The sequence below is a fragment of the Pleuronectes platessa genome, chromosome 6, assembly GCF_947347685.1.
Source record: "Pleuronectes platessa chromosome 6, fPlePla1.1, whole genome shotgun sequence".
Classification (NCBI taxonomy): Eukaryota; Metazoa; Chordata; class Actinopteri; order Pleuronectiformes; family Pleuronectidae; genus Pleuronectes; species Pleuronectes platessa.
In genome coordinates, this window is record NC_070631.1 from 24,878,018 (window position 1) to 25,022,196 (window position 144,179).

The following is a 144,179-nucleotide window of genomic DNA, read 5'->3' on the forward strand; positions in this document are numbered from 1 at the left end:
TTGGTTAGGTCTGTTGCTGCTCTCATATCACTGGACAGCAGAGGGAAAGCCTGAGTGTCATCTTGCATTCAGCTGACACGGTTTCTACCCTCCTCTTTATGTCTGAACAAACATCAGCCACAATAGTGGATTGATTTCCCACTTCACAAGGGAAATGGTAATGTCACAAAATATTCATCAGATATCATCTTTAGTGAGACGTGTGGCTTGTTTGATATGGCAAAGACCCTCTGAGGCCAATTGCATGTGCTCTCGGAGCGACATCTTTATTAAGCCTACACCTATTAATTGTCATGAGTATGCTTTAGAAAAAGGTCAAACACCATTCTGCTACATGGTGTGTGTGAGCTTGTGCTCTAAGTATTACTAATGTTGTGGGGACTGAAATCTGTTAACCGAATCACAGTGTTTGTGTGTGACTGTTTGTATGAAACACTTTGTGCCAGGAATAAGACAGACGAGACAAATCCTGTAATCATCAAAGTCAGAACATCATCTTGTTTTTTTAATTATTTTTATAATGATAAAAATAACACTTTACGAGAAATGTGTGATATAGAGTTTAAAATAGGTAATCTGAATCAAGTAAAATAAGCAAAATATTCGTTTGATCTAAATACAGTGAGCACAAGGCCAAGACACATTACTGTAAAGCGCTTTGAGTGGTCATCAAGACTAGAAAAGCGCTATATAAATACAAACCATTTACCTTTTACATTCAACTCATAATACATCCATGTGCAGGTCTGTACTGCCAAGTCCAGAGAACATAACTATTACTGCATGTGCAGCTGGAATAGTTTGCACACTTTAAGGGATATACAGTATTTTTTTCATTATAGCTGTCTGGTGAACCTGTTGAAAAAGGAAACAGATGTTTGGCCTGAATGAAGTCAATAAAAGAGAATATACAGTATACAGTAAAGTGGCTCCATAGATAACAAACACAGATGCTCTACATGAACACAGAGCTACTGTATATCAACCAATACAAAGCACAGCAAATAACCCTCACCAACAATGCACATTATAATAATGACCAGTCATTGCAGAATATAAAGGTAAAACACAGATGTTGAGCTTGTTTTGGTAGGTTACTGCTGCGATGTGCACTGAGAAGGTGGGAGGAGTGTCAAGTATCCATACAGTTTAACAAAAGTGCTGGGGTATGTTGTAGATTCAGTTGGCAATCTTTACTGTAATAGATACCAAATACAAAGACAAGGTATTAACCTAGCCCCCTTTTGGTTGATTAAATCCAGATATATCTCAACAACTACCTGGAGGGGTTATCATTAATTGTATTGACCTTTGTGTAATAACTAGCTGCATTTCCCTGTATTCTCATCTAACACCATGTCGGCTCAAAATTCCCATTAGCCTCAAGGATACTTGTTTTAGTGCTAATTGGCAAATGGAAGCAACCAACATGGGGAACAAAATCAATTAATCCATCAATTGCACTGAATACACTGATGGTACACCACACAACCTTTGGTCACTGACTTAGAAAACAGCAAAGCATATTGAAATGTATCACCCCAGAAACATGACCGTCACAATTGATTGATTCCGCTGCTATATCACTGCTACAGCCTTTCATAATGAAGTCCATTGATTTTCATTTGTAGCAAATCACTGTATATACTCTTCTAAATTGAGGGATAGCCTTGGATGTCTCACCACCAGTTAAAGAACAACCTCTGGTCAACAAAAGTGCTGGTAACTCATTGATCCCACATGTTTGTTTAAAAGACATTAAATGAGTGAGGTGTAAACTGCACACGCCCATGAGTCAGAGTACTGACAGCAGCACCTGTCACTCCTTACAGGGGAAAGTTTGGCCAATTTCAACTCATGATTTTAATGACCCATTTTAAAAAGCCTGTGCCCCATTAGCCTGAATTGATGTTGATGTACCAGGATCTACAGTACATGTACATGAGCTGTAGATGCCAAAGGTATTGAACACTTCTGCTCAACTTCATTGACCAAATCTAGATTCATTGCCATAAATCAATGTCTGCGAAAAGCACCTTTGAAATGATGGAATGACCATTATGGAAAATAAACACTGGTTAAAAAGCTTGACCTGAGGTGATCATTGAATAATATAATAATTATAAAAATCTATACCTCTTCATGTAACATTCTATAATGACAGGTAAACCCACCTCATGCTGCAGTTGGCCAAGCATTTGACCTTCTCTCTTTTATTTCATACACAGGACCATTATGCTTTTGAGGAAAGCATGTCCAGACGCTTACGCCATTATCCATCAGCAGATCTTCCACCTTCTCTATGACAGCTCCTTTTCATCTCAATGCATTTGGATGTACAAATAATTGTATGTTAGGCATTGCTACAGCAGCATTGACAGGGTTATGGCAAATAAAATCAACATTAACACTTTGAGATCTGGAATGATGGTGGTTACAGTTAATAAGAATGGTAAACATTAAATTAAGGTATGTGGCCTCCTCCACCTCGAGATAATTACTTTCTGCCTCACTGAATAAAAGGCACAATGTTCTTGCAGTGGTAATGGATGCTGGCACTGGGCATAAATTATTTACATACACAATTATTAGGGTTACTGGAATGGTGCAATCGTCTAATAATAATAATTTGTAGAGAGAGGGAAATGCACTCAGTTCATTGATTGTATTTTAATTGTACATTGAAATAAGACCATTATTAAAATCACCATCATGTATCATTTCTAGGGCTGTGAAATGATTAAAATTTTTAATCAAATTAATCACAGGTTTCTATGGATTAATCATGATTAATCACATTACCGATTTTCTCGGAATATTTTTGTGAAAACAAGATTTATGACATTTAACTTTTCTTTTGTGCTGCAACTCAGCAGTTCTTCAGCAGTTATCATTGCTTTTCCATATGGAACATTAATATAATCTTCATCCTAAACAATATTCCGGCTCCTTAGCCATTGTGTGGTTGAATAAAACTTTTTTTTTTAAAATCAAACAGAAATTATTTGAGCTTCTTAGCCATAGGATGGTTGACATTTTTTATATTTTTTGTCACACAACCATTAACCACACCATGATACAATCTAATGCCTCTAAAGGCCCTCTTAGCTACTCGTTCTTTAGCCAGTTGGTGAGGCAAACTAACTTGTTCAAATTCTGACAGTAAAGCTGACCGCTTCTTTTGCACAATGTGTCCTGCGAGTGAGTCTGGTTTGGCGCATTCCACTTGAACGCCCCTCGCCGACCAACACATGCTTCGCGTTGCGGTGGTTAGGTGGGTATTGCTACGTCGAAACGATAACTTCTCGCAGAGTGTGCATATCACCTTGGTTTTACTGAATGTTCGATCTTTGTTTTTTTGGAACACGATCTTCCCGTCCAGAAGGTCCTCAGGTTCATCAGAATTATCCATGTTGTTTGTTTGTTTGAATGGCAGCTGCCGTCTGACTGCATGACGCCGGGTTCACACCGGACGCGGAAGCGACGCCGAAGCGTGGCGTAAACGCTAATCCCTGGCGCGCCGGCGCTTGGCTGGTCACACCGGACGCGGTAGCGACGCCGAAGCGCCGCGCATTAATATCACATACTTCTGCTGTTATCAGCCTGCAGTAAAAACGGCATTTAATCATTTTCTTCAAGCATATACTTACTTGTTGCTCCAACATTAACTGCAGCAGCGTCCCAACATGTGTCTTTTTTGGTGTTGTCTTTATACAACATATGCTGAGAATCAACAACTCAAGTTACTTCTCCACTTCAATGATTAATTTAATGTCATCCATGTTGAAGAACTTCTCCGCTGTTAGCTCCGGTAAATGTCGGGTGTCGAGGGTAAATTACGTATTCTCCACTCAAGCCTATGTGGAGAATACGTAGCCCCCCCCCCCCTCTTTTTTATCTTTATGACTGCTTGTGTGGCTGTAGTGAATGGGCAGAGGGGGACATTAAATAATGTGGTTGGTAAAAGTGGTAAAATTAAAACTCCAAGACAACAGAACGTGAATACAAAGTATGGGATGCATATTTGATCATTTATATCATATAAAATATGTCATCTATATCGTTTAAAATCATTTTTCAGTGTGTTTCCTGTCGCGATACGCTCGCGTCAAGCGGAAAAAATAGACTCGACGCCGAAACGATCGCTTCACGGCGCTAGGCAGCCGCGGCACAACGCTACGCTTCAGCCTCCGGTGTGTTCAGCGCTGCGGTTTAACATGGGAGTGGATGGGAGCCAGAGGATTGGCGCAGGTAGGTTTCTGGTCCAACTATTACCGTGGGCGACTAATCACAGCCTTGATGAGTAGTTAAGTGTTTGGGGGGGTGCACGTCGGGTTTTGGTGTAAGGCTCTGTGTATGGTACACGTCTACTTGTAGGCTACGGGGTAGCTTCGACGCAGAAGCATGAATTGGGCTTTAAACCCAATGTGGCTGTAGGAGATTAGAACACGCACAGTGAAGGCGACAGAAAAGGTGACCGTGACGAAACAGGTTGACTTTTAGAGCCACTTTAAATATCCGTTATTTTTGAAGTGGCTCTAAAAGTCAACCTGTTTCGTCACAGCCACTTTTTCTGTTGCCTTCCCTGTGTGTGTTGCAATCTCCTACAGCCACTGAGGGAAACAAGTGAGGAGAGAAATTCTGCAGCTAAAAAGACATGAGAAGAAAATTCCATCCTAAAAATACTTTTAAGTGCAATACCCTAAGACTGAGGTAAACTACTGATAACATGTTATATAATGTTTCTTTACTTTTAAGGACATATTACCTCACAGCATTGGTGTCATTATCTGTAATACATCTTACAACAATAGGACATTATTAAATGGCAGAGAGTAGAAATGTTAGACAACATTTAACACAACATATTTTCAGTACACTTAATTTCAGTTTTTGTAGATGTTGATTTAGAGGGCATTTTATCAATTTTGTGAATTTGTGACATCTACTTGTTATAAAAAGCACAGTACGTAATGAAGGAGGCTGATTTGGGCTCAATAAAGTCTGGCAGGTAGAAGTTACTGGGACTGTCTGGCTCTTATCTTGCTTTGTATGCAAAGAGATTACAAACATGTCTTTTACATAAGTAATTTAAAGGTATTTCACAGCCTATCTAGGGTTGCAAAGGGTCAGAAACTTTTCATGTGAAGTTAAGCTGGGGAATAGAACATTTTTTTTACCGCAAATTAAACACTAAGCAATAAAAATGTCATTCAAATCTCTATTTTAAAGATGTATGGAATGCATCAAACGCTGCACGTTGAATTTCAACCCTGCACTGTGCATTTCTCCATCACATGCGCAGTGCATTCTTCCATCACATGCACGGATAATTCCCAGCATCCTGCACACTACAGCAGGGCTTTTGAGGCCACACTACTGGATTAGCCCAAGGACTAATCAGGTAAGTTTTGATGATATTACTAGGGGAAATATATTAGCATGCTGATTGAGGATTGTTCATCCATCTCATGTGTGGAGACATTTCACCCCAGCCAATGTAGAAGGAAAGGCTGTTTACATTTGCACTACTGTGAAAAGACCCATGTTAAGAATGCCACAAAGATGCAGAAGCATATAGTCAAGTGCCCAAAGTTTCCTCAGGGCTCAAATCAGCTTATCAAATCAGCTTTACCAAAAAAATGTTTATATTTATGTCTGTATATGACAAGGTAAATACAGTAAATTTCCAGTTTATTCCCGTTAATTCCCATGGAAAGTCTCCAACTTTGAATGTTCCAGGAATTTTGCAACCCTAAACCTATCATAAACACTTACTGTTACAAAAAAACCACAACACAACATAGAACAACACAACAGGCTGACAAAATCGCAGTATTTATTGCAGGTTTGTTGAACAAGCTTCTTTTTTTTTTTTTTAAACTTCTCCTTTTTCTTGTTATTTTCTGATGCAAATGTCCCTTAAAGGGAGATTATTGTATTTTTCAACCTAGGCCCTCTTTTTTTAAATGTGTGTGAGTGTAAAGGAAATGTATTTACAAAAACTTTTGTCATCCGTCTAGTAGATTGCCTCCGCTCGCATGGCACCATGCAGCCTCTTAAACTACCAGCTCTTTGAAATTTGACCTAAAACATCTTAAGACAAGACAATGTTCATTCAGTTTCTTTAAACTGACTCAAAAATATTGATCTTGACTAAATATGAGTGAATCTCAAGATGAAACTTAAAATAGCGGGCAAAATTAGCACAGTTTGTACCATATGTTAATTACTCCTCAAGGTCACTACTGATTTGTATGAATCCTTCAAATAGTCATTTGCAGCCACTTCTGTAGCTTTGAAACCAGTTTTTTAGGTTTTTCCCTGGAATTCCCATGGCATTCATATTTCAGAGTTTTAAGAGATACCCTACCAAATTGTCTTCATACTAGCATAATCTGGACATACCCTCTTAACTACTACATTTCTGATCAAAAACAATCCTGATAAAATGAAGAGAGGGACGAAAATGGAAGAGATTCTTCCGACTCAGCTGTCAGTGCAACTCAGACACAAGGATGAGAAACACCCACTCTCTGCATCCACCTTTTTTCTAACATCAAAGCAAGGATTATCCACAGATGCCCATTCTGAATAACACAGAGGCTTACATCTGAAATTTTGTAGCATTTTTGACAGAGGCCATTCTTACTTTCAGGATAATTTTAAAAATTCTTTCTTCAAGACACTGAACAGTCATTTCTACTGTTAAGCACCAAGCTAGTGAGAATTTTTTGTACATGTACTTATAGAAACATTGTACAAAACATCCATTTATCAGTTTGATGTTAAGGATTTACTCTGTTTACATCCACCATCCTTTCTTTTTTCATTCTTCTTTTACAATACAAACTCATGTTATTCTTAATAAGGATGTAACACCTCACAACAAAATGTACAAATTCTGAAATGACCAACGTCTCAGAGTGGGCATTTGACCCCACATAACAATAATGGTGGCCCCTGTTCAATCTCCAGCCCTGTCCTAGATTTCCTTAAAGTCTGACCAGTAAACACAGCAGCTGATGGGTTTATAGTACAGACAAAGTGTATTCCACCACACTTAGTACGCTGTCTCTTTGATGATGTTGGTGGAGAGGGTGTGGTTGCTGGAGATGCTAATGGAGTGGCGGTTCAAGGGGTGGGGGTGCCCCCTGGACCTATGTTGGCAGGGCATGCAGAAGTAGCGAAGGGTGGAGAAGAAGATCTGGCGGTAGGTGGCTGACACCAGGTTGTAGAGGATGGGATTGATGGCTGAGCTGACGTAGAACAGGACATTGGTCAGCATGTAGAAATAGTGGTAGAAGTCATACAAGTCACTGTGAAATGACACAAACAGAGCATTAATGTAACTTGGCATTTTTAACATTTGTTATAACACAGTATTTATAAATGTGTTGCCTATTAAACACTGATGCAATCTTTTTTTGGCATGTAATCTTTCCTAAAGACTGTTCAAATGCTCCCTTGAGCCACTGCCCCCTGTGATTTTCCTCAACCAAACTGAAAACTCTGGAAATCTCCCTTTGAAATCAGCATTTAAATAGAAAATAAAGCCTTTAACACATTTAATTTGATGGAACAGCTGCAATCAGAAGCTTTGAAGAAGCTATAGCTTCTTAGCTGTTTCACAGTCCACTTTTATTTAAAGCTTTTGAACAAGCAGCTAATACATGTAGTCTTAGTGACCAAGGTACAACGTCTTCTTTCTCTCAGTCAGTGAGTAAGAGGCACTGCCATTGCGTCCATATTGGCTAGGCAATTGCCTAAGGACTTTGGCGCGGGAGGCGAAATGTGAATAGCTGAAAAACTTGTCTTTCACCGCCTCCCGCCCCCAGTTCTCAAGAGCCAGTGGTCCATTCCACATAACTTAATTTAACTTTATCAGTGAGGTCCTTGAAAAAAAAAAATATATAAAAAGGACTATTGATAGAGCAAGCATTCCAAAGACAGAATGGAAGTTTTTATATCATCATGTTATAGGCCAGGAGTAAAAGAGGGGACCCACACACACACACGCAGGCTCCGCCCCAACTCACACGCTCAGAGTGACAAAGTGAGATCAAAGGAACGTTAATGTGAAGCAGCCGGTAAGTTACTTCGTTGAAGAAGAGTGGAAACAAACAGTGAAGATACAGAGTTTCTCTCTTGTCAACAGCTGCTCAATAATCTGAAGGTTGGTTTGTATTGTGCTGGAGTTTCCTGTGTCCTCCACTCTCACTGAGTCGTGATGTAAAAGTTAAAGTATTTATGTAGTACTTTGTACAATGATGTCTAGGATTGTTTGGGCTTGGTATTCACTCTTTCTTTGGTTGGAAGGCTGTGCACACAAAAGGTTTGCTCCAAAAAAACATTATAACAATTCCAGCATGAGCCTAAACCTATAAGTGAGTTAAGGTGAAGATGGGGTGTCCTACAGCAAAGTTGACAGACATGGTCACAAAAAGCTGCGCAGATACTTAAGAACATTTGTGTTGAGAATTGACATTCTAAGAAGATTTCTTTAGCCAACCAGAAAGAGTGATGTCTACAGTGCATACTTTTAGTTTGGTTTGTTTCAAACTAACTCAATTATCTTCTCTTAAGATGTCACTGCTTATTTTAGGCCTCACTGTGCCACTACCGGAAATGCCTCCAACGCCCTCAACAAATCAACTATTGAAGAAGCTTCTTCAAGTTTGTACTATAGGTCTTCTGTCAAAGCCACAGTGAAAGGGAAGTGAACAAGAAACTGATGGAAATAATGATTCACACACACGAGTTATAAATGTCATGTGTCAAGTGTGCCTGTCCTTTCAGAAGTCTTTCAAACTAATCACTTAGTCACTAGTGACTTTCTTAATAACAATAAATAAGGCAATACGTAAAAAATTAATATTTTCTCAGTTTTTTTAAAGAACACAATGTTTTTAAACATGAATTGTTAAGGATTGACTTAAATGTTCAAACATTCGATTAATCATGAATTGTGCATGGCTGTTGAACATATAATATGCCCCTTTATGGCCCCCAGTTAAGTAAAATCCTATCCAATGAGGGATGTCTCGTGTTACCTGTCTCTGTGTGAAGAGTCTAGTTTTGTTGATGGAAACTGTCCAGCCTCTAAACATCGCAACATGGAGACACGGAATAATAAAGGTAGTGCTAAGTTACATAAGCAAGGACTAAGGATGTCAGCTTCCAACTGGCTGCCTGCCTGAGTGCCTTGTTAAACAGGCATTTCACCAATAAAACACAAAAAGGATTTCCGACACCAGGAAGTGCAGCAAATGTCCGAGCAAAAGCCGAAAGCAACGTACCGGTATATGAAAAAATAAAAGGATACCGAACCCTACTCCGTTGAAGAACACCAATTTGTAAAGCTCTATCAATGCAAACAAAAATCAAGATTGATCAAATGTGTGACCAACTAAAAACAGGTAATACAGTGGATGAGGTTCGGTGAGACAGATAAGTGTTGCATTATTGCACCAGCAGAGCAGATGATTTCCCAGGGAACATACTGCTATGTATATGTCCCTTTATTGCCCGTGTTGTCATCTCTTCTTGGATAATCTGAGCCCCATGTCTCTCATGAGAACACACACCATTGTATTTCTTTCAGTAAACAGTCAAAGGCGTTACGGACGGACCTTAAATGGAGAGTATATATCCCAGAAACAAGTGGTGAAATAAGACAGTGACACATGCAAACAACAGACAATAAAGGTAAAGGAAAAGGTTATAAGTCACAACATATCAATACATCTTAATAGATAGTGGAGACACACCTGAGCATCATGTCAGTTATTAGTTTCTGGTGTATTGATCTGTTCTGCTCTCACAGTGGACAAGGATCATTGAAGTGTGCAGAAAGTCAATGATGTGTGAGTCTGTCTGCATACAGAGACTCATTAAAGATGAATGAGGACAGGATTGAAAGGGACAACAGGGATAGTATTGAGCATGACCTTTATATTATATATACTCAGGTAATTCTGTGGGCTCTGTTTATGTAACGGACGATGACACATGAGCCATGAGTCTTTGCTCGCGCAGAATTCTGACTTGGGCAGAAAAATCTGGCAGACTGTGCTCATCAAGTGCAGACTTATCACATGCAATGAAAGGTTTGTCCATCTCCGAGCAGCCGTTTTCAACAAACTCCAGTGAACCTATTGACTGTAATTTTACAGCCTAGATTAATTTATTACTTCAGATAATGTAAGTAATGCTAAGGAGCTGAACTATTCCATGTCATTTCAGAGTCTTCCTCAAACAGTTCTACAATATACTGTCACTTTTTATTGTTTGTGCGCTGGACGTTGTGTCATCAGTCAGTCTATGATGCAGAGTGAGTTAGGAAACTTTGTGTTCATCCTACCTGGTTTATCTTCGATGACAATTTTATAGTCAATGTTTTTTATAGAATGAAACACGCGAGTTTAAACCCTATGATTTGAACAGTTTGTGAAATATACATTCCACATACAGACAGGCATGGCATAGCATTATTTGGAGGTATTATTTGCTACATTTAATTGTTTGAATATGTCTAATGATAAACAGCTTAAGAGAGATGCAGCAGCAGATATTTAACTGAAGGCACAATGTTTGTCATAATAATTATGAATCAGTTTTTTCAATTTATTGCTCAAATGTCTAATTTATATTTATTTAAAGTTTGCAGTGATTAGGAGCTATGCGATTGTTCTATAACAGCATTATTATAGGAGAAACTTATTTTGATTTAGTTTTTCATCATATTTAACTGATTGCTTCATATTTGTTTCCATTGTCCAGTGCAGTCTCATTTAAAAAAAAAGGTTTTAATCTAGACCAACAGGATAGTGCTTAAGTCACACCCACCTCACATATCCACCACAACGTGGCTGTCTCTGTCCTTCCTATGTCCCCATAAGTGTAGAACAAAACTGATAGCTAAGGTCATCTGAACTAGCGGGCAGAAGTCAAAAATCCAAATGTTACAGAGCGACCTTATTCTATTGCTGATCTTTATCGTGCAGAGCATTTATGAAATGTAGCAAAACAGTAGAGGGTCCTCCTTTACTATTGCAAGGGAGTTAACTCATGGGGTCCTAATAACAGCCATGCTTATCCTGTATCCTGCAGGGCTTTGGATGCCTGTGGCAACATAGTGAGAGAATAATAACAGTGCCTTTCCTTGCCGATGCAGACGGGATGCAGGAAACACATCAACAATACAGGATCGGCTGATTTTAAAGACAAATGGCTGCTCACATGCTATAGATGTGATTTAAAAAAAAAAGTCATGAATATGTATTGGAACTAATTGTAACATATTGACTATTATAATTGAGTTGCCTCCAAGGTATATCGGATCGAAGTGTCTAACTGTGTATGTCAATGAAAAACAAAGATTATCCCTCCTGACTTGCAACAATGAAATAAGAAAAAATTATACTGTGCATAAATATACAGACATGCATATTAACTAATGATGAATAGAAGCTTTCATTTACAGTAGCAGGCAGATAAGCAGTAGGCGTATGTTCAAAGCTCAGTGTGCGTCCTCAGGCAGCAATGATGAACTGACACCCTTAAAATAGGAAACATGATATGATTTTATCTGAAACATAAGTTCTTTCTGATTAAAAAATGGTTTCAGATACTTCAGTTCATTCATTAATGTCTAAAGCAAAAAAATAACAGAGGGCTTTCATCATTTAACACTCATTTTTCTCAAGTGGGCTTTCTACACTGTGTGCACAATTATTAGGCAAGTTGTATTTTGGAGGATTCATTTTATTATTGAACAACTACAGTGCTCTCGGTCAATCCAAAATGTTAATAAACCTCAAACTTGAATATTTAAGAAAGTCAAAGTGAGGTTTTGACTTAATTGGAGAATATCTATGTGTGCAGAATTATTGGGCAACTATTAGTCAGCAGAATTATTATGCAACTAAATGAAAAATGGAAATCTTGTGAAAATAATAAACAACTCAAAATTTACAAATAAACATTTCTGACATTTCAAAAAAAAAAAAATCAGTGAGCAATATAGCCACCCTTCTTTTCAATAACAGTAATACACCTTCCATTTATGGATTCTGTCGGGTTCTTGATCTGTTGATGATTTTTGTACAGCAGCAACCACAGCCTCCAAGACACTGTTCAGAGAGGTGTACTGTTTCCCTTCAACGTAAATCTCCTGTTTAAGACGGGCCCACAAGTTCTCAATAGGGTTTAGGTCAGGTTAGGAAGGGGGCCATGTCATTATTCTTTCATCTTTAAGGCCTTTACTGGCTAGCCACGCAGTGGAGTACTTTGATGCATGCTGGAGCATTGTCCTGCATAAAAATCATGGTCTTCTTGATAGATGCAGACTTTTTCCTGTACCACTGCTTGAAGAAAGTGTCTTCTAAAAACTGGCAGGTTTGGGAACTGATTTTGAGTCCATCTTCAACCCGAAAAGGTCCAACTAGCTCATCATTAATAATACAAGCTCATACCAGTACCCCACCTCCACCTTGCTGGCGTCTGAGTCAAATTGGAGCTCTGGGCCCTTTACTGATCCAGCCACGGCCCCATCCATCTGGTCAATCAACAGTCTCATCTCATCAGTCCATAAAACCTTTGAAAGATCTGTCTTCAGATATTTCTTGGCCCAGTCTTGACGTTTCAACTTATGTCTTGTTCAGTGGTAGTCGAGTTTCAGCCTTCCTTACATTGGCCATGTCTCTGAGCACTGAACAGCTTGTACTTCTGGGCACTCCAGGTAGGTTGCACTTCTGGATAATGGGTTCCTGGTAGCTTGACATTTGATTCTTCTCAAATCTTTGGCAGTTAATTTGTGTCTTTTTTGTGAGGAGTCTGTTAGTTGTTTTGTTGTTGTTGTCTCTCCTCCTCCCCTTCTTTGTCTTCCTGTGCAGGTTGTGTGAGCGTCAGGGGGCGTGGCTGGTTCCAAGCCACAGCGGACGAGGCACACCTGCACTCAATCCTCATCATCCCCTCTATAAAGACCTGGTCCGCTTAACACTCCTGCGCCAGATTATTCCATCTACATCTACTCCGGTAGCTGTTTCGCTGTAGTACTCTCGACTCTCATGTCTTTACATATATCTACTAACCCTTATGTTCCCTTCATCTACTCAGAACCTTCGTGTGCCTTATCGCTTGGCTCCTCATCCTCGTCTCGTCCTGGATCTCCAAGCCAGCCAGCACCCTGCCGCTCCAGCCTGCATCTGCCTCTCCTGCCAATAAACTCTGTTCATTTATCCTCAACTACTCGTTCGTGTCTGCTTTGGGGTCCAAACCTTATCACAAACCCTAACATTTTTTTGTCAACATGCTTCTTGCGACCCTGTTGACTACTTGCACAAAACATTTGATGGTTCTTTTTTGGCCCATTTTGCCTGAGGAAAAGAAACTGCCTAATAATTATGCACACCTTGATATAGGGTGTTGATCTCCTTAGGCCACACCCTCAATCATTTAACAAATACACATCACCTGATATGCTTAAATCCAATAGGCATTAACGTTTATACAGCTTGGAAAATATGCATAAAAATGATGATATGGTCAAAATACTTGCTTGCCTGATAATTGTGTACACACTGTATTCAAACAAGTCAAAGTCTACAGATTTGAACTCTCCTCACTTAAAATTAACTACAATGATACTGCAACTCTTTTCCCCATTTTTTTTCTCTGCTTACACTGCTGAGAAGTATTTTGCTTCTACATTGGATGGCTCCTCCTACAGAACATGGCTGGACTTGTAGAATTTACATTGTGATGATGACACACACATATCAAGTGCTGTGCTTTGAATTGGATACAATGTGTACACACAGTATTAACTTTAACAATGTACATTTAAACATATTCTTATATTAAAAAAATAACCAAACAGCTTCACTGCCTTTTTTTTTGCGGATACTTTTATTTTGTCGGCAAATGAGAGAAGGATTTAATGTCAGCTGAAATGAAGGGGAAAATATGAATCACTACTCCTGCATTTCAATGCAGTTTTTGTAGTTTTCAAACAGAGTCCAGGAAAGAGCTCTTCCCAGCAATTACATTCATTGACTGAAACTGTGTTTGCAAGACACCAGAGACTGAGCTAGTGAGAGGGAAAAGAGGATGAGAATGTTAAATGAAAGCAATCTAATCAGGAAGATGTATCGGGCCTGCTCCTCTTTGTCAGGCGCTCTTAACTGATGACCCTCTAGATGATGGCTACAGCCAATGATTGTGTATGTCTGTGGGTTAGGGGTGTGTGCACATGTGCGTGAATATGTGTGTTATGTGAATGTCAATGTGTGCATGCAGCTTGTGTGTTTTTCTGCAGAGATCAAGTAAGCAACAAACTCCTAGGGGTTCTACCATAAGAGAGACTGGGAATCATTACTCACTCAGACCAGTCCGAGACGTAGCAAAACATGAGGCGGCGAGCGTGATAGGGCAGCCAGCAGACCACGAAAGCAATGACCACCGCTCCTGCACACAAGGGACAGAGACACCAAAAGGACAAAGACAGATACAGTAAGAGAGCAAATATACACTGAAAGCATAAAACTGGTGCAATTAGTCACTAGCCGTATTTGCAAATTGTGCACAATGTTCAGAAGATTAAGATGCAACAAGAATAATAACATGTTGAAAAAGAAAGATGGTGACAGTGTACATAAGCCTAAACAAGAAAGTTGTGTTTTATGTATTATTTTGATGCATAATTAGAATTAGAATGGAACTATCTACCATGTCTGTGTGTTCAGATTTGACTGAGAACATTATATCAATATTACTTAGTTTGGAGCAGACACTTTTTGAACCCCTAGCATGATAGGGGGAACTGATACTTTTTAATAATCTCAGTATTAAGGTCCCTCGAAGGGTCCTTATTGTGCAGGTTTGCTTTCTGACATGACTCATGGAGCAATTTTTGGAACTGAACCATTATTAATTAAATTATTTTAACCTGTCCTTGTCAAAATGCAATGCCATTCAAAAGATCTATTATTCAATAGACAAGAGATTAGCCAAAAATTCAATAATATATATATATAATATTGGAAGTCGAACAAGGGAGTCAGAGTCAGAACGTCAAAAAATTGAATATTAAAAAGTCAGACTGTGTCAGGTCACAACACATCATTAAAAAGTTATGTTTTTAAATTGACAGAAGACACAGGGAAATTTGGTGTTATATTTTTATGGAAACAGAGCAAAAAGGAGATTGTGCATTTAATTAGAGGAGGTCAAGATGACAATACAGCTGGTTTGAACGACAAATAAAAGACACTTGCAAACATCTGAAAAGCTTTCTTGTCCATTTTTTGGCATGGACATCCAACTATTCATTTCTTTCTTTTGTGAAGTCAGCCCTCCATATTGGATGATGGTGTAAACCTAACACTCGTGAAGAAACACTTACCAAAACATGTTTTGAAAATAATGGTTCGTTATTGGGAATGAAATATCTGAATACAGTGATATAGTGATCGCGGAAATAGTAATCAACTGTGAATATGGATCAAAAAGCTTGTTCCTATACACGTGCTGTTTAAATTATTGTCTTATAGTGACCAAGAAATAAGCTAACAGAGTTTATTTTGGACATGTTTGGACTGTAAAGTAGTTTTTACCGGCTTTGTTACTGCTCCTCTTTGCATCTGTATCATTCGTGCTGTGCAATACCAACCGAGTCGAGCCAGACAGAGCGCACCCTACCCCCTCCTCTCCATACACTGCCCAAGTCCCAAATTCAGTGGGTTTTACCCAGTCTGAGTTTACACTTGTGTCTGATGACACGGATTGTGTGTATGAGAGTGAGAGTGAGAGTGTGACAGAGAGGAGGACTATATGATTTCACGTTTAGATTTGTAATGCCGTCACACAAAACCCAGCTCTCACAGCTTCAGCTCTCTTCCTTGTGCTGAACCTGAACCTGCTTCTGTTCGAATGTTAATCATCAGTTCTACTGCTCTTGGATTTCTTCTTTTCTTTTGGAATCCTGCTCTCAAGCTCAGATACCACACTCCTGAATAAAGATAGTGATAAAAAACACAACCTAATCATCTATTAGTTCCAGACCCATTGAGAGCACTGAATCAAGGGAAGGACCCTCATAGTGACTGTCATTCACAAATTGTGTGAAATCAAATTACTCAATATGAGACATCAAATTAGCAGACAGTATGACGAGAAGCAAACGTGAATGTTAAAGTCACCAAGTACAATAATATTACTTTCAAGGTGCAGTGATGAGACAGGCGTTCAGAAAATTCAGCACTAAAACTACAGTTATGTAAACTGGTCAAATTGCCAAAGGTGATGTGGGAGTAGTCATTGCAGTCCATAAAAAAGCATTGCAACCATAGCACCTCATCTCTGTTCTAGGGGGGTAAAAAGAGGAGAAAATTGAGGGAGGTGGTTTTGATAAGAGGAGCAATGTCCTCCAAGTCCCGCCAGTGATCATACAATACTCTGTTATGTGACATGATAAAATCAAGACAGATTAAAGTGTAGTTAGACAGAGACCTCGCATTTTAAAGAAACTTATAATAGAGGCGTGACAAGTGAGTATGGGAGGTCTTAGTTATAAACCTGATTGAATTGAGACTGCAACTGACATTTGAGGGATTCATATTCCGAATATAAGATTTAGCCTTATGCAGTATGGACTGGTTGCTGATGAACACATAGGAACAGCAGAGGGACTTTGTGGGACAGGAGTCTGTGTGTGTCAGTCAGATAAATTAGATAACGCTCCCTAAAGATTTGACACAAATTACTTCACCCCATGCTGCAGAGGTGGACTTACCCATTAGAAAAACGTCAGTAATTGCCTTTGGCCCTGAACTATTAGGGGCCGCATAAAACACATAACAAACATGAATATGAATTCAGCAGGTTTTTATAAAGGACAGTTCTAAATGAGAGTGATTAGAAAAGAGTGGAGGAGTCACTTGTCGACCATCGCTGAGTAAAGCGCCTCACGAGTGGGGGATAGGGGTGCATAAAATAATCATGTAAAAGCAATCAAGGTAAAAGTTTGAAATACTTGTGATATTGATTTGAAGTCTTATCGACAGGCCCTAATCCATACTACCTCTTCTTTCTTTGGGAAGTGTTGTTTGCCGAGCAACAGAGCCACGGACGGAACAGTTATTTTGTTGATTAATTTATGATTTTTTTTACATATTGTGGCCGTGGAAGTGGCTCAGAGAGCACATCCAGCTGAAATGGCTTAAAAGGCAGCTGAAAGAGCTGCCACGGGATAAGAAACAGACACACATGGAGAAGAGAGACTGACTCATGAAAATAGCCACAGTAAGACTCTGTCACGGACGACAGCTGAGCTGCCAAGAATCAAGATACCTGAAAAGTTTATGTTGTAGAGCAATTTATATTGGATTGATGAATTCAATCTGCTATTCCTTAGCAATGAGTCTCAGTGGTCTGGTTTTTGTTTGGAGACCGCAGTGACAAGGTCCACTGCCAGAAATATGAACAGTTAGCTGTTCAGTTGTAATTTCTCTTCAAAATATATCTTCAAAATACTTTTCTTTGTTCCAACACTCAGACAGCTTACTCAGAACGCTGTCAGGAAGTCTAGTAGTGATTGTTTAAACTCATATACACGCATGCATGACAGTATTCCTCATTACAACATAAACTATCTTTCACAGGAATCCATAACCGCAGAGAAAAGGCCCAAAACATGCAATAGTGGGAAATCTGACCTGTAAAAATAGCAACACTTTTCGTCCAGACAGAATGAGCAGTTTGGGCAGAGAATGGCTCAAATCAATGGTTCCTTACTTGTGTTTTTAATGATGTATTCAGGTGCTCTCTTCCCATCTCCTCTTCTTCTTTTCTTTAATATGCTCACAGGGCTGCAGCTCAACTGCACTTTACACTGTGTTCAATACATTCGATTTACTGCGGCTAAACAGGATTAAAATGGCTTTGAGTGGAAGGGGCACAAAAGATCTCAAATAAAGGTGAAATTGATGTCCAGTCTTTACATTAGCCAGGGCTGCTGCTAGATAAAACAATAAATATTTAGTTGAATATGCTTGATCAACATTTTTATAAATATTTATTGGTATAAATATTTGCATTTGGAAGGAAAACAGAACTGATCGATAAGTCACACATACACAACTGAAGAAATGTGACAAAACTTTGCAAAGACATATATTACACTATAGAACACGCAAAAATAGCAACACACACACAGTATTTGAATGTTCAATCTTATTCAATAATAGAATCCAAAGAAATATATTTTAATAATCAAATACGGCTGTTTGAAGATCACTGACAACAGGATTGAGATGGATACCAAAAGAAGCAACTCAAAAGGCAAAATGAGCACTTCAGCATGATGACATCATGGACCATGTTCAACTGGGAGGAGGATGTTTGGGCCTAGGGCAGAGTAGACCCCTGTGAAAATGCTAGTCCTTGAAATCTAGCATCAGGAAAAAGCAGCAATATGTGCAAACGCTGTTACACAAGCAAGCCAGTGGCAGTGGATAAAATAGGAGTATAGAGGAAAGGAAGCTCAGCTGGAAGGACCTGTAGGGAATGGAAGCACTACAGTATTATAAACCTATAAAAGTCCTTCCCTCACCCAAAAAACCTAGAGCAGTGACTGAACCCACACACAATGCTCAACTCATCTATCATCAGGCACAATGTCACTGGTTATAAAATATTAGGAAAGTTCAAAGGACAACATTTGTCCGAGAAGGGGAACAGGGACAAAGAGTCCTCCTCCACTGACCAGCAGTGGTCTGTTGCACACACCCAAGATTGGGATGTTGGTGGACGTGGGTCAGCTGCTTACAGTCCCATCACATATTGTAACTACCACCCTAATACCTGACCTGATACTCTGGTAAAACACCCTGCGCGTCGTCAACTTTTTAGAATTGACATTACCCTGGGAGGATACTGTTGATCAAGTGACTGAGAGGAAAAGGCTACGGTATGCAGACATGGCATTTGAGGCAGAGCAACGTGGTTGTATATCAATAGTTTCCCCTGTGGAGGTTGTGGACCATAAAAAAAACATCACACACTGCAGAACGCGGCAGCTGATGGCTCTGGATCAAGAGGAAAGATCCCAACTGGGCCCCAAGATGCTAGAGACATGCACCCAGGTCTGATCAACCTGCGGTGGGCATGCCTTAGAAGAGGGTGTCTTGTGATTAAAAGGCCAAAAAACCTGATGACACTAAATCAGAACTGGAGATATCTCCTTAAAATCCACTGGTGGTCACTTACATCAACTGGTGGTAAGCATTAATTAGTCTGACCTTATTGTTGATTACAAGGCCAAAACATTCTTAACTGAGGTATATCCCTAACATCTACTGGTAGCCACTAACACCTGCTACCATCTATTGGTAACTGTTAACTTAATTTGTGCAAAAGACCTTCAAACATTTAGGGGATATTAACCATCTGGTCCTATATTCTAAAATGACTGTTGTTAAAATAAACATCAACAAATACAAACAAGAGAAACAGAACTGTTAAATTTTTCACACACACACACATAGAATGTCACAACATTTTACACATATACACAGTCCGGTGCAGGGACCCAGGGAAGTACAGTAAGCAAAGCCTCACTGCCCCCACCAGAGTGCCCACCACCGACTGCATTATAGGTCAAATTATGACTAGCTTGTTTCAGCTCACTGAGGGTCTTTGCTGACATTATACTAGCTAGTCACATGCCTCTGGCACCTGTAGTTTGAAATCGTAGAGCTTGATAACTCCAAGACAGAGAACGTATACACAAAAATATCATCAGGGGTGGTACCAATTCATTTTTCTTCGGGAAATATGTATATCTTCTTTTACCCTTTTGCTGTTGTCACAGTGGGCCTCTACTGTGACAACACAGCTAGCATTCTGCTAGCTGGTCTTCAACCATTCTAGCAGAACTATTAGCAGGTACCATTAGCACTAAATGGTTAATGGTCTATAGCATTTTTGTTATACCATTCAGAGAGCTTAACATTTTGCCATTCACTCATGCACACGCATTCATATAGTGCATGTAAGTACAGCCCTTTCTTTTGTTGGGCCAGAGCCCAGCAGAGGGCCACCAGACACTGGAGCCGAGAGGAACAAAGGGTTGTTAAACTTTTGGCGGGAAAACATCCTCCTGCAGGCTCAAGAATCTCCCCCTGGTGGTGGAAAAATGTTCTGGGAATGCCTTGGAACCCCTGCTGAGTTCCAAGCCCAGCCCACTCAGGTCCAGCTCTGACACTCAATTGGCTTAAAGCAGCATCATCCTATGACCAACTCCTCAAGGAGGAGGACCTCTCAGGTAATTTAAAAGCCCTTGCACCCCAAAAATCGCTGCCATTTCCTGCTCTCTGAAGACGTCAATAGACCGTTCCCGGTCTAGCTAGAAGGTTTAGTTGCTAAAGGAGGCAATCGCCATTTTGCCCTGCTCTGAAGACGTCAACAGACCCCTTCGGGGCCTCCCAGATGTTCCAGTTGCTAAAGGGGGCAATTACAGACGTTTGTTTTATTTCCATTTTTCTTTTATTTCTTTATTCAGTCGACGTTTTATTTTGATAGGACTTTTTGTTATTTTAACTTGAAGAGGCCGCGCACAGGAACTCGCTCGCCGGCCGAGCATCACAGACTTTTCTTTTCACGATCCCCACAGCTGCGACACAGCTGTTAATCCCTGCAGGACAAAGCATCATTCTGTCGCAGAAGAGACAAGGCCGAATTCCGTTCCACGAGCAAGACGAATTCGCTCCATATCCGGTCCCAGCACGAAGCCGCTGCAACAGATGAACCAGCGCTATCCAGCTCAAGCCATGACTTCTTCACCTAATTCCGGGGATTCGCTGACCGCATGTACCCCAAGGAACACAACACGAGATTCACTGGACTTCCGGAAAATCCGCGCACCACGCGCAAGCAACACCGCGGAGGTCACAGTAAGAGGCTTTATTGTCTGGGCAGAGACTAGTTTAAATACTTAGCGTGTCATGTTTATTTGATTGTATGTTTGTTTGTAGATCGCTGATCTGTTTTTAAGCCGTGTAACACGAGGGAACGATGCGTCACTTCCGGTTCCTTGTTTACATTGTCGAATGTTTTAAAGTGCCTCGCGCCGTGACAGAGAGCCTCCGGCAGCACTGTTATCGTCCGACTAAGTTTGCAGAGACTTAACCTGTTAAAAGATCGGTGCACAACTCTAATTTGTGTACTGAGTGGTGACGTCACTGTAGCTGGTCTCAGACGATGTTTTTTGATGTCTCTCTCTCTTTCTCTCTCTATCTTTTCTCCTAAACCTGTTCCTTACACACGTCCCGACCTACACTTACATATTTCATGTGGCATAGAAAATTCTAGATTTAAAGAGCCTTAATACATCTCGACGCCATTCGGCGCCAGAACCAGGAGATAAGAAATCTCTTTGTCTAAAGTTCCTTTGTGTAACAGGCGACCGACCGCCATCTTGTCTTCGACCTCATGTCGTCACCGGGGTCATAAACCTCCATCTTGAAAGTACGTGAACGTAACATCTTGATCCTGGCCAGACTACGTCACTACGTGATCTCGTCATTACGCCATAGCCACTCCCTTTTCTCTTTAGACACACACACCCACACACACACACACATAGAGACACAGACAGGCAGACACACACGACCACACACACACACACCAGTAGATACTCAGTATTACATGTGTGACCATTGTGATAAGTGCTGCTGCTGCTGTTGCCTTCTTTGAAATATTGGAGTTTGTTAAATGAAGAATCATTGAAGTAACATTAACTTTATTTCCCCTTTTGAATAAATACTTTTGTAATTAAAGTATTTGTATTTCTGTGATTATTTGTACATGTGTATGTGAATACAGCTGGATTACTATAGCCTGTGCTCGAACTTAAAACCCTTCATTGTTTATTATATAATCATTAATATTAAATATTGAGATTATTAATTTAACTTTTATCACTTGAGACTGATAACTATAGTTTGACTAGTTGGTCCCTGTAACCAGGGTGGTGCCCCGCAACGATAAGCAGATTGTTTCATTCTTAATTGATAATTTCATTGTTTTCATTAATTATTTAACCATTATTAATTGATAACCGTATCATTTCTAATTAATTATTTTACTATTCTTAATTACTAGCTTTATAATTTTTAATTATTTTTAATAAATAATTTCTATTTTAATAATCATTTCTCATGATTATTAATAATTAGCCAACGTCAAATCTACTACTACTATTGCACAACACTTTATCACACACATCAATTATTGAGTAGATTGGTCTTTCCCAAGGCCAATCTACAAGGCCTTGGGAAAGACAACTTGTCCTTGGATGAGGTTTTGTCCTTATTTTCTATAACATTTTAAACTGCAATGCTATGAAAAGAATGCCTCGACCTACAAGAAGGGATTGAATCAACGACCTTCTGGTATATGGTAGACGACCCACTTACCTGCTGAGACTCAGCTAACCAATGCAATGACAACTAATGGGGAGGGTAACATCTTTTAAGTGTCTAGTCAACAATAAAGGTTCATGTCTTATCACACTTAATGACATCCGTCAATTGTTGAGGCATTTTACTCATAACGTCAACTTCATGGTTTTGAGTGTAGGGTTGGAGGATAAGTCAGGCAATCATTAAGATTCATCACCAGAGGACCTTAAGTTTCTGTACAAAATGGAAATCCCACCAATAGTTGTTGATATAAGGACCATCTGATATTTCAAGTATCATGTTGCTAGCTTGTTTTATACTCAAGTTTGAAATAATAGAAGGTATATTTGACTGATACAGCTCTGACACCAGCCTCACAAAACAGTGATTTTACCTCAATAAACACAAGTTTGGTTACAAGATATTCCATTCGCTCGGAGTTACATTACATTACATGTCATTTGGTTGACGCTTTTGTCCAAAGCGACTTACAATTATTACACTCAACATTTATGAGGGGCAATTTAGGGGTCTAGTATCTTGCCAAGGACACTTCAGCATGCAGAGGGGGAAGAGTGGGATTTGAACCGGCAACCTTCTTGTTGAAGAACCACCACTCTACCACCTAGGTCACACCGCCCCATAGAGTTCAATTTACGTGGAGGTAAATGTTACTTTATTTAATACTGTTTTGATTCTCTAAGTGGTGGTCATGTGCAGCTCAGGTATTCTTCAGGTGACATTCTACATCTGGCGAAAAATACTTTCAGCCCTCTACGTTCCCGGATTGTTTTCTATTCCATGATACTTCATACTAATGTTTACTGAAATACTGACAAACCTTAAAAGGGCCTTGGTTCTCCATCTGTCACCTTGAACTATCAACCCAAAAGATACACATACAGTAAAGGAATACTTACACCGACATATTCAAGTTACAAACACAGTGGGAGAGGAAGAGGCAATTAGTTCTAAAGGTGTTAAGGTGTGTGTGTGTGTGTGTGTGTGTTTTATGGATGTTCCCCTGCAATCCATCAATAAGGCAGCATCAGACAGGGCACTCATTTGTCTGGAATATATTGCAACATGCCACCTCCGTCTTCAGCATTCTGCCTTTAGCTATTTGTCACTGTCAGTCTGTCCAAATAAATTAGTTGGTCATCACACTGGCATACTTATAAATGAAAGTATACGCACACAAGTTTATAACAAACAGGTTGAGCCCTTCTCTCTTGATTGTTTCATAAAGTACTTTTTTAACATTAATGTCTAATAATGATTGGAACCTGGTTTCACCACAATTTCAACTCTAAACTTTGCATTTTTGTCCCTGAGCACAATAAGACAAATATGTTTGACCAGAAAAGAGTTTTCCACACAAAAAAGTTGTGGATTAGCCCAATATTTCTGTGATCACCTATCTCGAGAGGATTTTTCCCCGGAAGCAAATAAATGAATCGCACCTTTGCCATCAAACTAAGCAAATCTTGCCATGGAGCTGATGACTTAATATTTTTAGCTGGGATCCATTACAGACTGATAAACCTTTGTTGTACTGTAAAATAAAAAGTCAGATTCTAAATGGTTGGATGGCGAGGATTAACTTTTTGTAACCATGTAGTATAATTGGCCTTAGAACTTTTAAACTTTCAAGGGGCTGCTAGGCGGTTGTTGTTTTTTAGTCTTTAGGCTAAGCTAAGCTAACAGGCTGCTTTCTTCATATTAAGCAGACACATATGAGTATGGAAGAAAAAAGAGTTCCGTCTACTGCTGAAGGCACGAGACACCGCTTTCAGATCAGGTGATGATCAGGAGATGCTCAGGCCTAAAGTTCATCCAGGGCTGACCTGAAGAGGGGCATCTAGAAGGCCAAGCACTTCCACACGCTAAGGATTGAGGAGCACTTCAACAACAACTCCGACCCCAGACGTATGTGGCAAGGCATCCAGGCTTTAACAGACTACAAACCCACCAACACCACCCCCCAAAAACAGCGATGCCTCCTTCCCTGACGAGCTTAACAGCGTTTATGCTCGCTTTGACAGGGACAACCAGGAGGCGGCTATCAAGGCTGTGCTCAATACAGATCACAAGCCCCTCACACTCTCCTCCATCGATGTGTGTGCTGCACTGGAGCACAATGCACGTAAGGCTGCTGGCCCTGATGGCATCCCTGGACGCGTGCTCAGGGCCTGTTCTGGGCAGCTAGCTGAGGTCTTGACTGACTTATTCAACCTGTCACTGGCCCAAGCAGCTGTCCCCACGTGCCTTAAAACCGACTCCATCATGCCGGTGCCAAACTGATCACGAAACTCGGTGACCTAGGCATCAACACTTCCCTCTGCAACTGGATACTGGACTTCCTATCCAACAGACCCCAGTCTGTTAGGTTAGAGAACCACACCCCCTCATCCTGAACACTGGCGTGCAACAGGGCTGTGTGCTGAGTCCTCTCCTCAACTCCCTCTTCACCTATGACTGCACACCTGTACATGTTTCTAATACCATTGTGAAGTTTGCAGACGACACAACGGCGATTGGCCTCATCAGCAACAATGATGAGTCGGCCTACAGAGAAGAGGTCCAGCACCTGGCGGAGTGGTGCGCCGACAACAACCTGGTTCTCAACACCAAGAAGACCAATGAGCTAATTGTGGACTTCAGGAAGAAAGGTGGCACACACACCCCCATCCATATCAACGGGACGGATGTTGAGCGTGTCACCAGCTTCAAGTTCCTGGGTGTCCACATCTCTGAGGACCTCTCTTGGACCCTCAACACCTCAACCCTGGTCAAGAAATCAGACCAGCGTCTCTTCTTCCTGAGGAGACTGAAGAATGCCTATCTCCTCAGATTCTGGTGAATTTCTACCGCTGCACCATCGAGAGCATCCTCACCAACTGCATCTCAGCGTGGTATGGCAGCTGCTCTGTTGCGGACCGGAAATCACTGCAGAGGGTGGTGAAAACTGCCAAACGCATCACCGGTTCCTCACTCCCAACCATTGAAGCTGTCCAGAGCAAGAGATGTCGCAAGAGGGCGCGAAGCATTGTCAAGGACAGCTCACACCCCAGCCACAGACTGTTTGCCCTCCTCCTCCTGGGAGGTGCTACAGGGTCCTCCGTTCCCGTACCAGCATGTTCAAGAACAGCTTCATCCCTGCAGCTGTCACCCTGCTGAACTCTGAAAGCAGCCACCCCCGCCTCCCCCCACACACTCTATGTAACAGTGTGTGGGATTATGATGTGACCAATCTGTTAGACAGCTGGAACTATTTGCTGTGTACAAATAGAGGCAACATACAGGTTGTCAGTCAGGTGACTTGGTTCAATTTAGCCTCCTCAGTACCACACCTCTGGGTACTGACTGATGCAGGAAGATGAAAATGATGACTTTGAAAAACATATTTATCTACCTACATGAGGAATGCGTTGTTTTATATAATGGTCTGCAACTGTTATGTAATCAATTTTGAAAAGGATTTTCTAATTGTATCTGGTGTGCACTAAATACCATAATTGCTCTTATAGACCTACACTCATGTAAACCATATTAAAGGGCCTGGTTTTAAAGCTTGCAGAGTATTGGGCCTCTGATTTGTGTATGTAAAGCTAGAGTGAGTAATGCATTGACTCTGGATTCCAGGATGATGAAATCCTTCAAAAGCACAAGAATGACATTGACTGTATGAGTATCTACCAGAGCTCAGAGCTCCACTGTGAACAGACGTCCCTGGAGCACACAGCGGGTGTTAATTAGACTCAATGACCACTCTGCTTTGTAGTGAAAAGAAAACTGTCAAGTGTGAGGTGAATATTATATTGACGTCTGCGGCTGCTTTTAGAAACCAGGACTTACTGTGGACAGCTTTAAATAATGTTGGCAGGATTTAGAGTTTTACTGTGCAAGTGATTATTCCAAAGCTGATGCTGGATTGTTAAAACGTGCAACAGTTGTACAAAGACAGGCTAATTATGACAAACTGGGGTTTCAATTTGGACCCACTGAATTGGGATTATAACACAAACACACACACACGAAGAGCAGGTGTAGTGTAGTTACAGAGAAAGGCGGATAAGGTTGATGGGGATTTAAATAGGAAGATGCGATGACTGTTCATCATCCTGGTCAGTATCTCACTCAGCTTTCATAATTGATGAACACAGAATGAGAAGAACATTACAGAAGATTAGTTTGTGTAGGTGTGACACAGGAGTAGAAATCATCTCATTACGCTCTTACCATAATTGGCATTCAAACCAATTGGATTTTTACAAAAGTGCAACACTACTCATCGTGCATTAGGACGGATCGATGGTCGAACGAGCTCCCCAATGACATCAGGACAGCAGAAAGTCTACACATGTCTTCCGTCGCAAACTAAAAACTTCTGACTATACCTTGAATAGTACAGATTTAGTAGCACTTAAATGGCACTTACCTATAGCACTTTGTAGTTTGGGTTTCTTGAAGAAAATTGTACTTTCTTGTTTCTTGTTGTTCTGGGTTTATATCCTCATGGTTGAATGCACTTATTGTAAATTGCTTTGGATAAAAGCATCAGTTAAATGAAATGTAAAATGTGGAACCCACAGCAAGGATAAAAATCAATGGCCACTTAACCAATAGTTTCAATCTACAAAGAGGCACTCGCCAGGGATGCTGCCTTAGCCCCACTCTATTTGCCATATTTATAGAACCTTTAGCACAGCTGATCAGACAGGATAGCAGTCTGAAGGGAATCCAAATAGGAAAACAGGAACACATCATAGGACTTTTTGCCGATGATGTTATTGTGACTCTGATGCACCCAGATAGAACCTTTTCTAACCTGATGGCAATATTAGTTGACTTTGGTAAATACTCTGGCTATAAATTAAACATGGCAAAAACACAAATCCTCACTTTCAATTACTCTCCTAATAAAGAAACCAGAGAAAAATACAAAATTAAATGGAAGGCTAAAGTATTAAAATATCTTGGAGTGACATTAACAAAAACTCTTGGCAACACGTCTGAAATCAACTATAAACAGGTCAACGAAAATATTGGAACAGATGTCAGGAGGTGGTCAGCCTTTAACCTAGATATGGGGACACGTATAGATATAGTGAAAATGAACATACTACCAAGACTACTATATCTGTTTCAATCTATTCCACAGATGATCCCAGAAGCACAATTCAGGCTGTGGGACAAATTGATTTCTAGGTTTATCTGGGCCGGCAAGAGACCAAGGATCAGGTATAAAACACTTCAAATAAATAAAGAGGAGGGTGGTGTGTCACTGCCTAACTTGAGACAATATTTCTATGCAGCACAAATTAGATTTGTAGTATGCGGAAGCTGCCCGCAATATGAAGCCAGATGGAAAGACATTGAAGTCAACATAGAGACCTCTCCAATCCAAGCAGTGTTGGGGGACACAGCGAATAAAATGCGCCAAGAAAGCAACAATGATATTATCAAACAGACCCTGGGTATTTGGAATAAGATGGTGAAAGACTACAAAATGGAGGGAGACGCAAGGATTTTGACTTGGCCTGCCCTGGATCACAAATTTAAACCAGGAACAAATGATATTGGCTTCAGACAGTGGTGGGACAAGGGTATAACAGCTATATGTACACTCACACAGGGTGGGCACTTCAAGAGTTTTGAACAATTACAAAAGGAATTTGATCTAAATAATAAAGATTTTTTCAGATATTTGCAAATTAGGGATTACTTTGATAAAAAAATTAAACCAGAACTATCTGTAGAGGGTAATGCAGTGGTTGAAATCCTAGTTGAAGCTTATAAAAAAAAGAGTAATAAAACTATTTCCAAAATATATCAGGGCCTACAGAAACAAAATGGAGAAAATACAGGATATGTTAAAGCAAAATGGGAGAAGGAATTAAACATAGAAATATCACAGGAGGATTGGTGTTCTATGTGGAAAGCACAGCATTCATCCACAAGCTCAAGGAAGTGGAGAGAATTTGGTTGGAGGAACTCAATTCGTTATTTTATAACACCACATATTAAAAGTAAGCAAATTCAGTTAAAGGAACCGTGCTGGAGGCTGTGTGGAAACACGAGCGCCCATCACTCTCATATTTTTTGGCTATGCCCAAAAATTCAGATATTTTGGGGGAAAATATGTCTGTCTTTAAGTAAGATTCTGGGATATGAAGTCACAAACAATGTAAAGGTGCTTTACTTCTGTATTTTAAAGGATGTCATCTCAGGAAAAGATTTGTATCTGTGTAAAATATTGCTCATGGCCTGTAAGAAAACAATCACTAAGAACTGGTATCAAGCGGACACTCCAAACCTCAAACAATGGATGGACATAGTAAAACAGATTAAGACAATGGAAAAAATTACTTTCTCTCTCAGATCCAGAGGAGCGATTTTCCCAAGTAAATGGGAGAAATGGACTACCTTTATTGAAGAATTAGATGACGCTTCACTATCAGGATAAGCTTTGGACAATCAAAGAAAATATGTATAAAACTGTTATACTGGTGCGCCCCCTCGTTATTGTTTATGTTATTGTACTTGTATTGTGTGTATGTCCTTTAAAAATGTGAAAAGACTAAAATAAAAAGTTAAAAAAAAAAAAAAGAAATGTAAAATGTGCGATGTAAAAAACTGGGAGAGAAGGCTGTGATTTCTTAGAGTCATGTGGTTACTGGGGACGATGTGGAGGAAAAAGCGATGCCACGTTCTCCTCCTAACATTGATCTTATGATTAAGGCAGGAGAATAGAGGAGCTCAATTGGAGCTCCGTATTAAGGAGGTGGAGGTGAGGAACAAAGAGTTGGAGCAGGAGGCAATGCACCTGCAGGTGCTAGCTCTGGAGTTGGAGCAGGAATCACTCCTTGCGTTTGAGTCCCGAAATTATTTGATAAATGGTGTCATGCCACAAAAATAAGGTTTTTATTTGGTTGCGGGAACATGTTCTACTTGAGGAGTTTAAGAAATGCTTGCCTGAAAATCTTTTGGTGTACTTAAATGAGCTGTTACCGGGTTAATTCAAACAGTGCCTAGAGTAGCTCAAACGGTAAGTCCGGTAAAACGGGAGGATAAAAGAGCAATGACTTTAAAGGGCCCATATTTTACACCTTTCTTGGGTTTAATTTGAGGTACTGGTTCCCCTAAGATGATATATCAGTGGTTTAAAGTAAAAGAAAGTGCTACAATGTGTATTTCCATGTCCTCTCTTCTGCCTCTGTCTGGAGCTGCAGACCGCACAGGCTATTTTCTCCTGCCTCTTGAGTCCCTCCTCTGATCGGCTGACTGCACTTTGAGTGACACACGACTATAGGCCTAACCGTTCTCATTCTGGCGCATTTACAATCTCTGGCTGTAAACGCAGCTGAAAGTCAAATTGTTATGTTTGCAGCTATAGAAGACCAGCGACATATTTACAGTCGGTTACAACAGGCGGCCAATTTAAGATAAAACGTCCCGAATTACAGTACAGAGTTTCACAACGAAGTTTCAAGACCGACACGGCTCATCAGAAGAAATCCGTGGTGGGAAGTAACAAAGTACAAATACTTCGTTACTGTACTTAAGTAGATTTTTCATTTCAAGTATTTGTTTTCTTTATGACTTTTTACTTATACTTGATACCTTTGAACACAAATTTATGTACTTTCTCCTACTTATATTCTCAAAACTGGCTAGATATTTGAGCAGCGGAGGTTGGGCTGTTAGGCACGGTGCACCTCTCATGTCCCCTGCCCCGGGAGATGCGCAGGCCCGGTGGCATGTTTGCCGTAGGGGGGGGGGCAGGGCGAGACCCTAAGCGTCCGGAGTTCGGTCGGGCTGCCTTGGTCGACCAGGGTTCGCAGAGATTTTTCAGACCCATACTTCCAACCGAGACCTAAGATAATTTCACTGAAATGCCTTGCGAATTTTCGGCAAGATTGGAGAGGGACCCACAAATGTAGTATTTTCTCTATAACTAAGGATTTTGTAATTAGGATAATTTTTTTTATCATTATTAATTAATTAATAATTTAATATCATTTCCTTATATTGTTTTTTTCACACCAACCTTTTATCTGTGATTGCAGCTTTCAGGCAGCAGCATTTATTGGTGTAAAAAAAATTAAGGGAACTTGTTTTCCTTCTTGCATCGTTAGCACCAGGTGCTCACCGCTGCTGCTGCCCGCGGGGAGCAAAGGCAGCCGCAATCTTTTTTCAAACTCACACTGTTTTCTCAATCCTGGGGTCCTTCACACTCCTCTCTGAAGATAAAAAAAAGACAGTAAGTCTCTCTCTGTCTTTCACACACGCACACGCTAACACACACACACACACACACACACACACACACACACAAAATGGCTAAATGAAAAGGAGATTTGTATTAACTAAAATCAGGAATGACCCATGACAATAATTGTTTTGGGACTGCCTGCTATTATGAAAAGGCCTGGGGGTTATAAAATAGAGGATTATGATTTCTGGATAAATTCTTACTTGATTTTTGGAGAAAAGTGAAATTAAATTACAGCTTTAGAGTTTTTAATGGTAAATGAAAATGACCAATAGCAACGTACAGACGATAGGCAAAGAATGACAGTCTGGTCCAGTTATTGAGAGTGATAGCTTTGACAACATTGCTCTGCTGTCTGTTGACACACACTGTTTGTCCTCTTCCACGAGTTAATAAACGTCCTTAAACAATTCTAAATAAAACTAGTCACAAAGCAGGAGTTGTGCAGCTTCCAGTCGTTGTAGTGCATGGTCAGGCTGATGTATGACTTCGTGGTTTGGCTCGACCACAGGTCATCCGTTGAAGCAAACAACTTCACTGACGATAGTGTAGCTGCTCGTTTGTCGCGGCCTTGCTTAATACATCACAGACAAGGATAGGTAACTGCATCACTAATCTGCATCCACTGTTTGCTCTTGTCATATGGAAAGCCACTAGCGAGAGATACTAGCGATACTCCAGCGATGCTCGGTTGAGTCGTTTGTCTACTTCTGGGCCGCACATCAACAGCTGTGCCGAAACAAGTTTCAGTCAGACAACTCACGTTCGATCATGTAATATATTTATTACAACAGATTTAGTGTTTGGCGTCTAGGCTCCAACTTAATCACTTCCCCATATGATTACACAGGAATGATGGGAGTCATGAGCAAATACTTGTAACCCCCCGTTGGAGCCTACAGGTGGATGCTGGGGTGATGGAGGGTTTGAAGCAACAGGTAGCAATACTGCAGCAGCAGTGCGAGCAAGAGGGGTTGATCTGAAATGTCTCTCTGGTTAAATAGACCACCTGATAAGGTGGGTGTGTATTATAGATGGTTGTGGAGATAGAGGTATGTCACATGATGTATGTCACATGATGTATGTAATATGATTGGTGCAGCGCAGCTCGAGTTGTCTGCCAGTACTAGCTCGCAGGCGTCGCCATATTTGTTGTGTTTCCACCTTTAGCTTTAACAGTTTTCTTGTATATTTTTTCCACACTATTTAAGTAGCTCCTTCTTAGGGGAAAACGTGACGTTGTTGTGCGTGCCAAGGAACGTAAATGCGTCATACGTCATTGCGTAGCTATATCCTTAGTATCGAGATATACTTCATCACGTAAACACGTATACCTGTATTATCATGGACAGTATGATATGGCACAGCCCTACTCCGCGTATGGCTGGGGTTAGCCTCAGAGAGAGGGTATAAAATCATATAATAACATAATATAAGGTAATCCAAACTTAATCACATCCAAGTTGTCACTGATGCTGATGTGGGACTGTTTGATGTTCACACTTGCTCTTTGGCTCATGACGAATTACCCTTGTTTCCCTGAGAATGGTAAATATGTGTGTAAATAGATTTAAAACTGAACTTGAACCTAGATAGCTGGACTGTTAAAGGCATAACAAAATTGGTCTCTTCTCTACGAGCAAAATGTGATGTGGGATGTTGGGAATGATCGTTAAATAGTGTGTGTGTGTGTGTGCGTGTGTGTGTGTGTGTGTGTGTGCTTGTGAGCTTGTGTGTGTGTGAATGTGTGTTTGTGTACTTACGGAGTACAAGAACTCCATGGCGAAGCGACTGAGCACGGTTCGGCTCCACCGTGACATTCAGCATGGTGGGATTTCCCCCAATGATGCAGATGCGGTTTTCTTGCTCTGCCTCGCGGAACATTCGCAGCAGCTGATTGGCTATGACCCCGTTCAGCACAGATATGGCCACCATGGGAACCACAAAGGACAGAAAGGCATTCACCTGTTCAGGAAGAAAAGTCAGAGACCAGTTGTTAACGTTGAAACAAAGATGATGGTCAAGTCAAGATATCGTCACCTAAGAATTTATCTTTCAACTTGATGGTTGAAAAGAAATTCGGTCCCAAGATAAGTGTTTTGGCTTTTCACCAAATGCCAATTGTGAAAATCATATGGTGTCGATATACATTTACAGTAGAGTAAAGGCTTGTTGTTGGAAAAAAAGGTCTCAGCTGATATATACTCCAACCAGCAATCCAAACCCCAAAGATATTCATACTACTTTATACAATTTAAAAAGTGGCAAATCTGCACCATTTAAAAGCTTTAACTGAAAAACTTATGCAGAGGAAAGGTTGATGAAAAGTAACACAAGATTTTCCCATGAGCCAAAAATTCGACTGATTTCAGATTATATAAAAATCATAACCGGTGAGAGTGTTCAGGAAGGCGCTGTTAACTTTGCAACACATTTCTCAGAGCACAGTCATATTCTAGGAGAGAAGCTCCACGGCCAGCACGGAGAGCTGGGGTAGGAACAAGACCCGTTCTCACATAATAACGAGTATTTATTTTTTAAGACGGACTGGGAAATATCTGACCTGCTGGTTCACATCCCAAAAAAATCATGGTGGCCCAGCTGCTCATTGAGCTACAACACCCTCTGTTTGATTCTACATTAAAAAAACTAAACACTTTTACTATGTCATTGTTTTCACACCTTCCTCTGTCACTCAAGGTTTGTCAGTCAGAGGAAATGTAATACTATCAAGTCAAAAACAAAGGTAATTATAATCTAATGCAATCCCTTATTACTTCGAAGCAACTAATGGGCAGAAGCATTTGTAATACACTGGTCAAACAGAGAAGACACCTTCTGAAAGAAAGACAAGGCATAAAATGGATTTAAATGTGAGAGGAGAGAGGGCACGAGAGGTGGAGGTGAACTGGATGATGCCAGAGAGGAAATAAGCAGTGCAGCAAAGCTAATTGAGAACCATTATTTGTGCTTTACAAAACTTTTTTGCAACCAATGCGAAGTAGTCGCATAATTTTTTTTTTCATCTTTGTCATTCAAAACTTACATCGAGAGACACTTGATAAAATTACATTTTCTGAGTGCCAACTTTGATCATAGTCGGAATGGAAGGTTTTCTGCTCAAATTATTTCCCCCACACTCTGCTGACTCGCTGCTGATGGAAGAAAACCAATGGAAAAAAGTGAGAGGTGAAGATGAATGAGAGAAAACAATGAAGTGAGAAAAGAGAGGAAGAAAAAGAAGAAAGAGAGAGGAGGTGCTGCCAGACATCAGTTATGACAGATGACTTCTTAGCACAGCCTCTGTGGAGCTGTGTGGAGCCTGTGTGAGATGCTGGTGAAGAGAGGAAACGTGCACGGACGTGTGAGGTGGTAATTTGTGCAGATGTCTTGGCTGCAACCGCTTTAACATTGGGTTCTCCTTAGAGCAATCCATCTGAACCTAATGCTTCACTACACACACACACACACACACACACACACACACACATGGGGCTGTTGTTTTTCTAAGGGATAATCATGGATGAAAAATGTTAATGGCTTTAATGAACAGGCTGGCTGACTCTTGAGGGTCCCCTGCCTTCTAGTCATTGATGACTGATTAAAGTTGAAAAGCACAGCGGTGGGAAAAGCAACAAGGCAAAGTCTGGTTTAATTGTGATACGAACCACCCCCCCAAAAAGAACATCTGCCAAAGAAATGGCAAAGCTAATGTTGATAATTGTGACAGAAGGAAATTGGAGATGATGGGCAACACATTGGGAAAATCATAATTCTAAGGTTTGAAATGTCCTATTGTGACATTTCAATGAGTACAGGAAGTGTAAAATGACAGAAATCCAAAAAATGTATATGTTCTAGCCTTCACAGACTACAGGACTACTGACTGCTGCCAGAGCTTCGGCTGTGTACAATATATATCTCTTATAGAGTATTGAGATGCTAATTAAATTTATCTCCTTTTCCCTGGAGATTTACGACTGGCTGTCCATAGCACTAGTCTTTTGCAATATGCTGCTTTATTCATATAGTTAAAAATAATCCTGCCATGTTTGGGGACACAAAGCTATCGAGGCGTGGGAACCAAGCATCACGCCTGCATGCTGGGAACGTAGGTGTTTACATGAACACATTGAGATTTGCTTGAGTGTAACAAAGGGAAGCAAAAAGGAAATCGCTATTTTTCTATTCAAGCTGACAATCCAATAAAGTGCAGAAAAGTAAAGGCAGGGTTTCTGCAGTGTCTAAACTAAGAGTTTAAAATAAACAAAAATATTAGATGCTAGGTCTTAATTACATATAGGCAGGTCTTGAATATGTAAACAAATATTAAATGCTTCCATCGTGCTTTAAAAAGGGTATTTTTTTATGCATAGCTTGTAATGTCTTTTAGCACATTGTAATCAAACTAAAAACAAGACCAACATAGAAACAAAGACTATGGATGCCTACTGTATCTGCATGTAGTTTGCAAGAAATTGTATCGTTTCAAGGGTTATTCTCTCCTAGGCTACTTTATCTTTAATCATGGTAAGGTTAGACAGCTCTATTCCATCATAACTGTAGTTCTTTACATAGGTCTTAAATTGGCTATTTATGGTCTTAGGAAAAGGACTTAAAGACTTTTTTACTTGATGAAACCCTGGAAGGTGTTTTTATGACACTTTTTATACACTAAGTATCAAAGAGGCCCTAGTGATTACTACCACTTTCTCTCTTTTTTTGGGAGAATGTAGGCGAAACACCGACTCTAGAAGTGCAGAAATGCTTTCACGTGAGAAGAGAACCAGCTCACCCAGGTCGTGTGGCCGCTCTAACCTGATAACCTGGGTGATAAAATGAAAAGCAAGGTATTTCGCGACGCAGTGTGGCCCGGTTGTTATGGCGTCTTACCCCTCTCCCATAATTAGTCAGGAGCAGCTGAAAAAAGTATTATTTTGCAATTAAAAAGACCACCCTCCCGCTTGCTTCTAAAACAACACGTACGTCCCAGCTCATGTATGAGGAAAACCTAGATTTAATGAGTATTGTGGAGTTTGATCTTCACCAGTGTTGGCACGTATAACGGATGACTATAATTAATAATTATTTATACACACCCTCATGGTCGACGAATTAGTGTATTTCCAATTTACAAGCCACGCTAATGCTGACATGTTTTAGCATTGAATTGACAGATGTAACACCATTTCTCACTAACTACGTTTACATGAACAGAAATATTCCGACAACTGACCTTACTCAGAATAGGAAATTAATATGGTGTTCACATGAGTAACTCCTTCTGTTCGGTTTGCTGTCTACATGTGACAAGAGCATAGCCCGATTACAACAACAATAATTGACAATATCCACTTTTCCATTTAATCCCAAAATAATTCTGCCTGTTTCAAAATCCTAACCTAAAAAATATAATGTAGCCTACAATGCTACTATATACCTTTTTGGTTGTTTCTTTCAAATTTTGCAAATGTTAAGACTTTTTTTCTTTTTTTTAAGCTTGTTTACATCCAGGACATGAAAAGCGCTGGGAAATCTGAATTAAGATGTTATGTCACAGCTCCTCTGTGCCCCCTACTGTTTTTCACCTTCCCTTGTTTTGTCTTCCCTCTGCAGGTGTGTGCCTTTTCCCTTTGATGACTCAGCGGAGGCGGGGCCAGGGGCAACAAAAGGGCAGCACCACCCCCCCCCTCACCTGCAGTTCATTCACAAACTAGTTTGTCTTTAATGCTACAGTGGTAATCGCTCGTTCTCGGGCGCACTGCATTGTGTATTCAGAGTTAGTTTACTCGTGCCCCTAGAGATTGTATTCTCATCATTCTTTTCCTTGTGCATCCAGTACTCCACTCCCCGGTCCTCCTGCCTTCCCTCAACCCTGGTGACATCACAGAGATATATCATTCTCCCTCCGTCTTCTATACTGCAGCCTCTATCCAGCGTTATTAGAGAAATAAACACCCTTGAACTTCCCATACTGCGATGTGCTCTATGTTCTCTATGGAAGCGTCAGTGACAGACTTTGCTTCCAACAGTTAAGATGAATGAAGGAGTTGTTATGGTGATTTTTCAGAGGGGGTGTCCAGGCTTTGCTGACAGTTATCTAAATTCGAATAGTCCTGAATGTTTATCTTTCATGAGTTGTAACAAGTTTGTTATATCTGGTGGTAAAAAGGGCCGTAATCCCTCTTATCATCATTGGTATATTACAGACTATAGGCAGGTTCACAGTGTACACCAACTTCCACAACGCCTCTCATGCACATCATTCAGTAGTCACCTGCCTTACTCTGCCTTTGATTTGTTATTCAGGATAATAATTTCAAAATAAGCCAATCATAGGCAGAGTAGTAAAGATCTGTGTTTGCCTTCCTGGGAAAAATATCACCTGCTCTTTAAACTGAGCTCCTAATTGATTTAATTCTTTAAAAAATGCAACTAAATCCAATGAAATTCAAACATAAGGTGAAGGTAGATCTTCCCCCCCGCACAAGTTTGTAATATTTGAAAAACTGTATTTATACAGGAATATTTGCAAACTGCCCCATGACATATAATGCAAATTTAAATAAATGGCAACAACTCTTTAAAATCTGCTTTTCCAAGTGGCACTATTCAAAAGAAACTACTGGCCCAAGGAATACTTAGCTGACTCAATAAGTGTAATCATGGTAGTGGTTGTGTCACTGTAACTGCAAATCTGTGAGCAATTATTGATGCAAAATCTGCATCTTCATCAGAATTAAATTGGCAATGTGCAAATACTAGCCCATTTTTAGGTGAACAAAATATGCAGGGGCAGTCTTACATGTCACTATTTATAATAATGTTTATCCTTTGCCGAACAGGTTGCTTAAAACATTTCAAATAGAAAGAAAGAAAATAAGATACCCACTTCTACAGGCACCATTACTCCACTTCTCATTGGTCCATCCACATATGCTAGAGTTAAAGAAATGTTGAAATGTGGACAGGGCTCTGACATGGCAAATGAACTGAACAATGAAAACTACAGTTCCTTCATCTATAGTTATTCACAATTAAATTGATGAGACACCTAGAATCCTGCACATATGCTACTTTTACACATTAGCAGGAACCAGCTTGTTTGCTAAATTACCATATGCGTCTCCCTCCGGCTGGCCCGAGCACACTGCAAATCCTCATATAGTATTTGCTTTGCTGTTGTGTCGAGTCAATTATGCATCTCAAGTTCAACACAGTGAGGCTGCCCTGTTGTATTTTGACCAGCTCTTAGACTGTTCACCCGGTTAAACTCCATCACCTGGCTCCATCATGCAGCTCACAGCTGTGGACGTCTTTTGATTTAATGCTTTGTGTTATCATTAACCTGTCACCTAGCAACCTCTGGCAGATGGATTGTTTTTGTGTGATATTTCAGGGTCATTTGCATTGTTTACCCGCCCTCTTGATTTCATTTGCATCCCAGAGACAGGCCGCCGGAGGTTTCGACCTCCTTTTAGAAAGACCAGAGTAAATGATCAGTTTTAACATTTATTCTGTCTGATGTTTATTGTTTCCTCAAATGCACAATATTTATATATTAAATTTGGACTCAAATTTATTTTACAGTGGGCAATTTCTTTATGTCAGATGAAATATGTAAAAGCCCCGTTGCACTAGACAGCACAGCATCCACATGCACAGTGGACACTTGCAAAACCATTTGGCAAACTACTGCAGCATGTTAACATGGTAACCAGGAACATGTGGGCACTTTTGCAGAAAGCAGTTTGTAATTCACTGAATCCACTTGCTATCCATTTAGAGCCTGTTATCTGGAATCAGGTTAGAATTGCAGAGTTTCTCAGAGTTTGATGGCTGGATCACAGCAGTGGGTCATTACGAGCTCAGTGTGAACACTGGAACATATTACAGAGGCAAGAGTTGAGGGAAACTAGCTAGACTTAACCAGGGCCATGCCAATGCACATAACGACAAATGTGACTCTGGGTATTTCCAGAATTCATATTTTTAAACAACAGAGCTGTGTTCTATATTCAGGGGCTGCATTCTTTGGAGGACCTGGTCTAGACCATGGACAGTCTGGTCTATAAGGGCTTACCGTGATTGGTGTCTCCAGCTCGTCCCTCCCTTATTGCTGTTGACTAGCAACAAAGCTGAAGTTGGACATGACGAGAAAGTCTTAATGAGTCTTTCTGTTTTTAAAGTGTGTAACATCAGCTGTTTGATTGAGTCAACACATGATTCTCATGCATTGAGCTGGCGCCATCACCTTTGAAACTCGTTTCATCACTATGGTGTAATCAATCCCGGGATATATTGGATCCACCCATTAGGACAGTGTAGTCACGCCCCTGTAACACTATTGGTCTTCAAATGCAGCCTCAGAAGGATGCAGCCCCTGAATTGTGACACAGCTTGTATCCATTAAAGCTGCTAAAATTTGCTACTGATCATCATCATCATGCATGAAAATCTACAAACGTTTCAAAACAGCAAATATGTTTGTGTCTGGGTCTCATAGTGCCATTAAATGTTTTCTGCAAAGCAGCACATATATACACATCTTCCGCCGCAAACTAAAAACATACCTCTTCTGAATTTACCTTGACCTTTTTTTTTTAAATACAATTTTTTTTTTTAAACTAACAATTTAGTAGCACTTAAATGGCACTAACTTATAGCACTTGATTTTGAATTTGAAGAAATTGTACTTTCTTGATTCTTGTTGTCCTGGGTCTGTACCCTCGGGGGTTGAATGCACTTATTGTAAGTCGCTCTGGATAAAAGCGTCAGCTAAATGAAATGTAATGTAATGTAATATTGCATGCTCTGCTCAGTCATTAACATATGAGGATAACCCAGTGAACCACAATCAGAATTGCGATTTGGTTAAATTAATTTTGATTTGTTTGGTGTCAAATCACAACATCAAGGCACATCGATCTGAAGGCACTTTACAGGTCAAGATATCATATAGAAACGCAACAGATAATGAGGAATCCAACAGTTCCCATTCGAAAAACAACTTTTAAAAGTAACAAAACTTCCAATAGAACCTGAATCCGAGTGGGCAACCATCTGCCTAGACTGGTTATGTTGAGAGGAGAGAAATGGGTGATTGGACTGCTGAGGGGGTGTGTGGGTGCTGCAGCTCATAACACACAGTGGCATGGCTGTCGCATGTTGAGCTGCTATAATAATCTGTCTTGTGGTAAACATGCTGAGAAACCTATGAAGGCAGGTTTTCAGAAAAATAAACAGAACCCCTGCTGGTTTATTTATAAGAACCGCGTAGTGAAATAGAGGAAGCATTAAAATAATTTGGATGTTTTTTTTTTACTGTTTATGAGTAAACCCTACGAACTCACATACATACATGAACTGAAGAATGTGCAGGCTTGATTCAGTTAGAATAATGAATGATGCACAGTAGGACACAGCATACAGGCTGGCTCTTCTGATGAGATGTCGCTTAATGATGCAGCACCAGGCTAAACAATTACAGCAGATGAGCGTAACAAACTCGAAATGTTTGCAACCATTTCTATCCTTCATGCCCTGCAGATTTCTCAATTAGCAAACTTCCTTTTTCGTTTGGAAGAGGGAGACGAAGAAGCCTCACAGCCATGGTGGTTTGTGTGACATCGTGTATGTTGCCTTAATGTTTTCTCCTATCTTTATTCAACAGGGTGGTCTTTCAGTTTGAGAGCAGATCATACTGATTTCACGATACATTTTTGTAATGCTGTCATGCAAACCTCCAACTCTGTTCTTGCACTCAAATATACTCTGCTTATGTTTACATTCCCTGCACTTCAGCTTTAGCTATTCTGCTCACGCTGAATCTGTGCCTTTGTGAAATGTCTGTTTATTGTTACTAACGGCAGTTTTCCCATAAAGTCGAAACTAATTTGGTCCTAGATTTGGCCGCTCCATGTTTACAAGTAATCTGCTGGACTCCTGCTCAATTAAGATGTTGGCACCTGACGGGAAGCTGGTTTTTATAAGAAATACTTTAATGTGAGTGCATTGACCCGTATGGGACTCTGAAAGACATTAGCCTACCACATCCACAATGGACAGGATAGTTTTCCTTGTCACCCACCTTCTATTGGTTATGAAATTTTGTTGCACAAAAAAAGCTGGAGAGCAGGAAATCTAAGCACATGCAGGGTATATTTCGAGTTGAATTTGAATGTCTGGGCCTACAGACACTTTGATGACACCACAGGAGCAGTATGGAGGCATTTTTTGTATTTTTTATGTATCATTTAACCAAACCCTCTATTGGCAAAGTGGTGAGTGATGAATGCATTTTCATTTTTGTTGAAATATCCTTTTAATTCAAGATGAGAAGGGACAACATGAAAAACTATTGGGCTAGAAGGTGTAATTTTTTTATGCTGAGGACGGTAACTTATTTTTGGGAAAGGGATTTTTACAAATAACCAAGACGGAGACAAACTCAGCAGAGATTGAAACCATGTGTACTGAAACTGATAAAAACAGTAAGAGACCGAAGCTTCCCTACATATGGTGTTTTGTGATCACTGTGCTTCACACCTTCATTGGCTGTTGCCCCCGCACAGCTCAGCTTTCACCTTCTATCAATAGGATAACTCTCATAGGAGAGGGTGGAGGTTTGGTCGGTGTTAACAGGCTTGTTTTCAAGCCTGTGAGCTGTCCTTGTGAATAAGGCCGTGTTTATATTCATCTAACACTTAGAGTTTGTCTTGAATGGTCTGTGAATACTTGGTGAGCTTTGAGGTCAGTTTGACTTTTCCAGCACAAGTTACTTAGTTCAAATACCCAACACTCATTGAGATCTAGACTATTAAATATTGCATGGTGAACTTAAATAAATGGGAATAGGAACATAGTGTAAGTTTATTTTATAATTTGCTATATGTTCTTAAATACCAAATGGTAAAAGCTTTTGTCAAAGGGAACAAACAATGGGTTCAGTATTGCAAGTAGTTTTCAAATACAGCAGTCGCGTTCTGTCAAGGCAAGCAAGTCAAGCAGTGCCTGACCTTTTAAAGCAAAAATTAGACATCATTTAGATTATGTAGTAGTGGACATGATCTCTCTCCTTACATCTGCTCTCAGAGCAGCTTTCATCCTCCTAAAGAATCTGATGCTGCTCATGTGCATTCATTTAGTAAGTAATGGCTCACTTGTGGTGGCAGCGAGTTATTTATACAAATGAGGAGTGTGAAAACTGGTCTTGCCCTACTCCAGTGGATCCCAAACTTTTTACAGTCGCGTACCCCTTCAGACATTCAATCTCCAGCTACGTACCACGCGCAGCACGTGCGATAGGAAACAAAAGATGTTGAGCTATGCAAAACATAAATCTAATATTTCCCCTGCGTACCCCCTGAACCTCTTTGCATACCCCTGGGGGTACATGTACCCCAGTTTGGGAACCAATGGTCTAACGATATGATTCTTGCTTAGGGTGCGAGAGGTCCTCGGTTCAAATCCCGAACGAGCCCTTTACCACCTTGACTGTTAACTGTCCCTGAAGATGAATTGTCCATCTAAGCTTTGTTTAAATGACCTAGGACGAGAATTGGTCTATGTTAAAATAAAGCCTAACCAATGGTTTACTTGAAAAGAGGTTGACAGAAAAATGTCAATCTAAATAAGTCACACTCTTTAATGATATACAATGGAAATATCATTACACTGCCTTGAGAGTTTAAGTGTTGCTAAAATTGTGAGAAGGAGACAATAGGTATAGTATACCTATTTTAGTGATTGTAGAGAAATGAAAGGCCAGGATGTCTCATTCCAACTTGGTCAACATGCAACACGATTGCAGAAATCGATGCTTTCGGAAAGCTTTCTTTCATGTGTCTCGGTCTAGGGGTATGATCTCGCTTCGGGTGCGACAGCTCCCGGGTTCAAATCCCGGACGAGCCCTTTACCACTTTGGCTCCAAACTGTCCCTGAAGATGAACTGTCCATCTAAGCTATGCTTAATTGACCTAGGATGAGAATTGGGATATAATCTATAGACCAATGTAGACTCCCCAATGGTTATCTCTGAAAAGAGGGTTGAAGAAAAATCTCAATCAAAATAAGTCAGATTCTTTAGAGATATACACTAGAGATATCAATCCAGTACCCCTTCAGACATTCAATCTCCAGCTATGTCCCCCCCGCAGCGCGTGCGATAGGACACAAAAGATGTTGAGCAATGCAAAACGCAAATCAAATATTTCCCTGCGTACCCCCTGAACCACTTTGCATACCCCTGGGGGTAAACGTACCCCAGTTTGGGAACCAATGCCCTACTCCAACAGTCTTTTCCTCCTCATTGTCAAGAGGCAGCAGCAAAATGTAAGTGTGGAGGTTAGAGGAGTGGGAGAGAACCTTCACCTGCACCACAGAGGATCATTCAGCACAGGAGAGAGCTGTTGGCTGATCGATCATCAGGTTTAAAAGGCATTGGCTGAGCTACCTCATCAGGACGTTCCAAAGTCTGCTTTGGCTGTGTGAGGGAGAGTCCCTTGACATGGTCCTTTGGCACAGTATGCAAGTAAATCATGATTTATCATCTCTGTGTAAGACAGTGTATACTGTATAGATAGATGAGTTTTGTGCATAGTGAGTCGATGACGGAAAGAGATTTGCTTTGAGGTGGAGGCTCGTGGGTTCTAGAAGTTGAGGTTGTTTGCCAGTAAATAAAAAGCTGGGTCTCCAAAGACCCAAGAGAGGTCCCTATACTCTCACTGCTCTCATGGGCCCTGGCTGCATAACTTCGGTCATATACTGTGGTCCAATGTCAACATCTGCTGTTCAATGTGACAACAGGATGAACAGTTACCACTCATTCATTCATTCACTCATTACTGTTGCCTCAAGTGTCACAGCAGTGTCACATAATGGTCGGCCTCACTTCTGTCAGTTACTGCTTTCTGCTGTCAGAGGCTCTGCTCCACCTCAAAAATTATAAAATAATATGGTGCTGCTTGACTCCATTCTTAATTTCATCAACCTGGTGTTTAATATTTATTACATTTACAAAACCCATTTATGAGCCTGTTGTCGACCAAACACATTTTTTAATACATGGGGGAATTTATTGTCCTATTAGGAACCACGATAAAATAAAAAGTCTCTGTAATGACCCATTAGCCCTGGAAGCTTTCATTGCCCTCTTTGATAACTATTAAGCCAAGTACAGTAACATTAGAAAGAGACCTTTGTGAATGACTAGCCATTTCAGCCAGAGTTGTTATTATTGATACTAGCAATACTATTATTTGGTGCTGCCAGCATTAATAGCACCATACAACATCTATAAGAAACACTATCGTTATTTTCATCATAAAAACTAATCTGACACAACCCTGTTCATGGTCTCTCACCAAGCTCCTCTTCCTTTGATTTGTCTCCCCTCCGCAGGTGCGCGCCATTGTTGATCTCCAGCAGGATATGTACCCTGATGGTCGTCCACCCAGTTATCACCAGTTCGTTCTTCAACGCTACAGTGGTAGTCACTTGTTCTCGTCAGCTCTGCATTGTTTAATCAGAGTTAGATTCATTGTTTTACTCTAGACTGTATTCTCACTGTTCTCTTCTTTGTGCCTCCGGGATTCCACTCCCAGGTCCTCCTGCTTTCCCTCACCACTGAGATATCTTTCTGCCTTCGTCATCTATACCTCAGCCTCCATCCGGTTTTATTAGATAAATAAACACCCTTACACTTTACATACTGCATTGGGCTCTGTGTTCTGTCTCTGCGCTGGGGTCGAAGACAAACTGGACGTAGCACTCTCTCTCTTTCTGTCCCTTCTTTTCTACCCATGTCTCCTCTGTCTCTTTCCTTTCGACAGTTGCTCCTTGTTGGAACTGTTGGGGTCTCAAGGATCCTATGTAAAGTCCCTTGAGATTATCTTTGTTGTGATTTGGCACTTTGCAAATAAAACCGAATGAGGAAGTGTTCCAGTAGTCTTCTACTATACTTTTAATTAAATGTTGAATTTTTTTTGCATGTAGTATTTTGAATTTGATGATGCAAACATTTTGAACAGATCGTGTATATAATAACTCTTCATTCTGCCAATCCCTGCTTTGAGGTTTTACTGTATAATAATAGTTTACTGACTTAATGCTGTCCATCTTTACTTTATATTTGAAAGCTTGGTCTGCCCTTGCAAGACAAGTTATTCCTCATGAAATATTCTCCGTGGCCAAAAAATTCAGTTTTTCCACATTTAGTGGACATTCAATTAAACAATCTTTTAAATTATTGATGTTTTATAAACGTAAACCTGCTGTACGGCATTTATTCTGTAACATTCGGTCAAGTGGTTTCTGGGCTCATGGTTCAATAAGACAGTTTCAGTTATTTGGCCAAAAGAATGTGCGGTGCATTGCTCAGAAATGCTTTATATGCTTGCTTACATTAGTGTCAGAAGATTTTAATACAAACTCCCATTGTAATATAAACAAAATCAAAGCATTATGCAAATAGTGTGAGAAAGAGAGTGTATAAGTATAAATACAAATTGCTTTTTTTGTTTGTGAATGTGCAGATACTGGTTAATCACCAATAATATTTTGCCTTCTATTTGTTATGTGGGGTTTACGGAGGGCTCACAAAAATATGCACTTTTTTTTCTGTTGACTTTATCCATAATTTTTTCAATTTTTTCTAGCATTTAGAATAGAATGTACATAAGCTGCTTTTATTTGAGGAGATACAGTGATTCACACCAGAAACCTCATTGTGAGGTATGGGTGGGCATGGGCCTGGCTCATGGGGGCACCAATTGTGCCATGGGGTGATAAGTGTAGTTGCTTTTTGTTAGTCAATCACTCCTTGTTTAAAGGTAGCATCATGACAAAGCTGCGATTGACAAATAGACAGAGAGATACACGTACAGAAATTAGATCCACAGAGATCACATCAGAGACTCGATATATGAAAAAAACATTCGTCGGAGCAGCCAGGCAGCAAGGTGCAGGCTTTTTGGGCTATAATCTGTGTGCAGCAATAAAAAAGAAAACAAATTATACAAATATTCACTTGGATTTAAGGATGAACTGGTATTAGTGGTTACAGGTCAAAGGTCAAGGTCACAGTAATCGCTTCAAGGGAATGCTTTTTCATTTGGCACAAACTTTCACTTGGATTTGATTTTGGTAGCCAGAGGTCAAAGGTCAATTTCATCATGGTCTCACCAAGTACTGTATTTTTTCTTGAACATGAGATCTTCTTCAGCGAATGTCTTCAAATTTAGTTCAGCTGTCTCTTAGTTCAATGTCACAGTGATGCTAATCAGGACTGCCAACTGGGAATTTAATTTAATCTGGCACAATTCACTTGCACTCGTGGTAGTCAAAGTCATTGGCGATCAAAGGTCACTGGGACCTCTCAAACAAAAGTTCCCTTGATCATGTAAGTTCCTGACTTGTGTCCTAATGAGTCCTTACTTTCTCTCAAATGTGAGACATCGTCTGACACACAGTACGTTTCGGCCTCAACTCAACTTCCATCGAAGTTTAACTTGAAAATATATCTGTAACCGTCTATATAATAGTTAGGGTGCACAGGTGCGGCTGACATTACTGTTAGTTTTTACTAATGACTTTCCAAATGCAGTAAATTTATGTAATTTTCCCCCATGAAATCTTCAGACTAAAATATTATTTTGTATTATGCGGTGAACAGTCCAACCACAGATACGGCAGTTAATGGATTTAGCTGCTCAGACATCTACATTAATTGATATTCTGTTGGTTAACCCATCTTTTAATAACCCAGGGTAAGAAGGGATTTAATATTATAAATTCAATACAGACTCTGGACCTCTTCTCAAAATACAAATTAAGTCGAATGTGACTAACTGGAAATGACACCAAAAGATATTGCAGTGAGTTTCTTGTTGAATAACATCAAACTCTCCTGCTCTTCCAGGACACAATTTCATCCAAGGTAGAAATTTAAAAGGAAGATGAAAGATCAAAAAAGATAAAATCCTGTTTTCTGATTCCTTTGTCGATCAGATTTCTGTTAACACAGATCCTTAGTCAGAAAAAAAATCTAATCTAAAGGCCTGATACAATATAATTCAATCATTATTGTCAGTATAAAAATCAGGGAAAAGGTATAGCACTGCTTAAAAAAAAGAAAGAAGAAGATCTCCTCTCTGGAGCCTCCTTGTCCCTCCTCCTCCTCGAGACAGAAAAAAGGAGCAGCATAATATCCTTCATGATGGCACAATAAATCAATTTCTGGGTTACACGAGAGGACCGATGAAAGTAAGGACCAGCAATGTATATACACAAAGATTAATGGTGGGCAGCTGTAGAGACCAGCAGTGTGTCAGGGCTGATGAGGTGAAAAGCAACAACTGTATAAGGTCAGAGCTAAAAACGAAGACAATGTATTTCTAAAATCTGATTAAGTTATTAGTCAGATTTTGGATATATGTCCAAGGTTTGATCCTTATATTCAAGTTCAATTTTAGACAACTACTTTGAAGAATTATGACCCTTAAAAACCAAACTGTAGCCAGTTATTGTTTGAATGATTGCCCTGACCCAGTTGCTCATATCTAAATAAACATATATCTCACTTTCAGCAGGGGGATAATCCAAATGTTTGCATCACGCTGACATTGTTTAGACCCAAGTATCTGCTTAGACATAACACCACGTATCACTTGGTGTGTTATAACTTCAAACAGAAACAAGTACGAAACACATCTGGCTATTGTCTGGTGTCGTCTGTGAAACACACACATCAGAAGAGCATCGCAGAAGTAGTACTGAAGTTGTGTCTGAATAACCTGCAGGTTCCAGTGGTTGAGCAGATGAGCGATTGTTAGTAAAGAGAATTAACTAACTAAGACCTCATCCTACCTCTTTGTAGGTGGCAGTACCTTTACTTTTGGCTTGCACAAACTTCCCTGGACAGAGCCGTTCTTCGTTTGAATATTTTTGAATCTTTGGTCTTTTTAACCTTGTTAAAAACAAGGGGCACTTGTCTAAGGCTACATCTATACTACTACATTCCGTTGAAAACAGCGCATTAGAAGTAAAGTGATATCAGTCCATACAAGTGTTTTGGATCCAGAGCAGTTTTAAGTCACGTCTATACTAACACGCCTGAAAACGCATATCAAGTGAACATTCACATAAGCCATTTTCAGACATGACTTGCGGGTGAAATCTGCAGAATTGGCTAAGGAGTTTCCCTTTTACACATGCACAATGCAGCAGGAGGTTCTCTGCTGTGTTCTCACATCGACTTCTCCTGGATTTCTACAGACTTTATATGGACTCTGAAACGACGGAGCGTCTCACTCTGACATTTGCGTTTACACATCCTTCTACTCCAGAGAAGATACTGAAGAGTTCAGTGTATGCCTGAAAGCAGCTAAACTGGAGGAATGTGCACTTCCCTCGATTAATAATATATTAAGAATTTTTTATGGAATCAGACTAAATCGAATAGTTTTTGGTAATCTGATCATGAAACCCCATCAGTCTAGACACTATGCTATTGACAAATAAGGCTACATCAGGCTAACTTTAGCTTCCTCTTAATCTTGTTTTTACCTCATAATTCTCATATCAAAGGGATATTTGATCATTTTTAAGACTATGGAAGGCTGCAGTTTAATTTTGACAACAGCAATTTACATTTTTAAATCACAGCAAACTTGATATATTATACTTGCAGTACACGTTATTATTTTGTCCAGCATGAGAGTGACAGCCTCCACAAATACCACAAACTGCTACAATAGGCACCCATACCTGATAAGTGTATTTGTGCTGTAGCAGGATTAATGCTGTAAGGTAAAATTCAACTGACCAGGTGTCTAACTGCTGGGACCCTGACCACAGGGAGTCTGCTACAGCGAACGGACACAGTAGATAAACACAGATGATGATTTCATGTCTTTTTTCATATTATGTTTTATGAAGCACCTCTTTGTATTAGTTCTGGCTTGTCTTATTTTCATATTGTTTTATGAAACGCCTCTTTGTATAAGTCTTTTAAATTATTTCAAATCTCAAGATGAAATTCCATCACAATGCAACATAAATACCATCAAAGTTGGAATATGATTATATTTAAGAACTTGACAGCAAAGCAGCAACAATAAAGCGGTGACAAAAATAACAATTAATCCCATTAGCCATTTTTAGATTTGAAAGAACAAGCGTGAACACTGTGTGAAGTGAGGAATCAGTATGTTTCGTACACTTCTACTCAAACCATGTTGCTGAAAAAATGCTATCTAATTTCTAATAAAACCTAACCCTAACCCTCAGAAGCTTTAGGGCAGCACATTACTTCAGTGAGTGTGCTGTGTTGATGTCGAGCAGGAGAGTGGTGATTATTTTCTTCCTGTGAGGCCAAAGCTCCATTTATCACCTAATTCAGCTACTACTGCTGTGAGAATGGAAACATAGCAGAGGCTCGGTTCCAGCTGTGATCCAACGCGGCCTGGACGGCTACTTTGAAGACGAAAACCAATTACGTGGAGTGGCTCTACTGTAGCCAGGAAGGATGTTTAAAAGAAGAGTCCTGACTGTCACATCAATGAGTTACATATGAAGCTACGTTGAGTTTCAACAGAACTCGGGAGTTGTTTCAAGATCCGAAATATTTGTTTACTCACTGGGCATGCAGCTCTTACGATAGAGCTTAGCAACCGTAGCACATTGATGTGTTATTACCATGGGTAACATCCTGCTGTCTTCTCTGGCTCATGCATTGAATTACACAGAACTGGAAACTGCAGGGGGCAAAATGAGTCAATTGAGAAGGGTTGAGTGAATAAAAAAATCTGCTTCAACATACTTTCTTCAGCAAACGTAATGACGGGCAAGGACTTGTTCTGTTTGACGGCCGGAGGCAAAAGGGTTAATGAGTAAGGCAGTTTAGAAAGGCACTGTTGATGGATGGAGATATACACTACCAGTCCATGGGACGTCAGTCTCATCAGGTAATGGTACAGATTTGTTTTAGAGCTATTATAATTTATTTAGTAATTTATTTCAAGATTAGATCCTCTTTTAAGTGTTACGTATTCATCCTCCATATCAAAATTGACCCTTAGGTTAATGTGATGCAGACTGATGAAGGCTTCTCCTTCAGTATTCAACTGCATTGTGGTAATGCGGATTGACTGGAGAATGGTGAACTTGCTCACCATGCATAAGCAAGGAGGATGGTCTTATGAGACACCTTCTCTTTCAAAGCAGTTTTTTGGGGTCTCACATTGGAAATACAGACTCACAGCTTGTCGTTCAAACATAAATTGAAGTCGTGTTCTGAATTCCCTGTTATAGACAAGTTAAACTCAGTGTGGCTTCCACAAAGTAATTTGTTGCCCAAGACACAAACAGGTGGTTGCTTTCTGTTAAGCTTTTGCTTCTATTCATATGCATAGGGCCTGTCACAGTGTGTGTAACAATCAATGTGAACTCACAAGGGTTAAATAACAGAAAATCTATCAGGGAACATGATGCTAACACCTTCAAGCAGGGTTAGGTTGTGTGGTAACCCTTACATTCCCTGGAGAGAACTCACTGCACATTGGATGTAATGAGAACCTGAATCTCCTCAAATTCCGTAGCCAGTGGGGGAAATGCTACACACATGAATTATAACCAGCGTCAAGAAAACTAGAAAGAAAGTGGCGCTCCAACAACCGTGTTGAAAATCACCTAGCCAAGAAAATAGTGTCAACGCAATTAAGAGGGATCTACACAAAGCAAGAGCAGCCTACTACTCCACACTAATATAAGAAAAAACAACATCAGGTTTCTCTTCAGCACTGTAGCCAGGCTGAAAGAGAGTCACACCTCCAACGAACCCAGTATTCCTCAAATCCTGAATAGCAATATCTTTATGACCTTCTTTAATGATAAAATTATAACTATTAGAAATATAATCAACAATTTCCTGCCCTCAGTTGGCACTAATAGCCTATCAACAATATAAATCTCAGACACAGCTTAGAATCATACCAATTATTTAGACAGCTTCTCTCTGATAACCTTTGATCAGCTGACCAGAATAATCTCGTGTTCTAAACCAACAACCTGTATCTTACATCCCATTCCTACAAAATTACTTAAAGAAATTCTGCCCCTAATTGATAGTACGTAACTGAACACAATCAATCTGTCATTATCATCAGGATAAGTACCACAGTTCTTTAAACTTGCTGTAATCAGACCCCTTCTCAAAAAATCAACCTTGGACCCAGAGGTTTTTAGCCAACTACAGACCGATATCCAACCTCCCCTTCCATGCCTTAAATACTTGAAAAGGTTGTAGCCAATCAGCTGTGTGAGTTTCCCCAGGAAAGTAATGTATATAAAGACTTTCAGTCTGGGTTTAGAACGAATCACAGCATGGAGACCACCGTGGCAAAAGTCATTAATAAGGTATTTGAATCTGTCCTCGTTCTGTTATATCTTAGTGCAGCATTCAACAATATTGACCATCAAATTTGATTACAGAAACTATAACAGTTAATTAACATTAAAGGAACCGCACTAAACTGGTTTAAATCCTATTTTTCTGATCGATTCCAATTTGTGCAAATTAATGATGAGTCATCTTTGCGCAGGGCTCTGTGCTAGGCCAATTTTTATTCTCATTATATATGCTTCCACTTGAATTATTATCGGGACACACTCTGTAAATTTCCACTGCTATGTGGATGACAACCAGTTATACTTTTCAATAAAAATACTGATGGCGCATCCTGTATCTAGCTAGCAGATCGTGATAATAATTGCGGATCTGGCATCTGATAGTAATGGTGGACCACGATAGAGGTGGCAGTGGATAATGATTGTGGACAATAGTGGCATCCGATCTTGATGGTGGATCATGATCATGATGGTTGCTGACCAGGAACTATAATTGCAACTAGACTGCCTGATATACAATATGTTTACTCAGAGACTCGACCATTACTGACAATAATCCATCAATTCATTGACCTTCAGTTATCCTTCAAAATTTTTATTCTAATCAATGCTGCAAATACACTTATCTTTCTGATGTTCTTCATTACACGTGGCATCTATTGCGCTTCTGACTGTCCTGGGAGAGGGATCCCTCACATGTGGCTCTCTCTGAGGTTTCTACGTTCTTTTTACCCTGTCAACAGGGTATCTGAGTAGTTTTTCCTTACTCTTGTGGAGGATTAAGGACAGAGGATGTAACACCTTGTTAAAGCCCTATGAGACAAATTGTGATTTGTGAATATGGGCTATACAAATAATTTTTGATTGATTGATTGATTGATACTTTCACACACAAACACACACACACACACGCACAAACACACATGCCATGGTAAGCTTAAATGATATTCATTTTAAGCATTATGTTCTCTACATATCCGCATGTTACCAGAGTATGTTAGCATATTTATATTATATTATAGTATTATAATTGTGCTGCTTGTATTTCTTTCTGAAACCTTTTAGGCTTATAGTCCAATTGAGGAGGGATTAGTTTATCATTTACAATATTGCATTTTCACATTGTGTGTCTTCTACAAAGCCTCCAAATCTTTGGACCAGTTTCAGAATATAGCCTATAAATGTTTTTAACATTGATCATCGCTCTATATATTAAAAGTTCTCTCACACCAGCAAATACCAACAGGATAAAAATAATGACAGTTATGTAATGGACATTTTTTGACCTGAATATGCTCAGTGAGTTCAGTTAAAATAGCCTGATTCAGCATTATGCTCTACTAGGTATGTTTGTTTGGGTGTAATACTGGGGAAATGTTTGTGTGCTGTGAGTTGGATGAACCGGTGAACTGTTTGATTAAATCCACAGAGTTTGTACACTTACGAAAGAGAGATCAATGACCACCTCCTCCACCATGCAGCAGGTTGCAGGACGCGTGACCACGGATCGATGGTGGCGTGACTGAGGACAGCTGTGTTTTCGTGACTTTGTGTATAAAAGCCAGCACGTCATAAGAGACATTTGTCCGATTCTTGATGCCTGCAGTGGCTTTGAGAACTCCAAAGCCAAATAGTAACACTGTTACCCTGTTTGTGTTCAATATACTCTGTGTAATTTTGCTTTGATCAGTGTTAAATACCTTGATTACAATTATTCTGTGTAATTGTTTATTTCCTCACCGGGGAATGAAATGCAAATTCCCAGCACAAGTTAAAGTTGTTACCTGTAACTGATAGTTAAAGGCAACATGAATGCTCCCAATGATACTAACAAAACATAGATTTCCTCTAATTTTCCAAGCTGTTTTTATCACTGACAAGCAATTGATCCATGCAAAGAGAGGCCCTGTCTACATATCACTGTAAATGTGTTGACCTAAGCAACAATGTGCTAAAATATAAATTAGAATAAGGACTGTTATTTAGTGAATCCAAATCAATTTCACAGGTTTTTTGTGACAATTAGGGAAAAAAGGCAAAAATTCTGTAGCCCCCAACAAAAGTAATATCATAAAAAAGTCTTTCTTCCTGGATGAATTCAGATTAATTCTGCTGCACAAACAAGGCGGCCCGGCTCAACCCCAGTGGAGACTCCTGCACAGCAGCAGAGCACTCAGTTCAACGGCAGCAGCCAAGCTCACATGTACACAAACCCAAAGTAAGTGAAAACAGTAGCAGCAGGATAAACCCACATCATATAAACTGTAAATGTACTGGAAACGTCCACTGCCCACTTCATAGAGTTAACTTCACATGTAGTCACTTAAATCCTGCTACTTGGAAAGAATTAAACAGAAATCATCTTTCTCCTTAAGTCCTTCAGCTCCTCGCCCTCATTCACACCCCAACTTCCTGCGTCATACCCTTCTTCTGTGTCTCAGGAAATATTTTAGAAATGCAAGTTTACAAGTTTTATTACCCTGCATGCTGTCGTAGCTGTGCAAAAGGGGTATTGTTTTCACCCCAATGTCTGTGTGTGTGTGTGTGTGTGTGTGTGTGTGTGTGTGTGAGAGTGACTTCTCGAGGTTCTCAGTCAAGGTTAGAGCAAATATAAATAGACAATCTAAAGCTTCTATTGATCAGACCATTATGTCAGTCATGTAAGTGATGTCATGAAGAAGTCAGAAAGTGACGTCTTGCAGAGTTCCAAAATGCATTTTTTCTGAGTTCTCTATTCGATAGAATTGCATTAACTTAAACAATTAATAACATAAGAGACATAATTTACAGCATATCTATTTACATTAACTAATCAAACTATCATATTGTATAAACAACGTCATGATGAATCTTTGTTAAATGGCATGATTACAATGCAGTACTACAATTACAAAGCAGGATGTTGAAATATAGTAGTTTTAAACTTTAAAAAAATGATGTGGGTTAACCCAAAGAAAATAACTTAAAAAATTGTAATAATCAAGTACAAACTTGCACTACATTTTGCATTAAATTTTACGAAAACAAATTTCTCAGCTTAGTTTTCTGTTGATCGAATAATGTTTAATCATTAACAGTCTAAATCCGATATATTAGATAATGGAAACTTTATAGATCTTACACAGGGAAATTCAAGGATGACTTGACCACATCAGTATCACCTTCAGACTGTTCACTGGTTGAGCATCAAACCTGGATCCACAGGTTGGAAGGCTGCTTTAGCCACCATTCCACCCCTTCACCAACTCGGTGGATAGTGTGAGAATTTCAGAAATAAAAGACCCTAGGTTGTCTGTGCAGCTGCTTATAATGAACCATAGTTACGTTTTGTTAGGCAACCTCTAATGGTGCTAATAATTATAATGGAAGAAAGAAGTCAGGAGCTGAAGAATAAAGTCTGACAAAGTCCAGGGAGGAGGTTGCGGTTGAAAAAAAACAACAGACGTCTGTGTCGTCTGGCATCCCTGAAATTAGGGTGACCATATTAATGTCGAGAATTTTAAGTGGAATAATTATTTTGATCATTTCAGCATCAAAATAATAATGCTTAACGACAACACTAAATATATGTTGTGAGTGGTGGGGAAGGAACTTGTGTTCACTCTTGTTGTTACAAGGATCGGTAAGGGAGCACCCACTTCTGCGTTTTAGTCATAGGCTTTATGGAGGGAACAAGATGCACCATGTCCTGAGAAATAACCTTTAACCTTCTTAATACAGGTCAGTAAACTGTCAATAACCCACAACTATTCGTGAAAGTCTCTGTAAAATAGATCAAACTCAGAGGCAATCTTGAGGATATAGGACGCACAGTGTCCTCATTGCTCCTCTTAACTGAATAGGTCACAGTTTTGTGACTGTGGTCCTCAGCCTTGAGACCCCAAAGATTTAACAGTGTATCTATTGCAGCAAAATCAGAGACAGAAGAAGAAACAATTTTTTTTAGAGTGGGGAGTTCAAGCATCCAGAGGGCGCTTGGAGTAGAACCGGTGCTCCATATCAAAAGGGGAAGGTTAAGGTGGTTCAGGTTTCTAGGATGCCTAATGGTCGCCTTGCTTCGGAGGTTTAGGTATAACCAGCCGGGAAGTGACCCAACCGAGTCTCCTCCCGGTTGGAAGATTAGAGAGCAAGAAGAATCAGTCAGGAAGGATAAGAAGAGAGCAATTGTCTGTGGCCACCGCATGCAAAACTATTCCCTTTTGGGGGGTTGTCCTGCTTTAGCATCTCTTCTTTGTTATTATTATTTTTATTATGTATTTTGGAGGGGAATGTGAAGGGGGGGGTGGTCTGACTAACTGCACTAACTGGCATGACCCTTTGCTATGTTTCAATGTGAGATGTTAGAAAGAGAAGTATGTTGGAAAAAAATTAATGCATCAGAAATGCATCTGCGTCTCTGCTCTCAGATTGACACACGTGCCATACACCAATGACACACTCCAAGACAGCAGGTAGGGTTGTTAGTCACTTCACCATAAACCACGACAAATGTTATGCTACCTACACAGCTAAGGTGCATACTAGCAGCCACCCATGGTAGGTACAGTATATGGACGGTAGCTTTAGTGGAACATTTTCACAGGTTGGGTAACTCACTGCCTGACTGATGCTAGTCTGCCCTGCTGAGGGAGGATTAGTCACTCAGTCAAGCTGCATCTATGTGGGCAGTCACTTTGAACTGAAAGAATTTTAAACAGTAACACTTTTGGAACCCCTGAGACTCTGGCCTTGTAGGTTCTCAGAGTTTAGAATAGTTTTCAGATGTTTCCATGCTGTATATTTCCCATTGAGATTAGTTTTCTGACACAAGTAAACACACACACATCTCTCCATGTAGTGTCACTCCCCGTTGTCAAAACAGCCGGAGTGCATCGGGACCCTCCACAACAGCAGGTCACCTCGTGAGCCAGGTTATCCTGTCTTTCACACACAAAAAAACACACGCACACACACACACACACACACACACACACACACACACACACACAGTTTATGCACAAACAAACACGCATGTATAAAATGTTTACGGGAGATGTCCTCTTTGTCGGTGCATTTACTGTCTCCAGACTCTGGTGTGATTTACTGATTGTTCTCCTCTTTACATCAAGTTGAAAAATAACAGGCTTATGCGATTTCTTTAGACGTCTGGTATGGGAAAATGTTTCCAGCTGGGCTGACAAATACCAATATTCTTAAAGAATTGTAAACCATTCAATTAGTCATTCTCATGTCAAATAAATGGATTGACAAAAACAGAGACCTACAGGGACAAGGAAGGGGAGAATAACACCAGACGTGGTGGACTCTGCCTCTGATGGTTTGGGTCATAACGATCACCCATACTACCTTCAAAGATACTTTCCACACCAGGTGATGCCACGGTCCATTTTGCTTTGTAGAGTCCACCTCACATAATGAGTTCTAATTTCAGACAGCGTAGGTCACAACACCGAGAATTCTGACCATCTTCTCGGTCCGTGTCAAGGATGTGCATCTTAAACAAAGACGGGGAGATTGGCCTAATCATTTATACCACCTACGACTTTCACAGTTACACAATTTGTCTTGGGGAGTAGTGGGGAGAGCCTTAAAAATATAGCCTTTATTTTTGTCAAAGACAACAATACATTTTAACCTCACCTCCAGCTCGCTCTGCAAAACCTAAGCCAATTATTACACAACTACATCCGTAGTTCCATAGCCAGCTGACAACGTCAGTCCTCCTCCATGTTTGTTTTCCACTGAATCCTGCATGTTTCGGACAAACGGCAAGTGTGTTGTCTTACATTCTGGCCAAATCATCTAATGTGTGTGTTGCTGCTCCCTCACAGGCTCTTTACTACAAGCCACAAAACATCCACAGAATGATGATTCCATTACTGATTATTTTCTCGAGTGATGCGTACCTAGTTTATTCGGGAGTCTTGGAGACCAAGTAACCCCAGTTTGAGTCTCTCATGTATAATCATTTTTCTCGTTACAGAGCTCAAGGATTTTCTAGGAAAATAAATACCATCTATTTAAAACCCAGAATGTAATTTATCAACATTTACCGCTTTTCTAAAGCCATGTCCAAAATACTCTGACTCTTCCAAACATCTGGATGAAAAAGTAATCATTCTGCGGTACAGTGACGTGATTCAACACTTTCCTTAAGGTGCAAATGTTTCTATTATTATTTCCGGAAGTCAGAAATGACAAATCTTTATTTGTTATCATACTAAATAATAAAACTATTCAAAAGAATAGATGGATATTATGGTCCAAGAGAAATAAATTCATACAGAATGAAGAGATTATAAGATAAATTTGGTAAATCAATGTACACCTATATCAACCTGATTTTGAACATTTCGTTTTGGGTCACATCAATCCACTAACTACAGCTGTCTGTATGTGGAACACATATTTTGTGAACCATTCATCTATTCAGCCTTAAACTTGGCATGTGTATGGTAAATTGCTATAGAAAGTGAAGGGGGTTAGTGGGGGGTGGGGTAGTGTGCCTTCAGTCTGAGGGCCGAGTTGAACATGTCTTCTACATCTGCGGATAAATTACAGCAGTGGTCGGAAGATTGGTCAGAATCAGTGACAGATCATTAAGATAATTGGACTATTTTTATTTCACCTGATTGGACTGACGCAGACATTCAAGGGAGTTGCAGGTGCTGATCTCAATTATGGCATCAACATTCATAAAACCACTTCCTCTTTAGCAAGTTGTCTTCAAAGAAGAAGCACAAAGTATGTTTCACGCTCTGATGTTTAGTATGGGACTTTGAAATTACGTAGGTTTTAATTTGAAAAGTTGTGAACATGGCTGTGTCCATCGCTTAACAGACTTCTGGAATAGCCAAAATGCAATGCATGAAAAAAACAACATCAGTTTAGTAAATCATTCAAACTATATAAACCAAACACAACAAGTAAATTTAGTTTAATTTTATAAAAAAGATTGATGATTAATCTTCACTGAAGATAAATCAGGTAGGATGAACAACTGCAGCATAAACTGTTTATAAAAAGCTCTGCACACAAAAAGTTAAAGTGACAGTGTACTGTGGAACTGTTTGAGGAGGACTCACTAAAGAAAAGGAATAATTCTGAGGTAGCTTCAGGCCGTTAGCACAGGCCAAGAAAAAAAAGCAAATTAAGAACAAGCACTTCACTAATTGTAAAGATCTGGAGGCAGAGTTGCAACTAAGGAAATAGGCTGGTGGTTTATTTTAATGTCTTTTATCCAGATGGTTAGAAGAGCTCTCTATCAAGTGTCTGTCAAGTGTGATAGAGGAACATTAACTGGCGTCAGAGGACTCTTAAACTAAGTAACCCAAAGATATTCACTTTTACCACAAGGTAATAAAGCATGCCATAAATTCAAGGAGTTGAAACCATCAAATTATTATTATTATTTAAATTAACTTGTTTTCTTGAAAGATGCTTGCCGCTGCGTGCCGCTGTAACTTTGCGCACCCTTCGCGTCAGTCCCTGATGTTTTCCCCTTTGATTTCAGAGATTGTATGTTGAAACAACAGTTTCTCCTCATATTAAAAACCAAGGCCCAGATCGTTTCCTATGGGTTCAGCATATTGTTTGATTAATTAAACGAGTCTACCTCGTTCACTTGCTGGAAGAAATTCACATGCAATAAAACTGAATTACACAAAGCTCTCTGGTTTAATTTGTGTTATTACACCGAATTACACCTAACAAAGCTTAATCAAATCAGATTTGGTTCATTTTAATAGTTTCCGATTGAAATCAACAAATGTCCGCGTGCCAAAATCGAGTTATCGAGACAGATTTCACGTTTAAAGCTGAAAAAACGCCGATGAGGCACTAAGGCACAAGTGTGTGTGGGGGGGGGGGACTGCCGTCAGTACCCACCTGCCTACTTCTTGTGGCTGGAGAGCCCCAGAGTCATATGAACATTTTCCACCTTAAACCGTAGTGGTGCGTCAAGAGCAGCCGAGGATCTGTGTGCGTAAAACCTCGAAACAAACCAGTGACACGACTTTCCTCCGACACTCACCTGCAGAACAGACTTCATGGTGAGCGGGGAGACGATAGCGGTGCATATCTTCTCGCCTTTGAGCATCACTTGGCCCATGGTGAAGAGCATCGGTGAAGCGAGCGCGAAGGATGCGATCCACATGGCGCTGATCAGCTTCTTGGTGCGGCTGCGGGACATGATGCTCTTGGCTTTGAACGGATGGCAGATGGCCATGTAGCGCTCCACGCTCAGGCTGGCGATGTTGAGCGCGGTGGCGTAAGAGCAGCTGTCCCGGAGGAAGTAGTAGCCCCTGCACACTGCGTCTCCGAATACCCACGGGTGGTGGAACCATATGAAGTTATAGAGCTCGATGGGCATTGAGAGGACCAGGATCAGCAGGTCGGACACGGCGAGGCTGGCCAGGTGGTAGTGCACAGTGCTCTGGAGGTTCTGCAGGGTCTTTTTGGTCAGCAGTGTGTACAGGGTGATGGAGTTCCCCATAGAGCCCACCGCGAACAGAGCTACGTAGATGATAGTGACTATAACCTTAGAGTAAATGTCCGTATTTACTTCCAGGTCTTCCTCATCTGAATTGGAAGCGACGGAGCTGTTATCAAGTGGGGACAGTGAGTTATTCCCAAAGAGTCTCTGCGCCAGCGCGGCCAAGCCCGCCACATCGCACTCCGAGAGCGTGCAGTTTAAATCCATTTGCGCCTTTATGAGTGGAAGCATAAGAGCTGAAAATATCACAGAGTAGGCATTTGACGATTTTCACTGGGTCATCAACAGGAGGTAAACGGGTTCAGTGTCTGGAAGTCGGAGGAGAGCAGCTTTAATACTTTGCACGACAGGAGGCGTGCTCGCTATTGGCGCTGCTTCGATGACGCACAGCCATTCAGTGAGTGGAGCCCTTGTCATTTTTTCCCTTCATGATTTACCTTGGAAGGCAAAGGACCAAAAATCTTTGCCTTTGCCCTCTCTCTTCCCCCTCCTCCTCCAACAATGCAGAAGTACATATCGAAAAATGGTGTTCTGTGACAGCTGGAGACAACAGTACAGTATCAGTATATGATCTCGTGCACAAGGCTGCGATGTCCAGTGCAGATGTTCCAGTGTCACTATGGAGAAATATTGATAATGGACAGACAGAGGAAAGGCCACTCTTACTTTGCAAATGCTGTCAGTGCAAGGAGCAATGTATAAGCACACACACACACACACACACACACACACACACACACACTCAAGCACACACAATTTAAAAGCATTTATGTGTTTAACTGCTGTAGTATTAATGTGGTCTCAGCATGGCATCAACAACCTGTTGTTAACGTTCATCACACTGTGAGGAAATGCCCCCCATATCATTTGCATGAGACTCATAGAGTTCAGAGTCACAGAGGAATAAAACAGTACAGAGTTACTCAATCTCTCAGCTGGTTAGTTCAACCTGTTTTTACTTTCTATAGGAGGATAAGTATACATACAATCAATCCCACATTTAATATCTTGTTTACTGTGAGACTGGATGTTTTTTTTTAACTGATGTTTTTTTTCCTTATCTCACTCACTTCCTAAATGTGGTGGGCCAGTGAGGTGTTTGAGGGGAGAGAAGATAAAAACAATCAATTTGTTTTCCCCCTCAAGTACATTTTGTTGGAATCAGAGAATGTTTCAGGATCCACAATAAAAAAAAAGATCTATAAATGTGATAATGATGATTTGTGAATAAATGATGGGGCTCACATATTCTGTGTGTGAGGTTCTCCTCAGAACCTCATAAGGTTTAGAATAAATTTAACGGGCTACTTTTGATGGATAAATCTTAATTGTTATCTAATATATTTTTCTGTGGGCTACATCTATGCACAGTATGTGTTTACATTTGTGTTGGGGTAAATGAGAGATACACAGGATTCATGAAGGAGTCACATAAACCAGACATATGTTTAGCATGAGTCACACAAGAAGGACAGATGACATGTCTTGGTCACGCTATATTTGCAGCCTAAGATCAGGGACCTGTAATACAAAGCAGAATTTGTGGTTAAGCTGGTTTAATTCATGTTTAATTCAAACTTTACAGTCCTTTGCAGCTCCTTCACCTGAGCCTTGTTCTGCCAGAGGTGTCTTCCACTTAATGTGGGAGTTGTTTTCTCTCCACAGTCGTCATAGTGCTGCTCATTGTGGGTGAGCTGTTTGGCTTTTCTAAAAATAATTTATGGTCTTGCCCTTCTATGTAAAGTGCCTTGAGATAATGTATATTATGATTTGGCGCAATACAAATACAATTGAATTGAATTGACCTCTTATCGGGGTGAATCACCATGGTAACCTATGCTGAACTGTGACGCTCAGTCATTTAGGTTTCTGGTTTTCTGTCTTGTGTTTTCTATTTCCTGTTTTATTTCGTAGCCTTGCTCTCACTGTCTTGTTTCAGCTTCTCGGTGTCTCACTTCCTGTCTGTGATTGTGATCTCCAATCCTTATGTGTTTCACCTGGTGTAATTGCCCCGGCCTTCCTGCTTGGTATTTAAGCCTCTGTTTCCCTTTGTCTGGTGTCGGGTTGTACTAGTTGTTTTCTCCCCACGTCGTGAGAAATGGTTTGTTTGTTCCTGCGGTTTCGACCAGCTTCTCCTGCTTCCTCCTTCCTTGTTCTCAGTGCGCCTTGTCGCCAGTGTTACTTTTGTTAGTGCTCTTGTTTTGTTTTTGTCTTGTTAAAGACGTTTTTGTATATTAAATCCCCTTTTTGTTATAACCTCTGCATCCTGGGTCCATCTCCTCCTTCAAACCGTAACAGAACAACACGACCAAACTATGGACCCAGCAGAGGTTAGTTTTTTTAGTTTTCTTTTCTCAAACCCTTTTGAGGGAACCCGCCTGGCTTTTGGTGGACCCCGCAGCCTTCAACAGAGGTCTGCAGTTGGTGGCGGAGGTCGGAGCAGTAACCCCGCATCTTTAAAGCCAGCTCGCAGGCGCCACCCTCCAGCCCCATCCGTAGTCCTGTACGCTGGAAGCGACGGGGTTTTTTGGGGACCCCGCAACCTCAAGGGGTTTCCTCTGGCTGATTGCGGACGTGAGAGAGGGGGGATCCACAGCCGAAGCCAATCCGTCAAGCAGCATGCTCACAGGGACCAGCCACCTAGAGTCCCGACTGGGTCGCAGTCCCCAGCTCCACGCCGGAGGCTCTCAGCTGATGTCACTCGTTCTCCGACGTCAGTGGTCCTCACAGCGGCGCCCGCTCCAGCACCTGCTTCGGTTCCAGCTCCACGCCAGAGGCTCTCAGCTGATGTCACTCGTTCTCCGACGTCAGTGGTCCTCGCAGCGGCATCTGCTGCAGCACCGGCTCCAGTCCCAGCTCCACGCCGGAGTCTCCCAGCTGATGTCTCTCGTTCTCCGACGTCAGTGGTCCTCACAGCGGCATCTGCTCCAGCATCGGCTCCAGTCCCTGCTCCGCGCCGGAGGCTTCCAGCTGATGTCTCTCGTTCTCTGACGTCAGTGGTCCTCACAGCGGCGTCTGCTCCAGCACCAGCTCCAGTGCCTGCTCCGCCCTGGAGGCTCTCGGCTGACGTCCTCTGTGTTTCGGCGTCGGAGATCCTCGCGGTGCCAGCTCCGCACCCAGCTCCTGTGCCTGCTCCGCGCCGGAGGCTCTCGGCTGACGTCCTCTGTGTTTCGGCGTCGGAGATCCTCGCGGTGCCAGCTCTGCACCCAGCTCCGCACCCAGCTTCGGTCCTTGCTCCCGTGCCTGCTCCGCGCCGGAGGCTCTCGGCTGAAGTCCTCTGTGTTTCGGCGTCGGAGATCCTCGCGGTGCCAGCTCTGCACCCAGCTCCGGTCCCTGCTCCCGTGCCTGCTCCGCGCCGGAGGCTCTCGGCTGACGTCCTCTGTGTTTCGGCGTCGGAGATCCTCGCGGTGCCAGCTCTGCACCCAGCTCCGGTCCCTGCTCCCGTGCCTGCTCCGCGCCGGAGGCTCTCGGCTGACGTCCTCTGTGTTTCGGCGTCGGAGATCCTCGCGGTGCCAGCTCTGCACCCAGCTCCGGTCCCTGCTCCCGTGCCTGCTCCGCGCCGGAGGCTCTCGGCTGACGTCCTCCGTGTTTCGGCGTCGGAGATCCTTGCGGTGCCAGCTCCGCACCCACCTCCAGTCCCTTCTCCGCGGCGGAGGTTCCCGTCTGACGTCGCTCTTCTTCGGGCATCAGAGGTCCTCGCGTCGCCTGCTCCAGTCCCTGTCCCGCGCCGGAGGCTCCCAGCTGACGTTTCTCCTCTTCGGGCTGACGTCCCTCCTGTTCTGGATTCAGAGGTCCCTGCGGATTCTGCTGCAGTCCCTGTCCCTCACCGGAGAGCCCCTGCTGAAGTCCCTCCTGTTCAGGCGTCGGAGGTCCTCACAGCGCCGATTATGGGCTCTGTTCCGGCTGCGACTCCGGATCCTGCTCCACGTCCGTGGCTGAGGTCTGCGCCCTTTTGCGCTGCCCCTGAGCGGCCAAGGCGCCGCCCTCCTGGGGAGCTCCCGTGCTTGGCTCCTGATCGGCCTCCAGGTCGTCCAGCGGAGCCTCAGAACTCTGTCCCGGAGCGGCCAAGGCGCCGCCCTCCTGATGAGCTCCCGTGTTTGGCTCCTGACCGGCCTCCAGGTCGTCCAGCGGAGCCCTTTAACTCTGTCCCTGAGCGGCCACGGCACCGCCCCCAAGAGCCTCAGAACTCTGCTCTTGTGCGGCCACGGCGCCGTCCTCCCGAGCCTCTGCGCTCAGCCCCGAAGCGGCCACGGAGCCGTCGGGTTGAGACTATGTACTTTGTCCCTGACCGGCCTCCGGGCCGTCCTCCTGAGGAGCCCCCGTGTTGCGTTCCTGTCCGGCCTCGGGGCCGTCCACCTGAGACATTATGCCAGGTTCCGAAGCGGCCACGGAGCCGTCGGTCCGAGAACCTGGGCACGTCCCGGAGTCCCTCCTCCGGTTCCCCCCTCCTCCCTCCCAATTCGGTTCTCGTTTTTGACCGTCTGGGATCCGGTCCTTGAGGGGGGGGGGTACTGTGACGCTCAGTCATTTAGGTTTCTGGTTTTCTGTCTTGTGTTTTCTATTTCCTGTTTTATTTTGTAGCCTTGCTCTCACTGTCTTGTTTCAGCTTCTCGGTGTCTCACTTCCTGTCTGTGATTGTGATCTCCAATCCTTATGTGTTTCACCTGGTGTAATTGCCCCGGCCTTCCTGCTTGGTATTTAAGCCTCTGTTTCCCTTTGTCTGGTGTCGGGTTGTACTAGTTGTTTTCTCCCCACGTCGTGAGAAATGGTTTGTTTGTTCCTGCGGTTTCGACCAGCTTCTCCTGCTTCCTCCTTCCTTGTTCTCAGTGCGCCTTGTCGCCAGTGTTACTTTTGTTAGTGCTCTTGTTTTGTTTTTGTCTTGTTAAAGACGTTTTTATATTTTAAATCCCCTTTTTGTTATAACCTCTGCATCCTGGGTCTATCTCCTCCTTCAAACCGTAACACTGAACAGCTGACCTGCAGGTTAAGTTCGAGATCAGTGCTCAAACCATATAAGAACACCGCCCACCGATCAATCAGTTCATTTGAAACCACAGTTCTGAGAGGATCCTGTGGAGCTGAGTCTCTTAAGAGGACAAGGGTCCTCAGACACCCACAGAATCCTTTAACCTACTCTGAATAGTGTCTTAATGAAAGATATAGATCCTCAGCAGAGGAAATGATGAACCTTTGTCAGCTGCTGGAGCAGAACAGTGAGTAGCAATGTGCTCACAGTGTCACAGATTGACTGCATCGATCTACGGTTCTTTACTTGTGGAAGTTACTTGTTTCCCAGTGCGTGATGCTGGTGTTTATTTTTTATTTGCTCCCAGCAGAGCTGAAAGAATAAGATGTTTATTTGTATCTGTCAAACACACAATGAGAATACATGTACATTAGACATCAATGTAATAAAAGTAAACCTGCATTTCAGATGCTCTCTTTCCCTAATGCTAGGAAAGTTTTACACTCAAAACACTGACCCACACACATTCACACAATCCGTTTTTTCTAGCCGTCCTTCCAGCCTTTAGCAGCTGTAACTGTGCTTCTTTGAATCTGGATAATGTGTTTGTACTTTTTTTCAAATTAAATAGTTTGAGCCTCGATTGTGAAATATTCGGCTCCACGTCCTTATTGCATCCCTCAAGTCACCCTTTCACTAAGATTTTGAGATTTATAAGTTACAGATGCTTACAAATTTGTATGTATCTGGAAATTGACATATTATGGCCTTAAGGAAACAGTACATTCGACTTGGATGATTCTTTTGGATAGATATAAATATTTATACATAATCATGTAAGTCATACTTTGAAAAAGCGTTACGAATATAACAGTCCAGAAAAAATATTTAAGGAATTACAAAGACTTAACCAGGCCCGAAGTCCAAATATAAGTGAACCGCTGGTCTAACAGTATGACAAATCGTCCCTTTGGCCCAAACACTGAAGATCTGCTATCTGATCCGAATTCCTCATTTGCAGTAATTTCCTTCTGCAGCTTAAAGCAAACAAGCCAGGCCCAGTACATATACAGTTAATGTACACGTCTTGCAGGGAAACGCAGAAGGAATGGGGGAACTAAATTTACCAAAATTACAGTCTAACGATTAAACAATAATAGCCCATTTCTTTCATAACGGAAAACACTTTCCTGTTCTACTGTTTTTTTTTCATTAGAAACACAAAACTACTTCAGGGCACTTCAGGGGCCAATCAAATTTCAGTTGGGGGCCAGTGACCCCCCTGGATCTACCCCTTTAAGTTTGATGCTCGTGGTCTTGGGGAAATCAGAAATGGTTGTTTTTTTTAAGTCACAAATTTACTAGGAAAGAAATATGTTCTGTCAAGCAAATATCTGGAGTTGATGGCCCAATATACCTACATTGCGGTCAGATTTTGCAAAAAGCTGTGATTTTAATCAAGATTGAATATTGATGATAAGATAGAAGATATAGCCAATGCTTGAAGTTGTATTATCAACTACCTCAAAATCCTACAAGACTCTCATTGGAGAACTGGTGTTCATCGAAGCAACAATGTCCCGTCTGTTAAGTTTAATCCAGTTTTATCTTGGTCTAGAGACATTAGGAGATACATGTGTTTTTAAGTAATATAGATGGTATTTCTATTAGTTTGTGAACTTTGTGCAGGCACCTGAGGAGTCTGCAGTTGCTCACAAGGAAAGACCATTCCGGTCTGCTGGATATTGCGGTTTTCCTCCAGGATCAGTTGAACCAATATTGCTTGCTTCATAGATACGAGATGATTTGCTGAGGCCAGCTACGTGGAGTCTCAAGAGACAATCATGCCTTTGCTGAAAATACTGGATCCCCACGGAGTGCAACTGAGACGCCGGAATCACCTTCGGAGACGTTTGTTTCAGAATCCAGGTCCGAACTTTTTATGGCACATAGATTCCTATGATAAACTCAAACCACATGGGATCTGCATCAATGTAGCAATAGACAGGTTTTCATGAATGGTCGTATGGCTACATACATATATCTTCTGTGTCTCGTCCTCATCACAGTCCCGCTGTCCCTCCTCACTAGAACTGCTGCGGACTTTGGGGAAGAGAAGGAGGCACCCTGAGTCACGGACACACACAAATGCAGGCTCACTGAAAACAATCTATCTGCGTCTGAGATGTAGGGGAGTAGAAGAATAAAGTTGCACAAAATAGCCTAAATGCAAATACTCAAGTACAGTACAAGAACCTGAATTGTACTTTAAGTAGGCTACAGTAGTTCAGTAAACAAATATTTAAATCCTTATGATACACAAACTGCTCTACACCTAGGGATGGTGGTCGCTAAGAAACATAGTCTTCTGACTTGGAAGTCTACTTCTCCACCGTGCTTTACACACTGGCTTAACGAGATGTTCTCTGTTATTCAGATGGAAAAACTGTCAACACAAAGGCAACACACAGAAAAGGTTTGAGAGAACATGAGGACCTGCTTTAGCGCAGTTCAATATATCTTTAACTCCACAGCAACTCTGACCTACCTGGCTACATTAGTTGATGTAGTATATTACTCTGTTCACTTATTCATGTTACTTGGCCCTATCTCTGAGATAGGGCAATCGTGAGAACATTCCTGAAAGACCATATATGTAATTGATTAATCTGTCTTTGTTTGTCAATTTGTATTATGTCTTGTCAAAGCTTTGTTATGTATCTGAAAATTGAATTGAATTAAAAAAAAAAAGACAGTTGTGGTTGGGCTTGTGAAAAAAATCCTGAAGACTTGTTCTTTTCACGCACTGAAGACAAAAAAATACTTAGTTAAGTAGTGCAAACTCATCTGTATGCAGCTTCGGCGAGAGATGCAACCCTTTGTTTGTTCAGTTAAACTACGATCCGCTCTGGCAAACCCTTTTTCAATTCTTCTATAAGCATGAGCTCTCGCAGCTGCGCAAATTCCTTGGTTTTACTTGCCTGACACCATTTATCAAAGAGGACGCCTTTCGGACACGCACCCTCCACATATGTCTGGTTGACATTTTTATCGATATGCTTCAGGCACTAATTCGTAAAAATGTAACATGGTAGGCTTAACAGTATCAGAATTTTCAAGCTCTGCTCGACTGTGAGGGCGGCACACACCTCCCTGAGCTTTCCCTACAAATTTGCATTCAAGCAATAAAGACCACACATCCTTTGGCCAATTTAAAGTTGCTGCAATGCACCGCAATGCATGGAAATACTCTGGACGGTGGCTACAGGGCAATGTGCCTGCTTACAACGAAGCTTTCTCAGTGTGCATGTTGCTATGTGAAAGATGCATGGGGAACAACTCCAGGCTGGTGTTCCATCTCTAAAGCTCTCACCTTACGGTGCATGGCCTGCACTTCTAACCCCTGATTTCTCATCTCCATTTCCCTGATGTGGAGTGTGAGCCGGAGCTCCTCTTCCGACATCCCCGACATAATGGAAGGATCTGCAGCAATGGGTGTGATGGGCGGCACGGGATCTCGGAGCTCGAGGTCAGCTTCCCCCTCTCCATCCGCAGTGGATGGATCAGCCAAAGATCCCTTCTCCTCCAGCTTCTCAATCAAGAGCTGTTTCAGCTGCTGTTTTTTTTGCATTTTGTGGCACATGCACATCAAACACATTAGCAACGAGAACTAAATCTACTTTCCTACATTTGTCTAAATATTTTAATGTGGGTTTTCTAAAGAAAATGCCCAAATAAAAATCCATAATGCCACTTGAGAAAAAACAAATACCTATCGTAACTTACCCGACATTTTTGGAGGAAACGGACGAGCCCCAAATTTGTGTTATGCCCCCGCCTAAAAGAGCGGCACCTCCAGGCAGGGAGGAAGAACAACTCAAGATTCAAGATTTTTATTGTCAAATGCACAACAATAACATTAAGCAGTCGCTGGCAATGAAATGCTTGAGTCACAGGCTCTCTTCTAGCAATGCTCAAGTAATTACAACCAAAAAAAATAAATAGAAATAGTATAAAATAGAATAAAATAGAATATCAACATTTAAAATAGAAATTAAAATATATATATCTAAATACATATATTTACAGATGAAGAGAGAGATAAAATAAAACATCAATAGTGCAATTTGTGCAGTAGTGCAAATATGCAATTATGCCACGGTGCTGGTTTGGTGGAGTTATTGCAGTTCAGAGGAGTTTAAAAGTCTTATGGCCTGGGGAAAGAAACTGTCTCTGAGCCTGGTGGTGCGGGCCCGGATGCTGCGGTACCGTCGGCCAGACGGCAGCAGGCAAACAATTTTATGGCTGGGGTGAAAGTGGTCTTTAATAATCCAGCTGCTCTTCTTCCTGCACCGCTGGGTGTAGAGGTCAACTACACAAAAACACACCCAAATAGGATTTAACATGCATCCTTTTGATGGTATATACGATGAAACCTTTTCAAAAATCCCTGCTCTATTGTGGATGATAGATAATTTGTTTTCCCTGCAGTTGGTTAGCCACGTTAACTAATTTTCTCACTTCCCAACTCTTTCCCCTTATATCTAGAAAAAAATGTAAGGCTGTTGTTCACCTATGGAACACTCACAGAATTCACTCATGCAGAAATGCTGTGCCCCCAGGAGGACGTCCGGTGATGATGAACACCCTCCCCCGACTGTTAGGGAGTACCTTAAAGAGGTATCCCAACAGAGGATACAGGAGTGCAGAGAGGACCGTATCCCTGTGATAATACTGTGTTTGACATTTGTTGCCTTGTCATAACATAAAACAATGTTCATCCACCCACCTCTCCGGAGGAAGCCTTCGATCTTTAAATGTTATTACGTGCTTATAAGTTGTTCTACTGGATCAAAGGACTGAATGGGAGCACCCACCCTCAGCAAAAAATCGACATAATTGCAATTTTCTTATTGGTGGAAAATGTTATGTTGACTGCGAATTTCAGTTTAGGTGGTTGACAGAGGAATTGTCTTTAAGTAATGAATAACAGTGAACCCTTAAATAATTGTCGTCTCCCCTTTGAGCATCATGTCATCTCTTTTCAATCATCATTATTGAAAATTATACATCTCAACGAGGTAACTGGGTCAGTCCTGAAATTTAACGTTGCAATAGATTTTGTCATTGTATAAAAATTGCAAATTTGTCCTCATGTTTGAACTATGTAGCGTGACCGAATGTGGTCTGACACACAATTGGTTTGTCTTGCATGAACAGATGGGTGTCTATGGGCTGACACCTTCAGACACTCACAGTCCAGTGATGTTTGGTATCAAGCAAACAAGCTTATTACGAGCAGTGCAACAGTTTTTTCTCCCCTGTGTGATTTAGTGTTTATTAACTATTTAAACATGTAAGATATATGTCATCCTTCATTCTTTGCCTTTCCGATCTAGTAATTTCAATTGCCACCAAATAATTACATGACAGAGGTAGAGATAATGATAGGTGTTGAAATAAATTGTCCAAAATTGGCTGGTGATAAGTCAACTATCTTGGAGACTTTTAAATAAAAGCAGGCCAGTTTTCCATATGTAGCATAATAAAATGTGGTCTGTCATCCTAATAATTTCCTCCTTAATTTGCACTGTGGCTGCCATTACACCATCAACAATAAAGATTCATTTCCACACTAATTAAAGAATGCCTACATTTTTTTTTCTTTTCGGATTATAGCCCATGTTTGATCGCATAAACTTTTCACAATACAAGCGCTCATAAGTAACAGGGAAATGTCTACTTTAAAGATTCTCTGGCTTAGATGGATAGATTACGTTTTTCTAGATTTTATCCAGTGTAGTTCCAAAGTCAGCAATTCTGCTCTTTAAGAAAGGATCAAAGTTTTTGATCACTAGTTTTAGAACGTATTGTGGCAAGACAAGGAAAGGCAGAGACGCAGGTACTGTTTACTGTGGTTTATTCAGTAGCAAGGAAGAACTGGCACATGTTCCCCATACGGGAAGTATATATAGCTACAGCCTCTAACATTACCCATCAACCCACTGGGTGAGAGGACACACCCCTGAGTGCACGCCACACAGCCCCCCCCGAACACCCAGAGGGAAAAAAAATGGGACAAAAGTCAGTACCTCTCAGGGGGTTTAACGAGGCGACCATAACGGCTACGCCGACCCCCGTCCACAAACGCAGGGGTGGAACAGGCAGAAGGGACATCATTTACAACAGGCACAGGATCAGGAGGCACAACTGGAGAAAACAACACAGGGGTCTTAGAAGGGGGGCGACTACGACGGGGAACCCGGGCCGGTAGCACCTCTTCGCCGGCCAACAGATGAGCTGGCTTAAGCCTGTCTAACGAAACGCGCTCCCTGCACCCGCCCATGTCCAGAATGAAACTTTTAGAACCCGCCTCTAACACTCTAAACGGGCCGTCATACGGGGGCTGGAGGGGAAACCGGTGAGCATCGTGACGCACGAAAACAAACCGAGTGGTCGCGAGATCCGTTGGCACGAAAGACCGAGGAGAAAAATGATGCACGGGCACCGGTGCACAAGCGGCCTGTGACGCAGGACGCGCAACAGGAACCGGACAGGGGGCCGAGCTCTGAGGCAGAAACTCCCCTGGGACACGGAGCGGCTGACCGAGCACCAACTCTGCAGGCGAGGCATCCAGGTCAGCCTTAGGAGCCGAGCGCAACCCGAGCATCACCCACGGCAACCGATCCAACCAGTTCGCGTCTGAGAGCGCAGCCCGCAATGACGCCTTAAGCGACCGGTGAAAACGTTCACACAAACCGTTAGCCTGGGGGTGGTAGGCAGTGGTACGGTGAACCTGTGTGCCCAAAGACTTTGCTAGCGCCGACCAGATATCTGAAATGAACTGCGGGCCTCTGTCAGAGGTGATATCAGACGGTGCACCAAAACGTGAGACCCAAGCTGAAAGAAAAGTGCGTGCCACGTCCGCAGATGTCGTGGAAGACAGAGGAACCGCCTCTGGCCACCTAGTGGTCCGATCTACCATGGTAAGGAGATGTGTAAAACCCTGGGAAGGGGGAAGAGGCCCCACAAGGTCGATATGCACATGATCAAAACGCTTGGCCGGAATCAAAAATGGCTCGAGGGGCGCCCTAGTGTGCTGGTGAACTTTTGCGCGCTGACACGCCACACATGTGGCCGCCCACTCTTTGACCTCTTTGCGAAGGCCAGGCCACACAAACTTCGAAGACACCAACTTCACCGACGCCCGGACACCCGGATGAGAAAGAGTGCACCATATCAAAGACCCGACGGCGCCAAGCAACCGGCACCACCGGGCGGGGGCGGCCCGTGGAGACGTCGCAAAGGAGGGCAGGCCCACCATTTTGCACCACTGCCTCCTCCAGCTCCAGACCGGTACTCGCAGCTCTCAGTGCAACGATACCCGGGTCCCCAGGTTGATCGGCAGCCAGTGCTGAAAAATCAACCCCAAGATGCACAGGGCACACCAGCACCCGCGACAGGCAGTCTGCCACCGGGTTCGCTTTACCCGCCACATGTTGGATGTCTGTTGGGAATTCGGAGATCGCCGCTAGATGGCGCTGCTGGCGAGCAGACCATGGCTCTGTCACCTTCGCCATAGCAAACGTCAATGGTTTGTGGTCAACATAGGCTGTGAAAGGGCGGCCTTCCAGCAGGAAACGGAAATGACGCGTAGCCAGGTACAACGCTAACAGTTCCCGGTCAAACACGCTGTATTTTCGCTCACTGTCTCGCAAACCGCGGCTAAAAAATGCAAGGGGCTGCCACGCACCCGCAACACGCTGTTCAACAACTGCACCGACAGCCACATCCGAAGCATCGGTCGTGAGGGCAATGGGCGCCCGAGACGCGGGGTGCGCCAGAAGCGCCGCGTTAGCCAGGGCAGCCTTAGCCCCCTCAAAAGCCTGGATCCTCACAGGGGTCCAGTCAACCTGGTCCTTGGCTTTCTTAAGCTTCAAAGCACCATACAATGGTTGCAGGAGTTGGGCCGCACGAGGCAAGAAACGATTGTAAAAGTTTACCATGCCCAAAAACTCCTGTAGCGACCTGACCGAGACCGGACGGGGAAAATCCGCAACTGCATGCACCTTCGAGGGCAAAGGAACCGCACCCTGCGACGAAATGCGATGGCCCAAAAAGTCTATGACAGACAGCCCAAACTGGCACTTGGCTGTGTTGACAATGAGACCATGTCCATCAAGGCGCTGGAAAACCTGCCTAAGGTGCGACAAATGCTCATCAACCGACGGGCCGGCCACCAAGATGTCGTTCAAATAGATGAAAACAAACGCGAGGTCACGTAACACCGAGTCCATCAAGCGCTGAAACGTCTGCGCTGCGCCTTTAAGGCCGAACGGCATTCGCAGGAACTCGAAAAGCCCAAACGGTGTAATGACTGCAGTCTTGGGCACGTCCTCTGCCCGCACAGGCACCTGATGATAACCTCGCACCAAATCGATTTTAGAAAAAATTGTCATGCCCGCCAGACGAATCGAAAAATCTTGAACATGCGGAATGGGATAACGGTCATGGGCCGTAATGTTATTTAAACGGCACCGCACGGCCGCCAAGACCCAAGACAGCCAAGACAGTCATTACACCGTTTGGCCTTGGGCACCATGTGGAGCGGCGAAGCCCACGGGCTGTTGGACCGCCTAACAATCCCCAAACGCTCCATGGTAGCAAACTCCTCCTTCGTGGTGGCTAACTTCACGGTGTCGAGGCGACGCGAACGTGCGAAAACGGGCGTACCCGCAGTGGGAATGATATGTTCCACGCCGTGTTTAGTAGCCGCGGCAGAAAATGCGGGCGTTGTCAGCGAAGGAAATTCCGCCAGTAAGCGCTGGAAGACATCCTTTGACGCCGCGAAATTAGCGTGTGTTAACGGCCCGGGTCCCCCTGTCTGACCGCTGCTGGTCCAAAGCCGCGACCACCAAAAAATACCTGGAGTCGTCTGCCGTTACTCCTCGCAGATGGAAAAGAGCCTCGACGTGCAGAAACCACGGCGCGGGGTCGTTCTGTCAAAACTCCGGCAGTTTAACGTGCTCCACGGAGCTGGTCGGTCGCGGAAGCTGCGGCGCCATGGTCGTTGTGGAGACACGGTCCACGGGCGCCGGGGAAGAAAATACGTCTTCCCCCGATGAGGAAGGGACACTATCCTCCTCTACCTCGAACATGTCCAAAAAACGGGGTCACCAATGTGGCAAGACAAGGAAAGGCAGTAGCAAGGAAGAACTGGCACATGTTCCCCTTACGGGAAGTATATAGCTACAGCCTCTAACATTACCCATCAACCCACTGGGTGAGAGGACACACCCCTGAGTGCACGCCACAGTATAAATGATTACAGTAAAGAGTCAAGGACCATTTGTGGCAATGGGTAGTTAAACTTATCTGCAGTAAAGACACAATTAGTTTGAACACAAACCTGCAACACAAGAGCGCTAACATGCAGCACTTTTTAGGACAGTTTTCAGGTCCCTTCTAATGTATATTAGAACAGATTTATAAACACTTCCACTATTAACAGCTGACAATTCAATTATAATTTCTCAGATTAAAATGCAACTGTGTGAGCACGTATGTCCAAAAAGATTCTATTCAAACTGATAACAGAGAAACTAAATACAGGTACACTTTAAAATGCATGTTTCTTTATCATTTACAAGATAAAATGTAGGCAAATGTAAAACATAACTTTCGTATAAGGCTCAGTTAGTTTATATGTTCAGCTTCTTTATAGAATCACAGTGTGCAACAGATATTCTGTAAAGCTTTTTTAATTAATGCAGGAAATTTGAAAGTACTAGAATGGAAAATCCCATGCTTTTCACGCATTTCAAACATCTGTATTTGCATTAAAAACACTTAACACAACAAAATGCACAAAATTATATAAACGTGTTTAGAGGATGATGTATTTTGTACCAGTTAAAGACTGAGCTGGTATATTTAGATCGAGAAAAACAAATACACAAAAGCAGTGAACAATTTAGCACATTTTCATATTTGTAGGAGTAGTCCTTCAAGTGCATTAGTAGAATGTCACATACAGTTTAAGTGAGGTGATGACTGTCTTGATAAAACAGAAAATGCTAATCATGAAAAATTGAATCACCCCCCATAATACACCTTCTGGGTTAATTACCATATCTTCCCCTTATTATCTCTGTCTCACATTAACACTGCTTTAATCTCGACTGTTGGCCCTGACAAGGCTACAACTGGAAACAAATAAATCAAAAAACAGAAAAGTGTGTACATGTGAGTGAGTGAGTTGATCTTGAGGAGAGAAGAAAAGAAGTATAAATAAATAAAAGTATGAAAACCTGGTGCAGCCTATAACCACCAAAATATAAATATTAACAAAATTAAAAACACTTTAAATGACGATACCACCTAGTACCCCGCGGCCCTGTCGATGTCCATCCCATCAATGGGTAAAAATGACTCATCGTTTTCCTGGGTGGTATCCATGCTGAACTGACACTAGCTGCCATGTGTCAGGCTCTGGTGGTGGCTGGTCTTCGGGGCTGTGAGTTCTGCTGAGGCCTCACAGCTCGGCTCGCCTTCCGTGGATCCCTGCTGCATGTGCACATTGCTCCCTCTAAAGTTTTCTTCCATAAAGGCTCATCCTGGACCTGCTTTGAATGTGTGTTTGTGTTTAGAGACAGGGAGAAGCTTTTCACTTTAAATGCACAAATATTATTGCACATCTTAATGTGGAGTAAAATCTTAATGTGGAGTAAAGACGATTTTCATACAACCCTCTTATGCCTGCAGCAAAAATCCACTTCATTTAATTTGACTTTAAAATCTCTAGTTGCATCAGAGGGAGAGAGTTCACTTGTACAGAGAAGCAACAGACTGTTAAATTGTAACAACTTTACACACAAATGGTAAAAGTTGAAATCCCTTCATAATAGCTCAGAGCTCTCCGATATAGGAAGGCAAAGAAAAAGGCTTAATCATTAAGTGCACAGATAAACAGAATCCTGTCACCTGCAAAGTTCATTAAAGCGTCATTGTTCAATATCCAAGGTTTGGCATAAAAAAGGGTAAGCTACTTCACTTACTACAGATTATATATCCCTGTAGTTATGCATTATGTATACAGCAGTTTGAATGAATGTAGTGAATGAACTGACTGAAAGGCAAGTCACCTCCGATTATTATGTAAATGCCACGAATGGGAGTCCAATTATAACCAATTAATCCCACTGCTATTGTCCATTCGGAGGCTGTTGCTGGCTACTACCACTCTAAAACATTTTAGTGACATTGAAATACATCACTTTTGGAAACTCTGGAGGGAGGGACAGAAACAGACATTTGCCACGTCTGCCGCACAGATATACACATATAGAGACACAAGGGGAACCACAGGAAAACAGGGGAAAGCTGAGGTCACAGCCATGGCCATAATATATAGCCTCTTACACAGTGTTGTCACTGGCGGTGATAGACCTAATCCATCCTCCAAGAAAATTCATACAATACAGGTTTTATGTTATTTCTCTCTCTCTGATTGATAAAGCAGTATGGCTAACTTAATCCCTTAATAATTTCAGATTCAAAGTTAATTTATTTTCATAGTTACTGTCGCAGACAAGAAAGAAATGAGGACTGAAACTCCTGAGAATGGGCGGAGATAGGGGAAGACTGAGGTGCCAATGCAAAAATGGAGGTGCGGAGGCAACAATCCCCTGAGGGAATCCCTCAGAGAGGCAGATGATGTCAGACTCGACTGCAAGCTCTTACAGCACAGTCAGAGTTGAACACATAGTTACACAAACATAGCAGGTCAAGCCAGAAGAATGGATCAAACTTTCATCCTAGAATCTGGGGTTTAACTCTGTTCATTTTAGATTGGTTTTTAATTTTTTCCCTTAATGACAGGCACACAGACAGGACTATCTGGTAAAGAGACATACAGGGAAAGTAAACACTCTTTTTCTTAATATCCACCAGCTCACCAATGTGGCAGCCCAATCTTGATAGCCAGTCTGACTTTGACTCACAATAATCTCTAAAAATCAGTCTTCTAGAAAATACATACCCTCCTCTTAGAAAAAAAAACTCACTCTCCTTTCAGAGACTATATTGATGGGGGGATGTTGAGTAAACAAAAAAGAAAAAAAAGCAGATTGTCAATTTGTTTTAACAGATCAGCACCACTGTGAATCTTAATGTGCTCTGAAGCATCCTGCACATAAGCATCGGTGCTGGAATGGCTAAGTTGTTGCTGTTCCTTCAATTAGTCCCTCAGTGACATCCGCCTCACCTTTCAGCCTTACGAATGTCTCCATCGCTACATGAATGATTATTCAGGGACTGTCTGGTGGTCAAGAAATGACATTTAGGCCAAGCACTGATTCGTCCCCGCACCCCCCCCCCCCCCCCCCCCCTCATGAGATTCTCTCGACAGTGCCTTTCTGCTTCCACAATATCGATTTATCCAACAGCTGTGCGTGTCCTGAATAGTGGGTTTGATATTTCATACATGTAGCATAGAGAAAGCCACATGGTTGTGGGCTATTGATTAAAAATTGGATGACACAGATGGGGTGTAAAGAAATGCCGAAGTTGGACGTGACGCATATGGAAAGGTCAGGGTTAAGGGTCATATGTTAATATACACAGCAGTATTAAAGCTTACAGTTCAGCAGTGGACTCTTAAACTAATTCTAATGAAAAACAAACAGGCTGCGAATTCGACAGAACAGATTCTGGGAGGCACAGGAAATGATGAGAAGAGCAATTAATGTGGGGGAGGGGGGATCTTCAGTCTGCTCTAGTTCCTCAAGTGCTTCATGTGTTTTTTTTGAATTTTTATTTACATTAGCCTAGAACTCATTCTGTGAGCATCCGCAATTTTAACATCCAGGAAAATTATTAGTGAATCACATCTGTGGAGAGCATTTTGTCAATAAAAAAAATACTGAGACTAAACAATAATTTACATACACTAACAATGGTGATCCATGTCAGATATACAGTGGTGACGTCACTGTAAGCCCTTCATTACCCAAGCCCTTCATCAAGCACTAAGTGCAAATGAATGAGATAATTTCTTCATCAATTCAATTCAAGTGTAGCCCGTATTCACAAATCACAATTTGTCTCATAGGGATTATTTCTTTCATTAGTGGCAAAATTTGTTTTTTTCTGGCCATATTTTTGTTGATCTGACCTTCGACCATGTACAGATAATAATATTTCATGCATTGTTGAAATTTTTGTACACACACACACACACACACACACACACACACACACGGTATTAGATTATTAAACAGCACTTTTAATCAGACGACTGTTTGAAAAGAGTTCCTTCTGGTACAGAATTAGAGATGCTCTAGTCAGATGTCTCACATAAAAAGACAGAATAAGTTGAACTCACCCGTCTGTCATGTGTAGAACTGTGTGGTCATTTTGTAGAAGCCTGGTGTTGTTTTAATGGTATTTAATAATAGTAAACACAATTGACTCTCATTCGTAATAGCATTGTGCTCTGTTGCAGCCCATGTATGATCATACACTCCTGATCAAAATCTTAAGACCAGTTAAAAAATTGCATGAATTTGCATTTTGCACGGTTGTGCTGATGGTGGTATTTAATTTTCCTTGTTTTTAGCTTCATGGTTGATCCATATAATAAATAATTACGTTCCACATCTTATAGTGGCTGAAGAAAACCATACTCTCTTCAGCTACTTCTGGTGACTTTGTTCACATCCTTCCTGCACCATGAGTCTCTCTCCAAGCTCAGCTCTAAATGAACCTTATACTCCTATCAATTCACAGTCCAGACCTTCATTTTATCAGTCTTTATTATTTTTTATCCTGTCATTAACAAGGTCCTCTTTTTTTTTTCATCCGCCACTCCATTCGCTTTGTGTACAATCTTTGCTGAAAAATTTAAACAATTTATGGGAAGCGCACTATTTCAGAAACAAGTCTACTACTTCTTGACTGAAATGTCTATTTTATTGTCTGGACTCTGAGATGCAAATGTAATAGGAAAAAGTGCTATGGAAGAACTAATCAATCACACGCACACAAATGTGTTTTGTATTGTGATGTCGATTCATTATTCATTAGCACTGCTGATGAAGAAATAATGCATTTAATGGAAAAAATAATGGATCACGCAAACACACAAGTTATGATAATTAGGCCGTTCATCAACAAGAACAAACGTGTTGTAAATTTTGTTCTTGGCTCCTGCAACACCTCAGAGCACAAACGTATGGACATAAACTGTGAGCCTTTTGAATCATGCTGAAACAACTGAATATCCTTTAATATAAAAAAAGGAGTATCTGGTCCTAATGTCCCTAGAGGCATGCTGGTGTGAAATGTCGTGCAATGCATCTGTGAGAATATTAGCAGGGCTGTACAGCACAATTCTGTGCCACCAAAGCTCATCTTAGAAAAAGGAAATGTATTACACCAATGAAGATGAAATACTTTAGTTATATTCATATTTATCTGCAGGCACTCAGCCTAAGCACAGATCACATTAATGTTAACCAACTACAATGGTAGCAGCTAAAGTTTTATCAGAGTTTATCAAACCATCAAAAGGGCAATGCATTTTGTACAGTGAAATGATCAATAAATCATTAGTAATGGATTAACTTAATATAACATTTAAATACAACTTATAAACCCTGGATGAATACTATACCCCTCCAACAAGAACCTAACTCAACTTCTGAGCAATGCTACATTCATGTTTTTGTTGGTGTTTACCTATTCACCATGCATTTAATTGACTTCTTAATTGCCTTTTAATCACAGCTGTCTAACACACAAAACTAAATGACCACTTAGTTGTAGCTCTTATTTGAGAAATTATTTGGAAATCCATGATTACAGTTTGGCCATGAGCTGTTACTACACTGTGAAATAAACAAGGAAAATAAATGAAAAATTAATGGTTTGCACATATTTTCTTAGAGAGATTAGAATTTTATTTGTATAGCGCTGTTAACTATATCTGGTAACCAGACAACCAAACCTGCAGCCTCAAGCAGAAAGTGACAAAAGAAACAGAAACCACATCCAGGGTTATGTTCTATGTAAAGGGGGACAGGGTCGCTGGACGAGCCTACATTAACTTCGAAGAGATTTAAAGCAGGAACAATAGCCACATACCCTCCTTTTCCATTGTGGAATACAAGCGCTGGTAACAACTCTTTGGAAAACTAAAACACTAGATGTTTTGTTCCATCAACACCATCCGGAGTTGCAGGGTGCCCTCGAGCAATTTCACCAGACACTCAAAATCAATGTTAAGTGCAAATTGCTTGGAATTTGAAAAGGACTGAGCGGTTGGAGTTCACATGATGGTGTTTGCAGTGAGGGAGGTTGTACAGGAGTCCTTAGGATTTAATCCCTCTGAGCTGTTGTTTGCTGATTCTGTATGTGGTCAAGTGAAGTTCTTAATAGAGAAATGGCTAGGTGAAAAACTGGGTGACACGGTGCTGCATGGTTTCACTGACTGCTAATCCAGATCGGAGTCATAGAAGTAGGCCCTGTCGCATTAACGTAAGCCTTATCGTAAGCTTGAGGTTGGGCTGGGCTCGGTGTTATCAATCCCTTCAGCTGTCAATCCTGCCGTTTCAACTGAGGCTCTGTCCAGTGCTGATGGTGGAGCAGTGACTGCATGTGAGGTGGCTCTGTCCAGTGCTGAAACTATCACGCCGGCTGTAACGTTGGAGGCGTTGTCACCTTTGGAAGAGGGTGTTGTTGTTCCGTCTAAAGCAGTAGTATTGGGCAGGCTGCAGAATTCTGAGATGTGAACCCAGCTTGACACTTATTTGGTTCACCTGCCTGATGCTCAGCATTGGGACATTGTGCAGTTAATTTTGTCGCATAAGCCTGCTGTTTTAGAATGTCTTTCTGCACGATATAGACATAGGTGATTTTCACCAATTAAACAGCACTCATATCGTGTTAATCCTGATAAGTGTCGATATCTGTCTCAGCATTGAATTCCTGAGCCTAGTTAAAGCTTGTGCAGTTCTCCCTGTCTCTTGATCGGTAAGTCTGTTTATGATGTGATGAAACCCGACTGTTAACCTCTTCCTCTATTGGAGGATTGTGTGGACAGAGTTGGTAGTTGTTACTCTGTGAACAAAGACCAGTTAAAAAGGTACTGGCAGGTCCTGCTTTCTGAGCGAGCTTAAGAAATACCCGTATTTGTGACTGCGAGTGTAATGCATGATGGTTTATATTGCTCGGTTAGTAACTATCACTTGTACACAACTTTATTGATGCATTGTAGGAATCAGTGAGTGCACTATATATATACTATATGGGTATCAATTCACTAAAGATATGTACAGCACTACAAAATGGCAAACTCACCTTTAAGTGGACTATGTAATGATTAGTGAGTGGTTGTGGACACAGTCTAGTTGAGTGTACGTGGAAAGCTACACTCATCATTGACAGAAAAATCCCTTTCGTTTCACTAGTAGTGCATTTCTTTAACTTTTCCTTGTGTTCTGTGTCAAAGTTTCTACTTTTGATTAAAAGACTACAATACTTATGAAGTACAACTAGCATGTTTGGTTCATTCTGATTATTTGATAGGGTTTAAAATATGAAAGAAAGCTCCATTCTGCTTGGTATGTTCAAAATGCTAGGCCTATCCTACACAGACAACTAGTGCAGTAGCAACTGTAATGATTATTTCAGTTCCTGCAGTGTAAACACTTTACTTGAATAGTCAAACATCTTTGCCAGACCTTATGGAATCTCCTGCACTCATCATAAGGTTCTTAGCTTGGCCAATGTGGACACTGTCAGGAAATAACACATTATTTCTTTTTTTCGGAGATCAGGTGTTTTTGTGTACAGCACATCAACACTGGCGCTCTTATCAAAACGTCCTTGGTGTCTTCCATGTGTACGGCACCGCTTTTTCATCCAGAGATATTTGCTTTCTATTTGTTGTTTTTGCAACTGTTAGAAACATTATCAGACCCCATAAATCGCGGTGAATCCTATGGAGGATCTTTTGCTGTGTTCTCACATTTTCTCCTCTGGAATATATACTAGGGGGCCAGGCAGACAAATCTTCAGAAACAACAGAGGCTCTCACTCGATATTTGTGCTCACACACATCTCCTCTGGAGAAACTGAGGAGGACCTTCTGAGTTCTGTGCATGTGTGAAAGCAGCTCTACAGATGTAAACCATATTGCTCAGCTGGTTGAGAGAGGGGTCTGAGCTAAAGCTTTGTGAAGTTACACTTTAATGGAGGTCCAAGCTGGACTTTGGGTCGCCATGCTCAGCTAGCAGCCGTTGTGTTCCTTTGGTGTCTCGGGTATGTCAAGGTGCAGACTCAAAGCAAAGTTAAAGCCCTACAACGACTGAGCCATAAACACAAATTCGATTTCATTTCATGATGGTGTCGTGTCCTCCTGGAGCAGGGGCTGTGCGTACATCTGCTGATCAATTTTATGCTCCAGTGTTTTGAGTCATGCCATTGCAGCGTACCTCTGACTTGTTTACTAATGTGGGTGATAATGAGGTTACTGTCTCAGTTGTTTGCACAGTGTTCATTTGTTACACATTGCCCTCCAGAGCAATTCTGTTAACTGGCACAATCAAGACCTTGATTAAATGTACCATGCATGTTATTACATGGATCGTCCCCAGGGGCCTGTCTTATGAAGAATGTTGGTGATTATACAACTCAATTTCTGAGTTACCACCTGTGTGTGTTCTTGTCAGATGTTTCTCGTGACCTGCACACGGACAGACGAAATTGAGTTATGGAGATGAAACAGTTAATCTAGGGCCTATTAATTCTAGAAAAAAAATAATTAAGTAAGCAATTCTATATGGGTAAGCATGTTTATTAATCAACTGAGGAGCAGGAACATGGACATTGTCATAGAAAATAATTTAACATCCCTAGATAGAAGAAGAACTGTTGCTAAAGATTCCTCTGTATTTAAATATATAGCAGCAGCCAGTAAAAGAGACTGCTGCAAACAATGAAGAGCTTCATACACAATAAAAACAAATTAAATCCAAATGAGTTGCTGAAGCCAATCAACAGACCACTGAGGGGTTGCTTCAGGGGTGTGAGTGTACTTCTATTAGCTTAAAAAGTTTTTTGTATTTGCAGCTGAGTCTGCCTTGTTGATGCACTATCAGCTATTGATTGCGTACTCTCAGTTAAGACAGTTGGACACCAGGGTCGATGATGCAAGAGTGGAGAATTCACAGGTCAGGGATCAGCAACAGAAGTCTTCAAGGCTAACATGAATTATGCAGGCTTATAAGGAGACCTACGGCATATCTCCACAACACCAGAGAAATGTCTTCAGAGGTCAAGTCAGAATTGGAGCAAGCATTTCTCAATCAGTGCGTGCATTGAAAAAAATGACCTAGTTCTTGTGGTTGTAGTTGTGTTTTGTTGTTTGGTTTTAAATTATTTTTGCATTTAGTGGCATGTTGTTGTTAAAGCAATTGCAAAAAATAGCTGTGTTTCTATCAAAGTTTATATATTAAGTTTTTTTTTGTGGTACTAACAGGGTCCTTTTTGCAAGGGTTAAAAGATTTACCTGCAACTTATTTAGATCCTGGTTCCCGTGGCGGAGAGCAATTGTTCTTGCTAATTACATTTTTAGAGCTTGCCATTTAAAACAGAATCAGTGTGTTTAAAGGAATTGTTGAAATGAAATATGTCAGTTGTGTGTTTTATCTGAAGATAAGAGGAGGGTGACTTTTGATGATGGAAGCGTTTGATTATATTTGAGAGTCCTGATGTTCAACCGTTGTTCAAGTTAAACTATTAAATAGTTGATTGGTAGTATAGTGTAATTGTAAGTTCAATGAATGGTAGTCACAGTTACTTGGATATGAGATACTCTGTGTCTGTATCTGTACCAATGGAAGAGAGATGATGTCTGTAATAGTGTCACTCACACATGTGTGTGGATTGTGTGTGGCAGCTCTGGTTTAAGAAGTTGTTCTTGCCTTTTCATATGTTCCTAGTGAGGAATGAATGGGGAATGATTTACACATAAAAGTTTTTTGTTTTAGTAAGTATCTTAAGGAGCCTTTAAACCTGGCCCACAAAGTAGAATTTAGTTTTTGTTTATTCTGTACTAACAGACAATCGGGGCACACAATGTTCACAATAATGACAAACTATCCTTGTCCAGAAGAGGTGTGACTTAGTTGCACACATGCACTCTTGGTTTTTCCATGTACCGGTGTTGGGACATGGTTTTTGTGCAAACCACAGGCCTCATTTCAGTCAAACTTGAAACAAGCCAGCCGCATGTTCTGGAGTGAACTCAGTCTCCCAGAGTGCCACATGTTCCCTTTGTCTTAAGACAGTCAAGGAACTCCGTCTCCCAGGATGTAACAGGACGCTGCATTTCCTGTGGGCTGGGCAATATCACACAAAGGTGTCAAGAACCTGGGGGGGTCACTCCTATTGGTCACTCTGGTCCAAGACCTGTGAGGTCACCGGGGCCAATATAAGGAGAGGTCTGCCTAAAATCTCTCTCTTCTTCCATCACGCCGAGGGCGGAAGGCTGTCTCTCTCTATCCAACCCACAACCGGAGGTCAGAGGTGCAGCTCCCAGCTCACCCCTCTCAAGGAAATCTCCTCGCCCTTCAAGCTCTACAAAACTCCTCGTAGCGACGCGATGTCCTGCAGGAGAACTTCAACTTCAGCATCTGAGCACACGGCTCGACAGAATCGCGAATGCAGAACTCTACGACCACCAACCCAGGAGACGTCACAGAACTGCAACTGGACTGCAACTTCTTTTCCCCTTTCCCTCGGACTGGTAACATAATCTGGGCTTAATAATTATACTACGCTAAGCAAGACTGTTTATTTGATCAGTGTGTGTTTATAAGTTTGATATGTGTTGTGATATTGTGGCAACAAGTTATTTGAAAGTAATTGTTAGTTAGGCCCTTCATAGGCCTCCTTTGTAGGTCTCTCTGACTCTTGCATTATCTGATTAACATCTCCACAGACACACGCATAGTCTCCACCTAATTAAACCTACCCCCATAAAGCAACCTCAGAAGAAGGGGGGGGCTCTTATCTTAGGGACCATTTTTAAAGCATGCTAATTTACATTCACACACACACACACACACACACACTTCCTTTTAGTTAGTTTGATTGTTTAGTAATTTGTGTTTTTATACTTTATTATGTTCATAATAAATGTTCTTCTTTCACAAATGTTCTGTCATTAATATTGCATTAGTGAATCTTGCCAACTGTTACACTGTTAAGAACTCCATAAACCTTCATTGTTCATTACATAATCTTCAATGGTAAAATATTGAGATTTCTAATTGAACTAGATCTGAATGAGACTGATCTTAATCAATAAATTGGCTATCTTTTCCCTTCTATGAAGGGTGGTGCCCCGCGAGAACTTTAACCAATTAAAGTTATGATTTAATATTAATATTTTAAATATTAATGTTTTACATTTTATTTTGATAACCAAATTTATTGAGTGCCTAAAGGCACACCATTCTATGGTAACACTTTTTACGTACTATTGCACAACACCGGGCAGAGCCTAAGCCCACAGGAAGTCTTGGAGCTCCTTATGTGTATGTATACGTTTTCAATAAAGTCTTTAAACTCCAAGAAAAATTTATAATAATAATAATTAAGAATACAATTTCTAAAATTTCTAGGACTGCAAAGCAGCACCTTTGCAAGATATAAAGGTTCCTTTGATTTTTGACCAATGACACTGCAGTAGTGGACTTGTTTGTTTATGGCTCAGCATCGAAGGATTTATGGTCCATGTATGTCCACGATACATAACATCGTGTTTTAATGGCGTGTAATAAAACTTTGACGCCACACCACGGTCACTAGCCTTGGTACAAGTACCTCAAAGTAAAAATGTGGAATATGGCCAAAATGGCCACTAAATGCAAAATAGCAGGCTTCCTGTTGTGTTTTTCCAATTGCAACTGAGACTTTTTTGTTTGTCTGGTCATGATACACCTGTTTATACATTTTTGTGAAGATCGGTCAAAGTGAACACGTTCCGGGGGTCTCTGGGGGCACCGTTGAGCCATTTTGCGACGCCCATTGAAAATTCCTCCAGAATACATACATTTTCACTACTTTCTAGCTTTCTGCAAATTTTGGTAAGAATTTGAGCATGTTAAATGGATGGATGGATTTGTATTTTTATATAGCGCTTTTCTAGTCTTGATGACCACTCAAAGCGCTTTACATTACAGTTTCACATTCACCCATTCACACACTCATTCATTCATACAGTGCATCTACTTGCAGCACTTTTGTTATTCTATGGGGGGGCCATTCGGGGTTCAGCATCTTGCCCAAGGACACTTCGGCATGCAGATGGTTCAGACTGGGGATCGAACCGCCGACCTTCAGGTTGGAGGACGACCACTCTACCCCTCAGCCACAGCCGCCCACAAAAGCCCTTCAAAAAGCCAATTCATTTGCCCGAATAATAAGAATAACTAGGGCTAAGTTGTAGCATTAACGGCTCGAGCACAGGCGATTTCAAGCCTGTTGCGGTCGGTGAAGAGAGAGCAATTGATGACCAAGCGCACGTCTCTGTGTTGCATGCGTTTTGCGCTCTGCGGCAAGGATAAACGCTTCACTTCCTGTAGCCAGCAGGTGGCGCTGTGATTTTAAGTCATGATTTCTTTGTGATGTCATCAGGTCGCAAGTCTTATCTTACAAGTCTAGTTATGACTCGATTGGACCAAATACGTCTGAGATACAGATACTCCTGTTTTGATGGCGTGTTATCAAACTTTGACGCCAGGTCTGTTTATATCTCCATCTTGTTGATATGATATTCCCCGAAGTTGAATTTGATCTAATGAAAGCCAAAGGACAAGTTCATCAGAGTAAAATAGTAGAAAATGGCCAAAATGGCACCGAATCCAAAATGGTGGGCTTCCTGTTTGGTCTAATCTGCATGATGAAAAGTCCCAGTAATCTTATGGCTACATTATCAATCTCTTGAGACCCATTTGCCACAGTTTGACATGGTTTCGCAAAGTCGATGAAGAGGAATGTTTCCAAGTGTAAGACGTTCCAAAAACAAGACATTTCCTCTTGCCACCAGGGGGTGCTGTGATTTTCAGTCACGATTACTGTGTCGATGTCATCCGGTTGCGAGTCATGTCTTACATGTCTAGTTTGGACTCGATTGGATCAAATATGTCTGAGATTCAGAAGCTTGTGTTTTAAAGGCATGTAATCAAACTTTGACACCCCGCCACGGTCACACGGTGTGACGAAAAGTTGAGATTCAAATAACTTTAGATATCCATCATGTTCTGATTAGACTCACCAAAATTTTTGTTTAGGACAAGTAAAAATGTGGAATATGGCCCCCCCCCCCCAAAAAATGGCGGGCTTCCTGTTAAGTTATTCATAATGCTCCCTGAGCCTTTTTTCTATGATTGGTCACAATACACCTTTGTCCCGATTTTGGTGAAAATTGGTTATGTGGAAACCTAGGGGCTGAGTTACAGGTGGCGCTGTTGACCCATTTTGCCACGCCCATTTCCAAATACTCCAGACTACGTACATTTTCACCACTTTCTAATTTACTGCAAATTTTGGAAACTTTTTGAGCATGTTGAAGCCTTCAAAAAGCCAATTCATTGGGGTCGTAATAATAAGAAGAATTATTTTTTTTTTATTCCTATCAAAATTAAACTTTAGACAATTAAAGTACCCATGAAAAGTTACATTTTTTGTATTACAAGTTTCTTTGAAAATGATTTTTAATATGCAAATGACCTATACACTAATCGAATATGCCCAAAATACTTCCAAATAGGCTTAATTTTTTACTTTACTCCTGCCACAATACAACTTTACATCGTAAATGTAAACATGAAAAGTAACTTTTTTGTATTACAAGTTTCTTTTGAAATGAATTTGAATATGCACATGAGCTCCACACTTATTGAATATGTCTTAATTTGCATGGCCAGAAAAACCATTCATATGTATGACAAATACATCTGCCTAATCTTCATCCGATCATCCTACTGCCAATGGGTGATGGCAATGCTGCTTTTAGACTGGCATCTAACCTGAAAACTGCCTGGCTTGGTAGTACCTGCCAGGGGTATAACCCTCGCTGGTATAGTTTTCAGGGTCACAGAGGCACTTTGGCTGGAATATAGTTGGGCATGAACAGGGTCGGCTGCAGGAGGGAGGGAGTGGGGATGGGGTTCTGGAAGCGGTCCCAGGGTGAGAGTCTGATTGTGTGTATATATTTATGTGTAGATAAAAGAATAAAAGCAAGTATTACGAATATCATACCTGTGGTCCTGAGAGTTCCTGACGAGATACCCACAGCAACAGAGTGACCTGCTACAGTAAGTTAAAAATATACGTTTTTAAAGTATTCTTTCTTAAAATAGAACTCAGTTAACAAAGGTGCTACTTGGAGTTAAAGGTCACAGTGAATGTAAAGTAAAGTCAAAAATCCGAGGCACATTAGGAACTTTTCTGGATGCAGGGTTTTTGTATTCACAGTTTGAGGAGCAATAGTATATTGTGCATGTCAATAACTTCCACTTGTGAATTTCTTTAGGTGGTCTGGCGTATGGATCCATTTTTTACCTTGGAGAGGATGTTGTATACCTGCAGTGCAACATATCACAATATGACAACAGACTGAAAATAATAATTTTTGTGTTTAACATTCTTTATGAGTGGATAAACTACAACTGAGGAGGATTAAAGCAAGTGGAGATATCAAATTGATTTGTTGTATTATTCTCAGTATGTTTGACTAATGTCAATACTTTTGGTTCCTAGACAAAATAATCTATATCCTTTACTACTTTTTTTCATTTGGGAATACAAATCATATTTTCAGCACTGTTTGTTGCTCTGAATAAAATAATAAATAATGCCAACAGAGACACATCTCAGCATCTTAAAAAACAGACCTTTTCCCCCCATGGTATTTTCAGTGAGTGCATTATATTTTTATTACAATTTTGGAGCTCTGTCTGGTTGTATTTGATTACAAGAAATTGAAGGATAATAGCAGAAAGCACATTTATTTTTTAGAGAAATTGTCATTGTTGTCTGTGTGTGTGTTTCATCTAGTGGCTGCTCTCCAAACATAAAACAGCTGTTGAACCTGTATTTCATCTTGTACACTGAGGATATCCTAACATAATTTAAAATATTAGACTTAGAATAATCCCTCACTGAGTGGACTGGCCAGACAGCCCACTAGTCCCAGTGCTTTTATGTCGAGAAAGGATGCAATGAATACAAATGGAGTCTGCTCACAGTGTATGCCATTTTGTATTTGTAGTGGGGAAGTCTCACGGTGTGGGTGAACATAGTGTGCAGTAGTGTTGAACGCAGCCCAAGCCTTTACTCCTCCACCAGCCAAACCCCTCATCATAGCCCAGCTATATAACTCATCTCTTGGCCCTTGTTTTTTTCTCTCTGCTTCTTCTCTTGCCTTGGTTCTGGCTGAATACTACTGTTGGGATTTTACGCTATGTTTGTCTGTGTGTGTGTGTGTGTCTGTGAAGATGTCAACAGAACTGAAATCTAAACAAATGCAGTGGTTACAGAGACTGCCTCGTTCATATATTCGAGATAAAAGAACACAACACTACTTTACACTGCCAAAGTCACTGTGCCTGTGCCCCTGATGTCCTGGCTGTGTGTGAAACATGCCAGGGCCCCATACTAGCAGGGACGAGTGGTGGTCGTACCTATATTATATGTGTTTATATGGAGCATGGTCAGCCTGGAATTTTTCTTTAATATATTTTATTGAGCATCGACGATACAAGGTATCGCCAAAACAGGAAACAAGAGGACAGTCCAAAGAAACAATGCTCAAGTTTTTATTGTTTTTTACACTCCCTTTTGACATCCCAACCCACACCCCACTTTGTCTCTGGGTGACAGACACAACAAATGGTCAAAAACAAAAACAAACACTAGGGGAAAAACTAGATAAAATGAAATAAAGTAGAATATAATAATAATTACTCTTTTCTTCACCTGCTTGTTTTTTTGTATCGCTCAGTTTGTTTGAATTGTTATTTAATTTATTTGACCAACTAGGTTATACTGTTGTGGTTATGTTGTTGATGGTATATATTTTATGGTTATTTGCTTTTAATTTCTACATTAGTTTTAGTTGCAGTCCAGCTGAGTGCCACATTGCTGGGAGGCTAGGCACTCCGGTTGAGGAGATATGAGTGAGAGCATCGGGATATGAATGTTGTTTGCAACATTGTTGCTGTGCTTTGCTGTGGTACACCCGAGGTGAGTAACTGGTCGAACTCCTTAGTTCATTTGCCTTTCCACATATGGTCTCAGCTTACATCCCCCATTTTTTTTTAAGTTGGGCTGTTTTTTATAGGTGGTAAAATAGTAGTTTTAGCTTAATGTAATAAAACAACATTTTCATCCTCCTATTTGGTGTTGGTATTTTTTCAACTAACCTTTTCTTTTCCAAGCACTTCCAGACAATGCTATTCAATTATTTTCGATTATTTCCATAAAAGAGTTGTTGTTAATAAAGAGAACACATCTGTGCCTCTCAAAACGACGAGCTTGAGCAATTGATTGGTGTCCAGTGAAGGACCTTGAAGCAGTAGACCTTGGGTGCAATTCCTCAGGTGGTGTTGTTGCAGCTACCAAACTGATGTTTATTGATTCACAGCGACCCTGTTAAGAACAGAAACATATCCCTGTTATTAATTTGAATAGAGCAGCTATGCAGGTGCCCTCAAAGGAAAAAAATGTAACCTTGCAGATTTTATTTTTTAAGCAACACAATGTCATGTCGTGTGTCAGTTTGACACACCAGGTAGAGATGGGAGAAAGAACACAGTGCGAATGCGCTTGGAAAAAGTTAGACAAGACAACGATAGTCAAATGTCTCATATTTACTGAGACCAAAGTGATTTTTAAAAGCCGTAATGTAAAAGAAAGTGCACCGTTCCCTTCCAGATTTAGAGTAGACCTATTACTGCAGCTGGACACTCTCACATAAAAGGAAGCTGTGAACAGACATCGCTGCATTTAAATACAACACTGACGATTATTGTTAATAATTTGTTTTTACATATTTTAAATGTAATTCATTATGTGAAATCAGTTCAACAGCCTGCAGCAGCTTAATGAAGAGGCAAACTGTTCACACCGGGAGCCTTTAGCCTGGTTGTGCTCTGTGTTGTGTTTAAATTTTTTGACAGCACAGCGAGGCTGCACCAAAAACGAAATTGAACTCCTCCACTCTTTCGTCCTCCCTGCTCAGCTTCGGTCATGTAGATTGTACATTACCATGTCAGTTGGGGGTTGGTCTGACTAGCAGCTGGGCGTGTGTTATGCTAATAACCCTCATCTTGATGTAGAGAAGGTGTGATAGAAATCTGGAGATACAAGAGGCTGGAAACAACAAAGTTATCTACGTGTATTTAATAAGGGGCTTTCTGCAGAAAGGATCAACACAGGGAAACCACAAGGGTCTTATATAGGAGGATTTAGGGCTGTCCCTCTGAGCCAATCCAGACAGGTTCCATGGTGGGGTAAGGAGAGGAATCTAAACATTAGCAGCTGATTCACATGTGTTTCCTTAGGTGATAAGAAGACATACCACTACTTCCTTTAATGGGTAATTAAGTCACAAATGGTCTCACCTTATTCACGTCATAAACAGTTCCCACCATAAAACAGCTCAACTCATTTGGTGTATGTAAATACAAGTCATAAAAGTCTTCTACAAGGCTGCAGAAACTTACTATCCAAATACAAAATAGTTTGTCAACCATGTTTAGTTAATTTTTCTACTACAAAGGTGAGGAAGTAATGGAAGACTCCACTAAGAGCAGTTTCACCGTTCTCCTGGAAAGTGTTGAGAGAGAGAAGAGCTACCTCTGCTGCGAACTTTGGGATTTTTAAGGCACACCGTTTACATTCACAAAAAACAAATACAACCCACATAGACGAATCGGGAAAGATAGAAAAAAACATAATGGGTCCCCTTTAACATACTGACAGGACAAACTAGAGCTCATCTCTAGCTGAACAAGAAGATTGTGGGACGGATAAAAGAGGAAAAGTAAGGAAGAGAAAAGTGTGGTATGATGGAATAATAGTGTAAGGGATGCTTTTATTTTGTAGTAACAGGATGTAAAGGAAGACCTGAGTGAGGCTGATGGACAGATCGGTAACATGCACACGGGTGTTCTGCTGTTAATAAGGTTTAATAAAGACCGACTTCGAATCCATCGCTGTACGAACCTCATTATAACTATAACTTGACATGGTGTCAGAACTGGGCGACTTGTAAGCAAAAAAAAAAAAAAAAAAGAAGGAGAGGAGAAAGTATCGTTTTGGCGGAGGAATAGGAGACGACCCGGCAGATATGGCGCAACCTACACCAACTGCTACGTTCACAATACAACCTCCAGAGCCATTCGACTTTACCAAGCCTCAAGAATGGGAGCTTTGGATTAGGAGATTCGACCGCTTTCGGCTTGCAAGCAATTTAAACGCGACGTCGGAGGAAAACCAGGTAAACACGTTAGTGTATTGCATGGGCGATGAAGCTGAAGAGGTGCTAAGGGGGCTAACGCTAACTGCAGATGAGAGGAATAAGTACACGGATGTCAAGGCGGGCTTTGATACATTTTTTGTGCCTAAAAAGAATGTCATATACGAAAGAGCCAAGTTCAATCTGCGTGTGCAACTGCCGGGAGAAACGGTGGATTCCTTCATCACTGCACTATACGGATTAGCTGAACACTGCAACTATGGACTGTTACAGAAAGAGCTGATCCGCGACAGGTTAGTGGTTGGGCTGAGAAACGTCTCATTGTCAGAAAAGCTACAGCTAGACAGAGACCTAACACTTGAAACTGCTATAACAAAGACAAGACAGAGCTACAGAAAGCCCAAATTTCCCTTTAAGCCTCAGCCACAAGCACAAACACCAAGCAGCTATAAAGCTAATGCATGGCCACAGCCAGGACCAAAAGCATGTTATAGATGCGGAAAAATGCCCTTACATAGACAATCAGAATGCCCTGCTACAGATGCTGTGTGTCACAACTGTGGCAAAAAGGGACATTATGGCAAAGTGTGCAGAAGCAGTGCAACATCTCTGAATGCTGTCACTACAGAGGAAGAAGAGAGCTTTTTCCTGGGAGCCGTGGATACTGGAAAAGACCCGTGGACAGTGCAGCTACAAGTACGACAAAAAAACGTGTGCTTTAAAATAGATACTGGTGCTGATGTCACCGCCCTGCCAGCCAAGGTGTACCATGACCTTACAGGGGGGCATGATGTGAGGCGTCTGGCAGTGCCCACACGCCCATTGGTTGGGCCAGGTGGCAATGTGCTCTCTGTCCTAGGTGTTGCCAGAGAAACACTACGCAGAGGCAAAAAGACAGCCACAGAGGACATTTATGTGGTAAAAGACCTGCACACTGCACTGTTGGGAAGGCCTGCCATAGAACAGCTCCAGCTTGTGTGCAGGGTTGACAGCATCACCATGGACTCAGTGAAACATCTGTATCCGAAACTGTGTAGCGGCTTGGGTCTTGTTCGGAGGCCATATGCAATTAAATTAAAACCAGAGGCTGTGCCCTTCTCTCTCCACACACCACGCAGAGTTCCTCTGCCGCTTATGGGAAAAGTGAGGGAGGAGATAGACCGTATGGAGAAGATGGGCGTAATCACCAAGATTGAGGAGCCGACTGATTGGGACGCGGGATGGTGGTGGTGCCTAAAAAAGCAGGCAATGTCCGCATTTGTGTGGATTTCACAAGGATGAATGAATCAGTATGCAGAGAAAAGTTTATCCTGCCTTCTGTCGAGCACACTCTGGGCATGCTAGCTGGGGCCACAGTTTTTAGCAAATTAGATGCTAACATGGGCTTTTGGCAAGTACCATTGACAACAGAGTCTGCCAAATACACCACCTTCATCACGCCTTTTGGGCGCTACTATTTTAACCGGCTACCCTTCGGCATAGCCTCAGCCCCAGAGCACTTTCAAAGGATGATGATAACAGAAGTGACCGGTGGCCTGCAGGGGGTACTGTGTCACATGGATGACATCCTGGTCTGGGGACAGACACAGGATGAGCACGATATGCGGCTGCATGCGGTGCTAAAGAAGGCACAAAAGGCCGGCATTACGCTCAACATGGACAAATGTGAGCTCTCACGCCACACAGTCAGATTCCTGGGTCATGTGATTTCAGCAGATGGAGTGAAACCAGATCCTGAGAAGACGAGAGCAGTCCAAGAGATGGATGCACCCAAAAACGTCAGCGAACTCAGGAGTTTCCTGGGTATGGTAAATCAGCTGGGCCGCTTCTTGCCTAACTTGGCTGAAAAAGACAAAGTGCTACGAGACCTGCTGTCCAAGAAGAACCACTGGTACTGGGGGACAGAGCAGCAGGCCGCCTTTGATCAGTTAAAAACAGAGCTGTCATCCACACCGGTGCTCGCACTATACAACCCAAACAGTGCACTAAAAATCTCTGCTGATGCCTCTTCCTTTGGCCTGGGGGCAGTCCTGCTGCAGAAGAGCGATGCCATGTGGTCTCCTGTGGCATATGCATCCAGGTCAATGTCACCAACAGAGCAGCGCTATGCTCAAGTAGAGAAGGAGGCATTGGCTGCAACATGGGCTTGTGAAAGGTTCAGCTGTTTCATTCTGGGCAGACCATTCGAGCTGGAAACTGACCATAAGCCGTTGCTGAGTCTGCTGGGAGGGAAAGCTTTGGATGACCTCCCACCAAGAATTCAAAGATTTAGGATGCGACTCATGAGGTACAACTATACAGTCAATCATGTCCCTGGCAAAAGCCTGTGGACAGCAGACACCTTATCTCGTGCTCCTATGAGAGCCGCAAGAGCACACACAGATGCAAGCCTACTAGAGGACACCAACATCTATGTAGACTCTGTCATCAGCAACATTCCTGTCAGTGGAGATTATCTAAGTAGCCTACGTGAGCACCTGAAGGTAGACAGCACATGCTCTGCTCTGATACAGTACTGCACAGACGGCTGGCCAGACAAAAGCCAACTACAGGGAGAGCTGAGACATTACTGGGCTGATAGAGCAGTGCTGACTGTGCACGATGGACTGCTGCTGCGGGGCACGAGGCTCGTCATTCCATCAGCCTTACAAGGTGATGTGCTGCAGAGACTACATGAGGGACACCTGGGGGTTACAAAGTGCAGGTGCCGGGCCAAACAGATAGTATGGTGGCCAGGACTCAGCAGCTGAATGACATGGTGCTGAAATGTAGAACCTGCATTCAAGAGAGACGGAACGTCAAAGAGCCACTGCTGCCAACGGAGATGCCAGACAGACCCTGGCAAACCTTGGGAGCTGACCTGTTCACGCTGAAAGGCAAGTCCTATCTACTAGTAGTAGATTATTTCTCAAGGTATGTGGAAATTGCGCTGTTGGCACCCACAAGGTCCACAGATGTGGTAGTGCACCTGAAGTCCATGTTTTCTCGTCATGGAATTTGTGAATTTCTTAAAAGTGACAATGGGCCCCAGTTTTCTGGTAGCCACTTTAAAGCCTTTGCAGCAGACTATGGCTTTGTGCACATCACGAGCAGCCCCAAGTTTCCTCAGAGCAATGGGGAGGCGGAACGTGCGGTGCAAACCGTGAAAAACCTGCTAACAAAGGCATCAGATCCATAGCTTGCCTTGCTGGCTTACAGAGCAACCCCTCTACAGAATGGCTATAGCCCAGCTGAGCTGTTGATGGGGCGCCGCCTCCGCACTACAGTTCCTGCCCTTCCGACCCTGCTGAATCCAGTTTTGCCTGACTACAACGCACTGGAGACCAAAGAAAGGGAGAAGAGGAAGAACGACGCAAGATCCTTCGACAAGAGACACAGAGCGAGAAACCTGGAGCCACTCGTTCCTGGGGAAGATGTGTGGATCACCAATGCACGAGTCCAGGGCACAGTGCTATCTACACACAACACCCCTCGCTCTTATATCGTCCAGGTGCCTCAGGGCACATTGAGGAGGAACCGGCATCACTTGGTGCCACTGCAGACCAACAGTGGGGTAGTCGACGCTGATGAGTCACCGGGGGGAGAAGATTCACTCACACCAGAGCCAGCTCCACCAGTAACAACATCTCCCAGCAGAGAGGGCCCCGCCACAGAGACTGTGCGGACCAGGTGTGGGAGAGAGGTTAGAGAGCCACAGAGACTTGATTGGTGATGTATTGATTTGTTTTCAAAACAAAACAAAAAAAGAGTGAAGTGTGATTGTGAAATTGTTCTGCTTTTACATTTACCTGCTTACATTTACCTGAAACCTGAGAGTTTACGTTTTGAAGAACACAGCCTGCTAAAGTAACAGTTCATAGTATGGTAAAGTGTAAGTTACTTATTTCTATTTTACATGCTTGATACAGGGACAGATCAGGGACAGGTCTTCCAGCAAAAGGGCACAATAAACCCCTTAAGACCTTCAGAGACAAAGGTAGTCCACCCTTTGTTCTCAAAGAAAGGGAGATGTGGTATGATGGAATAATAGTGTAAGGGATGCTTTTATTTTGTAGTAACAGGATGTGAAGGAAGACCTGAGTGAGGCTGATGGACAGATCGGTAACATGCACAACGGGTGTTCTGCTGTTAATAAGGTTTAATAAAGACCGACTTCGAATCCGTCGCTGTACGAACCTCATTATAACCATAACTTGACAAAAAGCAGATGTTAAAGCTGTTGTTTTCTAAAAATGTGTTACTATTGTATCACACAGTTGGGAAACTTTATACTTAAATATCTTCCCTTCAGTTCAATTTAAAAACTGACGACAAATACTGACTAAATATAAGTGAATTATAGATGCTTTGATTTGACAGTCAGTTATTGATCACACAGACTAAATGATAACGCTGGTTAAACATTGCGATATTCTGGACCTTTGCTGGAGGAAATTGTCTCAAAACGACCTAAAGTTAAATGTCTCTGCCCATAAACAGGACCGGATAATGTTGACATCCAATAAGCCTCCTCCACCACCTTACCTCTACCAACCACCTCATCTGGGGTCTCATTTATAAAAGAGTGCGTAGGATTCATACTAAAAGTGTACGTACATACAAAAGCCGGAAATGGCATACGCAAAAGAAAGTTCTGATTTATAAAGCACGCACACATTCGCTTTATAAATCACAGTCCACCTGGAAACGTTCGTATTTGGATCTGCCTCCAAATCCGCCCTCCACACGCCCACTTTCAACCATAAATGGTGAATGCAAACCACGGCACGAATATTAAATTATGCTGCTGACCAATGGGCTTCCACCGTAAGTGCTGACGGAGTCACGGCATCAAGCGATGTGAAGAGGAGGTGAAACTTTCTGACACTGACATCGAGGGGTCTGTTAGTGAGGTGGAGGTGAAGAGCGATTTTATGGGACAGCAGTGATGTCACTAATAAAGAAAATACACTGACACGCTGCTGCTGTGGATAACACAATGTGTGAGATCAGAAATCACAGAACCCTCGTTTCCTCCTCATCCTTCCATTCGCATGGACACATCGAGCAGATCCCCGCACCACTGTCACGGCAGTATTTATTTATTTAGTATGAATCCTACACACTCTTTTATAAATGAGACCCCAGGCCTTTTCCCACAGACATTTTGACTTGTCATAGTTGGAAAATCACTGATGTAACTAAGACATGGAGAATGGCTCAGCCATGACAGTGATGCAGCAGGACGGTGAGTCACCATGCACAATGCTTGCTCACTGGCCCCGATGCACCCACAGTCATCTCTAAGATGATATATCACTCTGTGCTTTTGTCGCTATGACATATCTGCTTGGACATTCTGGCCTGATGTGAGATACAGTTGTCTACAATGTGTGTATGAGGTTTGTTTATGCTTGTAATTTTGGTCAAACTGACATGTATTCAAGTCAACAATAGGTTATTACTTTTCCAAAAGCTTATCTAGTTGGGGGAGTTTGTTGGCCTGGAGAACTTTGATAATTTTATCAGAATTTTAGAACACACATAAAAACACATTGTTCTGATTTTGTTGAAAGCAACAAAGAATGTCCTTAACTAGATGTGCTAGTGTGTTAAACACATTGTAACCCCTACACATGCTGCGTTACTTTTAACACATCTGTTTTGAGAGTTAATTTGAGAACCTGTTGTGAGTATCAAGTGTAAACTAATATACAATATACAACATTGTATTGGGTCAATTAAATATAAATTAACTTAATTGATCGATCGATTGATTACTGTGTTTGAATTTGAATCCAGGATCAGGTTGAACGTGATCTGGATACTACTCTCCAAAATGTCTCCAATGATTTTCTGATGTGTGTGATTTCTGTTGGTCAGCCTATATTATGTGCACACATTTCTAACATGCCTTATAGCTTGGCGCCACCTGCTCAATCACGCTGATGTTCCTTATCCTGCATTCATCTGCTCACTTAGCTGCTGTATATGAGCACAGATTCGGTCTTCTTTACCTCTTTGTCCGAACACTGCCTTTTCTCCTGGTATTGTTGCTTCAGCTGAGCTCTTGTCATTCTTGTTTGTTGTGCCTGTCATGCTCATCCTCATTCTGTCCCAGGGCTGGTGATATTGACATAAATAACAGAAAATCAAATTGAATGGGGAGATACAGAAATTGGAGAGAGATGTAAGTAAAATTCGAACACAGCAGAAGGTCATCTTTGTCCTGGTAATGTTTAGATTAGTTTTTTTTTCAGAACGTCACAAAAAATCGACATGCTTACAGATCTGTTAAAACCTTTTAAATTATTTATAAATAATTCTCATCATGGACATTAAGAGCACCAATGGTAATACATCTTTAGACGGACCCATCTTAAGAGCTCCTGCACATGGCACATTCTTTGACACACAGCTAAACAAAGCAAGACATTTATCCTGGTATGGAGAAGGCTAATTCTGAAGCATGAGTTACCATGGTGACTAAAATAAGCCAGACTCAAAATAAACCAGGATTTGAGTTCAACCACCCTGATTGGACTACCCCACTGCTCGATTTGTCGTACTCAGCCAGCTCCCTCACACTGTTACTTGGACATCTCCATACATGGTCTGCTCCCCCAAATTTCTGTCACTAGACATGGGGCCACAATATATTCCTAATACATCAATATTATAACATTACATGACATTACATTTCATTTGGCAGATGCTTTTATCCAAAGCGACTTACAATTAGTGCATTCACTATCCAGATGATACTATAAATACATTGTTTGTGTTGTTATAGTGATCGATGTTGTCTGCTCTCTGCTCCATGTTGGCACCCTGTGGAATTACAGGACCCCATTATTTTTGTAGACCTTTAAGATATGAAGAACTCCAACAACGAACCTATAACAAGCCGCATGCATTTCAGCCCATTTATCCTCCTTATGTTTATCTCAATAAAATGTCTTTAAATTTGAGTGGTGCCACACTCCTAACTCTGTGAACATTAACCTCTGACTGAACACATTACGGCCTATTCTATGCTGCGCTGCTAAACCTTTTTCCGGGGCCTATAATTTAAGCCTTCAGCGGCTCTGATCCCCGCCTCTGGAACTTCCTCCCACCAGACATCCTTAACATTGACTCTCTGTCTAATTACAAATCCAGTCTCAAACCCCATCTTTTTAAATCTGCATATTCAGTGTAATTGTTTTCCCATTTGGCCAAACATGTTTTATTCACTGTTCATTTTAATTGATCTTCTTGATAGACTGTGCTTTCTTCTGTTTTCATCTCTGCCTTGTAAGGTGACCTTGAGTGCTGTATGCTGCTTACGTAGTTGTTTACACATTAAAATGATCACTTTAAACTATTTATTCTAAATATGCTTGATGCTCTACAAATATTCATAAAAGAAAATGGAAAAAACATGATCCCTTTGACATCTGCAAAGCTACAATGACAACTTACCAAATGGCAGTTGAAGACATAAAAGCATCCTTCACAGGGATGTGCTGTCTGGGAGTACACACACACACACAAATGTCTCTCGCCCCTGGTATTTCACATGATGGCCTGATACAATGATGATTACAAAATTTACGTGAACGGGCACTCACGTTCACCATATGAAAACTGATTTGTTCAGTTCATCGTTCACGCGTTCATGCACAACACTGTACAGGGAGCCACTGCAGAGGAGCTGAACAGCCACAGGTTGCCGACTTCTGCGCTACTGTTAAATGATATCAACAGTTGGATGGCATACAACGATTTGAAAATCAACAACTCAAAGTCAGACATAGTAGCGTTAGGGTTAACCCTAACCCCTTTATTTAAAGGGAAGCCTATAGTACCAAGCAGTGTCTTGAAGACAACATGGAAAAAGAACTGACAAAAGTGATGAAACACAGTGTTTGAAAAGAAAGACGAATGAGGAAAAACAGGTAGAGGGAGAACACATGGGTGAAGCTGGTGAGCGCGCAGTGATGAGCACTTATGAGGATTTAATGAAGGAAGGTGCATGTACGGAAAATAAAACAGACAGCTAGTAAGAGTGGCTACAGACAGGAAGCAGCAGGAACAACTGCCAGGAGCTCACGGAGGAGTGGAAGTATGAAGAAGGACTGAGCTGTAGACAGACTCTCACTAACTCCCTATTCTGACATACAGAATTTTGACATGACAAACTGAGAATTGGTTTGCAGACAGGGCTGATCTTGCATTCTGTTAAACCTCAGATAAGCAATGGCAAAGAAGGTGGAGGTGGAGGTAGTCCTGAAAATCTACCTCCAGAGATTTTGTCTCGGACTGAAAATCAGTCCGAGACAATACAACTCCTACAGGGATCTCCAATTTTAAATGGAGAAAAAGAAGTGAGAAAGATAACCATTTTGAAGATGACATAAATTATCTTTGTTAAGGAAACACACAGCGATAGCACAAAGAGGCTACATCCACAGGGCTACGTTTTCATTTAAAAACGCATTGACACAGGCAGCCTGCCTGCACATGACCTCCTTCCGGAAGGAAAACAACTGGCATTAGCCTCGGCTACCAGTGTAGAACTCAACATGGATAATCAATTAGATTCGTTGCTGACCTGTTTGTCTTTGCTAACAACTGTTGTACTGTTAGGTTCTGCATTTTACAATGAAACAACTGTTTACATGTGAAGGAGACAAGCTGTCATAGAAGCAATTTGCAACAATTACCTGTTTAAACTATTGTTCACCGCCACAAAAAATACTCTTAAACAGAATAACTTATAATATAATGCATAAGATATTAATTTCATAGAGCAGTATCTGTTCTAAAACTGCCTGTTACAAATGTTATCATCTCTTATCCTGTGTAAAAGCTATGAAGCGCCTAAACAAGTTCTACAATATACTGTCACTTTTTATGGTTTGTGTGCTGGACATTGTGTGCTGGATTTTTTAAGTCTATTTCTAGCCTCTTTGCTGTTTTTCTTTCTGCATCCCCTTTCACAACACATTCAGTTATCCACATGAATGGAGCACAACTCGTAAACATTTTCTGTCATGAAATAGACTCTAACAATCACACAAAGAACCATTTTCTAATAATTTCCTCTGTGTGTACACAGACATAACCTCTATGCTCCTCAGTGAGAGTATTACATTCACCTGGACAGGTTTGGTAACTTAACCTATGTGAGTGTGTGTGTTAACAGACCATGTGCAGCCTGGCCCATGAAACGTCAGAGTCTGAGCCTAAGAATTGATGTGTGTGACCACGTATTTACACCCACAGACCTTCTTAAGTGACATGCCGCTCAACATCTGTGTCTCTGCTGCATAAATGTTAGGACTCCAGGTGTGAGTGTGTTTGTGTGTGTGTGTGTACTAATTAACTAAATAACAAATTGATTTATTCTTCTACCTGTACAAGGATATGTTTTTTTGGGGGATTAAGCAAAAAATGCACAACAGATTTTTGGTAAACTTAGTGAAAGGATGAAGCATGGGCCAGGAAAGGACCAACTAAATGTTGCTGTGGTTCTAGACAATGGGGATGAACAGGGAACCACTTATTTTTTAGCATTGTGAGATAGATCTTGATTTATGTCATAGTCATAATATTTGAGGTGCTGATATATCTATTGGTGTCTAATTTTGTGCGGCTCAAAATCAAATTCTGGATTAGCTGTTTCAATTGTGGTCTTATTTACTAAAAGATCATTTCTTTCAAGTGGTATATAGAAAGGCAAGAGACTGCAGTAGAACAAATACACGACTCAAAATAAATCTGTAGCTGTTAAGGTTGATGTGAGCAGATTGCAGACGTGGGTTCAAGTGACAAATCAACATATTACCAAATAACCTAAACCTAGAGATACAGTAGGAGATAAAAACAAACGAAGAACCTACAACTGGGTTGACCCAACCAAACAGGACACATGGAAACCCAGGTAAAAGTCCACAATCTCAGAAGTCTGTAAACAGAAAACTGAGACCAGAAGACAAGCTACATAGTTCATACGAAAGGCCCGGGGCAGAATCATCATCAACTAAAAAATATTCCGAAGCCTCTGCAAAATTATATTAATTCGACTCTCATTTCTGAATGCTTGTTTCCAAGGATATTAGGGTTACAGTGAGTTATGTCACGGGGAAAATCATATAATCACATATTTGTTTATTACGATCATAAGCTTAACGATCATTTCCACTGCATTTAATTAGTAAACAGAGCATTCACATCTCACCTTTGGGAGTCAAGGTAAACTTTACATTTTTCTTTCAAAGATGTCATAAGCAACCTCAAACTAGTGATGTTCAAATTTAAAAAAGAAAACGATGAAACAAATTATGTTTACTAGGCTTACCTCTGGCAGCCTGTTTTCTGACTCATTACTTCTCCTGACTCATTTCTGATGTACTTAGAATCAAAATCTAAAAAACCCTTTGTAGCTCCATTTCCCAGAACAGGCGTGTAAGAGAGGGATGAGCAGAGCTAAACTTGTGAAAGTGCTACCACTACTGGACCTTCATCAGGCAGCCCTTTGTCTGATGAAGGTCTAGAATTAATATTGATCAGTTCAGCTGACAAATATATGAAACAGTTTCTAATTGAAGTGCTGTTGCCTTTTGATAAAAACCTTTTACCAAGGATACACCTGTTGTTCTTTAGTGCCTCCTCGTCATCTAGAGGTGTTTATGGGATGGAAACCTCCTGAGTAAAATAGGATCTCATCAGACATTTGATCAAAGGACAGAGGAGGTAGAACTAGAGGGAAGCATAGGTAGCTGGGTGGATTTGCTTGCATGAGAAACACTTCCAGGAGAACATGACGGGGAGGGACGGTGAACCCAGCATCCACATTGACAAATACAACCAAGGTCCAGATTTCATTCCATGTCCAAAATGTCACAGAGCAATCATGTGGTGCTGGCTACTAAACATTGACAGTGTTTCATTGCTTTATAATAATAGACAGACAGAAAGGTCAATTCACTAATGGTGGCTAATAAGCATGCAGCCTCTTTATGGACCTCCTACAGATGTTTAAATGTTCCCTTAGATCTGAATAGTCAATCATCATTATCCTTGATTGTATGCTGAACATAATGATACAAAGAATATTACCATGGTAACTGGGGCAATGCTAGCATGTCCATGTTTCTGTTAATCTATTTATTCATTGTACCGCTTACCTGTTAGGGTCAGGGCGGACACTGGGGGCTGGCTGAGGGGCAATGGACAGTTTATGTTGGTGTGCTTTATTACTCCTGTACATTTATTCCATCTTCTTGATAATTGGGGTTAGGGCGTATGTGATCCCTATGATTTAAACTGTTTGAACTTAGAGTGTATAAGAAGCCTAAGTACATTTTAACGGCATGATATTTTTTGCATCTGAACATTTCCAATGTCTTGATGAATGTATTTTATTTGGTTATTATATTATTTATTTATACTTAGCAAAATAACCTCGAACACAAATATGATGGTTTATGTGCTGACAAACGTGAACTTCAGAGGAGCTATTTAAAAAACAACTCAACAAACATTCAGTACAGTGATGGGACAGTTACATAGCACCATCTAGTGGTTAGGACTGGGCAGTGAAAATAACTTGACTGGGTAGAAGAAACATTTTAGGCTCGGTATTGTCTACATATCAAGATTAATGTGGAGAACTACTTGTTTGGTATAATGTCCCAGAATATTTGCTCTTAACTTAACCAGTATGCTGAGGTTCTGTAAAATGTGGAACCTGCAGACTGCACACCAATCAGAAGGAACTATCACTTTTCCACATTTGTTGAACAGGTGGTTTTATGTCTCTGCTCTGATCACACTGTGTCCCAGAAAGGGGGCAACACATGTGACATTATCAATTAAACATTATGAATAAAGAAAAATTAATGTTTGGTCCGATGTTGACATTTTTTGAAAAAAGAGATTTGGGCTATTTTAAATTGAGCTCTACAGGTGACTCATACTATGTTTAGAACTGCTCTGCCGGCCACTAATTGGCTGTCTTCGGCCGACCTGATGCTTACTGGCAGCGTGCTGACTACTGCTCTACCTTGTAGGCTACAATTAGTAACATGATATCTAAGTTGTCCATTTCAAACACAAAATTAAACAGTGCTGAAAAATGTATGCTTTCACTCAAATACTGTTCTCGAGGAAAGGTTTGAAATGTGCTATATAATAATAATAATATTAACTTTATTTGAATAGCACTTATTTGAACAATGTTACAAAGTGCTTCACACAACAAAAACCCATGGCAAAATGAAGAATGAATGATAATAAAAGGTATTCAATTCAGTTCAATTATAAGAGACAGATTTTAACATAAATAAGTTGAGACCTTAAATTTATTGAGAAACCCAACAGTTCCCACTCACCTCTGTACATTTCAGACAAATATGTTCATAATCAGACTGCGGATTAGCCCTTTTTATTGTGTCTTTTGTCATGTAGAAGAAGAAAAAAGTTCTGTTTGCACAGTTGTCAAGCCAACTATTTACTTTATGTGGGTCATTTTCTAATGTGTGTGTGTGTTTGGCTCCACGATGCCTGTCCGCTTGTGGTGTTCGATGGTCTGTGTGCGAGTAAGTTGCAGGCAGGCTTCATAAAACACTTCAGCGAGGATCCTATGGAGCGACAGTGGAACTCAACAAGTTGTGATCTGACAGTTGTCATGGAACCGCATCCAGTCCTCTTCAGGTTCTTGACTGTACTGAATTGCGGATGGTGCAATAATGAGGTCTTGTTTAGATGGGCAGTGATCCTGGCAACAGAGCAGGAGAAGGCCTGAGACAATTACTGACAAATTGAAATATAGAAAATTGCACCCATCTTATATATAGACATTTTTGACAAATGTATTGTTTGTAATCAACAGTTGATTTGAGGAAGAAAGGCAATAATTGGAGGCAGAAGTCTCTCACACACACACACAAGCACACACACACACACGCACACATAATGTGACTGTGTAAACAGATTTAGGTCAACACAATGAGTAATACCTGGGAATGAAACGCATGTACACACCATGACAAAATAATTTAGGCAGAGAAAATGATCCGCTGTTCAACATTTGTAATAAGAAAACACTTGACATCTTCATTTCATAAAAAGATCAACAATCGCAAGTCATCCACAGATTTTTTGTTTTTTTTTAAGGAAATCATACAGTAATAAAAGTAAACTAGAAAAATAAAAAAAATCTGTTTACAGGGTGATTTGTCAAAAATTGGAGATTGCCTGCACAGCACAACTGGGAAGACTTTATATTCACATTGCGCTCAAACTCCTCAACATCAGTTGCAGGGTAAAGAGGGGGAGTACACCCAGATATGAAAATACACTCATTATCTCCTCACCCCTATGCTGATGGCGTGGGTGAAGTGTTTGAGTCCACAAAACACTTTTGGAGTTTCAGGGGTAAACATTAGTGACCTATCTTCAGACCTAATGAAACATAATATGCCTCCATGCTCGTGTGGTGTCCACCAGAAGTGGCTAAGCTAGACCCACATCCCTATGCCCCCCCACCAGCATAGAGGTTGAGTAGATAATGAGTACATTTTTATTTTTGGATGAACTATCATTTTTTGCATTACAACAATAAATATCAGGTTTCACTTTCAAATAAACAATGAAGACGAGACAAGAAAAGTATTTTTTCGTAGACGAAGGACGAGAGCAGTAGAGTCAGGGCAGCATTCCTTTTTATCATCACACAGTGAATTAATTAAACAAATAGCTACAAGCGAAATATAAATAAACAAGGTCAATTATAAAAAATATATAAAACAACAGTTGTTAGGCAATGTTGATTTGGCACATTTCTGGACTTGTGTTACTATGATCAATAGGTCCCAAACATTTGTTTATACTGTGTGTCATGCCAGATTTGCATCATGCTTGACAGCTCCACAGTGTCACTCTTAAAGGCATCATCACACCAGCATTCAAAGGTGCAGAGGTCGGTGGAAAATGTAATGTCCTTCAAATGAAATTGCCACTATCAGTGGATTTGGAACATAAATCCAGATTTTTCACAGTGATTTCAGTTGAAGTGAATATGGTACAGAGGAGATAGTAGGAGAGTCCTGTCTGTAATGCCTCTTCGGTATAGTAGTCAACACTGTGCCACTAAAACAAAAGTGGTTTTCAGACAGTTATAGACAGGAGTTGGATCTAAAAAAAAAACATCTACATACACTGTATGAACTATTTGTCCTTTTGGAAACCAAGCTAATGTGCATGCTAAATGAGAGTTCGCAAGCTTGTTTCCTCAAAAGGCTTTGTTCCTGCTTCAATAGATTGTTGTTGGAAATAATGCTCAGTCATTGGAACTAAATACCAGGGGGCTTAAAATGACACTGTAGCCATGTCTATAGTCAGGGGCTTAATTCTTTGGAGCAAAGCAAATAGACCGTCCCATCCGAAGGCTCCTTCAAATGCGTTCGACAAATGGTTCCTTCCATCCTACAGGAAGGCTCCAATGGATGGATCCATCCCGGCATAACCTATCCCAGGATTAAATGTGATTCAGTGGTGAACCGTCTTTCAGAGAGTTAATAGCGGCAGCAAGCAACAAGATGGTGCGAATCTGACTGTGGGAATCCTCTGCATACATTACATCTCCTCTCTGGTTGGCCCTAGCACTCTACATGGCCCATGAAGGAGTTGTCTTCATGGAGTAGACTTCTGTGTAGCCCATGTCCTCTGATGGATGCAGCCCCTGCATGCTTTAGTCAGTAATCATGGTTCTACATGTGCAGTTATCTGCTCGACGGAACCTTTGATTTGTTGTGTTGCTTTAATAAGCTGTGTCAAAACCAGACCTTTTTGCGGCGGTGTCTCCCTCCCCTGTCTCATTGGATTGGACGGGGAGGATTGCATCACAACACTCCGACAACTGTGGTTGTATGATTGCCAGGAGGAAGAGGAAACCACTATACTCATAGAACCTTTCATTTTCACGTTTCAGTTCTAAAAGGACTACAAGGTTTCCTGTGTGGAAGTGGTGGACAAAAATAATTTGAGAGTCTTTGCTTCATTTGATCAGCAGTTGTGAACAGTTTTTTGTTTAGTTTTCTGTTACTATAAACGGATGTTCACTTAAGTTCATTTGGAAGGCAACTAAGTCTCTAAGCTTTTCTGGAGCTGGTGTCACTCAATGTATAAACCACATTATTTTCACAGTATCTTTACGTGAGATAATATAAGTAAAATGTTACACAAGCCACGGTACAAATAGCATTATCTGTGTTTGTATTATAAAAAAACATCACACTTGTTAATGAGATTCTAGGGTTATAGATGTTTAATTATTTTTTTTGCAGCAAATATGGGACAAACTGATACTTAAAAGGCTTTGATGTACCTACAGTGCCTTGCATAAGTATTCACCCCCCTTGGACTTTTTCCCATTATGTACTGTTACTTACTGGAATTCAAATAGACTTAAATAAACTTTTTCCCGTTTGATCAACAAAACATGCATAGTACTTTGGAGGTGCAAAATAAATTTTATTGTGACACAAACAATAATGAGAACAAAAAAGTTGACATCTGTTGGGTGCATAAGTATTCACCCCCCTGTGTCAATACTTGGTAGAACCCCCTTTCGCTGCAATTACAGCTGCAAGTCTTTTGGGGTATGTCTCTACCAGCTTTGCACATCTAGAGATGGAAAGGTTTGTCCATTCTTCTTGGCAAAAAAGATGAAGCTCAGTCAGATTGGATGGAGACCGTCTGTGAACCGCAATCTTCAAGTCTTGCCATAGATTCTCTATTGGATTGAGGTCTGGGCTTTGACTGGGCCATTTTAAGACATTAACATTCTTTAATCCAAACCATTCCTTTGTAGCTCTGGCTGTATGTTTAGGGTCATTGTCCTGCTGGAAGATGAACCTCCGCCCCAGTCTCAAGTCTTTTGCAGACTGCATCAGATTTTCTTCAAGGATTTCCCTGTATTTGGCTCCATCCATCTTTCCCTCTACTCTGACCAGTTTCCCTGTACCTGCTGAAGAGAAGCATCCCCACAGCAAGATGCTACCACCACCATGTTTCACTGTTGGGATGGTGTGCTCAGGGTGATGGGCAGTGTTGGGTTTTCGCCACACATAGCATTTTGCATTGAGGCCAAAAAGTTCAATTTTGGTCTCATCTGACCAGAGCACCTTCTTCCACATGTTTGCTGTGTCTCCCACATGGCTTCTGGCAAACTCCAAACGGGATTTTTTATGGATCCCTTTCAACAATGGCTTTCTTCTTGCCACTCTTCCATAAAGGCCAGATTTGTGGAGTAGACGACTAATAGTTGTCCTGTGGACAGATTCTCCCACCTCAGCTGTGGATCTCTGCAACTCCTCCAGAGTAACCATGGGCCTCCTGGTTGCTTCTCTGATTAATTTTCTCCTTGTCCGACTCTTCAGTTTGGGTGGACGGCCTCCTCTTGGTAGGTTTGCGGTTGTGCCATATTCTTTCCATTTTCTTATGATGGATTTTATGGTGCTCAGAGAGATGTTCAAAGCTCTGGATATTTTTTTATAACCTAACCCTGCTTCATATTTCTCCACAACTTTATCCCTGACCTGTTTGGTGAGCTCCTTGGTCTTCATGATGCTGTTTGTTCAGTAATGATCTCCAACAAACTCTGAGTCCGTCACAGAACAGGTGTATTTATACTGAGATTAAATTGCAGACAGGTGGACCCTATTTACTAATTATGTGACTTGCAAATGTGACTTGTGAATGCAATTGGTCGCACCAGATCTTTGTTAGGGGCTTCACAGTAAAGGGGGTGAATACATATGCACTCAACACTTTTCAGATTTTTATTTGTAAATAATTGTGAAATCCATGTAATATTTCCCCCCACTTCCAAATGATGCACTATTTTGTGTTGGTCCATTACATAAACTCACGATGAAATACATTTTAATCTGTGGTTATACCATGACAAAATGTAGAAAAGTTCAAAGGGGGTGAATACTTATGCAAGGCACTGTATGTACAGTTCTGGAATGTCCTTCTAAAAAAACGCTTGATATTGTTTCAACCTCATTTCTTTAAACACAGGCAATGGCTATTTAAAAATATATACTTGTGTGACATTTCTTATTAGGGAGCAGTGTTCAAATGTTCATGCAGCATGGCCGTTTGTTTATGTGCTGCATGGCTTCCAGCACTAGGTAGTGCCTTTGAGTAAGTCTAACGGGAAGGTTCACTCTTGATGTCATCTAATGATTTACTCAAAATGTTGAGCAAGGCTTCAAATTGCACATTGCAGTCAGGGGTGCATGGGATTACATGTCCAAAAGTCAGAGATCTAACAATGTAGATCACAGATGGACTCTGTTTTTTTTGCCCTCTTTATTTCCACCCAAAAATACAGTGCTTTCCAATTCAAATTACATTTGTACTAATGTGCTGTGACCAATATGTTCACATTATACGAATAACTGTCTTTAGATACTCTTGGCTTTAAATAGGAAATAATAGGAAAATGATTTGGCTTCATTATAACTTGCCTGGGGGTCTGGCACAATATATAGTAGACCATGGCTTTATCTGTGTGCAGCAATAAAGCAGTGTAACAAAAGGACAAATGATAAATGCTTCATAAACATGGCATATATGTTTCATTGGATGATGAAATAATAACAATGCAGAAACATGAATGTCACCAGACTCACATTATAGAAAGCCATTCTGAACGGGTTTAACATAGCTTGGATATACACTCACCGGCCACTTTATTAGGTACACCTTGCTAGTACTGGGTTGGACCCCCTTTTGCCTTCAGAACTGCCTTAATTCTTCGTAGCATAGATTCAACAAGGCGTGGCGTTTAAACGATTCTCAATTTGTACTAAGGGGCCCAAAGTGTGCCAACAAAATATCCCCCTCACCATTACACCACCACCACATGCCTGAACCGTTTACACAAGGCAGGATGGATCCATGATTTCATGTTGTTTATGTCAAATTCTGACCCTACCATTTGAATGTCGCAGCGGAAATCGAGACTCATCAGACCAGGCAACGTTGTTCCAATCTTCTATTGTCCAATTTTGGTGAGCCTGTGCGAATTGTAGCCTCAGTTTCCTGTTCTTAGCTGACAGGAGTGGCACCCGGTGTGGTCTTCTGCTGCGGTAGCCCATCTGCTTCAAGGTTCGACGTGTTGTTCGTTCAGAGATGGTGTTCTGCATACCTTGGTTGTAACGAGTGGTTATCTGAGTTACTGTTGTCTTTCTATCATCCTCTGACCTCTGCCATCAACAAGGCGCTTTCCTCCAGGCACCTGCTGCTCACTAGGTATTTTCTCTTTTTCGGACCATTCTCTGTAAACCCTAGAGATGGTAGTGTGCGTGAAAAATTCCAGTAGATCAGCAGTTTTTGAAAACTCAGACTAGCCTGTCTCGCACCAACAACGATGCCACGTTCAAAGTCACTTAAATCCCATTTTTTCCCCATTCTGATGCTCGGTTTGAACTTCAGCAAGTCGTCTTCACCACCTCTAGATGCCTAGATGCATTGAGATGCTGCCATGTGATTGGCTGATTAGCGATTTGTGTTAACAAGCAATTGAACAGGTGTGCCTAATAAGGTGGCCGGTAAGTGTGTGTGTAGAAACGCTTCCTAGGACATGACAAATTGTGTGGCACTGCTCCGAACAGTCAGATACACACACATGCACACACATGCAGTCACAGCAGACTTTTGTTCCAAGAAAGAGGCCTGTTGTAAATCATTGAAGTAGCATCTGTGTGTGTGTATAATCACTCACCAACATAAACGGGAACAGTAGACCTCATAGGGACCAAAGCTCAGTCCCAATGAGGCAAAACCTTTTCACATGTCCTGGTTAAGGTTTTTGTTAGGGCTAACCAATGAATGTAAGTCAATGCAAGTCAAGATAGTTACATAAAGCTGTGTGTGTGTGTACAGATATCTTTGTGACGAACATTTTTAGCCTAGAACCTGGCATTTTGTCTGGTCCTCACTCTCTGACCTCCTTTCAATGGGGTGTGTAAACGTTAAGACTTGGTTTTAGGGTTAGAGTTTGAATTTGGATAAGGCTTTGGATATGGTAGTGATTTAAGCATTAAGTTGTGATGGTTAAGGTGGGTGCGTGTTTGTTGTCTGTTTTCGCACAAACACATTCTGAAGCTGTTTGTGGTTTGTGTGTCTGTTTTTTGCCACTTTTTGTGATTCCATGTGTGTGCATGCTGGGGTTGGTGTCATTATGGCTGAGAAAAGGCTATTGGTGTAAATGAAGCACCCCATGACCACACACACACACATCCACACACTTTGCATTAAGCAGCACCAACACACACACACAAAGGCTACATCTGCAAAATGTCATTGTGTGCTTATGTAGCAACAGACAAACACTTTTGTCTTTGTGAGGACATGCATTCACATCATAAAGTCCGTAGCCCCTTGGCCTACCCCTAACCATCACAACTAAATCCCTAACCCCAATCCTAACACTTACTCAAATTCTACACCTAAATCTTAGCCATCAAACAGACCTATGTTTTGAGAATCATCCAAAACACCCTCACTTCCCAAAAATGTCCTGTAAGTTATTATGGTCAAATCAGTCCTCACAAAGATAAAATTATAAATACACAAACCCACAAAAACACACACAATTGCAGCTCAGTGGTTAGGGCTCATCCGACATCATAACCTGGCGTGCAGGTTGACGATGACCGCGTCTTCAGGCAGTTCTTTGATTGGCTGCTCGCTCGTGTCTGTTGCTCTGTGGTAGGTGCTCTCACAGCTGCTTGGAGGCGACTCAGTAGGAGCCTTGTACAGGACGCTGGCTAACACAAAGAATATTGTCCCCAAAACCTGACAAAGACAGTGAGAGATGATATTAGTGAGGAGATGAAATGCACGGAAACACAATGGCTTTTAATCATTTAAGCCAGGGGTCTTCAAAGTTTTTCAGGCCAAGGACCCCCAAACTGATGTAGAGATGGAGCAGGGACCCCATTGTATAACATTCTGTTTTATACTAGACTGGGCCTAGAGCCATGTAAAAACATAGCTACCCTGTTATTGTGCAGTCTCGTGCTGTGAGTGAACCGGTGCCCAGCTTGAGAGAGCTCCTGTGTGTCGCTGAATGTGTGCATTGCTGACTGAAAGATAACGTGTTCTGCCTCGATTTATCCGTTCACTACAATATGATGGATTCATGTTAATGTGTATTTACAGATATTTAAATTTGTGAAAAAAATTGGTTGAAAGTAAATGTGAGAGGATAGAAAAGTATATCTGTCGAAAGCAAGAGGCAAGACACAACTACATTTTCCAAAAGTGTTCATAGTGCATATTTTTTAACAGAGTTACAGTCTAAAGTTTTTTAGAAACCCAGTTTAGCCGACAGAGCGTTCTGTTCTTTCTTCTTTTAAGAAATGAGTCAAAAACATTGCGTCGAGTTTTTGATGCAAAAATGGACATGGGGCACAATCAACTGTTTAGTAGACAGGAGTTGTCCCAGAAAATCCTGATGGGGAAAAGCCAGAAAAGTTCGTTTTTAAAGTGAGTCTCTACTCACACATCTGTCATTTTATGCTGCTCAGAGTCTCTCAATTAAAACAATAAATACAGACAGATTGTTGATGATGAGGGCTCATTAATGTTGTTATCTTGTCCACCTATGAAGTCAGATTCTTCCATTTCAGACAAATAATCCTTAGAGGTTTCCTCCTTTTCATAACCAGCTCAATTTTTTTGCAGTGACATGTTTAAAATCTGGCTAAAACCTGGATAAGATGTCCATACCGATGCTTCAGGCAGACATCATGGGTTTTTCAAGGTTTGAAAAAATTGCTGGAAACATTTAGGAAAATGTAAGTACACAACTCCCGGAATACATTCCGTTACATTTTATCTAACTGTACCATAAGGTGAAGCAGAAAATGTTTCCCATTTTCAAATATACAAAATCTATTTGCTAGGACTGAATAAAGGCCGGCGCATTCTTCTGCGTTTTCACGGGCCCGCAAACGCAAGAGCACTTCCGGGCCCCTTACATGCCTACGTAGCCCTTCTTAAGTGCTTGCGTGCGTCGCCCAATTTTCTAACTCTGCAAACCTTACACAGCCCGCAAGGCTGTGATCGGTCTGCTAACTACATCCTTTCCGGAGTCGCATTTCCGGTTTCATGCTCCATAATACCGGCAGAAACCACGGAAGATTTAGAAGAACGAATATGGACCAAATAGAAGAGCGTTTGGCAGAAGAGATCTGAAAGTATGACCACTTGTATAACCCGTCATTGACCGGCGGATTTGTCCGCCAGAAAAAGGCTACGAGGAGCCGCAGTGGCGATGTAAATAAACAGTCAACGACGACTACCACACACAAAGAAGCGACTCGAAGGCCGTCTTCAACAAAAAATGTTACTCCGCCTAGTGTTCTGGCGGTGAATTGCTTTGCCAGACGCGCAACGCTTGGAGAAGCATGAATGACAACGAGTCCTGCGACACAGCTGCGTGAAAAGCCGCAGAGGCAGTTGCAGAAGCATGCACCGGCCTTAAGTGACCACAGTAAATGATGCAGACGATTCCTCTGAGATTTCATAGCTCCCCCGTGGTCCTATCTTGCCATTTTAAAGTAAAAGTTAAGTCAAAGGATCTTGAGCTGCCCCAAAAATGTTTTGAGTTTTTACTTGGGTCATGCAACACCCATCCACAAAATTTCAAGAAAATCATATCAGTACTTTTTGCTTAATTCTGTAGTTTTTCACGTAACAAACAGCCTTGAAAACATAACCTCCTTGGCAGAGGCAATAAAGCATTACCTTACAGCCAATACCAGCTCCCAGTATGTACAGGCTCATGGCTGAGTTCTGATAGATGTAGCAGGAGCCCCGCTCACCACACTGATCCTGCCACAGTAAGCAGGAGATGTCAATCACTGAGCCAAATGCTATGGGTCCTGGAATACTCCCTGTGAAGAGAGCAACATAGATTGGGTGATCTTTGCACAAGTGTGAAGTAGGTTAAAAGAGGCACGCTATGTTCAGGTTCATGGCTTTCATATGGGTTACTACTGTCTCTTTAATGCCCCCCTTATGATAAAGCTCAGTCTGCTGTGATTGGCCAGCTGTCCCACTCTGGTCTGATTGGTCCACCCCTTTCAGCAGTTGTGGGAAATGTCGGCCTCCACTCTCACTCTACTTAGCTTTGTTAGGAGGATAGACTCGCCACTTGGTAAATGTATGTAAATGTTGGGTTATTTTGAAATCACGTTACATCAAAATTGTGCAGACTTTGGTGGCCTTTACAAACCCACAGAGCTCAACAGCGTGGTTCAGGAAGTCAAAATCCCATTCATTTTCAGAGTAGAAATTTGAGTATCAACCATAATAACCTAACCATCCAAGATAAAATTACTACAAGCTTCAAGATAATGAAGCCATGTTATATTCTTCTGTAGGAGCCAAAAGTATGTACGTATGATTTCATCAACTGCATTTTGTGTTGTATTATTTACATCAGAGTACTACACTACCCACAATCCATGGCTGCATTATCAATGTCTCTTTGAATTCACGGAAAAACTGTGAAAAATATGATTTTATATTTATATGTAAATAAAATTACCACAAATTTGAAGTTGATGGAAAGGGATAATTCACAATGGTTCAAGGGATGCGTAGTTCCTTCACTCTAATAATTATGTACATAGTTTAGCCTTTTTCCATTTTCTAATATATTTTTCTAAAAGCAAAGCTTTTATAGTTAGGATTCATTTCATTGTTGGTTGATCTGGTTACAGGCTTAAAACTCTTTTAGCCTTTTTAACTCTGAAAAACTGAAAAACCATCATATTTCTCCTTTTAGCACTTTGCCTGTAAATTTAACTCAACCCATACAAGTTTACTTACCAAATACACGCATAAGAATCCACTGGATGCCAAGTGCAAAGGATCTCTGGTTGTCTGGTACACACCTACACAGCACAGTGTTGGTCAGACATGTAAGCACACTGTACATCAGACTCCATTACAATACAGTTTGACACTTTCTCTTGACGGTAACACCCTAAGGCTCCCGGCCTCTTACTACAACAGACACTAGGTCTCTCATGAAATGTTGTTATAATTAATCAATCAATCATATTTTATTTGTATAGCCCATATTCACAATCACAATATGTCTCATAGGACTTATAAGAGATCAACTGCTTTACCAATCTCTCACCACTTGTCTCCTTTATAGCCTTTATTTACAGCAAAGTATTTTTTATCCTTCATTAATAATGAGATTTAACCCAGGCCTCCCATTTGGCAGGAAATCCCTCAGTGTTCCATCATCATTATGTTACGTAAATCCGGAGGTATAGTCACTGCAGTGGCTGTGGATCAGACTCAAGACTGTAAATAAAGATGAACGATATGTATCCACTTCCTCCCACTGTACTAAATGAAGCCCAAATATCCCAGATACGGGTACAGACTTTAGCTGCTTGGACGCAGAACCATTTGTGTTAACTCTTGCTAATAATGTGAGTACGGGGACGGTCACACCCATGCAAATGTAGCAGTGGGGAATCTTCCTCCCATTCACTTCCAATCTGTGCAAATAAAACATTTGCTTCCTGTGGCAAACTTGATCTCAAGCTTTGATCTGTGACATTCCCCATGCAGTAACGCTAGTAAACACAACCTGCGAATATTTGCCCGTTCTCATGTGTGTGTGTGTGTGTGTGTGTGTGTGTGTTTCCATTAGACCATCTGGAGGCTCACACAGCTCCAGGAATGTCACTGTCTTCTCCAGGAGCTGTGTCTGGATGTGGTTTGTAGTGATACGTGAGGCTGACTACTCGCTGGTGAGATGACCCGCTAGCTTGGGTTGGTGCCATTTCATGCAAGTTCAAGGCTGAATTGCAGTGGAAAGGTCCCTTTACTCTGGTGAGGACTACATCTCTTAACTCCATGATAACAATATTGCTGATGTGTGTTGACGTGTGCTGATGTGCACCCATAAATGGCAGAGAGACTGCATCTCTCAAGACTATAAGGCGGCCGGAAAAAAATGTTAGACTCACAGTCACACCCAGACCCAGGAGCAGTGGGCAGCATATAACACTATCCAGAAAAGAACCATCATATTTAGTTTAATAAATATATATATGATATTGAATTGATTGATAACTGAGATAGGCTTGCAGGGGGGTCCACCCACAAAATATGTTTCCCAAGAGGGGCAAGAGCCCTTGCAAAAAGAAAAAAAGAAAAAAGTGGGGAGTCTCCTTTGTGTCGTGTAAAGCGAATCTGACCTGATAAAGTTTGTAAGTAGAGTTAAGTAGACTTAATGAGTTTATGGCAAGATGGCAGAAATCAGAAACACATAAAGTTAATGCCAAGAGGGCAATACCAAAATTCAAGCTTGGGTTGACAAAAGAGTATAAGCACATCAGTGAAAAAGTGCAGCTGTTTCCAGCCCGGAGGCCAAGTCACGGTTGAGTGAGATAAGGCCTGACTGCATCTATACTGATAGGGGCACCACACCAAAATTGGTCAGCGTTGGCTGCAGGAGGGAGAGAGGGGGGTGTGTGGCTTTGGCAACGGTGCCAGGGAGGGAGTTGGATTGTACACAGGTGGTCCTTGTTGGATAATCACTTCCGCCCTTTAATAAACAGTAGCGCGCTGTGACTGGTACCCCCCCCCCCCCCCCCCCGAAAAAAACGAAACAGACCAGATCACAAGAGACAACTGCATGTGTATGTGTGTATATGTGAGACAGAACACTGCGAGTGTACGTGTGTATATGTGAGAGAGATCCAGTAAAGTCTGGAAAGACGTAAGAATAAAGTCGCAAACTAACCTGTACTGGAGAATCTGGGGCTTCATGGACTGGAAACCCGGGGTATACAGTAGCTACTCTTACAAGCGCTTAGGCCTCAAAGGACTGGTTCAGGGAGCAACAGTGTAGTTGGTATACCTAGTAATAATACGTGTGAGGCAACTCCCGACTATGAACAAGGAGATACATCTAAACTAGTTACTTGTGAAACTAAGGGTGAGCGATATACCGAATATGCTCGATGTATCATGGCTGCGTTTAAAAAACCTGAAGTGCTTTAGCCAGGGGGTACACAAAAATATTAATACTAAATATATATTGCTATTGTGTCGGTGAATAGAGTTAAAAAAAGCTCTGTAAAGTCAGCTGACTGTGTGTTGGCCTGTGTGCATTTGAGAGTGTGACGAAGTTGAGGAGTGAGATGAAAAAATGTACTTTTCAAAGGTTTAAAGTTTCAATAAGCAGTTCATAATATGCAGTAAATGAAAATAAGAACTAATATAATCAGTATAATCAGAACTAAAAACATTTAATAGGTATTAAATGTTTTAAAATTACAATCAAAATTGTCATGACAAAAATAATAATCTGGTGTTCAAATGTCCTTCTGGTTATACAAATATTTGAAGCAAATTGCTGGATGTTGTAATTTTCTGTGCAGTGTGGTTTGTTCAAGAGTTTTTGCTGAGCTGTAACGCTTGATGCTGCTCTGAGTTTGTTGATTTGTAACATCAAATGCTGCCTAAAATTTTGACAAAGTTTGTGGATTGGTTTTGATATCTTTGTTTGGAGCACTATATTGTTGAGCAGATCACCATTGGGTGGGGCTGAGGAATGCATTAATTTTGCATTGATCTGCCTGGCACTGTGAAAGTGTTGGTTTCCAGGTTAAGACAGCTGTTTGTAGTCTGTGTCGTTGGGATACATAAAGTCAGTGTCAGCTACATGCTGATGCAGTTTTATATTAAGAATCAATCGACAGAGCAGTTGTGTTCATTTTATATTTGTTTTTTGTGAGTATATTGCCCTTTCAAGTGAATTTGAAAAGGTAAGTTTAGGGGGGGATTTGCACTGTGTGAAATTGAGAGCCAGTGACCAGGGCGTGGTGCATCGCCGAGACAGAGTACGCAGTACTGATCAGAACAAGACAAGGAGAAAGAAGAAAGTTAAGGGGGTGCGGCCTATTTCCCTCCCTCCTCGAGCCCGCCTGACTTTTCTTTTTAAGTGTCTCTGTGTCTGTGGAGGTGCAGTTGTATTAAAGTGTAAAACAATTAAATGATACACACTATATGCCCAAGATATAATGCTATAAGAGTTTTGTATTATAAAAGCTAGAAAAATATAGTACTGCCCATGCTTTGTATCATCCTGTGTTGTTTGTGTTGTTAAAGGAAAAAGATAGAAATTGTAATTCATCAGTGCATTGTGAAATCAAATTAACCCACAGTAACCTGGGTTTAAATCTATAACAGCCTGCAGTCAAAATATTGAAATCACTTGCTAAAACTTATAAAAGCTGTAATTGTCAAATTATCCCCAAAATGATCATCTAAATTCAAGAATACAGCGACAATATGGGTACACCATTAGTTGTCCTGGGCATAAAATATCCATCAAAGAAAACAGGCAATGAAAAGATGTCTGAAAAATGGGAGAAACAAACTAAAGGGTTGGACCCATTGCCAAAGTGAAACTTGGCTGCAGTACGGGAAAAACTTACTCCAAGTTGTTGGCTCGAGAGATATACACACTAAGTGAGACTGGAAATGTGGCGTGCACTCTTGCACGTCTGCACATGTCAGCAATATTGTTATCAAGGAGTATAAGAGATGTAGTCCTTTCTGGAATAAACAAACCTTTCCACTGCAATTCAGCCTCAGTGTGTTTTTCATGAGCAATCTTCTACAACATTATTAAAATTGGTTTTAATGAGTAATAACAAAAATTCATTTTTAAATAATTAATCTTACTATGCAGGCTACAACCAGAATCAACACCTCAGACGCCATCTTTTTAATTATTTAAATGTGGCCAACTACCTGAGTGTTGCGGTGAGCGCTGGGATGCTACAGAGGAACGTAAGGAAGATGACGAGGAAAATGAAGGACAGGAGAACCGGCATGTAGTGGCAGGAGCTGCCACACTTCCCTGCCAGAGCAAAGCCTGCCTTGCCCCAGGACGCGTTCCCCACCACACAGCTACATCCAGAATACACCTGAAAACACACACACCATGAGCAGATATACAGACACCTCCTCTAAACAGGGACTAAAAGCTTCTTGTTTAGTAGTGAAGTTATTTATGGGTTGCTGACAGAATATGTTATTTAACAAGATCTGAAATAATTTGTCTAATTGATGCAACTGGGCAATTGGATGCTGCACTTGTATTTATATATAATATATATTAATATAATTCTAATATTATACTATGTTGAAAAGTTGTATTGTACATGTGCAGAGTACTTAAGTAAACTTACTGAATATTTTGTTCGCCACCCACTGTGTGGCACAGCGTCACATTGCAGTGTAAGAATAAAACACAGTGATGTCAAAAATCATTATTTTTTGCTATTTTACAATAATTTACTTTAGTTGTTTCTACGTAGATTATTATGGAGCAGTTATGTCGCAGGAGCACAACTAACGCTGTTGGTTTCAATGTTAATGATGAAGTGGATCAATAATCTTCTTCAATTCACCTCCTCAGGTCTGCACCACCACTTTCCTGTCTCTAAAATGTTTGTATACATGGGTTAAAAGGTATAAATGAGGCCCCTGGTGATTTATAATTCTTAAGAGCGTCATTCTGAATATGAACAATACTTGGACACTTCTATGACAGTGTCACTGTCCATCACCAACAGCAAAAACAACATTGAAATATATTTTCCATTTGTTGGCTGTTTGAAGTTGCCCAAACTGCCTTAGATCCTCAGAAGTAAAATGACACGAGCACTGTGAGAACTGTACCTGTCTGCCAGTGGAGTGTTGGGTGTGGTTGATGAAGCTGCAGCCAGCGTGGCAGGGGGAGTAATACATCACACCGTCTGCCCCACACACAGGGTTATACAGCTCTCTGACACAGCCACAGTCTGCATTACAGCCCACCGTCAGGTCCTCTTGGGTAGAAGAGCTTCAGACATGAAGGGAAGGACAGACAGAAGTGACAAGGGTGAAGGGGGGATCAAAACAATCAACACAAGAATAAGCGTGAGAAAGACAGATGCAAACAAACAGACAATACAAACAGGGAGAGAGGGCAGAAAAGTCATTAGTCTGTATGAATGTGCTTGTGAATGATTTCTCATTTTTGCTCTGTGATAATAAATATCTTCTGAAGTCACTACTGTAAAAGTGGGCATGATTAAAACTACATCAGGACATCTTTGTGAAAGAAATGAAACCTATGATTACTCTTTACATCAATTGGGTTAAATGGATTTACGTAAATAAACAATGTTCACCTGTTTCTATGGTGCAGGTTGCTGGGGTTGTCATACAGGTGTTCGTACTGGTCCAGTTTGTGTTGCTCCGTGAGACCAAAACGGTACGGTGCAGTGACACCAGCCATCGGCACGTTTGGGCAGTAGATGAGAAAGACGAAGACGGTGAGCAGGCTGATCACTGTGCACATAATGCAGAAGTTTATGATACCTCTACAACGCAGCTTCAGCCTTTTCACGATGTAGCCGCCGAGGAAGGTGCCACCACCTCCTGCTGGTACCACCATGTATCCTGGAGAAGGGAAACAGAATAAAGACCCAAGCTGTCGGGCTGCTGTCTCACTCATAGGCCAGAATATGAAGAATTAAGAATTAAGAAGTAAAAACAAATATGAATTTCATAACACAAGTCAAAGTGAACGTTTTTACCCAATTTTAGGAAATTCGCTTGAGGAGTTCCCTAGATGTTTCCCTCCAAAGAAACAAATCAGTTTTGTCCGGCCAGAGTGACCTAGACCGTTAACCACCAAGATCGAAAAAGTCTCATCATCCATGATACCCACTAAACCAGTCTTTTATTTTAAACAGTGTCCAAACTACGGCCCGCGGGCCATCTGCGGTCCGCAATCCATTTTAAATTGGCCCGCCTCAACAAAAATTTAATTAAATTATATTTTTTATATTTTGAAACTAACAATTTAGTAGCACTTAAATGGCACTTAATTATAGCGCTTTGTAGTTTTGCTTTATTTTTGAAGAAATTGTACTTTCTTGATTCTCGGTGTTCTGGGTTTGTACCCTTGAATGCACTTATAGTAAGTCGCTTTGGATAAAAGCGTAAGCTAAATGAAATGTAATGTGATGGACTATGGCCCCGTGTATTGCAGCTGTCCCTCAGAACGCCGCCACCCCCCCCTGTCATCAGTCCGCTCCAGGGCAGGGGGGCTTGGCGGCGTGAGTAGCCCAGATCTTCGTATTTTTTTCTATATGTGGCCCTCGGGATAAAAAGTTTGGACACCCCTGTACTAAACGGTTCAACCAAATTTGAAGAAATTCCGTCAAGGTAATGTATAGAAACAGAATGCCTCCAGCAACTGACTGTCACCAAAATTTGTTTACTGGAATACAAATAAATGATTGAACCAACCCAAAAACCTTACAACAAATGCAACAGCTAATTATGTTTTGTACATGTTTGATGTCTGAGCTTCTCTAATTGAAGGTTTACACTTGAATTTACGTCTTTATCTGTCACTTACCAAACAATGTGGCAGCCTCTGATGCACTGAGACTGAGCTGAGACTCCAAGAACTTTGGACTAAAGGTGGACATGCCAGTAATGATGATGGCCTCAGTGGCTCCAGCCAAGCACAGAAACAGGAAAGTGGGATTCTTTAAGAGTAGCAGCACCGATCTGTGGAGGGAGAGAGTGAGAGACGGTAGGAGGCAGCAGTGAGCACCACCACTGAATGAACCTTAACGTCCTTTTTCGCGCGTTTCTCTATTTGCTGCGTGTTTCTCTCTATTTGCAGCGCGGTGCTGCGCGTTTGTGTATTTGCTGCGCATTTCTGTAATGTGTTGTGTTGTGTTGTGAAATTGATGAAGATGTTTTCTTACTTTGCTTGTGTTTTGTCAACGTGCATGTGTTTTCTTAAGTTACTGTTCGTTGAGCTCTCAGGGCCACTGTACTGAGCTCATAGTAAACACTGTAGTAAGCTGACACTGACATGCCTGAAAGAGAAGGTGAAAAATGTATCGGTTGCAGTGGAAGTTGCAGTAATAAAGATCAGATCGCAGTTGTAACTCAGTCAAATCTATAATTTTGACTCTATTTCGGGTGCAATTAATGGCACAAAAAAGCTGATTCTCTCATGTACAAACAAAAACCCATCTCCACTAAACCCATAACACCTCCTCTACCGCCCTTTTGTTATGGAGGTAAGTCTTCTACCTTGGCATATCTTTGACTGATTTGCCAAACTGAGGGTCTGATGCTGTGTTGTTGCTTCCGTCCTTAAGCTGGTGGGCCTCAGACACCCGCATTGCCATGTACTCCTGAGCACCTGCAGGAAGAGTCAGAGTAAATAAATGACAAGTTGAAACTGGACAGTCAAGAGGCTTAATATTATTAATGTGAAGTTTATTTCCTTTTTTTATTCACGAGGTCTTTCATTTTGGGAGTATTGCTTCTTTGTTACATGTTCAGTTTCTGAAATGTGTTTACTGAAAACCCTGTCCTCTCCCTCAAATAGACCCAGCCCATGAGTACATCTGTTCTGCTCTTGCTCAAAACTGTTGGAAACTGTGCACTCATATCATGGCATCATGTTGGGTGGGGAAATCTTTCACAAAAATGTCAGAGTAGAAGTTTGGCAAACGGGCACAAGAAGCGTGGGATCAGAAGTCCTCGAACTGACGCACAGGAAATTTAGTGCAGCAACAGTTTACCTTGAAGCAGACAAACAATTTTGAGCTGGAGCAGAGCAAATCTGGGCATATAACTGAAGGCAAGTTAAAGTTTGAGTGAAACCGTTAAAAAAATCAGAATGTGAAATGAGTAAATGATGCTCTCAAAATAAGAAGACTGCACTCTATAAAGATAAAGATAGGAGAGAAACTCATTAATATGACTGCTTTTATGCTTCTTTACTTCACTGTAAGAAAGTGAAAGAGAAAGGGAGTGTGTGGGTGTGTTTGTGCAATGGGAGGGAGGAAAGGAGTGGTACCTGGTAGCTGACGTGGGTAGCCTAGGATAGGGAAAGCTACCAGTACACCTGCCGCTCCTCCTGCAAGGAAGCCGATCCACCAAGCCCCGACCCACAGAGGGTTTTCTGGAGTCATCTCAGTCCTGTAATTATTATAAATATATATATATATATAAAACCATTTACATAATACATTAATCACATTTTTATTCCTAAATAGTTGGAAAAAAATGTATTACCTATTTATATAATAGTTTTTTTTTATGTTATTTTTTAATTATTCTACTCTGGTTCATGTCAGCATTACTAGTGCTTTTCTAGTTGAGTCTGTGATTAACAGCAGACTCACAGTAGATGGATCTCTTCGTAGATATTCAGGAAGTAACCTCCCAGCAGATAGCCTGCAGCAGGACCCAAGATGCTTGCAGTGTAAAAGATTCCTGTAAAGAGCGAGAGAGAAAGAGAGACAGAGCAAAGCATAAGGCCACAGGTGTGTCCTTACAGTCACTGTCTACTTCCTGTTTCCTGTTACTAGTCCTCCAGGAAAGACCCATTGTTCTTTACAGTCTGTATCTACAAAGTTGATGTTTCATGAAAAAAATTGTGGATTGAAGTGAGAACCTGAGTTTGTGATTTTTGGTGTAAGAATTTCCCTCAGTCACACTGTAATGTGATGCTATTTGAAATGGGCAAACAGGGCAAAGCGATTAGGCATGTTTTGAACTACAGCTGTTGAGAGAGAATGCCGATGTGTGAATATGAGTCATGATGACAGGTAAAAAAGGGAAATTACAGGTGTCTCTGGGGATGGCAAAACAACAAGGAAATGGCACTGTGTTGGTGAGGGTAAAGGAGACAGTCAGCAGCTTTTCCTCTGCTTTTATGAGCACACACTGCCTGAGACAGTTGTAATTTCTGTCACAAATAAAATTTTCACTTTTATAAAACAGTTAAATATGTGAGTAATTATTATAATATCTCTTGCGATTTGAAAATCAGATTCTTTCAAATAGTTTTTAAAATGAGAAAATAATCCTCTGCATTTTGCGGCAGAGAGAAAAAAAATACAAACATACACAAGATATGTACACAAAGGAAAAATCCGGAGCCAAAGAAGAACAAGATTACCACATTTTAGAAAAAATAACTTAATTCAAGGCCCAATCCCATTTCCCCCCTTGGCCCAACACCCTTTTTTCGAGGGTTGTTCTGCCACTTGAAACAGAGTCACAAAGGGTAATGGTTGAATTCCTCCCTTACAAAATGGGACAGCCATTTAAGAAGCCGTTACATCATCAGTTACCGTTACGAAAACCAAACAGAGAATCAGTAATCGCCGATACGACGTGACGTAGTTTACAGGGGATGCAAATATAATAACATAGTTGAGATCGGCGGCGACATGACATTATTTACAAATACGGGATTATCGTGCAAAAAGAAGTTTGCTAGCATTCTTATTTTAAATGACCATAATAAATTGAAATGATATTAAACCAAAATATTACAATCATTATCGTAATTCTTATTAATGGATAAAATACCACAATTGTGGGTCACTCTCCCAGTTTGCTGGTGATTTGTAAGGCATACTTGGTAAACCTTCGTTTAAGGTGAGGGTCCGAAAGATCGCCGTTTCGGGGCCTATAGAGTCCCTCTGCCCTACCCCTCTGTCCCAGCAGGCATTGGGACAGCCTACCCCTAAACATGAATGCGTAAAATGAAGGGGAATTAGGGCTAAGGGGTGAAAAGGGATTTGGCCCCAGTCATTATTTGTCTTAGTTATGCTTTAAAACAATTGATATAAACAATTCAATTTGAAAATGCTCTGCTGAATGAATTACTCATGTCACTCACCTATATACACAGGCGCATAGTTGGAATGGACATTCTCATCCAGGTATGTGACCCCCAGCGTGTAGAGAGGTGTAGCTCCCACTCCGTGTAGAAACTGGCTTAGCATGAAGACAAACCGATAATTGGACAATCCTCCCCCCTGCTTGTCCTGGCACGGGCTGGTACGGTTGGCAGAACACATCCCTGTTTGTTCGAGCACACTGACCTCGTAGGGAGGTGTAATGAAGTGAGGTAGGGAAAACACCAGGGAACCCAGTGCCATGATCAGCACCCCCCATCCCAGCCAGCGAGGCTTGTGCCCCGTCCCACCAAAGTAACTGACGAAGGCCAGACAAATGCATGCAGCAATGTCGTAGGAGCTGGCGATGAGGCCAGACTGGTAGCTGTGCAAGTCAAATCTCTTCTCAATTGTTGTAATCACTGTGTTAATGAGGCCGTTGACTATCATCCCCTGGAGGAAACTAGCAGCACAGAGGAAAATCAGGACCCAACGAGAGGTGTTGAAAACTTGAATAGGTTTGGGTGACAGAGAACCCCAGCCACATAGCTGATCCACGTCAGTGGAGTTAGGCTTTAATCCCATGGGAGTCTCTGCATACGATTTGGCTTCCACCCCATATAGCTGCCCTGGGACTGTAGAAGCCCCAGTAAAAATATCAGGCCGGAGGGGACCATCAGCTCTGGGGCTGCTGGGGCCTGAGCCTATGGGGCTGCCTGTCTGGGAATCCACTGGACTGGGGGTGTCCAGAGAGGGACCCCCGCTGACAGGGCAGTCCTGTTGGTCCAGGAGCTCCTGCTTGGAACTGAAGGAGGCATCAGCATTTAACAAGATTGGCATTGCCCTTCTGAAGGCAGTGTGAGAGTCCAGTGGCACAGATGGAGGGTACACGTGGGAGGCCTTTGAACAGGGTAGACAGAGTGATATGTTTATGACCACAACATATAAAAAGCTCAAGCTGAATCAGCTGTATCAGGGTGAATATCTTGTGGTCAGGACTCTGACAGGCTTCTCTCTGAATCTATGGATCTATTCTTTGCTGGTATGGTGTAATCCATGTGTCCACAGTGCGGCTGAGTATTTCTGAAGGCTCTCAAGGTGCTTCTGTTTATCTGTACATGGTTTTACAGGTGTGAAACGTTGTACTTCATAATCCTAAAAAGAACAAAGACAGAGAGAAGAATTAAAGGGATATGGACCAATCACTTTATATAAGACACAAAAGCTTTTGGTAGTTCTGTCAGTAAATTAGGATGGCACTGAGAGAGCACACAATCAATTCCAGGAGACCCATGTCTTATTTGGATCTGCACCAGATTGCAATCACTCATAAATATCAGTCCCCTATATTTCCCCTTGATCCGGATCCCAACCAAAATTGAATGAGTTCGTCCCTGATCCATACACCCTCATGCGTCCTTCCACCAAGTTTCCCGGTAATAGGTCAAGTCCAGTTTTTGCATGATTCTCCTTCTTAATGGTTAAGTTTGTAAAATTGCAACAAACTGAGTTGCAATTTTCCCTCCCTTCTTGAGCGAGAGGAGAGCTATGGCACTCATGCGCCAAAATGCAGGGCGACCTCACCGAGCTGTCTTCTCTCCAGGGATGAGAGTCTATGGATCAAGAGTATTTCGTATGTAGGAATATTTTGCTATTGTTTTTCAGATGTGGGATAAAAAACATTACTTCTCCCAATAACTGAAATGTTCATATAACCAACACAATAAGGAGCTAAGAATAAAGCCTGATCTGTTTGTTTTCAGACACTAATTGAAGAGATGAGTGTGGAGCAGCACAGGGGCTGACAGCGGCTTCTTATGAACTCAAGGGAAACATCTTCCAGACAGTCAGAGGAACAGTTGAAATGCTGTAGTCAGAATCCTGAAAATGTGTGAGTCTACCTGTCTACCTACACACTTCTACCAGTACTGCATAGAAGTATATAGATATTCACCGGCAGTACCAGAAGGATGTTACTGTGTTTTACCATTTTATTTATTGGCAACATGGTGCTTTTAGTACAGGGAAACTGTATTGTCAAACCCAGCTGCTGTATTTTTGGATTAGGGAAGTTGTCTCTGATCCAACAAACAAAGCCAGACAGCACACAGGCTTCTTACATGGTCTTTGAGTCACCCTCCAGTCTCTCATGGCAGATTCATACAGTACTACAAGTATGCAAACACCTGCATATACATCATGAAGGATACCAACAATATTTCTTATGTTGTATCTTTTTAATGTAATTCTATTACTATTTTTAAACATTCATTTATTTTGTAATGACTATATTCATATTGCCCACCATAAATATTTGTTTACATCGAAATGAAAAGTGCAAAAAACTGGAGTCAACGTGTATCCTCGTTTTTGTCTCATATCCTGTTTCATTTGACTTTGACTTTGACTTATTTGATGACTTGTTTTTTCTGTTGATAATTTAAGTATTATCTTTCATTCAACGTCTTTTCTTATTTGATATGTCTTTTCTTATTGTAGGCTCACTACACAGTTAATATAACTTAGATATGAGTTTTATATGCTATTATTTTTGCTTTAGAAATCTTCCACACTGCCTCTTTAACAGAAAGACATACAAGCAGATGCAGATGAAAGCATAACCTTGATGGTGCAGGTAATGAATCTGAATTTTTTTATTTCTTGAGAACAAAGTAATCCTCAAATCAAAGTATGATATGTAAACAACTGACATTGTGGCCTGTTGTTACCATGGCTGCCATCTAATATTGTGTTTTGGCACATTTGGATGCCAGGGGAAGAAAACCAACATAAACACACTGTCTAATATGCAGACTTCGCAGTGGAGCTGAGACAATGTATTCAGCTTCCTCTAGAGTTCTGGGACTAAATCTATTCAAGCTTTTTTTTAATTATACAACACAGTCTACAAAAATTAGAAGTTGCACATTAACACACAAGCTTAACTAAGCAACCTGTGAAATCTCCAACAACACACATGGGAAATGAATCATAACAAACCCTCTCTGCTCCAGCGAGCATAACTACAGATCACAGCTTTCATTAAAACACCCGTAAAACACTGTGCAAATCAAACTGTTATATAACAAAATTCCATTTGATTCCTAAGTGAAGCTTCAGATAGAATTTCCACAATTCTACTCTAACACACAGTCGTATAATAATGCAATGTTTACTATTACTCCTGAACATGTGGTGAACAGTATTGATACGGTTTACTTTTAGATCTCACTAGATAAATCAAATTCATGCAAATGTGCAAACTGATATTGCAGCAGCATTGTCTGTCTATTGGTTACTATGTGTGTATCTATGTTTAAGATAAGAGTTGGAAGAGCTCTGTCAGAATTATAACTATAAAATCAAGTCTGTGTATTAATTTGTCTTAAACTATCTGAGCTTTTTATTCCACAAAATGACTGAGCATATCACAATTTGAGCTGTTAGTTGAAGAGGAAGTTGAAGTATTACTTTCATCACTGACCAATGTCCTCAAGAACAAAATTACAGGCAAGTGGAAAAAGTAACGCAACTGGTTCCCTGGTGCTTCACAGCCATATCTCTGAGCAAGATCTTTTAAAGCCGATGTGGACTGATGGATGTCGAAATAAAATGTAGCAAAATTAAGGTTAAATAAGTGTAAGATACATTTGTGCATTAACGTGTGAAACCAATGCTTCGATAAGATTTCCTCCATAAAACAATTGATTAAATCAGATTTAATTAAATGAGCAACATTCAGGAAAAAATTAAAAGTCTATTAATTTGAATCAATATATATAAATATGATTTAATATCATTTAACTGTCCATAAAAACATATGCTTGTAAATATATTTAAACATTTAATGTTTATCATCCTACCTCTATTCCCAAGATAAACAGCTCTGGGGAGAGGGCTATCCATGTAATGTCCTAAACCTGTCTCTGAACGCCCCTTGTAGGACAGCACTGATGCAGCACGTCAGCACGTTCATACACATCCTCAGAGGAGAGACACCCCCCTTCCTAGGGAATAGCTCCCTGATACTGCAGCTCCACTGCCTCCCAAAGGACATGAGCTATATTTCCTTGATCCCTTGAGCTTCCTTAGGTGTACACTGAAACAAAATGGTTATTATTAATTCAAACTTTGAACTGGAGGGTACTCTAGTAATACAATTTTAGTAAAACAAATGTTTCCTTTTTCGTTTCTAGTAAAATAAGGTTTGCACTTAAAAACAAAATAAAAAGATTTTGAAAAAGGCACCTTAAATTAAAATAATGTGTAATTTTTTGACAAATTTATAAATTATGTAATTTGAGTTTTCTCTGTTCTTTTTTCTCTTAATATATAACACACACGTATAAACAATCTCACCAAATATTAACAGCAAAACAGCTTTAACACTTTTCTCTTTGTTCTCACTTTATCTTGTTCAGTGATAGTGAACTCTACCTTGTGGTGCCAGGATTTACTACCGTTAAGACGAAAAAATATGAGCAGTTTAAAATAAGACTACCCTAAATGCGAGAAAAGCTGCGCATGTTAAAATAGAATCGGTCCGTCACTATATAATAACAGGTCTGGGTCTGTATAGAACAGAGTCAGGGTCCGGCCGGACCGCTATCCCCCTATTGGGGACCTATTGTCGATGATCATTGTAGATTTTCCAGGTGAGTCTATGCTTTGGCTGCGGGCAGCCACCTCCCAATGTATAATATGGGATGTCCATATTAGACTATTTCACAATATATGAAGTATTGCTAATATCAAAATATATCATTATAATTACCATCGTATTGGGTGTGTAACTTTAAAGGTTCAGTGTGTAGAATTAAGTGAAATATATTGCAGCTGAATAACCCTCTCACCTCACCGACCCCTTGAGACTGAACCTCAGCCTTCAGTTGTCATAAAAACTTAAAAGGTGTTTAAGTTGTTCAGTTTGGAGGACTGTAAAAAACAAGGCGGCCTCCGTAGAGAAGACCCGCCCCTGATGTAAATATATAGTATCCAATATAAAGGGCTTATTCTGGGGTAAAGAAACAAACAAGTGAAAACATCACTAGGATTATTTCATATTCAGTTTCTTTCAGTAGATCCCTTTCACATAAATCTTACACACTGGACCTTTAACGAACTGTTTAACCCTCCTCAGGGGACTTCCCTGGCTTTGTGGCCCAAAGCAATGTGAGGCAAGTTACTTGGAAACACCAATATTTAGTACCATTATTACCTCCGCCAATGAGGTTATATTTTACCCCTGTGTGTCTTTTTGTTTGTAAACAGTAAACGATAATCAGACAAACAAGTGCTGGAATTTACAAAACATGGTTTTCATTTAAAAAATCTGCATACAACATTGAGTCTATGACAGTGGTCAGTGCTCTTCACACTGATTTGACATTCATTCAGTTTAGACTGTGCTGCACCTAAGTCTTTAAAGGACAAACTCTGATTATAGCCTTGACTGTATTAAGGCAAAACATGTCAACCAGACTCACCAACTGATCCTCTCGAGGTGGGCGTCAGACAGCTTATGAATACAACACAGTCTCAGTCAGTGAAGCGCTTGACATTATTCAAACCAGAAATAGAAACACATAAATTCATGCTGCTCATGTAAACTGGTCTGTCTTCTTTTTTCTGATTATCTAAGTCTATTGTACTGGATACCTCACAGCTATTTACATTTCCAGCATGCAACATTTGTTTGCTGAAGGTGTGGTAATAATTACTCTGGTATTGTGTATCTACAGAAAATGAAAGTAACAAGGTTATCTGACTTGTTTTAAGTGGTCTTCTGACTTTTAAAAGGGACTTTTTTTCTCTCCACAGTCCCCGAAGTGTTTGCTCATCGTTGGAACTGTGGGGTTTCTCGATCATTTTGAAGGTCCCGACCTTAATATGTAATGGGCCTTGAGATAATATATGGTATTACACTGCTTAATATGCTTGGAAGGGATTACACTCACACCTCAGTGTATCTAAATTATCTAATATTGCCTGTTTGCATCAATGTAGTTGACTTCTTACTTGTGGTTATGGCAGGCCATTGTCTAGACACAAAGTTGACACCAGTCGACCGGTTGAGTTTTCATTCTGGTGTGGCCACAGTGGTACGACGACTAGTGATAATATGACTAACTCTGGAACTTTTCCACCAGAGGGAAGGGTGAGCATTTTGGGGCATTTGCAAATGTGCAATGTCTTGAAATCTATAAAGTCAAGTTCAAGCCACAGGTGTCAGGATCCCAATAAATCATAGAATAATTCAGGGCCATCGTAAATGACTCAACACCACTGTCTATTGCATTAACCTCTTTAATGCTAAAGCAACTGCTTTGCTTCGTTCAGACATTTGTTGTCAGATGGTTTTCCAGGCTTCAGTGCGTCATTCTTCGGACTGGGTCTTTGCAATAGTAATTTTGGAAGAGAGGAGCTCAAAGCTTTAAATCATACCAAACTGAGATGAAGACACCTACTCAAATAAGACTGATATACAGTTTATAAGACATTGGCAGTGGGAAGATGTTGTAGCGAGCTCTGTGGCATAAGAAACAAGGTCCAAACCATGGATTCAGCTTTGTGTTACAGCTCTATTAAGGGGGCAACCCGATAATGGAAAGATCAAGCCATGTACCTTGAGAATACATGCCCACGAGGAGCAGGTCTCCAGTTAGACTCTCCGGTTGGACCATTTACTGTATGTCCTTGCCCTCTTCTCTCCCTACATTGAATGTCTATCTATACAAGATATAATGTCAAAATGCCTAACAATATATAACATCCTCGAAATGCATTTTATGGATGTTTGGTTTTAGGGCTTGATTATTGTGTGAGTATGAAAACACTATAACTAAGGAATGCAAAATTACAGAATAGATTGGACACCTTTCTGGCATATGTTGGTGCAAAACGTATCTAGAAGAAAAACAAGGTAACTATTGAAATACATAACCAGCATACTAGCACCCAGGCAAGTTCCTGTCTGTGGATTTAGCTAGCTTCAGTCCTCCCAGAACAGGAGCCACACATCTTACAGTCACCCTCCGGGGCCCCATTGTAACACTGGGGGAATTGATTGGATGGGACAAAGTAGGCACTGACCCAATAATGCTCTAATGCTTGGCTTCAGCTTAGAGTCTTCACATCAACTAGCCTCACAGGCACACGAAAGCACTGCTCATTTACCCCTCACCTCTATGACAATGAGGCATCTATATTGTTGTGATTTTTTGCTTCAGATCCGGTTTGCTTTCTTCCTTTTATCCACAGTATGGAGGACGAAAAATGTTTTAAATATGAATAAATAAATACATAGATACAAGCATATATTCAGAAATGAATAAGGACATAAATAAATACGAGTTTGAAATTAAACAGGACACAAAATATTATATGTCTTAAATTTATTTCCACATTTAGTTATTTCTGTATTTCTGTGTCCATATGAGGAAGGCGGTCCTAAACTCAATCTCATGCAGGATTGGTCCCAGGAATGTGATGTTATAATACTTCGTAGGGTCTGTATGTGGTGTCTGGGAGCACACATGCACACACACAAAAACACACACACACACACACACACACATTTTCTCTCGCTGCTGGTATTTCACATGGTAGCCTGATACGATAATGATTTAAAAAATGAACGTGAATATGAGTTATGTTCACTCAGTTGCTAATTACACAACAGGGAAGATTCGCTAGGACTAGAATTACTTCTGTCTAGATCGCTCAGTTGACCAATCCTTCTCGAGACTGAGGTTAGGACCTCCTGTAATTATTTATTTATACTAAAATATTTTTTTTTAAATGAGAATGGGCACTTAAGGGGATAGGAGTACAGAATTGTATAATGGCTGAAAAACTGTTTCGAGTTCATATGTAATTATTTACCAAAATATATATTTACTAATATGTTATGTTAATATACATTTATTTGCATATTATTGCATATTTGCATTTGTATATTTTTATATTCAAATAATTGCGTATTTGTACATTGGAAAGACGGGTCTGACCATAACATGCCTCCATACTGCTCGTGTGCGGACATCCAAGTTTCCGCAAGCCCTGACGTGCAAATTGACACCAAACAAGGTAATTTCCACCGTGTTTTAAGCCTAAAATCACACCAATGTTAAAGCCCTATGAGACGAATTGTGATTTGTTGATTGATTGATAAAAGTCCACCAGAAGTGGCTAAGCTAATGGACGTTACATTTTCGATGGTCCCAGAATGCACCTCGTCGGAAGATATCAGCAGATATTTATGGCTAAAACCTAGTATTTAGACCGGTCTTCACTATGAGCATTTGACTTTAAAAAAGAATTGTGTAGCTTATTTGTGAACCCAGAACCTGAGGGAAAAGTGACACACACTGACTCTGCTCTGTCTCTCTCTGACATCTCTGACTCGCTACCGTTTTAATTTGTTTGAAATGATGCCACAATATCATCACTGATCATCATATGAGCGATACTTTTCTTGATGAGTTGAATCTTTCTTCAGAGCAGCGCTTTTATCAGTAGTCCTGTCGCTCTCTGTCTCTCACACACAGTGTGATCGGACACAAGTGTAAACTCAGTCTGGTTAAAGCAACAGAATTTGTAAACTTAGTCAATGTATGCAGAACTGGAGGAGATGGCAGCGCTCTTGGTTTGGCTTGGCGTGGTTGATGCAGCGCAGAGCTGAATGATAGGCACACAGAAAGGAGCAGTTATTTACTGAGACAGCCACTAAAAACTTTTCTCTGTCCAAATATGTATGATATGACCCCAAATTAACACTATAGGTGGACATAGTGGAGCTGTGCATGGCTCCCTGGTGTCTGCCCAGGTCTTGGTGGTGCTGTGGCCTGGCTTTGTGCCTTCTCCTAGCTATGGAGCTGACTGTGTCCTCTGCGTCTGTAGCAAAGGGACTGTTTATGTTTATTTATCGCAAGTCATATGGGCTCGCGATAATTAAACAACGTTGTCGCATATCGCATGTTTTCCTAATATCGTCAATCCCTACATTAAAGTTTGTAAGTTTAACAACTTCCTTTGAGAACATACAGAATTAATGATAAAGTAAATCACACTTTATCACAATCACAATCTTTAAAAGGCTTTCGATTGGTACTGCTTCTCTTTGACGAGGTGTCTGATGTCAGATGGTAGTGATGGGGAGAAGGATGGGAGATTTTGGTCAGTCAGTTCAGGACATTTGCAGAGGAGCATTGACCTTATTTAGCTGCACGTTTCCAGCTGTAATGACATGATTTGACGTCATTGCCACCGCATCCACATAAACTAGACAAACTGGCTTGTATTTTACTTCAATAACACAAAACACAATACTAAAGTGCAAAAATCTACTTTTATCTTACTTGTCTTGACAATTGCCATGATGCCTGTAACAGCTCTGAGTGTGTTTTGTTCACTCTGACCATTTACTGAAAGGCATACTGTTGGATGTTCCCCATCTTTAATGGACATGTGCACAGGGGAACAATGTTTGATGAAGACTGGAAGAAGTTAAACAGCACACAAACACAAAGTGTCTAGATTACAAAATGCATGCATCTGACATAGATACACTCCGTCATACAAACACAACTTCCAGTCCTACGTCTCACAGACATGCCAGCATATATGTGACTTTGCTGCCTGTTGTTGGTTAAAAAAACTGGAGGAAATGACCTACACAGTGGGAAAACTGGGTTTAGTTTCCAGGCATGTTAGCATAGTCTAAATGGCAACCCACCGTAAAGGCAGCATACATTTGCATGTTAGATAAAAACTACAAAGATGCCACCAGTGCTCATTGTGTTCTGAATATCTGCCCCAACTGGACATGTATTTAGCCACAGCAATGTTTCTTTCAAAGACTGATGGACAGTAAGAGGTTGCAGGAGGAAAATTACAGTATAAAAATGAAAGGCTACAACAATTTATTGTTTAAATTAATCAAAAAAAATTGTTGCCAATGAATTTCATTACAATTGTTGGATCTATATTATTAGGCACAACACTTACTGGCAAACATCTCTTGAGATGGGGTCAGTAAGCCAGCCAATGCCCTGACTTGTGTAACCGCCACCGCCTGCACGCCCTCCGCCCTGGACCGTTTTCGGGGAACCAATACCTAAAGGTAAGCCACAGAAAGGTGTAAAATATGGTACCTTTAACATAATCACGTGATCTCCGCAGCGGAATCAATGTACTACATCCTGACCCTGCCGGCTGTACCCACCCATTCCCTGAATAATGCTGAGGATTATTGTTGTGAATACATCTGTGCAGAGAACCTCCCGCTGCATCGTGCATCTGTAAAAGGCAAAGTCTGGACCCAATTCTCCCGCAGTCAATGTCTGAAACGGCTAAAATGTCTGACAATAGACATGGGGCCTTGGCAGATAAAACTGAAGTCTAATGGCTTAAAGTTGCATAACCCAAAGGCCATTTCAGTGTGTCGTTACTAGTTGGGCTCACTCACCTTTCTGTTAAAATAAAATGTTAAGAGTTGTGTGCCCTCCGTTTCCTTTCTCTTTTCTTTTCATACTCTTGACTTAACTTCTACTTTTCTGACTGACATTTAAAAAAAATACTTCTCCACTAGTCACTCACTGACTTCGATCATGTGCATAGACTATATATAGATTGCGTGCTGCAAAGACTAAAGCATTTGTCGGTAGGGGTGAAAGAGGTTACCTCATGAAGCCTATTTGGATTAAAATTGCAGTCAATCGATTAAATCAGCCAGTTTCAGCCATTTTTAAAGTACAAGTACTTAGAAAATTAATTAATTAAAAAATTATTAAAAAAAAATTATCATTCAGGCTTTTTAAGGGCCCCCTCCCCTTTGGGGCCCTGAGAAGTCAGTTCCTCTTTACCCCTCACTACGACGCCCCTGTGTGTGTTTGTCTGTCTGTGTGGGACCGGTACCTTTGCCTCAAGTTCCGCGACGTTCAAACCTTTGTGTCGGTGAAGAAAGTCAGTGTTTAACGCACATGCAGTTGTCGCTGCCTGGTCTGGTACATTATGCACTTTGTATTTCTAGGAAACAAAGTGAGCAGTGGTAGGAAGCCACAGATGTGGTGTTTCCGGCTGTGCAGCCTGCAGGAAGCTGATGCAGACAGAGACACTGTTGATGAAGAAAACAAATAACGTAGGATACCATCACGCAATTGGTGATAGTTCTAACCCTTGATGAAGACATGGTAGAACCCAGTCCCCTTCTGGGATCCCTCCACTGACAGACATGCTGCAGCCTGCTGTGGCTGTAAATAAGCAATGGATCGATCAGTTTGACCAGAGCCAATCTGTTGATCAAGCACATGGTGGAAACATGAGGATTGATCAGTCCATTTGTCTGTGCATAAAAATACTTAAATATAGCTGCATTACAAAAGACCATCCCGAATAAATGGCGACATACTGTTGCTTTGTTTAGTATTATAGCATACAGCCTACTGTCTACCCTCGTCTGTAAGTGATTTGCCTCAGCTCAGTAGTGAACGGATTAGAGGAAAATCCAGGATGAATGTGACTGGATGCTGCAGATGAACGAGCCTTTTGTTCACTTTAGCCTCACCAGTGTCCCATAGGCATCAGTGGGAAAGGACGGGCGGCGCCTCTGTGACTGTTACAGATGTTACAGAGGAAACAGTTCAGCTCTGCACATGTGGATTTCCACGCTGCTGATGCTGAGCTGAGCTGCAGCCGCAGCGCGTCCTCCCGCATTACAAACGACATGAGAAGGCTTACCTTGCATGTTTATTAGTGCGACTGTTCTCACGCAGCCTTCTGTTGCTCGTGTTGCATGGGAGGAAATGTTTGAAATGTGTTGGGGCAGTGGATGATGCTGGTGGTCTGCGCCCTTCTGAGCTGGAGAGAGCGTGTCGTAGCCTGATCGCGGTTTGAACTCCTTGTATGGAGTGTGATAAGTGCCTCGTTGCCACTGAAGGGGATTGAGGTTATTGATTTCAAACCTGGAAAATAAAATGATATGGGCTAAAAATGTATAAATATATATTGTTTTTCTTGCCATGAGGTTGGGGATAAACATGGGTTGGTAATCCTAGAATAGCAAGAGCAGATTGCACTTTGAAAGATGAAACTAATACATCCCATCCCTTCCCATTGGTCCTCTCATCAAACCTACATTCATATAAGTGTGCACTGCCTGAGATCTGATAGACCAAAGATTGACTTTTTGATAATTTTTGTGTCTTTCACGTGTTAGAAACATTATCAACACACCCAATCGCTCACAATGAATCCTGATGAGGATCACATGAGAACACATGAGAACACATGAGAACACATGAGATGTGTTCTCATGTGCTCATTCAGACATTCTCAAGAGTTTTTACAAATTGGCTGGCAATCCACAGAAAGTCTGGAGCCTCTCACTTGGACATTTGCGTTCTCACATAAAGCCCCTCGGTAGAATGTCAGGAGTTTCCCTGGAGTCCAGTGCACCTCTCCATTGCTGAAAGTAGCTGAAAGTAGCTATAGAGAGGTGTTCTACATGTTTATCGTCCTCCTGTTCAACATCTCCAATTGCCGTTTGTGCTGGGCACTTATCACCATCCTCTGGACCAATGATGTTCTACCTCTGTGGTGCTATAAGCTTTGGACCAATTATTATGCTGAACAGTGGAGCTGACCCAGCAGTTGACAACTACCACTATGACTGATGACAATATCTGTGGCTTGACCAAGACCTAAAACAATTTAACTAGAAAGGCATTCAATAGAGCACATTCCTCCATCAAGGGCCAACAATCAAACTGCACCAAATTTACCCACACATAGATTCCAGTCTCCTAAATGCGCCTGTTTTGTTTTTTAAATTGAGATCCATCAATTATACCCGTGGGATTTTGGATCCGTAATTATTTTTTATGTATCTTCCCTGGCTCATTTCACATCCTTCAACCAAATTTTGTGGAAAACTGCTCAGTTGTTTTGTGTTTACAACAAATATACTGAATCCATGTTCAGAAGTTGGAAACCAATATGAGGAGACTTTAACAGCCTGACTTAAACTGTTTACACTCTGCATTAAAATGCATTAACCACATCTGTGGTTAATGCCCCTGTGGTTGACTAAGTTTGCAGAGCTACGGAAACAGCTGGAAACCGCAGCAGTGCAAGATCACGGAACCTTCATCTTCACCTGCTGGACATCTTTACCGGGAAGTTCAACTGTCTCTGGAACGTTGCACTGGCTTTACTGGTAGTCTTCGGGTGAGCAAAGGAAAGCAAGGTCAGTGATCACACTGACTGATAGGTATCAGTGTATTTGTTGCAGGGCCTACACATGGGTTTGCATATGTTGCTGTTTGTGCACCTATTTTCTCTGACTAAGATGTGGATGTCACATTCTTGTATAGCCCTAGTACTGTTATTTATGTTTGATCTGCGTTTGTCCACTTTGGACAATTCAAATGCAATACTTGTTAATGAGTTACTGAGAGCAGTGTTTTGAAATGGTGTCAGTGCAATCTGTTATAGGGTGGGGAAATTCTGAATATGAGTGTTGTTGTTGAGGTTAATGACAAACCTATAATTGCATAATGAGAAACAGATTCTTTAAAGTGTTGTTATATATATATAGCCTATATAGATGAAAAAAATGATATGTATGTTTGATATATGAATGTCGTTCAATAATAAGACTTAATGTTAAAAATAATGTTGATATGGCACACTGATTAACAAGAAAATTTCACATTGGCACTTATTGTGAAAAAGGTTGCCGACCCCTGGTGTAAAGTCTACATTACTCCGTATTGAACCTCCGTATTGAAACTCCGTTGGGGAACTCCGTACTCTGGACGTTACTCCTACATTGGCCGACTGTCTTGCTAAAACTTGAACGAACATGAGGACGGTGTAACTTACCATTCAGAAACATCCTGTTGTAACAGACTGTAAATATGTGGCTCGTCTTCTATAACTGTAAATATAATGGGACTTTCAGCTGTGTTTACTAGAGAGAGTTGCTTTGCTGGTTTGAAAGAGTCACATTCATATTTTTTTTCTGCCGACATAGTTGATTTATATGAATTGACAATACAAGTGCATCTGCCATTTTGTTCAACATGGTCACCTCTCTTGGTGGTTTGGCCGATCAGATCACCGTCCGTCCTCAATGCGCCTTGGAGTCATTTACACCTGCAGCCTACTATCATGTGGTAAAACTCTATGCTGCTGCAATCCAAACATATTTTATGCCAGATGCCAAATGAGGTAAAAATAAATCAAGTTACTTATTGTCCTCTTTGTTTTTCTGTCCCTCCACTGCAGCTCAGCAAGGAAGCAATGTCTTTAAAACCACAAATCTCTTTTTGGTTGAATTAAATTTGGGGAATTATTAAAGAAAGGGACACACTTTCATGTGGGATCGAACTTTTGTTTTAAGAGACTTAAAAAAAAGTCAAAATGTGAACGCATAACCAAAGTTTGACTGTTACGTCATGTTTACAGCTTTGTTCATATATAACTTTCATGAACTCTGCTAACTCTACATTTCTGCAGGGATTTCTTTCAGCAAGCAGCTCCAACCAAACACTTCCAATTGAGGGTGTTATGATCTGCAGTTATTATTTCCTGATTTATTTTGCAGTTAGACTTAGCTTGAGTGTCTCTTGGTTGTTTCCCTCTGAGGTGATTGTGTGTTTACTTGTGCCCATGGATCCCTGCCTCCCATTTGTAATTATATTATGTGCTCCCCATCCTCTTTGTCTACTGGAAAGCTCCCCAGTGTTTCCGGCTTAATCTTTTGAGCTTTAGGATTCTCTGTTTTGCCTGCCTCTCTACATACCTGTTGAGCAGAGCATCAGAAAGCCTGTTTTTTTAGATTAAAGATGTTTCATTGCACTTACCTAGCTTTTGTGTGTCTGTGTAACAATGTAAAGAATTCACTTGTGTTTATTGTTAAGGTCCTGTTAAACTTAGGACTGCAACCATAGTTTTCTTGTATGGGTTTTATTTTGAAAAACCACACCGGAAACTCATGTTGTACTAAATGCTGCACTTTTAACTGATCTCTCAGTAGCAAACGATCAGTGATGGGAAGTTCGGATCATTTTACCGACTCGGTTCTTTGAATCTCGTTCAGTAAAATGAAGGAAGAAATCCCTGCATGAAAATAATGTATCATGACAGTTTGGATGATTTGAAATGGTCATTTATTATCACACTAGCATTTAATTATCACGTCAAACAATTACGCTGCACTGAACTTTAAGTAAAGTACAAAAAAGTTAAAATAACAAACAATTACGCTGCACTGAACTGTAAGTAAAGCACAAAAAAAAATGTAATAACGAAACCTGTAATTATTACTTGTGAACGAATATCATTCACGTCTTACTAAACCTAGTCACGTGAAAGTGAACGAGGTAAACAAATCCTTTCCGTTTCCTCTTCTGAGCCTATGCAGGTCACGTGGAAAATGATCCAAAGACTCATACCCTGCTGATGAACGAATCGGTCTTCCCGACCGTGTCTTCAGTGTCACGGTTTGTGGAAGGAGATGGACCCAGATGCAGAGATGTTTAACAAAAAGCGTATTTAATGTAAAAAGAACTAAACTAAACAAAAACACAAGGAAGCTTACGAGAGGGGTTCAAAGTGAAGAGGCTCAAGGGATCAGGACAGGAACACAGAACAGCACCATGGACGACAGAGGGTAGATGAACAAACAATCCGACAGAGGACAAAGGAAACACAGAGGCTCAAATACACAGGGAAGGCAGGGGCAATTAAACACAAGTGAAACACATTAGGATTGGGACGACAATCAACAACAGGAAGTTAAGACAGCAACAACACACAAGGAACAGAGACTACAAAATAAAACAGGAAATAGAAAACACAAAGACTGAAATCAAACTAAAATGACAGAACATTACTTTCAGATCAATGTTTCGTTCTTCTGCAAACAGAGTCTTCGGATCAATGATTCGTTCACCTGCCGGAATACGAGTCTTTGGATCTTTTTTCACGTGACCTGCATGGGCTCAGTCCCGATGCGCGGCCACGAGAAAATGAACGAATCTCTCTTTGAGAGGACGCATTACTCCCGAGTCCTTGTAAGGATTCGTTCAAAGTGAAAAAATCGTTCATGAACGACACATCACTACAAACGACCTCACACTGTGGCTGGAGTGGGAACAAACTCGATCAACTTACAACTGTACTCACAACTGTGGTTTTGTGTCTGCCAATGTTTTGCAGAATAAACCAGTCCAACTGTTCCACACAATCCTGACTCCTGTGAAGTGCATTCAAATAGCAGCAGAGCATTATAGAGAACGTCACATCTGCATTTCCTGAAAACTTAACTTCACAGTAGCGTGTGAAACTACACTTATGTATCGTTGTTGTGTTGTCAGATAAACACCTGTCAAGCCTTGTGTGCTGTTGACAAATCTAGTGGTGATCTTTTACTTGTGTCACATAACAGAGCTCATCTAATCTTGCTGTGAACCTCAGCTCAAAGTGACATCACTACCTCTATGATCACTACAGGGTGTGGCGGTTCTGAGGAAACAGAAGTGAAAGTATGAACTTGCTTTGCCCGGTTTAATCTGGTTTCGACAGAGCAAGGAAGAGCAAACGGAGCCATGGCGTCTGCTTCTTACGCAGAGGATTTGACCTGTTCCATTTGTCTGTCATTCTTCGCTGATCCTGTAATGCTCCTGTGTGGCCACTCTTTCTGCAGAGAATGTATTAATCGTTCTCTGAGTGCACAGCACCAGTGTCCACAGTGTCGAGCAGATATTCCAGAAAAGGGGACATGTCTTCCTACCAATCACAGTTTGAAAAGTCTTGTTGAAAAAGAAGTCGACAAGCAGAGGAGAGAGCATGAAAACGTCAAAGAGGTAAGTCTGTCACCTTTTAAATCAGTTATCACTGCAATGGGATGCAACCATTAGTCGATTGTTTTGATGATTTAATCATTTTTCCAGTCTTTTTTTAAAGAAAGCATTTCCTGGTTTTGAGCTGATAAAATATGAAGATTTGCTACTTTTCTTTGTCCCTTATCGAACTTGATGAAACTGGGCATATAGTTCAAAACAAGCAGTTTGAAGATGTCGCAAAAAAAATCTAAATTTATTTTATTTTAACCAAATGATAAGCTGTGATCATTTTATGAAAATATGCTGAAAATATTGAGCTAATTGCAGCCCCACATTTGTGTCATTGATTTTGCTCTCTGTCTTTGTATTGTAACATGATATTTGTTTTATTTGATTATTGATTTAAAAGGTGGATGACTGGTTGTGCCATGAACATGAAGAAAGGCTGAAGCTGTTCTGCGTCACTGATCAGCAGTTAGTTTGTATCATATGCCGTGACGGAGAGAAGCATCAAGGGCACAAGTTTAAGCCACTAAAAGAAGCAGCCGCACCTTTGAGGGAGAAGTTGGAGGCATATGTGCAACACATTGCTGATGATATCAATGCTACAGAGAAGCTGGCCAGCACACAGAGGGAGGAGATAGCAAAAACCAAAGACAAGGCTCAGCAGCTGACGACCCAGATCAGCAGTCAGTTTAAGGAGATGCACCAGTTTCTATTGAAGAGAGAAGATGAGATCAAAAATGACCTGAAACACAAAGAGGAAAATACTCTGGAGGAAATGAGCGAGACATTAAAAACCATGGAAACTGCTTTGACTGAGAGCAGGGTTCTAGAGGAAAGCGTAGCGTGTGTTCTGGAAATCACAGATTCAGAGAGGTTCATAAAGAGCTGGACTGAGAATAAAGGCGAGGTGACTCCTGAACATTCATTTAGACCCAGAGCCAAAGATTTAAAAGTGGTTAATGCCTCTCTCACCTTAGGGCCGTATGAAAGTCACCTGCAGTTCTTCATGTGGAAGGAGATGCTTCAGGTCGTTCAGCCCCAAGCAGAACTTCTGTCACTCAAAAGTGGCGTTAACAACATAAAAGTGTCCGATGATGGGAGGAATTTGATGTATAGTCCCATAATCATCAAATCTCAGGGTTGCCAACAATCTTATGTTAGCGGCTCTTCACACTGTCACTATTGTGGCCGCTATTACAGTACTAAGGTAAATGACCCTTGCAGGGAGGACACCTCAGTAAGGGTTGCATCTGCATTCAGCTCCAATGACTTCACCTCAGGGCAGCATTACTGGGAATTAGAGGTGGGAAAACAGAACTATTGGAAAGTAGGATTAGAAAAATATTACTTGAGCTATGATCAAACAAAGTATGTCACATCAGATCAAGGCAAAGAGTTAACATTGACAGGACGACCACAGAAGATTGGGATTTACCTAGACTGCCTATCAAAGAAGCTGTCTTTCTATGATGCAGAAAACATGACTCATATTCACACTATGAGTACGTCTCTGCCTGTGAAAGCATATTTTGAATACAAATTTAGTCAGGCAGCAGATCATAACCCCCCCAGAGTGTGCTGGTTCTAAAGTCTGGGATCATGGGGCAACAGGAAATTCCCAAGCTGCGGCAAAACTTCCAAGATTTGTTCTTAGCTTTCTCATCCTTTTGCTGTTTGTGTTGATTTCTAACATTATTAATATGCTCAAAACTGTTGAGATGACTCAAGAGAAGCACGAGATGAGTGTTTCATTAAGGAGGGAGGATGACGTCTCAGATGCTAAATCTAAATACCAACAAACACTTCCTCAGTTTTGCTCCTTTCTTTTTCGATTTATTCACCCTTGTGCTGCCCAAGATGTTTTATGTTACCTTACTAAACTGCATAATATACAATTTTTTTTTTTCTTGTTTAACATGTCTTGGGCACAATAGACCATTAGTGTGGCTGTATACAAAAGTAGACGCTCTGTAACTTACAATAATAATAATATTAAAAAAAGTAAAGAACAGCACAAAGTTAAAATAAATGATACTATGTTGTGTAATCTACACAGGATTTATGAAAACATTACGACTTGTGTGTTGCTGTGTATTGTTTCTTTAGTGGGAGGTTTGTGCTTCATTGTGGAGAATGTTGTAAATACACTTGTTGAGTCTAAAACTGAATGGTTACGAAGAGTGAAAGTTTCTGCTCATGTGTTGATCCAAAAGGATTGTAATTGATTTTGTGCAACTGATATATATGCAAATAAAACGTTTTTGTGGCAATACTCTCGCATATACTGAAATAACTACAATCTACCACTACTTTAGATGAATGTATAGTGAATGGCAGGGGAAAGGGTACT

General features: G+C 41.2%; 3 protein-coding genes across 9 annotated transcripts; 1 reads left to right on the forward strand and 2 right to left on the reverse strand.

The window, feature by feature from the left end:
* Positions 1 to 5,822: 5,822 nt before the first annotated feature.
* ntsr1 (neurotensin receptor 1 (high affinity)) lies at positions 5,823 to 60,012 on the reverse strand. The gene is made up of 4 exons (XM_053425438.1): positions 59,180 to 60,012; positions 32,505 to 32,706; positions 14,385 to 14,469; positions 5,823 to 7,319 (listed from the first exon to the last, which is right to left on the reverse strand). The coding sequence occupies exons 1-4, from the start codon at positions 59,870 to 59,872 to the stop codon at positions 7,064 to 7,066; spliced, it is 1,236 nt and encodes a 411-aa protein (XP_053281413.1). The 5' UTR covers positions 59,873 to 60,012; the 3' UTR covers positions 5,823 to 7,063.
* A 45,192-nt stretch (positions 60,013 to 105,204) lies between these two features.
* On the reverse strand, positions 105,205 to 136,867 carry slco4a1 (solute carrier organic anion transporter family, member 4A1). 7 transcript variants are annotated; one of them, XM_053424633.1, is made up of 14 exons: positions 136,713 to 136,867; positions 135,891 to 136,089; positions 134,982 to 135,090; positions 124,976 to 125,873; positions 123,468 to 123,558; positions 123,140 to 123,261; positions 122,365 to 122,476; positions 121,673 to 121,827; positions 120,435 to 120,705; positions 119,941 to 120,103; positions 119,008 to 119,183; positions 115,048 to 115,112; positions 113,959 to 114,107; positions 105,205 to 112,002 (listed from the first exon to the last, which is right to left on the reverse strand). In XM_053424633.1, exons 4-14 carry the CDS (start codon positions 125,811 to 125,813, stop codon positions 111,832 to 111,834), a joined length of 2,313 nt encoding a protein of 770 aa, XP_053280608.1. In that variant the 5' UTR covers positions 125,814 to 125,873; positions 134,982 to 135,090; positions 135,891 to 136,089; positions 136,713 to 136,867; the 3' UTR covers positions 105,205 to 111,831. The 7 variants fall into 7 exon arrangements, with proteins under 7 accessions (XP_053280608.1, XP_053280604.1, XP_053280609.1 ...); XM_053424629.1 differs by having other exon boundaries at positions 124,976 to 126,128; XM_053424634.1 differs by lacking the exon at positions 135,891 to 136,089 and having other exon boundaries at positions 124,976 to 126,128.
* A 4,652-nt stretch (positions 136,868 to 141,519) lies between these two features.
* On the forward strand, positions 141,520 to 144,101 carry LOC128442662 (nuclear factor 7, ovary). Its single transcript, XM_053425215.1, has 2 exons — positions 141,520 to 141,844; positions 142,233 to 144,101. The coding sequence occupies exons 1-2, from the start codon at positions 141,587 to 141,589 to the stop codon at positions 143,415 to 143,417; spliced, it is 1,443 nt and encodes a 480-aa protein (XP_053281190.1). The 5' UTR covers positions 141,520 to 141,586; the 3' UTR covers positions 143,418 to 144,101.
* Positions 144,102 to 144,179: the final 78 nt, after the last annotated feature.

Excerpts from the sequence above, each read along its gene's own strand:
- slco4a1 (XM_053424635.1), bottom strand. The coding sequence starts at position 125,813 with ATGCCAATCTTGTTAAATGCTGATGCCTCCTTCAGTTCCAAGCAGGAG. Across the intron at positions 123,559-124,975 it reads CTATGCGCCTGTGTATATAG|GAATCTTTTACACTGCAAGC; the intron begins GTGAGTGACATG and ends CGCTCTTTACAG. Across the intron at positions 120,706-121,672 it reads AGAGGCTGCCACATTGTTTG|GATACATGGTGGTACCAGCA; the intron begins GTAAGTGACAGA and ends TCCCTTCTCCAG.
- ntsr1 (XM_053425438.1), bottom strand. The coding sequence starts at position 59,872 with ATGCTTCCACTCATAAAGGCGCAAATGGATTTAAACTGCACGCTCTCG. Across the intron at positions 32,707-59,179 it reads CCATGAAGTCTGTTCTGCAG|GTGAATGCCTTTCTGTCCTT; the intron begins GTGAGTGTCGGA and ends CTTCCTGAACAG. Across the intron at positions 14,470-32,504 it reads CCATGGAGTTCTTGTACTCC|GAGCGGTGGTCATTGCTTTC; the intron begins GTAAGTACACAA and ends CCTTGTGTGCAG.
- LOC128442662 (XM_053425215.1), top strand. The coding sequence starts at position 141,587 with ATGGCGTCTGCTTCTTACGCAGAGGATTTGACCTGTTCCATTTGTCTG. Across the intron at positions 141,845-142,232 it reads AGCATGAAAACGTCAAAGAG|GTGGATGACTGGTTGTGCCA; the intron begins GTAAGTCTGTCA and ends TTGATTTAAAAG.